General features: G+C 34.1%; 8 protein-coding genes and 1 long non-coding RNA gene across 14 annotated transcripts in view; 3 read left to right on the forward strand and 6 right to left on the reverse strand.

The window, feature by feature from the left end:
* LOC145628026 (uncharacterized) overlaps positions 1–1,841 on the reverse strand; it is a 2,442-nt gene extending 601 nt beyond the window's left edge. The window contains exons 1-5 of the mRNA XM_081680356.1: positions 1,419–1,841; positions 1,022–1,230; positions 516–931; positions 238–261; positions 1–132 (exon numbers count right to left, since the gene is read on the reverse strand). The exon at positions 1–132 is cut by the window's left edge and continues 186 nt beyond it. Coding sequence (XP_081536482.1) covers positions 1–132; positions 238–261; positions 516–931; positions 1,022–1,230; positions 1,419–1,841 — 1,204 coding nt within the window. The remainder of the gene's footprint in view (positions 133–237; positions 262–515; positions 932–1,021; positions 1,231–1,418) is intronic.
* A 26,322-nt stretch (positions 1,842–28,163) lies between these two features.
* On the forward strand, positions 28,164–39,606 carry LOC145629205 (gamma-glutamyl hydrolase 2-like). Of its 3 annotated transcripts, XM_081681749.1 has the most exons (10): positions 28,165–28,616; positions 29,086–29,172; positions 31,264–31,353; positions 32,128–32,222; positions 32,929–32,989; positions 34,904–34,993; positions 35,088–35,150; positions 36,717–36,805; positions 39,066–39,158; positions 39,235–39,606. In XM_081681749.1, the coding sequence occupies exons 1-10, from the start codon at positions 28,224–28,226 to the stop codon at positions 39,266–39,268; spliced, it is 1,095 nt and encodes a 364-aa protein (XP_081537875.1). In that variant the 5' UTR covers positions 28,165–28,223; the 3' UTR covers positions 39,269–39,606. The 3 variants fall into 3 exon arrangements, with proteins under 3 accessions (XP_081537876.1, XP_081537877.1, XP_081537875.1); XM_081681750.1 differs by lacking the exons at positions 36,717–36,805; positions 39,066–39,158; positions 39,235–39,606 and adding an exon at positions 36,575–36,628 and having other exon boundaries at positions 28,164–28,616; XM_081681751.1 differs by lacking the exons at positions 36,717–36,805; positions 39,066–39,158; positions 39,235–39,606 and adding an exon at positions 36,580–36,628 and having other exon boundaries at positions 28,164–28,616.
* A 343-nt stretch (positions 39,607–39,949) lies between these two features.
* LOC145627093 (putative glutathione S-transferase parC) lies at positions 39,950–42,153 on the reverse strand. Its single transcript, XM_081679491.1, has 2 exons — positions 41,763–42,153; positions 39,950–40,439 (listed from the first exon to the last, which is right to left on the reverse strand). The coding sequence occupies exons 1-2, from the start codon at positions 42,087–42,089 to the stop codon at positions 40,089–40,091; spliced, it is 678 nt and encodes a 225-aa protein (XP_081535617.1). The 5' UTR covers positions 42,090–42,153; the 3' UTR covers positions 39,950–40,088.
* A 1,798-nt stretch (positions 42,154–43,951) lies between these two features.
* On the forward strand, positions 43,952–55,182 carry LOC145629206 (putative glutathione S-transferase). 3 transcript variants are annotated; one of them, XR_014111600.1, is made up of 4 exons: positions 43,952–44,371; positions 45,227–45,353; positions 54,121–54,181; positions 55,026–55,182. XR_014111600.1 is itself a non-coding variant. In XM_081681752.1 (2 exons), the coding sequence occupies exons 1-2, from the start codon at positions 44,045–44,047 to the stop codon at positions 55,065–55,067; spliced, it is 369 nt and encodes a 122-aa protein (XP_081537878.1). In that variant the 5' UTR covers positions 43,957–44,044; the 3' UTR covers positions 55,068–55,182. The 3 variants fall into 3 exon arrangements, 1 of the variants encoding a protein (XP_081537878.1); XR_014111601.1 differs by having other exon boundaries at positions 43,953–44,371; positions 45,227–45,309; positions 54,118–54,181; XM_081681752.1 differs by lacking the exons at positions 45,227–45,353; positions 54,121–54,181 and having other exon boundaries at positions 43,957–44,371.
* Positions 55,183–64,979: 9,797 nt separating this feature from the next.
* Positions 64,980–73,098, forward strand: LOC145627095 (uncharacterized). 2 transcript variants are annotated; one of them, XM_081679493.1, is made up of 8 exons: positions 64,980–65,256; positions 68,729–68,784; positions 68,865–68,989; positions 69,515–69,674; positions 70,346–70,770; positions 71,491–71,994; positions 72,281–72,419; positions 72,507–73,098. In XM_081679493.1, the coding sequence occupies exons 1-8, from the start codon at positions 65,188–65,190 to the stop codon at positions 72,643–72,645; spliced, it is 1,617 nt and encodes a 538-aa protein (XP_081535619.1). In that variant the 5' UTR covers positions 64,980–65,187; the 3' UTR covers positions 72,646–73,098. The 2 variants fall into 2 exon arrangements, with proteins under 2 accessions (XP_081535619.1, XP_081535618.1); XM_081679492.1 differs by having other exon boundaries at positions 71,482–71,994; positions 72,507–73,095.
* Positions 73,099–75,637: 2,539 nt separating this feature from the next.
* LOC145627096 (uncharacterized) lies at positions 75,638–81,637 on the reverse strand. Its single transcript, XM_081679494.1, has 3 exons — positions 81,286–81,637; positions 80,351–80,701; positions 75,638–76,507 (listed from the first exon to the last, which is right to left on the reverse strand). The coding sequence occupies exons 1-3, from the start codon at positions 81,481–81,483 to the stop codon at positions 75,974–75,976; spliced, it is 1,083 nt and encodes a 360-aa protein (XP_081535620.1). The 5' UTR covers positions 81,484–81,637; the 3' UTR covers positions 75,638–75,973.
* Positions 81,638–87,775: 6,138 nt separating this feature from the next.
* On the reverse strand, positions 87,776–91,745 carry LOC145627097 (organic cation/carnitine transporter 7-like). The gene is made up of 5 exons (XM_081679495.1): positions 91,343–91,745; positions 89,836–90,073; positions 88,969–89,485; positions 88,661–88,863; positions 87,776–88,568 (listed from the first exon to the last, which is right to left on the reverse strand). The coding sequence occupies exons 1-5, from the start codon at positions 91,627–91,629 to the stop codon at positions 88,263–88,265; spliced, it is 1,551 nt and encodes a 516-aa protein (XP_081535621.1). The 5' UTR covers positions 91,630–91,745; the 3' UTR covers positions 87,776–88,262.
* A 6,779-nt stretch (positions 91,746–98,524) lies between these two features.
* LOC145628027 (uncharacterized) lies at positions 98,525–107,643 on the reverse strand. The gene is made up of 5 exons (XM_081680357.1): positions 107,498–107,643; positions 107,150–107,456; positions 105,840–107,037; positions 105,457–105,721; positions 98,525–98,585 (listed from the first exon to the last, which is right to left on the reverse strand). Exons 1-5 carry the CDS (start codon positions 107,641–107,643, stop codon positions 98,525–98,527), a joined length of 1,977 nt encoding a protein of 658 aa, XP_081536483.1.
* Positions 107,644–137,885: 30,242 nt separating this feature from the next.
* On the reverse strand, positions 137,886–138,385 carry LOC145627099 (uncharacterized). The gene is made up of 3 exons (XR_014111313.1): positions 138,321–138,385; positions 138,040–138,222; positions 137,886–137,947 (listed from the first exon to the last, which is right to left on the reverse strand). It is a non-coding gene; the product is annotated as an uncharacterized LOC145627099 (long non-coding RNA).
* Positions 138,386–144,179: the final 5,794 nt, after the last annotated feature.

The following is a 144,179-nucleotide window of genomic DNA, read 5'->3' on the forward strand; positions in this document are numbered from 1 at the left end:
GCAAGGCCTTATTCAACTCCTTTGTAATCGCAAATATATCAACCATCAAGTGTGCCACAAACACAAAATTAAATGACATCAACAAGTGTGCAATAGCTTGTGCTTTATTTGAATCAAGTGTATCAGACACTTCTGCAATAGAATCAAGGGAAAGAAGGATGGAAGAATATAAATCAAGCACATTTAAGATCGACTTGAAGTGAGATCCCTAACGAGTGTCACAAGGTCTACCCAAACCTTGTTCTTGATTTAATCCTGTTCCTGTTTCAAGTTCACCCAAAGACAATGCTTCTACAACATGTTGACGTTGTTTTCTCTAAGAAATTCTTTCCTCTTCGGTGAACCTCCAACAAAATTCAAAAGAGGTGCAAGTACATTAACAAAAAGTCACCCACAATCCGAATTCTTTACAGTAAGTGCAACTTGTGTCAATTGAAGTTGATGTGCAAAACAATGCACAAAGTAAGCTTATTTGCATTCATTCAATATCAAAGTTTTGATGCCATTAATTGAACCTTGCATATTACTAGCACCATCATAACCTTGACCTTGTACTCGAGAAAAAGTTAAAGAGTGCTCCATAAGTATAGACTCAATAGCATTTTTTAAGGTCAAAGAAGTGGTGTTAGGAACATGCACAACACAAAGAAATCGTTCACATACCTCTCCCATTTTGTTAACATATCTCAAACAAACAGCCGTTTGTTCTTTTTCGGTAACATCTGCTGACTCATCGACAAGGATGGCAAAAAATCCATCACCAAGCTCTTCAAGAATTGTCTTAGTTGTTTCTTTTGCACAAGCATTGATGATATCTTTTTGGATTGGAGGAGAAGTCAGTTGACAATTGCCTGGAGCATTTTTTAAAACAACTTTCGAGTACTCAGGATCATGCTTTGAAAGAAGTGGCAATAGAGAAATGAAGTTACCTCTATTCAATGAAGTTTCTTCTTCATCATGGCCACGAAAAGGCAACCCTTGAAGTAGGAGCCATTAAGTAGTTTCAATTGAAGCTTCTAACCGCTTTCGATATGCACTCATTGCTTCTTGTGATTGTTTGGAAAATACGGTTGTAATAGAAGCCTTTTGATTGACAAATGAATTGATATCAACAACCGCAATGTTGTGAGCACTCATGTGTCCACCAACATGTTTTGCAAATGCTTCCGTTCTATTCCAAGCCTTGAATCCCTCATTAACAAAAGCATCGCCTCCAGATGCATTGTCTTTCTTGAATAAGTAACAAATAAAACAAAAATCCGCATCCTTCTCAACACTATACTCAAGCCATATCCGATTCTCCGCCAAGTATCAAACCATTTTTTGTTGAAGCGACACAATTTTGGCCCAAAAGGTGTTTGAGGAAATACAAAATCTTTGGGTTGACAAGGTTTTCGTTGAATGTATGTTCTTCTAACCAAATCCCTATCATCTGGATGAATATCACTTATCTTTCTCCTTTTTCCGGGATCTTGTGGAAGATTAACAATATCAGAAGTACTTAATCTTCCTTCATGAATTGGAGCTTCAGTTCTAGGATTTGAACTAGCTCCATGACAAGTTCCCTCATCTTGATTTTCAGGAAAGTTGTGTGATGGAGAAGAATTTTGTTCACTTGCTTGATGTGGAAGAGGAATTTGTTGATTTTCTTGAGATGGTGGAGGATTTTGTAGAGATTCTTGTGGTGGAGGGAGATTTTGATTACTTTCTTGTGGTGGAGGGAGATTTTGATTACTTTCTAGTGATGGAGAGGGATTTTGTTCTTGAGAAAGAGAAGGATTTGAAGTAGAAGATCTTTTGGTAAAGAAACTTGAAATATCCCTTGTATTTTTTCTCTTCATTCTGAAATTTATATTATATGTCTAATTAGATAATTTTAAACCAAAATTTTCATATAAACCAACAACATACTTATAAAATTTAAACATAAATACTAAACTTAAAATTAATCAACTCAAGATATAATTCATAGCCTATTACCCTTAATTTTAGGCAACAAATAAGTAAATAACATAAGAACTCAAGAAGAACAACAAACAACAAAATCATAATTCACACAAATTGACACATTCACACTTAGTGGACTTACAATTTACACAATTAACATTCTTAATAGCCCTTAATATATTCAAATTATGCAATTAATTGAAAATTAACACCCATGATTCAAAGAAATGATTTAATTAGAGACAAATTTGTATAACATTAAACCCTAAATCATAGAATGAAATTGAAAAATTAAAACCCAATAAATTTTAATACCTCGTGATGCGGTTCCAAGGCATCAATATTGTTATTATAATTATTTTTATTGTTATTTTTAGTTTATTATTTGATATGAATTTTGATGGATATAACCTTCAATCGCAGTTGAAAGGTTTGGAATCTTGAGTCTCGGTCAAGAAACGCTAAGCAACACGAGCTTAAAACCTAAACTAGGCCAAGAATACACAAGCACAAGCTTACGTAAAACTTTATAAATTTCAAATCAATCAATCATACTTTTCGTTAAACACCATCACGTATTTATAAGCTAAATAATTAGCCTAAAAATCGGTAAAACAAATTCTAATCTAACTAGGAAACTAACTCTAACTTGTAAAGATAATATTTTGCAAATATGATCTTTAAAGTTAAGCTTATCTTATACTAACCGAATTAAACTAACAAAAATATCCTAATAAATTCGGTCATCTAATAATAAACTAAAAATAACAATAAAAATAATTATAATAACAATATTGATGCCTTGGAACCGCATCACCTCGAATAACAATGGTAGAGATGAGTATAAGCAAGAACTTGATGGAATGGTGGGAGGTGGGCCGCTGGAATTCGGCGCCGGCACCGGCAAGCAGAGCCGCAGCGAGGAATCAAGGAGAGGGTCGAGTTACTGTTCACACTTTTGATATTTTGAGGAGAGAGAAAAAATTTGGGGAAAATTCTTTTTTTTTTTTTAACTTTTTTAACTTTTAATGTTTTTTAGTGACTTTACTGACTTAGTGACTTATTGTCACGTGAAAATGTGATTGGAATTGTTTTTTAATTAGTCATTGGAAATTGGGGGAAGTGGGGGACAATACACTGACAATAGCAGGGCATTAATGTAGCAAGACTAGCAACGGTAATATGGACTTAAAATATAAGGGTTTTGTTTTTTATTTTTTTTATTAACGTAAATTTTTTTTTATAAAAAACCTGCGTGCCCCAACAGGACATGAACTACCTCCGCCACTGACTACGAGTCTCGAGAGTGCACACCATTTGGGTATTCAAATTGGAGCACAATTCGAAGATTGAAGATGTGGGATTTCGTAATTGGTGGTGAATTGATGATTGTTGATGGCGAATTGGTTGTGAATTGGTGGCTGAAGCGAGGGTTGCGGTTGGTGGTGTTTGGGTTGCCGTTGCGTGGGAAAGGCGAGGGAGCTGTGTGGTGTTTGTTATTGCGGGGCTGCATACAAAGTGGTTTTGTGGTGGTTGTGGCTGATAGGATGTTGCCGGTCAAGGCAAAGCTAGACGTGTACAATAGTGATTGAATTGTGGTGTAGTGCGACTCGGTGGTGTAGACACCAAATTTTGATCCTACATTTGTAATTACTATTATTATTATCTTTATTGTTTTTGTAAATAATTATTATCATTTTGCTAAATATTTTTATACACTTAATGATTTTTTTTTTATTATTTAAACGACTATTTCACCAAATGCCACTAAGTACTTACAAAATTCACCAAATGCCATCAAAGTTTTTAAAATTCACCAAATGCCACTGACAAACAATATAATGACACCTTGTGCCACTAATAGCATATGGACGTTACTTTTTCGTTAATGCAATTTTTATTTCACCAAATGTCATTACTTTGGTATATTATTTCACCAAATGCCATTACTTTTTAAAATTAATACACAATAATTATTTATGTTAATGAATAAAAATAATACTTTTTTGGATTTTGGGACGAATATTGTTCGGGTAAGGTTTTAAGGGTCCTTTTGACCCTTTATGGATACAAATTAAACTCGAAACTGGCAAAAAAAAAAAACCCCCCGTTTCGCATTTTTTCGGAAAAAAAAATTACAATATCGACATACAAAACGGGGCATATATGTTTTTTTTACTCAAATCTGAGCTTAATTTGTTTCCATAAAGGATCAAAATGACCGCCAAAACTTTACCCGATCAATTTTGATGGTTAAAAATAACGACACGCTAATCAAATATTTTTTAACACACAAAACGGAGCATTTACGTTATTTTTTTTGTCAATTTTGAGCTTAATTTATTCCTTCAAATGATCAAAATGACCCCCCAATACCTTACCTGATCAATTTTAATGGTTAAAAAATAACAACACGCTAATCGAAATATTTTTCAACACACAAAACGGATCATTTACTTAGTTTTTGTCAATTCCGAGCTTAATTTGTACCCATAAAGAGTCAAAATGACCCCCAAAACTATACCCTTGCAATTTTTGCCACGAAGATGAAGAAAAAAAATATTATTTTATTTTTATTAATTAAAATAAATAATTAAAATGAACCAATCATATAATGACACATGTCAAAATTTAATCTTAATGACTAACGGAGTTAACGACCGTTAGTCATTAATGACATTTGGTGAATTTTTTAAGTACTCAGTGGCATTTGGTGAAATAGTCGTTATTTAAAACAAAGAAAACGAGTAATAATAATGATTTTATTCATAATTTCCAAAATACATGTTACAATTTGTACTTCTAAACTACTAAATTACAAAATATTGAAGTTCAGCTAACACTACATGCATTTTTACCCTGTTCCACCGAAGTAATTTTCAGGCTTTACTTGTGGATTAACAAGTAAACTAATACAGCCATTAGGAGGACCACTAGCCCCACAATGTACATAAAGTACTTCCATATCATCCTCAAGTCTTCCTCAAAGGTAAAGACAGACTGATCTTCTTGATTTTCTTGAAACATGGTGGCCGAGTTTAATGGTGGTTTTTGTTTGGTTTTCGGGTCAGGAGGGAGATGGAAGAAGATAAAGATACAGGGGATTACAAGCCTTCATTTGTTCAAAAATGCTTAAAACTGCACTCTCAGAAGCCACTGTTTTTCCCCTACTCTTAGCCTTTGTTTTTTTTTTTCCTTTTTTTTTTTTTACTTTTTTTTACATCGTCGGGTCGTGGTAGATCTCCTTAAAAAAATCCATCAGTGGGGACTTCACCCCCAACTTCACTTCAGCCCTAGACCTCTTTCCACTTCCACTACTATCTTCCTCATCATCAGCATGCACCACAAGCTTTTCTTTCATCATTTGACAAAACCCATCATAGTTTTGTCCTTCAATTTAGATCTCGCTTAACCATTTCATCTCCACGAGGAAAAGTAAAATCATGACTTGTAGAGATATGAAACAACTTGGTTGCATTTTTAATTCGGCCAGCTTTGTTGTAACCACTTTCACTTTCTGGAATTTTACCCGCTTCCTCATAGCAAGATATTCACTGTAGTATATCTGCTACCATTCTTCTCTAATGTGACTCCAAACTCTTCAAATCTCTAGGCAAGAGTATATGCGGCTTCTCTGCTTGAGTTACATTATATGCCATGTACTTTTTGCCAAAGCTTGGATGCTTTTTGCTTGTACCAACAATTGCATTTTCACTTATTTCTAAATACAACCCAATTAGAGCTTCATCTGCTACAGCTAAACATGGGCACGGGTCGTGCCGGCACGCGGGCGGCACGGGCCCGACATGGCACGGTCGCCGGCACGGCACGACACGGCGGCCCACCCGTGGGCCGTGAACAATTTTCTGGAATTAGGCACGGGCACGGCACGTGGCACGGCGGGCGGCACGGTGGCCGGCACGTGGGAACGGCCGGGCACGGCACGGCATGACCCGTGCCAAATGACCGTTGGAAACTAGCCGTTTTTGGCCGTTTTCCAACATCTATAAATGGCTAGTTTCCCACCCCATTTCCCACCCAAATTCCCTATAAATACCTCATATTTTCCTCCAAAATTTTCACAATTCATCAAATCATCTCTTCTCTCTTATTCTCTAATTTTCTTACTCTCAAATTCTCAATTCTCAAATTCCTACAAATCCTACAATCTAGCTCTCTTTTGTGAAAAGAAAAAAAAATTCCTACTCTCTTATAAATTTTACATTTTTACTATTATTACTTTTATTAGTCTACTACCAAAAAAAAATATATTGTTATATTTATTATTATTATTGTTGTTATTATTGTTATTATTATTATTATTATTATTATTATTATTATTATTATTATTATTATTATTATTATTATTATTATTATTATTATTATTATTATTATTATTATTATTATTATTATTATTATTATTATTGTATTCTTGGAACTACTTAATTATATAAAAACTACTTTTTATTTTAATTGTGGGTTATTTGGATTGTTGAAATCTGTTTAAGGCGGGACCTGGGCTCTGGATAACGTCGCTCCTAACCTCTCCTACCTGGGATCTCATTGATCCAAGTAATCTACTATTATTATAATTATTTTTAAAAATTTAATTTATATAAAAACTACTTACTAATTCTTATTGTTATTGTTATTATTATTGTTGTTAATTGTTATTATTATTGTTATTGTTACTTTGTTATTGTTATTTGTATTATTATTATTATTGTTATTGTTACTTTTATTGTTATTATTATTAATATTAATCATGGCATCAAACCCGAATGCTTCCTCCTCCTCTAGAAAAGGCAAGTCAAAACGTAGGGAATCACCAAACCCAAACACTTCAATGCCTATGCCCCCCCTAACATGCCCTTTCCCTCCCCTAACATGCCCTTTCAAAATACTTCCACCCCTTTCTTTCATCCCCAAAACACGGGAGGGCAAGAACAAATGGATGATATGGCTTCTTGGACCCAATTTCAACAAACCCAATTTCAACAACATGAATTTCCTTTTCCTCCTCCTTCCCAAGGTAGCCAAACACAAACCTCCGGGTCGAGTGAACCATCCACCCAAATTCCCAACACCCAAAATTCTAACATATTAGAGTGGTGTACCGAAGAGGGTTTTTCTCAAACCAAAATAAAGAGTGAAGTTTGGTCACATTACCAATTAAGTAAAAATGGACAAAAAGCCAAGTGTCAGACTTGTGGTAAAATTTTCTCGGCCGATACCAAGGGAGGGACGGGAAACCTTAGTAGACATTCAAAAAAATGTGGTGGACCATCTAGTGATCCAACCCAACCCAAAATTTCTCAATTCCATCCACAAGACTTCATTTACAATTACGAGAGAGATAGGGATGAACTTGGGAGAATGATTGTACATGCCGAACAACCTTTTCTTTTCGCCGAAAATGATGCCTTCAACAACTATATTAACCGAGCACTACAACCAAAACACAAAAAAATCTCCCGAAAAACCGTTCGATCTGCTGCCATGAAGACTTATCTAGAATACAAATTGAAATTAGTAAATGAATTAGCTAATCTTCCTAGTAGAGTTTCTTTAACCGCCGATGCATGGGATGGTGGATACGGACTTCACTATTTATTTGTTACTTGTCATTGGTTAGATAATGAGTGGTTGTTACAAAAATGCATCATTCATTTCAAAATGCTTGAATACCCTCATACCGGTCTTAACATTTCACATCATTTAATGGAAGTCATTGATGCATATAGTCTTAGGGATAAAATCATGTCTATGACTTTCGATAACGCAACTTCTATGACATATTGTGCGAATTTGGTCAAATCCCAATTGACCAATGTTATATTAGATGGAGATGCACTTCATGTTCGATGCATTTGTCATGTTCTTAACTTGTGTGTGAAGGATGGAACACAAGCAATTGGTCCATTTTATCACAAAATAAGGAATGCTATTATGTCTATTAATAGCTCTAACATGAGATATCAAGAATGGAAAGGTTTTTGCAGGCAACAACGGATAAAAACCATAAAAACAGCACCAGATTGTCCAACTAGGTGGAACTCTACCTATGAAATGTTGAGTCGGGCAATCGAGTACAAGGTTCATTTAACACTTTTTTATAATATGAAATTTCCACAATGTGCTTTACTAGAAGATGATTGGGTTAATTGTGAAAAATATATGCAGTTTTTACAATTACTATATAGTATGACACATTGTTTTTCTTCTGTATATAATCCTTGTTCTCATTCTTTTCTTAGCAATGCATGTTTACTTGCACAACTTTTTGCGGAACACCGATCACAACATGTTTATCGTGGATATCTTCCATCCATGGAGGAAAAATGGCGTAAATATTACACCAATATTCCTATGATTTATATTTTTGCTTCTATTTTAGATCCTAGGCAAAAATATGATGGCACCTTTTTATTAATTGATATTTATTATAGTAACATGAATTATGAAGATGATGTTGAAACTTGTAAAAATAAGGTGACTAATGAGTATTTTTTCTTTATACAGAGTTTATGAAAGTAAATATGGAACCGTGTCACGATTTGCCCCTTCTCAAACATCCAAAAATGTAAGTAAACGGGCCAAAGGTTTATTTGCACAAGCTGCTAACATGATGTCCAAGTTTTCAGGTACGGAATCATCATCAAGTAAGAGAACACAAAGCGATGTTTCGGAGTTGCAAATGTACTTAAGTTACGACTTCATGAAAGGCATGGACGATGAAGAGAAGTTTGGCCTCGACATCCTCGATTGGTGGAAATCACAAACCGTGAAACATCCAATTTTGTCGGCAATGGCTCGTGATATTTTTGTTATCCAAGTCTCCTCCGTTGCCTCCGAAAGAGCTTTTAGTGCGTCGGGACGAGTTTTAGACGATAGAAGAACAAGACTAAAACCCGAAACACTTGAAATGTGTGTTTGCTTCAAGGATTGGTTGGATGCCGAAACTCGTTCTCAAGATCGTACTTATGCACAAAACGACGACGACGATGAAGGAACGTCGACTTCTTTTAGTTCTCATACTTCTCAATCAACTCAATTGGCGGATGAACTTGAACCTCTAGGAGACGGAGACGAAGACGAAGACGAAGACGAAGATGAAGATGAAGACGAAGGCGAAGACGAAAACGGCTAATAATAATTACATGATTACATATTTACATTATACACTATTGTATACCTTTTGTATTATCGAACTTCGTATTCCGTATAATAAATGAAGTTATTCAATATTCATACACTATTGTACGATTTTTAATTATCATTACTTATTTTGTATTATTGAATTATCGTACATTCGTAACGGCTACCGTCATATAATAAAATAAGTTATTCTTCAATTTTTTCTGTTTTCGGATTATCGCACTCGTATTTTTTTTTTATTATATGCATTGTTGTTTTTTTCTAAATTAATAAAATTGTTTTTATTTGTTTATATAAACTTAAACATAATTATTCATTAGATAAATAATTTATATAACCTAAATTAAAATAAAGTTGTTTAAAAAATGAAAACAAAATATATTAACATTAACATAAACATAAATTAATCACATATATTAAGTTGTACTAAAAAAATCTATATCGTTTAATTCGTTTTTTTTTCTTTTATTAAAAAAAATAAAAAAAAAGGTGGCACGGTTTGGCCCGCGGCCCGGCACGACACGGCCCGCAAGGCACGTGGGTCGTGCCGTGCCGTGGGCTGGGGTGTGCCAATTTCAGGCACGGCATGGCACGACCCGCCGCGGATCCGGCACGGCCCCCACCGCGGCACGGCACGACACGTTGCCCATGTTTAGCTACAGCTGACCAAATGCAACTTGCTTTAGCGAGTGGTAGGTTGGTCTTCAAGATGTCAATGGGGCGGGGCAGGGCGGATGTTGACCTTCCCATCCCCATCCCCACCTAAAATTTTCATCCCCGTAGCGGGTTCAGAATTCATCCCCATCCCCAGCCCATCAGGTACAACTCCAAAATCATCCCCGCCCCGCCCCCCACTTGGATATCCACCCCCCCCCACCAAAAACCTGCCTAATCCCCATGGGCGGACCCATGAAGGAACAAGGGGGGACCATTGTCCCCCCACTTTCAGAAAAAAAAAACAGAGGAAAAAAATTTTTTAGGAAAAAAAAAAAACTGGGAAAATAGTTATAGAAAATTGAGTGTAAAAACAAACAAGAAGTTTGCCTTAGCTAAGTTGTTAGTGGGCTAGAAAATATGTCAAGGGGCCTAATTTCAGGTTTACCTAGATCAGGGTTCGAATCCCCTTTGTAACATCATTCCTTTTTTTTTTTTGGTGTTTTATTTTAGGTAATTTTGACTTTTACCACTCGCAAAAAAACGAAAAATTTGGTAATACCACCTCCATAAAAAAAAGTTTTATTTTACGACCACATAAAAAAAAAAATTGGCTTTTACCACCAATAACCTCCAACTAACGGATTTCGTCCATAAATCCGTTAGGGGCGTACCATGTCCACGTGCCACCATATTATTGGATTTTTTTATTTGTTAATTTATTTATTTTTTACCCAATAATATGGTGACACGTGGACATGATAGGCCCCACTAACGAATTTATGGACGGAATCCGTTAGTAGGCGGTGATTGGTAGTAAAAGTCAATTTTCATTTTTTTTATGTGGTGATAAAATAAAACTTATTTGTTGGAGGTGGTAAAAATAAAAAAATTCCTTTATTTTAACCAAACCACTCGACTACTCCCTTATTCCTATTTCCCAACCACGAGGCACGAACCACCACCCACGCGGCCATGAGTCACGGACTGCAGCGAGCATCTTCGGCAAATGTTTGCTAAGAAATTAACATCACAAGATAACATGGCATTCGAATCCCCCTTGTAACATCATTCCTTTTTTTTTTTGGTGTTTTATTTCAACCATACCACTCGACTACTCCCTTATTCCTATTTCCCAACAAAACCCAAATTACTTGTATTGTGTACCCGTTTTTTTAAATAGGTTGATGTTAGTTGAATTATCGAAATTGTCCCCCCATTGTCAAATTTCTAGGTCCGCCACTGCTAATCCCCACCCAAGTCCCGCATTTCAAATACACAATCTAACATAATTAACACGGGTTACAATAAAAAAAATAAAAAGTTTGATCGAAATATTACACACGTTTTTGTTTACAATATAAGTGTAGTACCGAGATAAAGAGAAAAAAGACTTTTAGCTCCCTACTTTGAGGAAAAGAACGCGTGCTCCTTCGCAAAGTAGCCTATAATGGCTATTTCTGAATTTCCTCACGCAACCATAGCCTTCTTCCTCCACGTACATGCATGATCCAGTCGAACTGACGAAACCGTAAAGTTCCGCCACTATTTTACTAGAGGCCCTGGCGATTCCACAGCCTAGCCTGTCCTCCACCAACCCGAGGCACCGTTTTTTAGGCGGCTTACATTTTTCCTGCTACTACTAAGCTTCCTCTTTAAGGGACTAAGCTGGGAGTTCGTTCTGTCTTAATAAGTCGAGGAAGGATTATGAGCTTTTGTTTTTTTATTGGATTGTACGAGACTTTGCTTGTTTCTGCCCCCGCTTCTTTCCCGGACTCCAAAAAAGGTAGGACCAACTCTTCTATACTAATCTTGTTCATATAAAAAAATTCCATTTTGGAGAGCTCCTTCGGCTCGGCTCCCTTTTTTCTATGGTATGGACTGCATTTTTTCTTCTAGCCCAAAGGAGGATAATCCCTTTTGACAGCTCAATCTTCACGGTAATAATTATGCCAATTCTGTCTAAAAATCGCGAATTCGGTTTTCTCAGTTGCCTTGTCGCGTGAGAAACTTGTTTCGAACTGTCCCTTTTTTCCAGTTTTTTAAGGAAAATAAGGGACTGGCAGCTGCTATATTTGGTTACCCCTGTCGCGTCGTTCTCTTTCATGCGTGTGAAAGTAAGGTCTCCCCTTCTTCATCCGTAGTATCTCCCCGGTTTCTTTAAATTCCTTGAATTTATAGCTTCAAAAACTTTGAATGTACGTGCGTACTTTTCTTTATCTTGACCGCAGCCTCCCGGGCGAGGGCATTTCTGCTTCACTCTGCTCTAAGGGTATAGCAGCCGTCGTTCGAAACAAGTTTCTCACTCACAAGTCGTAGCTTCGCTCCTCCGCTGTGTCTGTGCTCCCCCCGTGGGTTGGGGTGTAATATTTCGATCAAAAGTATTATAATTAATATTTTATTTCACATAATTATTTGATAAAGTAGTATAAAAGTATATAATTTTGTTTTAAATATATATAAATGTGGGTATTAGGTGGGGATGGGCGCGCGTACGAAATGGGGCGGTTGGGGTGGGGCGGGGATGGGGCGGGTACAACTTAAAATCCACCCCGCCCCATCACCCATGGCGGCAAGGGCGAAGGGAAGGGGGGGTTGGTGGAGGCTCGGCCTCCCCGGCCCAGATTTGCTACCCATATATTATAGTTTATGCTCCCCCTGAAAATTAGTATATATAATATTCAAGACACAATTATAACAATAAATATACCTTGTCATGTTGGTTAGGTAATGTTTTATTTTTCCAAGTAGGCTGGGTTCGAATCCCATCTCCTACGTATTTTTTTAATTAAACCTTCTTATTCAACGTGGGTTTCTAGCAAACCAAATCAGTTTACATTTTTTGAAGGGGGTGTGTAATACCCCGTATTTTTATACGTATTTTATTTAAAATATGTATTCTGTAAAGGTATTTAAATAATTTTAATATTTTAATTATGATATTTTAATTATTTATTCTATTAAGTTTGGAAATATTTTATAAAAGGAAAGTTTATTTTATTAAAGTATTTTATAAAAGTTAGGGTTTATTTTAGGAAAGTATGATTTTAGAAATTTTATTAGGGAAGAGATTAGGAAAAGTTAAAAGAGGAAAGTTTGGGAAAAAGGGTTTGTAGAGAAGGGGTATAAATATCCCTCTTATGAGGCAAATCAACTTTGCCCATAGTGGAGAAAATGCAAGGTAAACTTCTCTCCCTTTTCTCCTTATTTTTCTTCTTTTTTTTTCCTTTCTTCTTCCCCTTCCCCTTTTATTTTCGGACCACCACCACCAGTCGGCAACCACTACCAACCGGTGGGCCGCCGACCACTAGCCACCCAACCGGCAGCAGCGGCGACCACCAGCGCTGGCAGCAGCCGGCAGTGGCGCCCCTTGCTGTCGGCAGCCCCTTGTTTCGAAAAAAAAAAAAAAAAACCTTTATTGCTCTAATTCAATCTATGTTTAAATCTAATTGTAAATTATGAGTTTTGAGACTTGATTTTGATGTTTGGGTATAAGTAATATGTTAATTAATTTTTAGATTATGTTTTAATTAAAAAGCCCCAATTTTTGAAACCCTAGGTTCTTCATTTATGAATAATTGAAGGATTATGATGTATTATGGTTTAGATATTTGATTAAAGTGTTTTAAGGCTTATTACAACAAGTTTTAATTAAAATAAAGTGCTGGAATTTTTAGTAGAGTATTTAAAACTAAGTTTCTTTAAGAAATTTCAATTACCCATTAATTGGGACTTAAGTATGATGTTTTAAACATAATTTCAGCTTTTAATTCAGTTATGAGGGATTTTATAATAGTATATATTGTTGGAAATTTGTTTAGAATGGATTTTACTACTCTACTACGATTTTAATGTGTTGGAGACTTTGAAGTAAGCGATTTTTATTAGTCGTGGTGATTTTAAGATTGTATTCAAGGTACGCTCGCGTACTTAGCATATTTTGGTGTTGTAGTATCATGTTAGGTTTGATTCAAATCAATTACAAGTAGTATCATGCTAAGGTTTATGTTTGGAATTGTGAATTATTGGTGTTGGTGATTGAATTGTGAAGCATGATTTATTTGTGTTGGTTTATGAATTGGAAAATTATATTTTGGCATGATTATATGGACTACACTTTTATTTATGGCATGTTAGAATGCATGTTTAATTAAACTACATGTTTAATTTGGCTTGGAATATTGAAAAGAAATTTTATTATGGTTCATATAATTTTTATTGATGCTTTAAGCATGGGAAAAGAGCTATATAAGTGTCTATGTACACGAGGAATAAATTGTATGTTGGTGCCTTAGTGCACTTAAGTGTCTATGTACACGAGGAATAAATTGTATGTTGGTGCCTTAGTGCACTTAAGGTGTTTTTAACACCGAGGGATAGGATTTTTCGCGCTTTATGCGCTTAAGGTGTCTTTGACACTGAGGTAGAATTAAAAAGGGTTCAACATTAAATATTATGTGGTCACTAGTTATTCAAGAATTAAATTGGTATGTTTGTTTGATTGAATAATTATTGTTGATTGAATTATTATGATTTGAGAGTCATCACCAAGTCTAATAATATGTAAATAACGTAAAGTGAAAGAGATTACGCACCAAAACTCTTGGAACGTATATACCTTGAGTATGAACATATGGGGGGAGTTATGGGGTTTTATATTTAACCATAACTTCTAATGGAGTACAGGACGTTGTTCATTCCTTTTTATTTATTATTATGCGCTGGAATTCCGCCACCTATGTGTGGTTTTGTGCTGGCACAGTTAGCTCCCGTGTCAGTTAACCTCAATTTATTTGGGGGAGGTAGAGTTGGAAACCCGTTCGATGTGTGATCAACGCTAAATAAATTATTTAGTGGTCTAGTTAAAAAGTCTTGTGGAATGTTGTGTGTGCTTGTAAATAGGTGCATTGCGGTAAGTGTGTGGTGATAGGTGAAAGCATGTTAGTGTGTTTATTTACGCTAATGTACTTAGCTTTGCTGATTGTGTGTGTTTGTGTGTTTTGGCCATGTCTTTATCTTGGCCCTATGATGACCCATTTTCAATGGAGAGTAGTAGAGAAAAGCTTTTCAGGTATTGAAGCATATTCATGACGGGGCATGAGTGAAGAGCGAATCATGCTAGTTTCTATTAGTTTACAATGTGTTTCTGCTTTAATTATTTATGCTATTACTTATATGTGGAGCTAACATCAAGTTTTGGATTTGGTTTGGTTTTTAATAAGGGCCTTTAATGGTTCCAAGTTGTAGGTTAATTTTCATTTTACTTCGTTTATTTTGGTTTTAACTTTACCTTCGTTTGATTAACTTTTCAAGTTGGTTTGTTTTGGAAAGGTTTTAAAAAATTAGTTTTCCGCTGTGTATCTTTGATGTTTGCCTTAACCGTTTCCACGGTGGCGGTAATGTCTTAGATATTCCTATTTAAAGTTTTATACAGGGCAAAACAGGTATTTTAAAATAAAGGAATTTCTAGGGTGTTACAGGGTGATTAATTGTTTACTTGCTTAATATGTTTATTTACTTAATAATTTTGGGTAATTTTTAATTTATTGAATGGACATTTAAAACCATATTTTAGGGTTATATTCTACTTAATTTGAGAATTGTAGTTTTTGTATAGATTTAGATTAAATCATGAAATAAAAAATACTAGGTTTTTTTTTTTTTTTTTCAAAAAAGTTAATAATCAACAAGAGGAGGGTTCCACTTTAAAGACATTTTTTTTTTTTACAAAAAGTTAATATTCAACAAGAAGAGGGTCTTTTCTGCAATGAATATCGTCAAAATTCAACTAAGGAGTAAAAAGGAAGATGATTTTCTTAGAGATATTTTGGTTGTATACATAGAAAAAGAGATTGTCGTAGATTTTAGTGTTTAATCTTTTATTGATGATTTTGCTATCATGAAAAATCATCGAGTACGATTTAACTAATGTTTTTTTTGGTGACAATAAAATATTAGTACACTTTAATTTTTTCCATCAATCTTTTGTCTAATAAGTCCGGCCCCCGGGACTTGAAAATCCTGGCTTTGCCCATGGCGGGTATGGTTTTTATCCCCATCCCCGCCTCACCACTTGCCAAATCGAGACCCATCCCCCACTGACATCCCTAGCTGGTCTGCATTCTTGGAGCTGGTGGAGCGGTATAATTTTTTCTTGGCTATTATCATATTGAGAGTTGTTTCCTTGATAAAGAGGAGGTATTTGTTGTTCATAGATGGTATTTTCAAAGTTGAATTTCTACTGGTGTTTGTTGTTGTGAAAGATTTTGTAAAGATGTGTTTCCTAATCTTTCTAAAAAAAGTTGAAATTGGGGATTGTGAGAAACTTGTCACCTAAGTTAGAAAAGTATTGAGAAATTTGAGTGTAATTAGGGTTGTTGGAATTCATTAGATTGTACTATTAAATAACAATAATATTTACTTAAAATCTATAAATATTACTAAAGGAATGACCACTGACATCATCATTTTTTTCAAATTGTACACGTGTCAGCTTCTTCTTTTTTCACGCCTGAACTTTTTTTTTAAAAAAAAAAAATCTATCGATTGCAAAGTATTTTAATGCAATACAATAAACTTTTTAGTTTTCAATTTTCCATTACTTTTTCTTTGAAGAATCTTTCAATTTTTCATTACTTTTTCTTTGAAGAATCTTCCAAATTTTCATTACTTTTTCTTTTAAGAATCTTTTAAGGAAAACAAATATCAACCTTTTAAATATGTGATTATTCTATCTAATTACAAAGTTGGCTAATTTTTATTGTAGACGTGAATTTTCTATTGTTTAAAGTATTTTAATAATACCGTATGTAATACAAAGATTTTACATATTTTAACTGATATGTGTTTGAAATTTACACAATTATAAATTCTTTTATTATATCCGTGTATTGCACGGGAATTAATCTAGTAATTAAAACGTAACAACAACCAAATTTATAAAAATTAAATAGTAAAAGAGCAATAAAAAAATAATAACTTTAATATAAAATAGATATAAATAGCTTTAATAATAATGTAGATGATACAAGAAAATTATCTTACAGTAGAATTGGGAGATAATTAAATACAGACGAATTTTATGATTTTGAAGGTATACTAAAGTATATCAAAATGGATGTCAACTTATAAAGAATTTTTTTTTATGATTGTTGGTGTTTTTTTTATTTAAAAATTTAAAATACGAAAATCGGGTTTAAAACACTTAGCTGTTGCAAAAAGAGTTTTATTATTTTCTTATTGGCCCTCATCGCTGACAGAGACTCGTGTCAGTGCCTGGTTAGGCTTGCTGACTTGCCCCTGTCAGCACCCATGTAAAGTTTTTTCTCAGCGCACCTCTAAAACGACAAGTTTTGAGGTGCGGGGAAAGAATATAGCCCCTTAAAACTCATTGTTTAGAGGTGCATTAGGAAAAAAAAAACAATGTAGCAAGTGATGGTGAGGCCCACTTGCTACTATTCCTTTACAAATTTCCTCATGGGATGAGGAACTCAATTTTACTCAGGAGGAAAAACAATTATGCTCACACCTATTTTGAACAAATTTCCTCATAATATTCCTCAAGAGTAAAACTATAATCATCGTCGTTCGTGCTCTTAGAGCACTCTCACTCATGGGCATTTTTTTGCCCATGAGGAGAATTTAATGAAAAAAAATGAAATTTTAGCTTCCTACTCATGGGCATTTTTACTCATGAGCATTAGAAAAAATGCCCATGAGGAAATCCTCAAATGCCCATAGCAATGGCAAAAATTCATTACTACAGTAGTGTGGGGCATGGTACCAAATCAGCAAAAAAAAAAAAAAAAAAAAAAAAAAAGAAAAAAAAAAGCTACACATATAAAAAATAATGTAATGATAGTAATATTTTAGGAGAGAAAAAATAGGAGAGAGAGTGGTGTGGGTTTTTTTTCTTAGCCCATTAATGTGTGAGAAGTTTTAGAAAAAAAATGCCCATGAGAAAAAGTGGAAAAGAGGAGTGAGAAAGTGGGTAGAGAGATAATGCCATTTTTTTTTTATTTGTCCATGAATTAGAGTGGTCTTAGACAATTATGGTATGGATATGATTTCAAGTCTACCATATACTTCGTATCCACTATCCATAATGAATATAACTTATGATACTCTTACCAACTAAACATCCATTAAAACAAATACAATGCAGAATCTACAAAATTATACCCACCTTCCATCCTTAAAACACAAATAATTGACTAAATCCATCAACGGTGGTAAATTTGGTAACTTAAAAACAACGGTTTTTTCACCAAATGCCCTTGACCTTTCGAAAAATTCACCAAATACCCTCAAGTTTTTCAAAATTCACCAAATATCACTAACGTTTGTTGTTACGGCTATTTCACTAAATGCCACTGAGTAATTTAAAAATTCACCAAATGCCATCGGACTTTTCAGAATTCACCAAATGCCACCCAGTTTTTAAAAAATCCACCGAGTGCCATTAATGACCAACGGCCGTTACTCCGTTAGTCATTAGGGCTTAATCATGACACATGTCATGATATGATTGGTCTATTTATCTTAATACACAAAAATTAAAAGAAAAAAAAATTTCCATCCAACTTCCCACCACCGCCAAACCCTAGCCCCTCCCCTTATCTAGCCAACAAACAGTCGGCCACCTCTTTAACCACCAAAAAATGGTCGGCCGACCTTTTAATACCCCACTTGACCCACCATCGACCCCCATAGCCACCCACACAACCTCCCCCGACCCCAAAAACGACCAACATGAGCGAGCTTTGATAAAAACACCTAGCGTTTTCTGACCATCGCGCAAAACCACTCCTCCTATCCTCCACCCTTGAAACTACGAAATCGGCCACAAATTTCGACCCAATCGGCCGTTTGAGGGTGAAGGGTTTCTAGAATAAGATTCTATTCTAGGTTGCCATGGTCGGTTTCAACGGCTATGGTGATACGTCGTGTTGGTGCATGAGGTGCTTGCGGGGGCTGGGGAGGGGATTAGGGCAGAGGTCATCGAGTAGGCACAGTTTTGTGGGTCATTGTCTGGGTGTTGGAGTAGGGCACTCGGGCAGGCAGAAATCTGCGCATTGTGTGAGACGAATGCGGTGGCTGGGGAGGTTTTTTTGGGAGGAGGAAAGGGAGATTAAGTGGAGTCGACGGTTTTTGAGGTGTCAAGGGGTTCCAACGATAGATCTGGGGGTTATGGCGGGTTCCGACGGGAGGTCTTGGGGTTCTGGAAGGAGGTCACCGAGTTCCGGCGGTTGGCTCCGGCTGTCGGTTTGCTTTGGCGGGTGGTTACAATGGTGGGGCTGGGTTGGGTTAGGATTTAGAGTTTTTTTTTTAATTTATATTTTTTAAACCAATAGCTAACTGACATGTGTCCACATGTGTCATGATTAAGCCCTAATGACTAATGGAGTTAACGGCCATTGGTCATTAATGACACTCGCTGAATTTTTAAAAAAACTGGGTGGCATTTGGTAAATTCTGAAAAGTCCGATGGCATTTGGTGAATTTTTAAATTACTCAGTGGCATTTGGTGAAATAGCCGTTATTATTCACACCGAGACCTCAAAATGCCCTTGACGTTAAAGGTCCGTTAGCAATAAAATTTAATTCACCAATTACCCTAACTTTGTTAAATAATTCACCAAATGCCCTAACTTTGTTAAATAATTCACCAAATTCCCTAACTTTGTTAAATAAAATTTAATTCACCAAATAATGAATGACTAGTTTGAAATTTAGAAAACTAATCGTTAGTTTTGGTTTTCACTCTTTTTTACATAAATACTGAACACATAGCAACCCTCTTATTTGCTTAACCACAAATTTTAACACCATGAGTTATATTTCTAAATCCTCTTCCTCAATGTATGAGTGCGTTAGAGTTGCAAACAACTTCTATTCATAAAAAGAAGTGTTGGAGACCATGCAAACAGAGATAAAAAGGGGTTAAATGAAGTAGAGATGATAATTTTACAGGCTTGGGCGAGAAACGGACGGGGCTTATAGTTCATATATTTTCCAACGGGCTTAATATAGCAAACTCAAGCCCTTTTTATGCGCGCTTGCCAATTTGTTCATACCCGCCCTAGTAAACGGTGTAGGCTTGTCCGCAAGCTAACGCACTTAGAGCTTCTAAGAGTACTCATGCATTGAGGAAGATGATTTGGACATATAACTCAAGATGTTAAAATCGTGGTTAAGCAAATAAGAGGATTGCTATGTGTTGAATATTCATGCAAAAAAAGGGTGAGAATCAAAATTAACAGCTAGTTTCCTAAATTTCAAACTAGTTGTTGTACCTCAAAAAATAGAGGTATTTTGTGTAATTATTTAACAAATTTAAGGCATTTGGTGAATTAAATTTTATTGCTAGCAGACCTTTAACGTCAAGGCTATTTTGAGGTCACGGTGTGAATAATAATAAACGTTGGTGATATTTGGTGAATTTTGAAAAACTTGAGGGATTTGGTAAATTTTTCAAAAGGTCAAGGTTATTATTTGGTGAAAAAACCGTAAAAACAAAGAAATTTTTGAAAATAACACCACCTTTTTTGAAAAAAATGGACTATATGTAGACACCCATTTGTGTCTCCCCAAAACCAAACCCGGTGATGAGTGCCTTTCACGTTGAATCATAATCGAATGAAACGAAGTGTGGAAAGGTCTAGTGTTGCGGAAAGTTTTATTTCTTTTCTCTTCTCCCTGATTTTGAAAACTTTATTTTAAGAAAACAGTCAATCCAGTTTGGTTGGTCCATGATATGGGTCCAATAATGGTGTAGTTGGATGGGGCTTGCAAAGACCTTTCCAACGATATATTATAAGCCCAATTCCGATGAATATTGAGGAAGTTATGGTCAACTTACTAAACTGGACCCGGTTTGAGCTTTATGTACGGCCCAATGATCTAGGGGAGGGCCTAATATGATTTATCATTCCTAATGCAATTAGGAATGGTTTTAGTCTTCTAGAACATTCTAGAAGGTTCTTTTCATTCCTAATTCAATTAGGACTTTTCCGAGTTTTAATCAAGATCAAATAGCATTTTCGAAGAAATTATATTATTTTATCTTCCAGTACGGGAAATTTATCAGATTTTCGAAAACGCGTTGAAATCCAGTTTGGCGTCCAACCCCAGGCCTTGGCGCCTGGAACCAGGCTTGGCGCCAGGCGCTAGCCATTGGCGCCTGGCGCTAGCCACTGGTGCTGGCGCCAGCTAGCCAGGGTTGGCGCCAATGCTATTTTGCGATCGTCAGACTCTGTTTTGTTAAATTATCTTTTTTGGCTGATTTTCTTTATAAATATCGTATCAAAAACTCCGTTTTGATTCATCAACTCTCTTCATTCACAAGTTTTCATTCACCAATTCTCATCAAGATTTTCTTGATTATTCTCTCTCTCTCTCTTTTTCTAAACTAGCCTTTTCTCAAATACAAAATTCCGCATTCACAAGATCTAGAAACACTTAGCCATATTCGAAGTTGCCTTCGCCCTAGACGTGAAAGGTTTTAATTTCTGAGGGTTTGGTCCCAAATCTCTCTTTCAATTATTTTATTTAATTGCTTTGTTTATTATTTTCCTTGAAGTTACTAACGCGTGTATTTTGTTATTAGAAAGAAGTACGAGGCATCAAAGTAAGTACTTTAATGGTTTAATTGATATTATGATGTAGAAATCATGCTTAGATTGTTATTTTGATTCCTAGTATCATGTCTAGGGTAACTTTAATATCAAGTATGATTAAAAGTACGATGCTTCCTATTTTCTTTCTAATATTTATGATTGTTAGTATCATGTTAGGGCTAAAGATTTGATTTTTATTGCTTAGTGACATGCTAGGGTTTGTTATTAATCTTGTTAGTATCATGCCTAGGATCTTGCTATGCTTCAACATGATTATTATTAATTATGATTAATATTATTATTATTAATGATGTTGATTATTTATTTATGTTGCTTGATATGTATTATATTTTACATTTGTTATTGCTTGATCACCTTTATTGCATGTTTAAAGGGAATTTGGTACTTGTAACCACGCTTAATAAGATAATTAATAATCTTGTTAGGGTTAATATGATTATAATTCAAGTGATCGCCAATAATAGATTTATTTGTGCATTAAATTCAACCAACATAGATCAAACAGGTTTAGGGTTAATCCTATTGATTGCATGTTAATCAGAAAGCGCACATGAATACGATCAGAATAAAGTAGAGGCCTATTATTAGGGCAGGTTCAATCTCTTTTAGGTTGGATTTGTACCATCATCCCCGAACCCTTATTTGGTTCATGACCTTATGGAGTTGACGATCTCTTGGATCGTTAAGGGGTGTAACCTTCACCTCGTGAACGGTTTACAAGTTCCTTAAAAACTTGTTGGCGACTCTTTTGCTCTATCTTCTTCCCTTTTGGACGCCACCGTACTTTAGTGTATGATCACAATGGGGTTCAAGCTAGTGGGATTTTAAAGGCTTGAAACTATTCCCTACACTATAACACCTCCTTTTTTCGATTTTTTATTATAACACCATCTAATAAAATTAAATTATGAAATCACCACCAGAAACAGTACTCCGTTATTGAAACTGTTAATGGGGCCCACTATAACGGATACTTTTTGGAAACCTTTATACATATCTTCGATTATCTTCATTAACGTTCATATTTTTCAATTGGGAAAAAAATTAAACCCTTGAATCTTTTGAATTGCAGAAATTAATTAACCAAAACTGATCTTAGCACTACGAATTAACATTCCTTGAAGGTATCTTTGCTGGGAGTGCTGAAATAAGGTATGTACACCGATTTTGAATAAGAGTAGAACTTTGATTTTGATTAATGGAAATCTGAAATGCTATTTGCAATTTAATCGTTGATATATTCGATTGAGCATGCAATGGATGTATAATTGGAGTTAAACTTGTTTGAATTGCACCCATATCAGCCCAATTTTAAAGTTAGGGTTCGTCCTATATCTGAATTGGGTTTTTTTTTTTTTTTTTTTTTTTTTTTTTTTTTTTTTTTTAATTTCGGGGACTGTATGAGGCTGAGTCCTATTCCATATTTTGTTCAGATCAATTGGATTATAATGGAAGGTAATTTGTTGCAGGTGATGTTTTTCATGAGCTCATCTCATTTGAAAGAGAAGAAGTGTCAATGTGGTGTTCCCTTATTAAAGCTGACAAGCTGTACAAGGGAGAATCCTGGGAGAAAATTCAGAACTTACAATTTTTATGATCCAATGACTGAGAGCAGGGGGTGTAAAACCTTTGAATGGGCTGATCAACCTGATGGGACAACATGGCAAACAGAGGTTATCAACAATTTGTTGCTTGATAAGAAGCTGTTAAAGGGTGAAGTTAGTGACTACAAAAGGGAAGTGGAAGATCTAAGTGGCTAAATGAGGTGCTTACTCAATGAGGTTGACAATTTGAAGCTAAAATGTAAGGCCCTCAACTCTGTCAGAAAGAGAATGAGCAAAGATGGTGAAGGCAGGGGATGCATGGATCAACAGTTTAAACTGTAGCTTGTTGTTATTATTTGTATTGTTGTTGCAGCTGTAGTGTCTTTTATGTTTAAGTAGGTGTAGTATGAGTAGGTTACTAATGTATTCAGTAATATGCAATGGACATGGGAGCACTGTTTGTTATGTATTGTAAATGAAGTGGGTTGAATAATCCACATTTGCTTTTAATGAATGGTGAAGTGTTTGCAATGTATGTTTGGAATCAATGAGCAATGTTTCAAATAACATCAACAACTTCAATAAATCAGCCAAAACAACAATTTGCACAAAAGTAGTTATATTGACCATCAAACCAGAATTTGCACAAAGTTTGGCAACAAAAGAGGCATACAAAAGACTTAAATCAAGTTATTTGTTCAAAACTAACACCACAACCTACTGACTTAAACAAACTAACAATAAAGCACCTAAATTTGTCTGTAGTCAAACAAAATGAAGTTGATTACATATTAATCACTAAGTAAGATTAAGCTTGTTAGCATTTTGAAGCTTTCCTCTCCTGGTTTGTACTCCAACTTGGCTGGTGGTAGCTTTTTTTGCTTGCAGTTAGCTGACTAGAAGAAGGCCTTGTTTGGGCTGCATCCTGGGATTGTTGTTGTGATACTGGAGCCTTCCTTTTGCTCCAAGGTTCCCATCCAGGCCTCTCTTGTGGAAATGTCCTGTTTCCAATGCTGTTTGGCCCAGCTCCAATGGCATTCTGTCATAGGTTTTTTTTTTTTAAAAAAAAGAGGTCATAACTAGCCTGCAGACATGTGCACATAAACATAAATCAGACAACATGTGCTAGCTAAAATGTATTACCTTCCTTGCAGCTCTTTCCTCCTTCTTCTTCCTTTGATCCACTACCCAAGGTGAGTTTAAGGGAGGCTTTCCTGCTGCTTTTTGTTCAGATGGCTCAGGAACAGCTTTAGCTTTGCAAGTCTTTGCATAATGCCCAAACCCACCACATTTTCTGCATTGGTTCTTCCTATGCTTGGGCTTCTGTTGCTGAGCCCCTTTTGATGATCCTTCATCCTGCTCCAACTTCCTTTTTTTTCAGTTTAGGTCTTCCTGGTTGTATCTTAACAACTGGTGGAAGTGGTTCTCTGACATTCATCCTGTCCCAATGCTTAGGACCTAGCATTGGCTGAATAGGGGGTTCATAAGCCTTCCTGTAGGTGTTCATTCTGTAGTATGGGTGCACAAACTGCTCAATATCAGATCTCTGGTCCATTACACATGCATAAGCATGAGCACAAGGATAACCAGTAAGATGCCAGTGGTAACAAGTGCAAGTTCCCTCACCTAAATCCACCACAACTTGGTCATCATTCAGCTTCACTTCATAAGTGTCACCCCTGGATGCTTGAACAATACAGTTCCTAGAAACAAACTCCATTCTTTGAAATATTTTCCTCACATATGGGGTCAAGTTGCTAGTAATGATCTTAGCATCTTCCCATTTCTCATTATTCATATTCATCATGTACCTCCTCATCCATTTCATTTGGGTGAGGATTGGTTTGTCTCTAGCATCTTTAATGACTGCATTAAAGGTCTCACACATGTTGTTAAGCAACATGTTTAACCTGCAGAGGGGTGTGAAGCCATGCCTACACCAATGATGTGTGGGAATACTGTCCAAGTATTCATAGGCTTCTTCATTCAGTGCCTTTATGGACTCCATAGCAACCTCATATCCAAACTAATCACAACACAAAACTATACTAATTACCATACAATAATACAAAACCAAATAAGTTCAAAAATATTCACAAGGACAGGGCAGAGTTACTTACATGGGTGGTTGATCTAGCAGCACTCCAGAATAAGTCTTTGTATACAGAACCAGTGAATCTAAGCTTGAAATTAGCCCAGATGTGTATGACATAGAATCTTGTCTCAGCTGCAGGGACAACTGCATTCAAAGCTTCAACCAATCCCTATTAAAGGAACAAATGAAAAAAAAAAAAAAAAAAGTTATCAACTCCAACTTAAATCTGACATGTAAATGTAATACATAAACATTCAACCAAGGACACACATACCTTCTGTCTATCTGACATGAAGGTTAATCCAACTCCATCACTACTTCCTAGTAGCTCAATCAATGACTCTAAGAACCATTTCCATGTTTCTCTGTTCTCTATTTCCACAGTAGCCCAAGCTAAAGGATAAATGACATTGTTCCCATCCTTAGAAACAGCCACCAGAATTTGCCCTGGGTATGCACCCTTGAGGTGGCACCCATCCACCCCAATTATAGGACTACAGCCTCTTAAAAATCCATCCTTTAATGGCCTAAGGAAAACAAACATCCTCATAAACAAAAGGGGCTGTGGATTACCAAGAGAATCAACCACCACATTACAACCTGACCCAGGATTATGCTTTATCACAGCCCTAGCATAATCCCAGACCCTAGCATATTGTTCACTTGCTGAACCATATATTATGAGCTTAGATCTACACCTTTCCATCCAAGCTCTATAATAACTGACCTGAATTCCAAAATCATTGAGAACCCTGTCCCTTATCTGCTTAACCTTCCATCTAGGATTACTCCTAAAGTCCTCAAGATACCTGTCTGCAATCCACTCTGAAGTCACCTTACAGTTGTCCTTTCTCCTCATACAGTTATGCTCTAATCTCAGACTTCTGATTTGCCAAGTTTCTTGCCTAAGCATTTTCCTAGCATACACCTTGAAATTGCACCTAACTCCACCTACACATGTACAAAGGGGCATCCTACTTGTCTTTGCACTAAACTGATAGCCACATCTATTCCTACATTGAATAGTGATCCTAGTGCTGCCATTATGTAAGAAGTAGAATTCATACCTGTTTTCAATGGCATGCAATCTTAAAGCTTTCCTCAACACAGTAGCATCCTTGAACTTCAACTTTGGAACCAGTTTTACAGCTTTGGTGAAGTCAACCTTATCATTAAATACAGGACTGTGGTCCTCTTCATCAGATGAACCACCTAAACTTCTTAACTCACCAGAATCTCCTTCATCTTCTACTTCAATCTGAACCTCAACAACATCCAAGTTCTCACTAAGGCCCCCACCTTCTTTCTGTAAACCCTTTGTTAGTTTCTTGTCAACCTCCTCAAGAATCACCCCTGCATCTTGTATAAACCACTGCTCATCACCATCATCATACTCCTCTTCAGTTGGTTCCCAATTTATGTCAACATCACTACAATCATGACTTGAAAACTCCTCACTCCCAGATCTGTCATCATCACTATCACTCTCAAACAACAATTCTTTCCCAACTAGCTTCCCTTTCCCCTTATCCTTATCCTTCCCACTACCAGAAGCTCCAGACAACTCTTTGCAAGTATCTACTTTCCCTTTTCCCTTGTTCTTTGTGGGAGGCAATGTAGATCTAGGTTTGGGTGAGCTCTGTTCCCTTTGACTTTCCTGTACATCAGTCTTATGTACTCTAGGGCTTCTCCTAAGCTGCAAACTCTTACATGCACTCTTCCTCTTTACCTTCTTTGGAGTGTGTTGGCCCTCAACAATATTGGGCCTCACTGATTCATCTAAAGACACAAACACTTCAACATACCCTTGCCCATTAACTGTTTGTAAAAGTCCCCTAATTTCATCTTCATTAACTATTTCCCTTTTCCCAGTATTGAAGGTTTTTCCTTTTTCCCTATACCAACAGCTGTAAAGAGTAGGCACATTGACACTAAAGTTGACAAAACCATCAATTGCAGCTTCCCTAATGTAAGGCACATCAAGCTTATTAACTTTCACACCCCTCCTCCAATAACACAACCCACCTCAGTAGACAATTAAACTCTTTTTTTTGTGCACTCTCTTGGGAACAAAAGCACCCCCCACTGTAAAAACAATATCAACCACACCATATGTTGTGGCCATTATCTAGACAATAAAGAAATGCAAAAACAGTCAACACAACTACCAAAAGGGAACATAAGTTAACATATTATATCCCAGTTGCACAACCACAAAGCAAGCACTAATTCCAACATAATTAACAATTCAGATTTACATCAATTTTCAATTAAAGTAAAGTACAGATAACTATGCAACAAACTAATGATTTCAATTATGCAACAAACTAATGATTTCAATTACACAAAGATCACACAATTAAGTTCAATGAAGCACTACATAAACAAAATTACCCAATTAAACCCTAATTACCCATAATTCACAATAATTCAAACAAAAGTTTGACTATTTTATAGTCAGCGACATTTTTCCCCAAATTAGCCCTAATCCGAACATCAATATTGCAAAATTGACACCAAAAGTAAATTCAAAGTAAAATACAAGTTTCATGTGGTACCTCTTTTAGATTCTTCTTCCTGTCGCTGTAAGAAACCCAAAAAAGTACAAGCTTTAGGTAGGTCGAAAATGGCTGACGAATATGGCTGAGTTGTTTCGCTCAAACACTGACACCTCTCCTTGCAATTCACTCTCCCTACTACACAAATTATCCTAGGGTTTGATTCTGATTCGCAGTTTTGGTGGTTGAATCTTTATCACTGAGAAATTGATGAGGGAGTAGTTGAGTAATGAATGAGGGAGAGGGAGTAATGAAACAGGGAGAGAGAAAATCGAATTCAAGAACTCAAAAATTTGGAGGGTAAGCTAACCTGTGGGACCCACACACAATTTCCGTCACAGAATCCGTTTTCTGGTGGTGATTTCATAATTTAATTTTATTAGATGGTGTTATAATAAAAAAAATCGAAAAAAAGAGGTGTTATAGTCCATTTTTTTCAAAAAAGGTGGTGTTATTTTCAAAAATTTCATAAAAACAAATACCTAGTAAAATAATTAATTAAATAATTACTCAAACCATGGCCTCCCTCCCACGCGTTTCACAAGTCCTTTAAAAATCTGAATTAATTAACACAAGTACCTTGTTATCTCATCTCCAATAATTTAATCTCCAATCAATCCACTCAATCATGCTACTATCATCATCATCTTCTTCTTCCTCCCCTCTTCGTTCATTCCTCTGGTTGTATCTATGGATTCCATTACTATCTTCCTCACTCTTCATCCCCTTTACTTCTGCAGAACCTCACAACAACATCATGCTTTCAACTGACCCAGATTTCTCTTCCCCTTCAAAATCATCTCACCCCCACCATTTTCATTCTTCTGATAGTTGCTCTGCTCCTGATCTTCACCGCCCTGTTATTGGGATTGTTTCCCACCCCGGCGATGGCGCCTCGGGTCGGCTTATGAATGGTACCAATGTGTCTTACATTGCTGCTTCTTATGTCAAGTTTGTTGAATCAGCTGGTGCTAGAGTTATTCCTCTTGTTTATACTGACCCCCTTGATGTTATCATGAATGTAAGTGGAATGAGTTTGATCATTTGTTTGGATAAATAACTAATGTTTTCCGTCTCTAAAAGTTCTTGCTTAATTTCTTTTGTCGCCCCGTCCAAACAGGAAGAACTTTTAGGGATGAAGGGGATAATTGGGGTGAATATGATGGAATGACTATGAGATAAGAGTTTCATTTATTTTTAATTTTTAATTTCTGTATTTTATTTGATGATTGTGGAGTTAGATGATTATTATTACTGGATGTTTTGACTTTTTTTTAGATATTGTGATTTAATTTGATGTTAATTTTGCTATCTATGTGTATATTGATCCTTATCCAGTTGTCTAAAATTATTGGGAAAAGAGGAGTGTTTTGTGCCATTTAATGATTTTGGAATTTAAGTTTGTTAGGAAATTTGTTGGGTATTTTGTGATTATTTATTTTATAATTTCTTTTTAGGTTAATGTATGTTGTCTATTTGCGTTTCTGCAGAAACTGGAGTTAGTGAATGGGGTGCTTTTTACTGGTGGATGGGCCAAGAAAGGTTTGTACTTTGATGTTGTGCAGGCGATATTTAAGGTATGAAATCTGAATTGATCACTTAATTGTTTTTTGGGGCGTTTTATGTCTTCTACTTAAGAATATATGTCCGTGCGCGCGTACACACTCTTGTTGTTTGGTGATGTAGCTGAAGTTAGTTTGTTGTCTTCTCTTGTTGTTTGGTGATGTAGCTGAAGTTAGTTTGCTGTCTTCTCTTCATCAGTCCATTGGTTTCGTATTTGTTTCTATGGGAAAATAAGTTCTGGATGTTTGTTACACGATAAACTGGTAAAGTATGTTATACTAGACATTATAACGATTTGTTCCATTCGCCTAAAAAAAAGAGTTTCAGGAAGCTTAAGTTTAGGAAAGCTTTAATTTAATTTAATTTTCGCCAAAAAAAAAAAATAATAAAATAAAATAAAATAAAGGTAAGGTTTAATTAGTTTGAATAATGGATAAAGGATCAGTTGAAAAGATTGATCCATTAATGTAGGAAGATTTCTGACCACAATTCTTCGAGCTGAAACTTGAGATAAGATTCAAACCAGTATCTTGAATTCTCGTGCCTCAATGCATTGTCAAGTTATTCATGGTGATGATGGTATCATTTTAATGTTCTTTGTCATATGGGAAGGTTGCTCCTTGTGCAAGTAATGTTGCAGATAGTTAGCAACTTGTTTTTACTTGGTGTATGACTGTTTCAATTTGCTCACTTTCCTACTTTTGTTTTGTAAAATACTCAATTTTTGGGGTTCAAAAGAAAATAGCAGCACACACTGCCTGATAAAGGATTGAAGAATGGGTACTTTTAAATGCCTCATCAGTTTTTGGAGTATAACTGCTTTTGATGTTGTTAGGGGCAGATGGGATTAAAATACATGGTTGGTCAAAGAGAGTGTCTAAATCAACTTCAATTTTATATTTACACAAGTCCATAACAACATACCTTCTATTCCTTTGATATCTAGTAAAAAAAAAAAAACTCATTTTATTAATACTTCAGTATCCTAGCCAAGGACCAGATCTGACATTTTAAAAGCATTACTGTTTGGTTTGGAAGCCAACATCTAATTTGAGAGACTTTTCTTAGTTTGTGTATTATGTTGTCCTTGAATGTCTTCCCAGTGTTACCTAATACTCCGGTTACTGCCAGCGACTTGCGTTTTGGGAACACATGTATTAGAACACACATTCTGGTAAAGTGGAACATTACTGGACTAATGTAACATAATTAGGGGGAAAATGCGTTCTGTGTATTTAAACGCACTGCAGATTATTGTTATGAGTTATTTAGGTAAATATTTTTCCTCTATGCATATGTCAATCAATCAATCAAAGCCTTAATCCCAAAAGTGGGGTCGGCTAACATGAACCAAATTTGATTATTCCGTGTAGTCATCAACATAAATCTTTCTCCTCCATCCCTTACGATCCAAAACTTCATCCTCACGTAAATCCATGCACTTCATATCCTTCCTCACTCCTTCCAACCAAGTCATCTTTGGTCTCCCTCTTCCTCGTTTAATCCCTCCATGGTCCCACTCTTCCACTCTTCGCACCGGTGCACCCTCGGGTCTCCGTCTTACATGTCCAAACCAACGCAGACGATTTTCCCTTAATTTATCTACAATGCCCGCCACACCTACTTTCTTGCGAATAACCTCATTTCTGATTCTATCTCTTAAAGTGTTTCCACACATCCACCTTAACATGCGCATTTCCGTAACCTCCATCTTTTTAATATGCTCTTTCTTAGAAGCCCAACATTCTGTACCATAGAGCAACACTGGTCTTATGGCAGTCCTGTAGAATTTTCCCTTCAACTTTAAGGGAATGCTGCGGTCGCATAGCACTCCCGTGGCCGCTCTCCATTTAAGCCACCCTGACTTAATCCTGTGGGTCACGTCATATGTGAAAGAGTGAAAATATCAACTAGATTGAGTGTCCTAATAATATTGACTATCAAGCATTAGTAAAATTCAGAAAACAGCGATACAAATATTGGCTGCTCCAAGGGACTTAGGATAAGTCGAATTACTTTCATTTCACTATCCATTCTAAATTGATTATTTCTATGTAAGCTGCATTTTGGTTTGTTCAGTAGGTTCTGTTATCTGGATTCTGCAGAAAGTGCTGGAGAAGAATGATGCAGGGCAGTATTTTCCTTGTTATGCAATCTGCCTGGGTTTTGAGCTTCTTACAATGATCGTCAGTAAGGTGATTCAGCTGCAAATTACCAGCACTCTTTTTAATATTTTTTCTTGCGAGCTATATTTCATTCTCCTAGAACATCCGCCTTAGTAACCATTACATTATGTTATCTCATATTAATAATTTTAAAGCTTGGAAGAAAATGCATATCCTCCTTATATTATGTGACTCAGACTTTTCATTTTACCTCAAGTACCCATGTTAGATACTCAACATGTCATCGTGGGTAAGGACACTTGACACTTCATTATGTACAAAATCAAGGAAACTTTTTTGTAAAAAAAGGGAAAAGAAAAGCTGAGTCTAACACTTGGAAATGTAACTATGGCTGACTATGTACCTTAGTCAGAATATAACTTTTTGTTCACCTTCAAAACTTTCAGACAACAAGATGAATTATAATTATTAACTATGAATCAATTTGTTGGTCCTATTGTTTCCATAATAGCATGGTTTTAATTATGGGATGTAATCCCTTTACTGACAATGGTCATGGAATCAACTTTTAGGGAAATACGGGTGGTAAGTGGGTGTTGTGGCCTAATAATTCGGTCGGAGTCGGCTTAATATTCTGTCCAATGCTGTTGCGATGCAACCGATATATATATATCTATGTGCAAGAATGGTTTCTATAGGTCATTCATACAACCACTAGTATGTACTATGAAGTATTACTTTGATTCAGTCCTAAATCAAACATTCGCTAGTATATATTAACTGAAGCATGTTGAAAATTTTTTGGTCAAATATCCTCCTTATTTTTCGATATTTATACTATAGGACAACAATATCCTTGAACATTACGGTGCAAGTTTGCAGCCTTCTACTCTTCAGTTTGTCAACAATATTGGCGTAAAAGGAACTGTTTTCCAGAGGTATACTCAATATACATGTTACACCACCCTTTTTTCTGTAATGTGGAAATTCTCAACACTAACATGACGCAATTTTTGTATTTGGCCGTGTATAAGAATTCTATTTCTGATTTTTTAAGGTGAAATTTGACTGCTTAATCTTTTTTTTGCCTTTTAATTTTTCAAGGTTTAACATTATGAATGATAATGGAATCATGACTTCTTTATGATAGTCATTATATACTTCGGGTGTAGAAAACAAAAGGAGACATCATTAATCGTGTTGTTTTTTCTTTCATTTTCTCTTATGTATTAGCATTTATCATGTTAATGTAAATTTGAAGTACATATTAAGTCATTAAAATAAATTTGATGTGACAAAGACTTATATTATTAACTTGGAGACTTTTACCTCTAAATTCTAGCTCATTTCCTGCACCGTCTTACATTTGGGAGTAGAGGATCCCCCAAGCCTTTTGGCGAAGCCAAGTCAATTTCAGGTTAACCACCCTGACTTGACAAGATTCGAACCTCAAACCTCTAGGATCTGTGGTAAGAAGGTCAGAACCTTACCAAGTGACCGTTACCTTGCTTGGTCATCAATTGCATCTAGTGGTTGGGTATTTAAAGAGCTTAGTTGAGATGGGGGCATAGACTAAAAGTTCCTATCTGAATTGCGTTAAATTATTGGAGTACCAACCCTGTTTAATCTCTTTTGTTGTTGCAGTTTTCCTCCTGAATTGCTGAGGAAGTTAAGCACAGATTGCCTTGTAATGCAAAACCATAAAGTAAGTATTGCCATCGCTATTAATAATATGATACTTATTGATGCTGAAGCTCCATTTCAGCTTTTATGTTTACTTTACGTGGCTTTGCTATTTGAAAATTGAACTAGGATTTTGCCCCATGTGATGTAAAAGCTGTTAATATATTATTAAAACTGGAAAAATATGTGTTTTTTTTTTTTTTTAATAAATATAATGCTTTTCTCTTGCGAAAATTGAAGAGCTTAAATGAAAGAGGAAGGAGGAAGGAAGAGAGACACATGTTGCTTGTGGTTTGTGTTCTTATAAATTATAATCTGATTACCTGAGTACTCAGTCGCTATGCAAACCTAACAAAAGTGGAAATGAGTACAATTCATGTGGGCGAGATACAGAATTAAAGGATTTATTAGATACGTTCGGGCCTCACAAGGTGGGTAAAAACTGGGTATATGATATACTACCTCCGTTTCATGTTTTTTGCAACTTTGGAATATTTTATATCTCACAAATAATGGCCAAAGTTGCAAAAAAAATGAAACGGAGGTAGTATAACAATAAAAGGCCGTCATAGAAGGAATAAGGTAAAAGTAACTAGAACTTAAAAAAACAAATGAAAATGGAAAGTAGTAGAACTCAAAACAGTGGAAGTACTATGTTTAGATGTCTATTTGGAAATTATGCATCTTCAATTGCTATTGATTGCTAGGCACTGTATCTTCTCTGTATAATTTGGACAACTGGGAAGTTACAACGTCGTATTATATGTCTACTGGAGACCAGATCTTTGAGTGACATGGGTAGTATATATTTGGCTTCATTCCCTTTTTTTTTAGTATCGTCTCTCTGAATTCCAAGTGTTTTGACTTCTGTGCTTAGTTCATTTAATGTATAGAAAAATGTGTTGTAAATGCTACTGCAAATGACTTCTTTGTTCTATGGTAATATGAAGTGTACTTTCAAAGTTATTAGCTTTTCCATTCAATTTCTTCTGATAAATTCTAGGTGTTTAGCTTGGCACCTATAATGTTAGATAAGCTCACAATTTTATTTGTTTGACTCTTCATCTGACATTAAGTACCCATATCAGATCTTTGATATACCGATAGGTGTATAGACACTTGGACACTTCATTCTGGTATAAATATTTGTTAATATCCCAAAATAGCCATGCCAGAGCTATTGAACATTTGGGGACATATTCGTGTCCCACACAAGTACTTGAGTGTGTGTAACATTGCTCACAATAAGCAATGACAAATTGAATCTATCATAAATAAAGCAGAATTTGCTATGTGGCAAACTGGCAACTGCTGTTTCATCTTTATTTGACAACAAAACCTCTTTTTTAATGTTAGTTTGATTGAATTTTGATCTAAGATATGAAATTAGATAATAATGAGAACTAGTAAAAAAAGAATAATGATTAATGAGATCATACAAGTTCTATATTTTAATAAATAAATAAATAAAATAAAAAATATGGCACATTGGTAGCTTGGCAGCAAAGTTAATTTTCAAGTTGTTTTTTTTTTTTTTTTTTTTCTTTTTTTTTTGGTGTGAGTTGAATCACCTTAGGAGAGATAATAACACAACTCATCGGCTCATCCCATGGCTTGAATTCATAATGAGTTTACGAATGTATTAGGATTTGGTTAAGAAGAGGTCTCATGCAAGTATACCCCCTCACAATTTTGAACTTATTTTGATGGTTTCCTATGACGATTCATGGTAGCCGACCCCAAATTATTTTCGGACTAAGGTTTTGTTGTTGTATATGGATGTTTCAAAATAACTTCACACTTCCTTTTCTATTAAACCAACATCAATCATAGTCTTTCGTTGCACCTTTATTTCCTTTTCACCTTTTGATCCTAGTAATGCCCATGCAGTTCTTTTGAATATCTTTTCCATTGATTTGCTTCTGCAATGCAACAGTTTGGTATATCACCTGAAACACTTCAAGAGAATCAACTCTTATCAAATTTTTTTGATATTATAACAACTAGCACTGACAGAGATGATAAGGTGCGACTTTCTAGCATTGATTCAGTGATGATTAACTACACTTTCTTTTTGAGTTTTTTGTGTTTAGAGGCCTCATAGCTTCTTTACAATTCAGGTATATGTCTCAACCGCAAAAGCACAGCACTACCCTATCACTGGTTTCCAGTGGCATCCGGAGGTAAATCTTTTATTAACTGTCTCTCTGGCTCTACGTGCATTAATGAACAGTTTCTGTCATTTTGTCCCCCCTACCCCTAATCCTTTTAAATTTAAACCCATGAATATACATATCTATAGAGATCATAGCAACAGTACAACTTATAAGATGATCAGCAAACTTGAAAGAGCTAAGTCACCAAACAATGCTTACACGGTCAGAAAAAAATTTATAGTATACTTGAGGACTGAAGAGAGCTGCTGTTTGTATCCGATATGAATTATTAGAAAACCACCTGATCCCATATGCGATTTAAAATCTACATTAGTTGGAGTTATGGCCCCACTTTTTTAGACTTTTCACTTCCTCTAGTACTCAAGTTGATCCTCGACACTCTAACATGTGTGGACTCAATACACTTCATTTTGGACCAACATTATGGTGGACACATGTCTACATCTAACGAGACTGCCCATGTCCAAAAAAACCTGGGGAATGTTTGTGTAGAATTTTACCTACTATGCCCTTGCTAGAATGGTGTGAACTTTTGTGACTAGCTTTATTGGTTAGTGCTAGAATAGTGTTATGCAAAATAATTTTTGTATATTCGGCAGCCTCTCTAATGGCATATTCAAATATGAAATTGTGCAGAATATTCAAAAGTCTTTGGGGTATCATCTTATTACTATAGATTAATTTGACATATCAGCAAACAGATAAGTAAAAGATAATTTAGAATAATAGATAAACAAATTAATCCATAATCACATTACAATTTAAAGTCTCATAAAATTAAGTGCACGACTACAAAGTTAATAGACTTCTATTTTGTAGTCATTTTTTGTATCATACTCGATTTCATCATCAACATCCTACAAAATCAAGACCCTTAAGTATTTTTTTATATATATATTTTGAATCTCGTTCTAAGTTAATATATTGTGTGGGTCTATGTACGAGTCTGGGTAGGTTATGGGTTTTAAAGTTTCGTAGGTAGGGTCTAGGTATGATTTGGGTCTAAAAACAATATACCCAGACGGCCGGACCCTTACCCTACCCTATGCCACCTAGACCCATACCCTACCTGTACCCATAGGGTTTAAACAAATAAGACCCATACTCGTATTTTAGGGTAGGGTCCGCACTGCCATCCCTATGCACGGGTTATAATTCTGTTATTGTAGTTCTTCTTTTCAAACTCGTTGATTGTGGAACTCGTTGCTTGTGGAATTTATTGTGTTGTTTTTGAAAGGATATGATAATTGATCTATAAAATTTATTAGCAAATGTATGGGGTTTGGTAGCTTGTATTAGGTAATAGAATTAAGATAAGAGAAGATGAATGGATTCAAGTGAAGAGAAACTACCCAAATATATGTTGAATGATAGGGTAAGATTGTTTAAATTTACTTCTTGTCTAACCCTGCTTTGGATTTTCCTAAAAGTTCAGAATTAAAGAATGAAAAAGAAAATTGCTGATGCATCTTAAATAGAATAGTGTAAGTAATAAGGTATCGGCTTATTTGTTATTGTTAATGAATATTTCTCTTATTTGCCAATCATTTATTATAATACTATTGATTGCAGAAAAATGCATTTGAATGGGGCTATGCAATGATTCCCCATTCAGAAGATGCGGTTCAAGTTACTCAGAATGTTGCTAATTTTTTTATCAGGTAATTGCTGAAACATCATAACCATCTTAATTGGGCAGCATTTGAGCAATATATATCTCCTTGACAAGGAACATGCTAATTTTGATCGTTTCTCTTATTGTTGTTGAATCAATTATCTTGATTTTCAGAGGTATGCATCTTTAATGTTAGTTTGTCTTTTGATTGTTGGGTGGGAAGCATCATATAACTAACATATAAAGCTAAACTTTTAGCCAAGTAACGAGGCAGTGACACTTGGCGTTACAACTTTTCGCCAAGTGTCGCACCACGTTGGATAGATTTAAATAGACTTTATAAGATATTAAAAAAAAAAAAAAAGTTAGTTTAGAATTCTATTTAAATATAATTTTAGGATAAAATTGTTAGTTTAGAGTATTATTTTTGATAAACTGTCAATATTTCAAATGAATTATAATTTTATTCAAAAAATTATTAAATTATAATTATAAAAAGGAAAAATTTTAAATTACCACCCAAAAATGTAACCATTTTCGAACTAACCACCCGTTTAATTTTTTATTTTAAATTATCACCCTTTAAATTAAATAAATACTCAGATTACCACCCATTTTAAAAATCCGGTGGATTTTCTGTCCGTGGACCCCACCTAACGCTTATTTTGACCCTCTTGACTGATTTTTTATCTCAATTTTTCTCTTTAAAAACGCTCTCCTAACTTCAATTCACATTTTTCTCTTTGAAATTTGGTAGAATTTGGTGAAGTAAATGTGAATTAAAGTTTAGAAAGTGTTTTTAAAGAGAAAAATCATGGAAAAAAATCAGTCAAAAAGGTCAAAGTGTTAGGTAGGGCCTACAGACGGAAAATCAACCATTTTTGAAATGGGTGGTAATCTGAGCATTTATTTAATTTAAGGGGTGGTAATTTAAAATAAAAAATTAAACGGATGGTTAGTTTGAAAATGGTTACATTTTGGGTGGTAATTTAAAAATTAACCTTATAAAAAATTATCATAAAAATTTATTTTTTATATCATAATATTTTTTGAGTGAACGAAGTAGTTTAAAGCGTAAAACATCCATTTATTATATATACTAATCGGTTAAAATAATTTACTTCACAATCCAATAGAGCTTTATTACTTTGTAGACCTGTCAATTAGGGTCGGGTTATGAGTCATCTCGGATTGGGTCACTTTTGGTTATGAGTCAAGAAATGTTCAACCTTTGCCTTAAGTTTAGGGTTCGGGTCAACCCAACGGACTTTGAATATTTAGTTTATTTAATTTATTTTTGCTGATTTTTTTTTAATGTATTAAATTAAATCGAACATTTCCACCAATATTATTATTAGTCATTACATGCCTACTAGATAGCAAATCGTCACAAAAACACATCAATTCCTAACTAAGTTTGTATTTATGATATATTTTAAAATTTGACATATAGATTAATAATTTATCTTAAAATTCAATAAACAACCCGGGTATCGCACGGGCACAAAACTAGTTTCATTATCAAGTTGAAAGGGGGTGAAATGTAGAAAAAGAAGGGTTACTAAATGAAAGGGAGGTTTTTTTTTTTTTTTTTTTTTTTTCTGGTATGAATACGTGCTTCAGCCACTTACACAGGTTGGTTTCCGATTGGCCAATTGGATTATCCTAGAGGAGATATAGTTCAAATGAGATTCCCAGACTTGTACATAGTATTTAAATTGCATGTTAGTCCATCTTGATCTCAGCCTAGTGTGGATTTCTTCGTCTTTGAAGGAGAGTCGACCTTTTTAAGGTCCAATTAGGAAGAATCCAGGAGACTCCACGATAACAGAAGGGAAAAGTATGCTCCCATGCTTCCCTTCATATAATTGATCAACTGAAGATCTCTGATGAGATGGATATAATGAGATGGGAGTCCTCTGGAATGTGGCTTGCAAAGAGAGCAGATAATCTCTCATTAAATTCTGTATTATGGATTGTTTGCCTAAATCCATGCATTAGTTAATCTGCACTAGATCTAAGCCATCTAACTGCATATGCATTCTGATACCTGACAATTTCGACGCCTAACATGCTATTCACATAAAATGTTGAATTAAAAATTGTCTTTTTTTTTTTTTTTGTTCTTACATCATCCATATGACTGCACTCTTGGTGAATTAGTCCCAACAGTAATCTCCATTACCTGTTGTTACGGATACCATGCTATAATTTCAGTTATCCTTCTCCATCAATAGAAATTATCTAGTGATGCCTTGTGTCGCCAAATGGCTCCACCATCATGCTTCGCCTAATTCTTTTTGCAGTGAGGCAAGGAAATCTCCTAACAGGCCACCTGCGCAGGATGTGCTCAACAATCTCATATACAATTTCACTCCTACATACTGTGGCAAGCAAGGGTAAGCTCCTGTTGTATATTACACTTTTGTTTCCAGTTAGCAAAAAGCTTTTACTAATTCTTTTGTTTTGTAACAGGAAAGGATATGATGAGGTCTATATCTTTACATAACGAACTGCATCCGTAATGGAAGTGTAGCAGTTTCTGTTGTACATTATCAATACAGGTGTTCCAAATGTAATTTGGAATTTTTATTCTATTAGTCCAAATCCCAATTGATATTTGCTTTCACTCTCTATTTTCTTTCACAAGTGAAAATACAGATTATTGTTGGTGCAAATGCCCTCTTCCTTTACTAGTTGGGGCAAAATGCACTGGACTAGCTATCCTTGCTACGATTCATTACAATGTTTATCCACAATTTCTTTCAAGTTTTATCTTGTAACATATTCTTATACCACGAGGCTTCGGCTGGTTCAAGTATATCTTAGATATTGATTTAAAATGCATTCATAAGGGACTTGAGTTGGTTGAGAGACAACCAAGGGTCGCTAGAGTCTTTTGTTTTATTTTGTTTGTTTTTTTTTCTCTTCTAATGTTTTTGTTAATGTTTACAGTTTACCAATTATCATCTAAACTTTCTAGGTTTGAAAATTATGATATTCTACCAATGTTTATGTAGACACCTAAATCGCGAAACATGTACCTCTTATTAAGAGTAATGAGTATGCAAGCCTTGTAAATGTGTTTCTTCAATATTAGTATAGTTTACCTTGTTTTATTCAATAATTTTACTCTTCTATGTTTACTCATAATTGGCTCGAATACTCTATTATAGACAAGCAAAAAGCTAAAAACAAAAGATGTTTATTCATACTATTGTAATACATGGTCTTGTTGATTACTACATTCATTATTTTGTTGGTACATTAATCAAAGCTGCGCCTCATAAGTAAGAATGTAAAATTCTTACAACTTTCAGCACTTTCAGTTATTCAATTCCCAAATATTGTTTCCTTGCCCCCAAAATCATTTCAGAAACTTTGTGCATTTCAGGAAGAGAGTTCTTCACAGCATCTCTTTGTTCACAACGTTTCGCCCACGCAATAATCTTAGGACACTCTGCTTCAATACTAAAATTACCACAACTTTCATATGTATGAAACCAAGAGTAAAATGGAATGAGAGCGATGTCCACGAACCCAAAGTGATCACCTCCGAAGTAGCATTTATCTCCGAGTTCTTCCTCTAACAACTTCAGACTTTCAATGAACTCTGATTTAGCTGCCTCTCTTTCAGCGCTTTCCTTTGTTCTCCACAATGTTCTACTTGCTGGATAAAACTGCGTAAAAAAGCAAACGTGGTGAATTAATCACAGGTTTGTTATTCGAGGGACAACCAGGCAATAAGTCTACCCCCAATTTATAAGATGCAATGATTATAATTATGTTACTTGGACTCTTCATTTTACCTCAAAAACCTGTGTTGGACTCTCGACGCTCGGACATAGGTATGGTACTTAAACACTTCATTTTAGTTCAAAATTATAGAATTTTTTCACAAATAGCCGAGTCGGACACTTGAACACATACCCGTGTCGGACATGGGTACCTGAGTCCAAGTAACATAGGACTACACTATTCCTTCATTTACAAATTTATATCAATCAAACTTATTAAATTAATTCATAAATAGCCGAGTCGGACACTTGGACACATACCCGTGTCGGACATGGGTACCTGAGTCCAAGTAACATAGGACTACACTATTCCTTCATTTACAAATTTATATCAATCAAACTAATTAAATTAATTTTATTTTTCTCGGTTATTCACTTAAATTAAACAATGGATGGAGTATCTAATCAAAAAACCCAATTAGAAATATCCATTTCAAAGTATAACCACTAATTGATCTGAATTAGCAAACTATCTCATTATCACTGTTTTTTGGGGCTAACAGAGGTTCTAGAATTAGTATTGAAACAATAAGGCATCTCATTAGTAGCAAAATAATTTTTTGTACCCTAATTCAATTATTGCACCATTTTGAATTTCATGTTTGTCCATGCATAATTTTACATATTTGATATTTGTTTTCTACTGTTCCTTAATATTGAGATAGTATTGTTCACTCACTCTCTTTTAACCAATACATCTATACAAATCTAACAACATCATACAATCAAAACTTAGGGTATGTTCTCGTTGACTGAACTGAACTTATTAGACTTCAATTAAACTGAACTAAAATGAATATTTTATAAGAGAAGAAAATTAGAGGAAAAGAATCGTATGAGAACATACCCTTAGTAAGATGATTTAGAAATAGAGGGAATGATCAACAATTTAATATTACAAATTATTATTATAAATACTCCATAATTATCTTATTTTAAAAATAAACATGTATTATTTCATAGAGCTCAATTTCTGAAGATCTACATCAGCATCTTTCAAAACTTATTAGTAGCAAACATAGGTCAAATTGTATATATAATGATTAATTTTTTTTTATTTATTTTGAAGACTCAAACATTATCATTAAGCTAAAACAACACAAACTAATTAAAAAAGAAAAAACATAATTATATAAACTTCAGAAAATCAAACCACAGTTAATACTGAAAAAAGACTAAAATTAACATAATTGATAAGAGATATACCTTTTTGTCAACAAAGTCAGCCCAAAATTTAGACTGAGATTTCTGGTAAGGATCAGAGGGCAATAAAGGAATTTCACCTTTCCAAACTTCATCAATGTACTCAACAATTATCAATGACTCACAAATGGGTTTTCCATGGTGGATTAGAACAGGGATTAATTTGTGAACAGGGTTCATTTCTAGCAACAATGAGCTTTTTTTGTCACCCATAAGATCTTCCACTCTGCAATCATAATCAGTGATGTTTTTCTCAGCTAATGCTATTTTGGGTCTCATACTAAACATGCTTGCCCAGAAATCAATTAATATTAGCTGCTCATTTGCCATGGTTGAAGTTTTTTGAGTGTGTTTGTGAGAAAAGTATGACTTACTGATATGTGGGTTACATACATATATATATATATACAAATACTAGTATACAATATACATATATGTCGCACAATTAATTTTTCTACAAGTAAGTACGAAGTACTCCCTCCGTCCCTAAATTACATTCCTCTTTCTAGCATTTATTCCTCACATAATAGAGAGAAAGAGGAATTTAATTTAGGGACGGAGGGTGTACTAAATACGGGAATTTAAATTTTATCATCATGACGAGAAAAAAAAAAAAAAAAAAAAAAACACTACTTAAATGTGGGCTTCAAAACTGTTGATTTATTTACGAAAATGTCATACTAACTAAACATTTTTATTGATTTGGTTACAAAAATCTCATTAGATATTGTTTCAAAAAAAAAAAAAAAAAAAAAAGAAATCTCATTAGATAAACCCTTTTTATTTTATCTTAATAATAAACTAGAGCTTTTCATTAATTTTTTTTCCTTTGAAAAGGTAAGATAAATAAACATTAAACATTAGGAATCCTTCTAACTAAAGAAATTCGTAATGTATCAAAAAGAAAATGCAGTGTGGTTCAAGATATTTTCGATTGGGTTTAAATCAGCTTGGGTCACTTCGGATTGGGTAAATTCGAATCGAGTCATCACTTCGGGTATCTATCGGGTCAAAAGTCCGATTTTGATTAGTGTTTGTGTTGTTGTTTAAGGTCCATATCAGGTCTCTATTTTACCAGATCCAAAGTGGAGTTGACTTGCTTTTGACCCAATACTCAAAGCGACTCTACCTATTGTACCCGGCCCGAAATTACCTGATACCAAAAGTCGTCCACCCGATTTACATTCGAATTAGACTCGAATAGAAAATAGCCTTAACCAAACTGACCTGATTATTTTCATATATTTTTTTAAAAAATTTTGTAAAGTGCAATGAATCGGATCCAAGCTTGACCTATAGTCTCGATCCAGTTTTGAACTTGCCTAAAAATTTTAAGATGCACCATGGTGCACCTAGAAATAAGTGCACCACGCCTATACTTTTGAACATTTAGTAAAAAATCTGAACAATTGCAAATTTTGAACATGCAGTAAAACCATCTGAACGTCACAAATTTTGAACATTTTGTTAAAAAATCTAAACAATCGCAATGCATTACGCCTATACTTTTGAACATTTAGTAAAACAATCTGAACAATCGCAAATTTTGAACATTTAGTAAATAATTATGAACATCGCAAATTTTAAACATTTAGTAAAAAGATCTAAACAATCGCAATGCACCACGCCTATAGCCCTATACTTTTGAACATATAGTAAAAATAATATGAACAATAATAAATTTTGAGCAATAATAAATCTTAACAATCTCAAATTTTATATTATTACATGTCACACAAATTTTTGAAAGAATTTTGTCTGACTCGTAATAATTCAATAGGTTTGTAATATAAACTGAACATTTATTGTATACAAAATGAACATTTATTTATAAAATATGAACATAAAAATTGCATGTCTATGTTTAGTTTTGTGACGTGTTCATATTTTTGTTACTAAATGTTCATTTCATTGTAAATGTTCAATTTTATGTGCACCACGGTGCACATAATACTAATTGCCAATACACCTAAAACCCGAAATGACCCGATCCAAATAATTTGAGTTCTTGATGTAGTTACTCGTACCTACCAAAAATAAAAATATTATTATATTCCCACCGTTTTAGACTACTCACCGTTTTAGACTACTGAGTATAAATTTTTGTCCATACATTACATGCCTAAATGTTACGAAAGCGATGGCATCACGGATCAATAACTTGACCCCTATCAGTCTATCACCCTAAATCCCATCTTTTCACCTATATAAAATAAACTAACTAAACCAAGTTCAATAACATGAATCACTCCAAAATAGACCCCACTAAATAAAATCCATAAACAATGTCAAACAATAATCTGTTGTTACTAGAATTCTGGTCTAGCCCTTATTCTGCAAGAGTCAAGATTACGCTACAAGAAAAGGGTGTTGTAGACTATGAATGTCAACATGAAGATTTATTCAATGCTAAAAGCTCACTTCTTTTGGAGATGAACCCGGTTCACAAGAAAATCTCGGTTTTAATTCATAATGGAAAACCGGTTTGCGAGTCACTTGTAATTTTGGAGTACATTGATGAAGTTTGGAATGACAAGTCTCATAATTTATTGCCTGTTGATCCTTATGAGAGGGCTCGATCTCGATTTTGGGCTGATTATAATGACAAGATGGTATGTGTTTTTCCCCACAATCTAACCCAACCCGTCCGAAAGTAATCCGATTTAGATTTTAACATGTATGAGTGCAATGATTTACCATAACTTAAATTTGAAATAAGCCGAATCCGACTTAGTTGAACCTAATCTAGTTACCCGAATTGACACTTATAATTTAAGGTGCAGTGGTAAATTATTGTTTGATTATCAATTGTTAGCTTATTGATAGACTGGATTTGCTTTAACCCAATGTTGTTTAATTTAAAGGAATTAAAATGAGGTAAAAGGATGGAAATTTGTCGGTAGGCACCACTGAAGATATTTGGTGTTAAAGATTAAAATGATTAAAGTAAAGGTATCAAAAGTGTGTGTTTAAACTTTAAATTTTACTCCTTTTTATTTAGAAAGTCATAAGGGTAAATGATATAGACGGGATTCACTCTCGAGCTTTGAGGGTTTTGAGTAGCACTCCTTAAGACTTTAACAAACAACAAATTAAGCTTGTTGATCATCGAAATTTTAAAGTTTATTAAGCCTTTTTTTTTCACGATAAAGATAGGGGGTGCCCCTCCTATTCATGAGGGGTAGGGTGAGGATCAAACCCAGATCACTCATGGGGGAGATGGAGGGATTAACCGTCCTCTGCCCCTTGAATCCTTAATCCTCTTTAGAGTTTATTTAACTACAAATAATTTGGACTCTTTTTATTCAAATCATCAAGAATCATGGCCATTTTATTTTTCATCTTTTGACTAGACGTGCATTAGTGCTTATATATACATTTATATATGATACATTATTTTTCATCTTTCATGTTATTCCTTTTGTTATATATGATGATAATCTCTCTTAAAATCTATCATGGATCAGTTCTTCAATTTTCTCCGCAAGATATGGAGACAAAAAGACGAAATTCAGCAAGATGAAAAGAAGGATGTCAAGAATGTGAATCCTTGGTTTGTATTTCAGTATAACCACGGTATTTATACAACCTAAAGTAAGGGCTTAACATAGCCCGTTAACAACTAAATACAATATATACGGGCATGGCTTAACACCCCCCCCCCCCTCAAGTTGGAGCATGCAAATCACAAATGCCCAACTTGCCAAGTAAATACAAAAATTGTTGCTTGCTTAATGCCTTAGTAAAGATATCCACTAACTGATCCGTGGTCTTCACATAAGCTGGTCTAATAATCCCTTCCTGAATAGCATCCCAAACATAATGACAGTCAACCTCAATATGCTTCGTACGTTCATGAAAGACCGGATTCTGCGCAATATACAACGCCGACTGACTATCACAAAATAAACTCATCGCTTGCGGATGCGAAACTCCTAAACTGTCAAGAAGACCCTTCAACCATTTCAACTCATCAGTGGCCTTAGACATCGTACGATACTCAGATTCTGCAGAAGATTTAGCGACGGTATTCTGCTTCTTAGTCTTCCAAGAAATAGGAGAATGTCCAAGAAACACCAAATAACCTGTAATCGATTGTCTCGTAAGAGGACAACTAGCCCAATTCGCGTCACACCATCCTGTCAAATGTAAGTCACAATCTGATCGCAAAAGAATACCTTGACCCGGACAACCCTTCAAGTAGCGCACCGTACGGAGAGCTGCCTCCCAATGATCTTGACGAGGTTGATGCATAAATTGGGACAAAATATGAACGACGTATGCCAAATCTGGTCTAGTGAAAGACAAATAGATCAAACGACCCACAAGACGCCGATACATTTCGGGGTCTGCAATAGGAGGTGCCTCTGACTTTGCCAGAGTGTGGTTTTGCTCAATTGGAGTACCTGTCGGGCGTGCCCCTAATAAACCAGACTCTGCAATGATATCAAGAGTATATTTCCGTTGGCACAAAAATATGCCTTCCGGACTACGAGCAACCTCAATACCAAGAAAGTATTTCAACACACCCAAATCTTTCATATGAAAACAATCTCTCAAATACGCCTTGAAATCAGAAATCACAGATGCAGAGTTGCCAGAAATCAATAAATCATCAACATACACCAGAACACTAAGATGGACATTCCCTTGATTCAGAGTAAACAGAGAATAATCGGAATATGGCTGTTTAAAGCCATACCTTTTGAGTGATCCTGCTAGTTTGGCAAACCAACAGCAGGGTGCCTGACGTAGACCATAAAGTGATTTCTGAAGACGAAAAACGATTCCTGGTTTGCTACCATGAAACCCAGGAGGTGGCTTCATATATACCTCCTCATCAAGATCACCATGACGAAAGGCGTTATGAACATCCATTTATGCAATTCCCAATTTTTCGCAGCTGCAACCGCTAAGAAAGTCCGAACTGTGACCATTTTAGCCAGAGGAGCGAACGTCTCATTATAATCAATGCCCTCAACCTAATGATTGCCAAAGATGACCAGACGAGCCTTTAACCGTTCAACTGTACCATCAGAATTGTACTTGATTTTATAGACCCATCTGCATCCGAGAGCCTTCTTCCCCTGAGGTAATTCTGCCATCACCCAAGTCTGATTGTCTTCTAATGCTGCAATTTCTTTCTGCATTGCTTCTCTCCACCCAGCATCTTTCATAGCCTCTTTGAAATTACGGGGCTCAGTGCCTACAATTACAACTACAAGAAATATACGGTGTCTAACAGAAAATTTATCGGTGTTCACAAAGTGTGCTATAAGATAGGGAGTACCTGAGGAGCATGGAGTAGGTGAACCAGAAGGACTCGGTGCTTGTACAGTATGTGCGACATAATCCTTATGCCAACCCGGAGCTCGTCGTTCACGGTGTCCACGCTAAAGATCAAGGGAAGTAGTAGCACCAACGCTGCTAACAGCCTCAAGACCACGCTCAAGTGAGCTGCCAGCAGCCCCATCATTGCCCATAAACGAGCTGCCAGCCACAGGAACATCACGGGCAGCAGCAGCAGAATCTGCAGTGGCTGGAGCAGGCTGCCCGTGGCCACTGCCATCAGCCACAGGAGGGTTGCGGAGCTCACTTCCAGCACCTGTCCCATGCGTATCCAACGCATTTTCTGTAGTTTCGGGGTCTGGAACACGAGCACTCTCACTAATTTCCAAAACAGCCTCCAAGTCATCAATAAAATCATGATCAATGCCCACATTATCCTCATTTGATTCAGTCATTGCAATGTTATTTCCGGAATCCTTCACACTAGCAAAAGGGAATTCGTTCTCAAAAAACTTCACATCACGAGACACAAAGATATCACCCGTCTCAAGGTCATACAATTTCCAACCCTTCTTACCATGTGGATAGCCTAAGAAAACACATCTCCGACTCCTAGGTGCAAATTTATCTCCCTTGGCCTTTTGATTGTGTGCAAAGCAAAGACAACCAAAAACACGTAACTCATCAAAACTAGGTTCTTTACCAAATAAAATCTCAAATCCTTCTACACACGTTAATTGGGAAGGGACCCTATGCTCAACTTACAAAGAAGTATGTTGACTTATACATTAATGGTAAACCGAATGATAAGTATTATTATGATGAACAATGGATCCCTACTGTGGACTACCTTGAGAAGGCAATGATGGAAGCCAAGCGAGACTTTGACTATAACCTGGATGATGAGGAGGAGGATGAGCCCCAGGAAAGTGAAGCTCGTGAGAGTCAAGGGGAAAATAGTAATTGAATTATCCATTTATTTTTTAAAAGCTACGTTTAGTTTATTTTGTTAAAATTTTTATATATTAGTTTTACAAATAAAAGCTAGTTTCTTATGACTAGGAACTATAATTTTGGTTTATTTGTAACTAGTAGTTTATTGAGCTATTTAGTACTAGTATTTCAAAGACAATTTTCATTCTCTTCTGGTTTTGCACTAAAATAATTTTGATTAATATATTTATACCTTGCTATTTTATGATTATTAATAAAAAAATCAATTCATTTTTTTTTTCGGTCTATTGTATTTATATAGGACAAAGCTCTTATTTTCTTATGCTTACTTTAGTCAAGCCTAGTAATGACTTGGTCGGGTGATAGTGAAATCACAAAGCAATGCGCGAATTTATAGTCTAATGCTAAGTTGATGCATTATTTGGTTTGGAATTTGGCCGACTCTTTGAATGTTATTGAGATTTAATAAATCGCTTAATTCTTGTCTCTATATGTGCTGCTGTGTTACATGAAAGCATGTCGCGGTTGATGATTTAATTGCAATTCACACGATCTAAATAAGTCGTGTTAAAATGTGTATGGTGGTAACACCAGTGTTGAATTTGTGCAGACTGTGTATGCAAAATTACCACGTTTACACCAGGTCTCGTTGGAGAAGAATTGCACAAATGGCTGAGACTCCTGAACAACTTGCTGCTAGGTTAAGAGCTCTTGAGCAAATGAACCAGAACCTTGGAATGTTGTTACAAAACCAGCTGAATAACAACAACAACCACAACAATAATGACAACGACCCTCAAGCTGCTATGGCTAAGAAACTTGCTGCATTGAAACCTCCGCTATTTATGGGGAAGGAAGATCCCATGTTGGTTGAGAACTGGGTACGTGACTTTGACAAGATTTTCACTGCTGCTGGTACCCCTGATGCTCAGAAGGTGGATCAAGCCACATTCTATTTACGTGAGGCTGCTGATATTTGGTGGGAAAATGAAGGAGCCACCATAAGAGCTCAACAGAATTTTAACTGGGATGCTTTTAAGACAGCAATTAGGGACCGTTTCTTTCCTGAGCATATCAAGAGGCAGAAATACAGTGAGTTTAGTAGGTTTAACCAAACAGCTGGTATGAGTGTGCAGGAGTATGCTGAGAAATTTAATGAGTACGCAAGGTTTTGTCCTAATGTAGTGCCTGATGAGAGATCCAAGGCTTAGAAGTTTGAAGATGGACTGACTTTTAGGATCCAAAAGAAGGTGATTGGGGCTGGTACTGTTGCTACTTATAAGGAGGCCTATGATAGAGCTTGTAATATTGAAAGGATTTTGAAACGTGAACAGGAGGTCAAGGATAGGCATAAGAGGAAAGGAAATGGGGAGAGTTCATCGAACCCTCAAGGTTATGACAAGAGACCACGCCTAGGGGGTAATAGCAATGGGAATGGTGGAAATGGTCAGCAGGGAGGTCGTAACAACAACAATCAAAGCAATAATCATCGAGGCCAGGGACAACAGAATCAGCAAGGATCTCGCAATCGACCATGCCGTAAATGTGACAAGAGTCATCCAGGACGTAACTGCAATGGAGATTTGCTTACTTGCTTTGAATGTGGGGAGGTTAATCACAAGAAATTTGAGTGCCCAAAGAAGCAGAATGGCAATAATCAAGCTCAGAATGGGCAAGGTAACAACAATGGCAATAAGGGAGGTGGTTATGGGAGGAACTCAAACTACAACAACCGCTTCAACAACAACAATTCTCAGGGCCAAAATGGCAATGCTCAATGAGGGAATGGCCAAAGCAACAACAATGGCGGAGGAAACAACCACAATGGCAATGGTAGGACCAGTAATGGAAGAATCTATGTCATGAACCAGAGCGAGATTGACTCTAATGCCGACGTTGTGACGGGTACTTTTCTCATGAACTCAAAACCTGCTTATTTACTTTTTGATTCTGGGGCATCTCATTCTTTTGTAGCCACTTCTTTCGTGAATAAACATGCTTTAAAACCTTCATCTTTGTGTCAAACCAACATAACAATTCCTTCAGGGAGGTAGTTCCTTGTAGATCCCTATACCAAGACATTCCAGTTAACATTGCTGGAACTGAGTTGCTTGCAAACCTTATTTAGTTTGACTTAACTGACTTTGATGTGATATTGGGGATGGATTGGCTTAGTAAATATAAGGCTAGAATTGAGTGTCATACCCAAAAGGTGTCTCTTAGGGGGCCAAGAGGGAATAGAATCTCTTACCAGGGGGTTGTGTCAAAACCAGGGATCAGTATTGTGTCAGCCATGACTTTTCATTCTTATATCCGAAAGGGATACCCTATTTATTTATGCCATGTGCAAGATGTGAGTGTAGAAGAGAAATCCATAGAAAACATTCCAGTGGTGAGAGAATTCCAAGATGTGTTTCCAGATGAAATTTCAGGGATGCCGCCGGTTAGGGAGATGGATTTCAAAATAGACTTAGTGTCTGGGACTGGAGCTATTTCTAAAGCACCATATAGAATGGCACCAGCAGAGATGAAAGAGTTGAAGGTACAGTTGGAGGAGTTGCTGGAGAAGGGTTATATAAGGCCAAGTGTGTCACCTTGGGGAGCACCGGTTTTGTTTGTGAGAAAGAAGGACGGATCCTTAAGGTTGTGTATTGACTACCGAGAGTTGAATAATGTCACTATAAAGAACAAATATCCATTGCCTAGGATCGAGGACTTGTTTGATCAGCTTAAAGGTGCTGGGATATTCTCACAAATTGACTTGAGGACAGGATACCACCAGTTGAGGATAGCTGAGGAAGATATACCAAAGACAGCATTTCGCACAAGATACGGACATTATGAGTTCACTGTTATGCCTTTTGGACTCACTAATGCGCCGGCAGCTTTTATGGATCTCATGAATAGAACTTTTCAGCTATATTTGGATAAATTTGTGGTGGTGTTCATAGTTGATATTTTGGTGTACTCGAGGGATAGAGAAGAGCACGAAGAACATCTAAGAAAAGTATTGGAGATTCTTAGAGAGAAGAAGTTATATGCCAAATTTTCAAAATGTGAATTTTGGCTAGAGAAGGTAGCATTTCTAGGCCATGTGATCTCAAAGGAAGGAGTTGCGGTGGACCCATCTAAGATTCGAGCAGTTTCTGATTGGCCAAGACCCAAAAGTGTGACCGAAGTGAGAAGTTTCTTAGGGCTTGCTGGATACTATAGGAGATTTGTACAAGACTTTTCGAGGATAGCTCAACCATTAACAAATTTGATGAAGAAAACTACTAAGTTTCAGTGGGATGAGAGGTGTGAGCAATCTTTTCAAGAATTGAAGCGAAGACTCACCTCAGCACCAGTCTTAACCTTACCATCAAGGACCGAGGGGTTTGAAATCTATAGTGACGCATCTAAGAATGGCTTTGGGTGTGTACTTATGCAACATGGGAAGGTTGTAGCTTATGCATCAAGGCAGCTCAAACAACATGAACAGAATTACCCTACTCATGATTTGGAGCTAGGAGCGGTAGTGTTTTCTCTCAAGATCTAGATACACTACTTGTATGGTGTGAGATGTAAGGTGTATACGGACCATAAGAGTCTTAAATACATATTCACACAGACTCATTTGAACATGAGGCAAAGGAGATGGCTTGAGGTGCTAACCGATTACAACCCAGACATTCTGTATCACGAAGGAAAGGCGAACAAGGTAGCTGATGCTTTGAGTAGGAAGACAAGTCATACAGTGAACTTGATGATTTTAGCCAAGGAACTTTGTGAAGAATTTAGGAAGTTGAACTTGGAGGTTATAGAGTATGACCAAGTGAACGCTCAGTTGAATGCAATGTCAGTCAAACCTACCATATATGATGAGATTCGTGAGAAGCAAATGTTAGATGAGTGGTTGACCAAGGTGAGGAAGATGAAAGAAGAAGGAGCGACAACTGAGTTTGATGTTGATGATAGTGGAACAGTGAAATACAAAGGGAGATGGTGTATTCCTAAAAATGAAGATCTCAAAAGGAAGATTTTAGAAGAATCTCACAACACCCCGTACTCTGTACACCCAGGATGAGATAAGCTCTATAAGGATCTTAAGAAACATTTTTGGTGGCCAAACATGAAGCGTGAAGTAGCCGAGTTTGTGGCAAGGTGCCTTACATGTCAGAAAGTGAAGATACAACATATGAGACCTTGAGGGAAGCTGCAATCGTTAGATGTGCCAGGATGGAAGTGGGAGTCTATCTCTATGGATTTTGTGATGGGATTACCACTTACAAGGGCATCAAAGAATGCTATTTGGTTCATAGTTGATCGTTTAACGAAAACAGCAAGATTCATAGCAATAAAGGATACTTGGAATGTGAATCAGTTGGCAGCTGCCTATGTGAAAGAAATTGTGAGACTACATGGAGTTTCTAAAGATATTATTTCAGACAGAGATCCAAGATTTTTATCAAAGTTCTAGGAAATGTTTCAGCAAGCACTATCCTGAAGTTTAGCACAGCATTTCACCCTGCTACAGATAGACAGACAGAGAGAACAATTCAGACCTTGGAGGACATGTTGAGAGCTTGTGTGATGGACTTTGGCGGAGCATGGGACGAAAGATTACCTATGATCGAATTTTCATACAATAATAGCCATCATGCGAGTATAGGAATGGCACCTTATGAAGCGTTGTATGGGAGAAAATGTAGGAGTCCCTTGTGTTGGAGCGATATCAGTGAGTCTTTGACTTTGGGGCCAGAAATGATTGAAGAAACAACGAAGCAAGTTAGGCTTATCCAGGCAAACATGAAGGCAGCTCAGGATCGACAAAAGTCATATGCAGACCAGAATAGGAGAATAGTGGAATTTGAAGTTGGGGAAAAGGCTTTACTTAAGGTTTCACCTACCAAGGGAGTCATGCGGTTTGGTAGAAAAGGGAAGTTGAGTCCTAGATACATTGGCCCGTATGAAGTATTGAAGAGAGTTGGAGAGGTAGCATATCAACTAGCCTTACCCATGGAGTTAGCCAATGTTCACAATGTTTTTCATGTTTCCCAACTCCGAAAGTATGTTCATGACCCTACCCATGTTATCCAACCCGAGACTATTGAGATAGATGAGACCTTAACTTTCGAAGAACGCCCTGTGAAAATTCTCGACACCAAAACGAGAAGTACCCGAAATAAGGCGGTAAAGTTAGTTAAAGTCCTATGGTCTAATCAGAATTCTGAAGAAGCAACTTGGGAAGCTGAGCATGATATGAAAAAACGTTACCCGAAACTTTTCGACCAGGTATGCCAAGTTTCGAGGTCAAAACTTTTAAAGGGGGGTAGAATGTAGTACTAACTTATCTTTTATCTTCATGTGAGACTTTTTGAGAGCTAATTTTAAAGTTAGAGGACGAACTTTCGTTTTAAGGGGGAGTAGATGTAATACCCCAAATTTTGGAGTATTAATTTTGGAGTATTTTTTTTAGTCAACGATTTCTTTTCAAAAATAAATAAACTTTAAAACTAATTATTATTATTATTATTTTCGGATTTGATAAAAAAAAAAAAAAAAAAAAAAAAAAAAAAAATTGACTTTGGATAATTTACAAAAACTGATTTTGCATACTGGAAAAAAAAAAATTGGCAAAGGTGGATAAAGGCTGATAACAAAATCAGTTAAAATTTTGATCCTATCCCATGAACTTTCTAGACTCTCAAGATTGATTTATAAATATATGTTTCATCTTTCTAATACTATCATTACGATTTCAAAAAAAAAAAAAAAAAAAAAAAAATTTCGAAGCCGAAATACCGACTTTGGAAAGCAACTCGTCACTTTCCTCATTGTTGGGTTTGATAATTGATCATTACTATCTACTTTATTTAATTACTTACTGATCTTCTCCTTGGTCCACTTAATTAGACTTTGTGGTGGATGTTCTGGCTCTTGGGTTCGAAAGTTTGGTAGGTGATTATGATGATGATGATATAATATCTCACGTTTGACTCATCAATTAGTTCATCTAGTTGTCTATTTTTGGGGTGATTAGACTATGGGTGGTGACAAATCAATTTTACGCTCAATTCTTTTTTTTCCGTTAGTCGTACAATTATCTAATTTAGGCTATTTATTTGTCTATTTGTTGACGGAGGCTACTAGGTGATCATTCCGGAGTTAATTACCTTGAATTTTTACGCACAATCAAGGTAATTTTCAATGTCCATCATCTTTAGAATCCCGTTAGGAAATTATTTTGAAATATTATTTGTCAAATACGTGCTTATGTAATTATATGTGATGAGTGTGTTATCGTATGTTATTATGGAATCATATATTATATATGAGTTTTCTATTTTGTGTACTAGTATATGTAATTTCGAAAAAAAAAATATGATTATTTGTTATCGTATGAGTTTTTTTTTTAAATATAATCTTGGGTATTGGATGATTGATTATACGTGATTGATGGTTTATATGTCATGTAGGATGACTATGGTCTAATAATACTGAAATTGAAGTGTTGTTACTTGAAATTAAATTGATTTGTGCAATACTTGTGTACAGTGTAATTGGATGATATAATCTAATAAAATGTACAGTGAATTTTAATTTAAGAAGGGAAATGAAACCCGAAAGGGTGAAAAACAGGTTGCCCACTAGTAGTGATGGTTGCTACTAGTTGGTTTAATTTATTGTATATTGCTGTTAGTCTTCCTCCTAATCACTGGGTATTAGTGAGGGGTGTGCACACTAGGGACATTCTGTTTTATTTTATGGCCAATTGGGGTGACGCGCGACCCTCTGTAAAGTAGGTGGTGACAGGGACTAGTCCCGGCTTACTGGCGTTCTCTTTCCCTTTCTTAAATAAAGTAATAATATGTTATGTGACTATTTGAACTTGGTTGAGTATTAAAATATTTATGAGACTATATTATGTATAAACTGTTTTAAACTAAAATTTATTTATTTTACAGGATGGAGTTGGAATTACTCAGTTTATCTGATTTTTGGGAGTCTTCTCTCTTTTCTTGTTTCTGATTTATTTTGCAGGTTGGTAGAAAGGGTACTCGGTTACGTGTGAGGAGACGTTAGAATAATCACGTAGCTAAGACAATTTAGTTTATCCCCGAATTTAATTATTTCCTCTCAGTTATTGGTTTCAAATAATTGCAGTTTTTGATGTAATGACTATTTTATTTTGCCACAACTTAGACCACTTAGGCCCCGTTCTTTAGAGCTGCTTTGCTCTGCTCTGCTCTGCTGAAATCTGCTTTGCTCTGCTTCAATCTGCTCTGCTTTGCTCTGCCCTGCTCTGCTCTACTTAAAATTAATACCTAATATTAAATTATTATAATAATAATTAATATTTAATAATAATAAATAATTAATATTTAATATTTAATAATAATAATAATAATAATTAATATTTTATAATAATAATAATAAATAAATAATACTTAATAATAATAAATAATTAATATTTAATTATAATAATAATTAATACTTAATAATAATAATAATAACAATAATTAATTATTGATATTTAATAAAAAAAATAAAAAAAATAATAAATAATTATTAATATTTAATAATAATAATAATAAATTATTAATAATTAATAATAATAATAATAATAATAAGAATAATAATTAATATTTAATAATAATAATAATAATAATAATAATAATAATAATAATAGTAATTATACTAACATTAATAATAATATTTGTAACTAATAATATTAATTATAATAACAATAATTGATTTTTATAATAGCAATTAATATTAAGATAATGACTAATATTTAAAGATAATACTAATTATTAATTTTTAATAATAATAATTAAATAATATTTAATAATAATTATAATTAATATAATAATAATTAATATTTAACTTTAAAAATTTAATGATTATAATAATAATGCGATAATATTAGTAGTAGTAGTAGTAATAATAATAATAATAATAATAATAATAATAATAATAATAATAATAATAATAATAATAATAATAATAATGATGATGATAATAATAATAATAATAATAAAATAATAATAATAATAATAATAATAATAATAATAATAATAATAATAATAATAATAATAATAATAATAATATATGCTCTGCTCTGCTCGGCTCGGCTGAAATCTGCTCTGCTCTGCTGAAATCTGCTCTGCTCTGCTTTGCTTTGCTCTGCTGAAATCTGCTCTGCTCTGCCCAGAAGCTCAAAAGAACAGGGCCTTAGTTATTTTAAATATTATGTTATTTTTGCTTTGCATTTATTTTCTACGGAAAATAAGTGTAGCAGTAACACTTCCAGAGTTCGATGGTTGGGTTTTTGAAAGTTAAAGGTTACACTTATTGTTTTTAAAGACTCGAATTTTGGGGGTGTTACAGGCAATATGAAAAAACAAAAAAAGAGTTTACCTTTTCTTCAGGTCACCGGTAATTTGGACCTAATAAAAGAAAACACCCCCTAAAGTTAGGATTATTTAGGAATAATCGATAGTTGGGATTAATGAAAGTAAATGGCTCAAAGTTAGGATTAATAATTACAAATTTTCCAAAAAATAATTGTTTAAGTGTAATGAACGTGATCAAAGAACATAAGAGATGTACATAAAAAGAACATAGAGAGTGAGGTATAGCTCAAGTGGTTAGAGCTTCCCTCCCGATTCCAGGAGATCCTGGGATCGATTCTCACCCTCGCCCTTTGTGGCTCTCTAAACACAAAAAAAAAACATAAAAAGAACATAGAGCTCTTAATAGCAATTAACATAACACTATATTTTTATAAAGAACGTACTGTTAAATAATGTTTTTTATCTTCATGTTCTTTTATTGTCAATATAATGTACTTTTAATTGTGACATAATGTTAATTGTTTAAATAATATTATCTTGTTCTTTATTAATATTCTTTATTTTTTTTTTTGGCGAATGAAATATTCTTTATAAAACATCTATATATTCTTTACAAAACAACTATATGTTTTTCATATATACAAAAACAACATAAAGATGAATGTTCTATATAAAACAACTATATATTCTTTACAAAACAAGTATATGTTCATTCCGCTTTTTTTTTTTTTTTAAATGATTAAATATCCAAATGTACCACACAAAGAAAATCTAACATATAATTTAAGAGTCATTTCGATGAGGTTGCAACAAATCCCCAATCCAGCTTTCTTATTCATTCCCGCCTAAATCTAAATCCCTCCAACAAAAAAACTAATTTAAATTTTTAAAAATTAAAAAAAAAATGTACACCTAAAAATCTAAAATCCCTCCAACAGTTATCAGATTTTAATTTCGAGAGAGAGAGAGAGAAAAAAAAACAAAAAAAACCTAATAGATAAAAAAAAAAACAAAATCTGACAGATTAGTTTTACAAATTTGATAACTGCACACCTCCACTCTTCATCTTCCCACTTATCTTGCCTAACCTCCCCTAAATTCAACAATCACAATTTACAATCCCCTCATTAATCACAACGCCTCTTTCTATATAGTGAATTAGTATGAACCGTCAAGTTGCTGAAATTTAATATTTTATTAGGTTAGGCCTTCTCACTTTGCAAAGTATAATCCTCGGTACACTCTGCAAACTATTATAATCCATAGATTTTATTATAATTCAGAATATATCTTTTTATAATGTTATATTATTATTATATATAAAATTTAGGAAATTTTGAGTTTTACCACCAAAAAATTTCAACAAATTGTTTTTTACCACCTACTATTTTCAAACTTTTATTTTACCACCAAATAAAAAAATTAAAGTTGTTTTTTACCGCCTTTACCCAATTCCGGTGACTGAAAAGTGTTGTGGGGCCCACCCTTTTTAATTTCCCTCCAATTTTATTTACACCCACCCCGATTTATTTCTTCTGTTGATTAACCCCAACCAACTTCATTTAATTCCTCTAACTTTCTCACCTTCCTCTCATTTAGTACTCTGAATTTCACTCCTCTTCTCACTCTTCTGACCCTAAATTTTTTTTCCCATTTGAATTTTGCTGTTGATGTTGGAGTAACGAAGAGGTGGCATCACATAAACCCTACAACTCAGCTTCAATTCGTCACTTTCAACAAGGGGGGACCTAAAGTGTTGGACTTTACTGACATAGATTCGAGATTCTGACAAAGCAAGGTACTTTTAGCATCTTTTAGCATCTTTACTGTAGTTAGTGTGTGTGATTGTGGTGTAATTGTTGATTTTATATGCTAAATATGGGGTGTTGTGGACTTTGTGTTGATTAACCCTAAAATTCGAATCTTAGACATGTGTGGATGCATTATGCTGTGATTACTGTATAATAAAAATTAGGGTTATATATTGTTGGTATGTGGATTTACCATTGAGTCTGTGGTCAAGCTTTGACCTGATTGATAAATTAAGTGTTTAAAGACTTGTTTGCATTGAACACTGTGTAAAGTATCAGTTACATTAATTAATGAATTATTTGGGACTAAATTGAGTTATGTTATGTTTATGTGTTGTGTGTGTAGCAGAATGAACAAAGTCCAACTTAAACTGACATTGGGTGGTACTTTTATACCTTCTTTAATTGGGAAAAAAAAGAAAAAGAGGCTATTAAGCTGGGATGGGGGATGGGTATACTGGAAGAAAAATGTGAATCCCTCCCAGATTGATGTGCATTTTATAAGAGAAGTTGCTGTCCAGTTTAGTTGCTGGTATAGACAAAAGGGGAGGACATTTACAACTGGTAAAAGGGAGTTGGTGAACAGTGAAGAGATAAAAGGATTGTTAGATACAGTGAACAGGGAGGGAGTTATTGAGGTGTTTGTCACAAGTGGGGAACCAATCCAGGCCACTCCCATTACACTTTTTCATATTTATGATGGGAATTCTTTGAGTGCAAAAGAAAGAAATAAGTTGAGTAAAGATCCATTTGTGCCCAAATTAAAGCCCAACCCAGTTACTTCCAGCCCAACAATAAAGGCCCTTACTGAAGAACCACTTAGGAGAAGCCCTAGATTATCTGTTAAAGGTAGGGATAAGGTTGATGTTGATGATGCAGCAGCTAAGAGGTTTAGTGCTACAGATAAGGGGAAGGGAAAACTAGTTGAAGAGGAGGTGGAAGGTAGTGAGAGGAATACAGTAAGTAGGGAGTTGTTTAAGGATGGTGAAGGGGACTATAATCTTTCAGATTTGTCTGATAGTGAGCTTAGTGACCCTGATGTAGATTGGAGTGAAGGAGAAGAAGAGTTTTATGATGCTGTTGATGATGATGAGTGGGTGAGACAGAATACAAAGTTGGTGAACAGGGAAGTGATTAGGTGTTTCAGTGAAGAGAAACAAGATTTGCAACAAAAACAAGCTGGTGCAGGAACTGAGATTGAAAGGAATTTGAGGGAGATTGATATCAGTTTCCAGCAGGAGCAGGAAGAGGATTCTGATGAACTTAGGAGTGTTCATAGTGATTCTGATGTTGAGGAGTGCACAAGCCCATGGTTTAATGGGGAGACTGATTTTGGCAAGCCTATTCAGCTTGTGCAAGGGCTGAGGTTCAGCAATGTGTATGTACTCAAGAAAGCTTTGAGAGTTCATGCTATAGAAAATAGGTATGAGTACTATTTTCTTCATAATGACACCAAGAGGCTGACTATACATTGCAAGAGGAGGTGCAACTGTGTGTATAACAAGAAAACTTGTAGGCTGCCTAAGTGTGTGTGTAGGAAGAGTGTTAAATGTCCATTTAAGGTGTATGCTGCAAGATTGGTGAAGCCAGAAACTTGGCAAATCAAGTCACTGAGATTGAAGCATCTTTGTATGAGAACAAAGATGAATAAGAAAGTTACAGCTGAGTTCTTAGCTGATAGATACTTGGAGGAGTTTAGAAGCAATCCAACTTGGAAGATTAGACAAATACAGGAGAGAGCTTTGACTGATTTGGGAATTAAAGTGAGCTACTTTAAAGCTTGGTTGGCTAGGTGTAGGGCAAAGCTAATTATTTTTGGCTCTTCAGCTGAGCAGTATGCAAAGGTATGGGACTATGCTAAGGCATTAGTGGTGCACAACCCTGGGACTGGTTGTGTGGTTGTTGTAGATGGGATAGAGCAGCCCGAACCCCCTCTTTTTTTGAGAATGTTTGTGTGTCTTGCACCATTAAGGGATGGTTTTGTTAGTGGATGCAGACCAATTATTGGAGTAGATGGCTACCATCTTAAGGGTGCTTACCCTGGCCAAATTTTAGTTGCTGTAGCTAAGGATGGTAATAACCACATATTTCCACTAGCATGGGCAACTGTGGAAATTGAGAACAAGGACACATGGTCATGGTTCCTTGAGGCATTGGTAGACAGCATTGGAGGTCAAGATGAAGGTGAAGGGTTGACTTTTATGTCTGACAGGCAGAAAGTAAGTTGATAAATTTCCAGTTTGTAATCTCCATTATGTTTTTTTAGTTTGAGATAGGTGTAGCATACTAATTATTGTGTAACTTTTTTTGTGTAAATGCAGGGCCTGCTAGAAGCATTTGAGAATGTTGTACCTAAGGCTGAGACTAGGTACTGTGTTAGACACATCTGGTCTAACTTCAAACAACAATTCCAAGGATCTCTATTCAAAGAGCTATTTTGGAATGTAGCTAGGGCTTACACTCAGGTATAATAGTTAAATCCTCCTAGTTTTGTTGATTGTGAGTTTCTGGTTTTGGTTAGTTCCATTTGATTTTTACTGTGTGTGTCTTAATTTAGTATTATAATGCATATGGTCAGACTGATTTTGAAGTGGCTATGGAGTCTATAAACTTTTTATCTGGAGAAGCCTATGATTACCTAGCAAATATCCCCCCCCAACATTGGTCCAGACATGCATTCTCCCCAACATGTAAGTCAAACATGTTGTTAAACAATTTGTGTGAGACTTTTAACGCTGTTATAAGGGATGCTAGGGATAAGCCAATCTTAACATAAATGGAATGGCTTAGAAGATACATGATGAAGAGGACCAATGATAAATGGATGGCAGCCTCTGAATGGGAAGGGTTGTGTGTTCCTTATGTGAAAAAGGTGTTTGATGGGTTGGAAAAGTATGCAAGGACATGCACTGTCCAGTCAGGTAGGGGTGAGCTTTATGAAGTGGAGTATAAGGATGATACATGTGTTGTTAACGTTGAAGCAAGGACATGTACTTGTTACAGATGGGATTTGACAGGATTGCCCTGTGTCCATGCTTTTGCTGCTTTGCTGGACAAAAGGGTTGATCCAGAGCTTTATGTCCACCCATACTACCACATAGAGACTTACCTGGCTGCCTATGAGACTCCCATTCAGCCCATGCCTGGAGCCAAGCATTGGGATAAGGTGCATATGATAGAGCCTATGCCTCCAGCTTTTAAGGTCCAACCTGGGAGACCAAAAGCTAAAAAGAGGAAGCTTGAACAAGGGGAGGGGAGTTCTGCACCTAATTCAGATAACAAGAAAGTGAAGAGAAGGAATCAATGCAAGAATTGTGGGGGTTTTGGCCATTATGCCAAAACTTGTTCTCTAGATCCTGCCCCTACACCAGTTCAAGTTCAGAACACAGCACCATCAGGAGGTAGGCCAGCATTGGACAACCCTTGGATGAAGGAACAGAGGAGGAAGAGTGAATTGAGAGCTATGAAAAAGGTAAATTCACTTACACTATTTTTGATACTTAGATTGTCATGTGTACTGTACCTATTTACTGATTATGAATGTATGTATACAGAGTGCAGCATTAGGAGCTACTGCAGGACCCAATAGCATTGGAAACAAGAAGTTTCCTCAAGAATTGGCAAAAGAAAAAGCAGCTGAGGCATCTTCTGCTTGTAATGCATCTCAGCCAACTGAGCAAGTGCAGCCTTCTGCAATGGAAGCATCAGCAAGCCAGCCCATGACTAGGAGCAGAACAAAGCTTACTGAAGCTTCCCACACCTCAGCCTCTCAGCCTCTTCCCAGACAGCAGAATACCAGGCACAAGTTACCAGTATCAAAGGGTTTACATCAGCAACAGTTCATGCACAAGGATGATATGTGGGAACTTGGCCATGGTATGTAATTTACTGCCTTAAATTTGGTTTACTGTAGACAGACAAGTTTTTTTTTTTTTTTTTAATCAGTTTGCTTAAGTATTTGAACAACTAAGTGTGGCAAGTCCATCATTTTGTGCACTTAACTATTTGGAATGAACAATATTAACTAGGGCAAGAACCCTGATTTTTGTAGTATGTTGAACCACTTCTAAAATATAATCTGATCAGCACCTGTTTATAACATTTGCATATGTAATTGGATTCAATTATTTTCATTTCAGTGCATAACCAAATTTTCATTTCATTTCATAACCAATACAACAATAACACAACATCCTTATAACAATTTCACAATCAATTGTTCCATTCCTTACTTCCTAATAAGCATACCTAAAACTAAACCAATACAACAAATAACAACAAACACAACAAACAGATTCATAGATGATGTCTTCCTGCCTTCAACCTAGCTCCTGTGTCATCTTTTTCCTATCAGAGCTAAGGGCCTTGCATTTCAATTTCAAGCTATCGATCTCATTCAGCAAGCATCTTCTTTGTCCACAAAAATCATCAACTTCTCTCTTTAAGTCAGCAAGCTCACCCTTCATCAACTTCTTATCCAATAGCAAGTTGTTAATTACTTCAGTTTGCCAACTTGTGCCATTTGGTTGATCAATCCACTCAAATGATTTACAGCCCCTTGATTCAGTCACTGGATCATAGAATTTGCAAGATCTAAACTTCCTCCCAGGATTTTCCCTAGTCCAAGAAGTTAACCTTGCAAAGGGTACTCCACATTGGCATTTCCTCTCTTTTGAAGGAGAAAAACTTAAGGAAGACATTCCTTCTGCAAAATGACACTTAGCAACTTCAATAGTAGTACATAATCACCTTAATTAGCTTTCCATACACCTAATTTCTATTAACAATCAGTAACTCATAAAACCCCCAATTTCAAATTTAATATGAACCCTAATTTAATAAAAACTGAATGTGGGTTTCAATTGCTAACTTGTTTTAACCAAATTCTGGATTAATAACCTCTACATGAACGAATGAACAAATTAATTGAATCAATCCTTTTATTTAATCAGCTAATTAAACTTGTGCATGACATACCTTAACTGCTTCAATTCCCACTGCTAAAGCAAATTCGTTTTCAAATCTTTAGATAACTGATGATTTATGGCTGATTGCTTGATGTTATTGCAGTACATTGAGAGAATTGGTATAAATCGAATTTTTGGAACAACAAATGATGAACTAGGGGTTTTATAGGATAGAAGATCGTGATTGAAAAGGGTAAAAATAAAAAAGTATCCGTTATAGTGGGCCCCACAGCACTTTTCAGTCACCGGAATTGGGTAAAGGTGGTAAAAAACAACTTTAATTTTTTTATTTGGTGGTAAAATAAAAGTTTGAAAATAGTAGGTGGTAAAAAACAATTTGTTGAAATTTTTTGGTGGTAAAACTCAAAATTTCCTAAAATTTAAATTTTTGGATTTTCTTTTAATTTCTTTCGTTTCTGCTTAAAGGCTGATGTTGTTTCCTGTTGGTGTGAGATAACATATGATCGTTCTGTTCCTACATTATATTCATGAATCAATTTTGTGTAATTTTATGGTGTTTTATTCTAATTTTTTTTTTTTTTTTTTTTTTTTTTTTATCTTATGATATACTTTTGATATATGTTGTAGTGTATGTGTGTTGATCCAGTATTTGTCTGAAAATGACCTCATGAAATTGAAATTCTATTTTGTGAGTAGTTTCACTTTTTTTTTTTTCTCTTTAACGGCCAATAATAATAGTTTTTGTTTGCTTTGTTGAATTGATGCTTATTATCTTTGAAATTAACAATATTACTTACTGATGTTTATTTGGGTTTCAAGTTTTAACAACTATATTATGTTGTTTCTTTCACAAGATTTATGTTTGTGGATGATGCATATGCTTCATTGAACACCTAATTTGAGTGACAACTATTTTGCATTTATGTCTTATACCATGTAATGTTTCGATTTTCCCATGTATCCTTTTTACTATTTTGCATTTAAGTTTTGAGAGTATGGAATCAAGGATAATGATGATAGATATACAATTTTTTGATTTTATACCGTACTTATATTAATTGTGTGATCTTTTTATTTATTTGGTAAATATTTATCATTTTACAGTACAATACAATTTAATTTTTATAACAGTATAAAGACCTTTTGTATTTAAACTTTAGCTTTTCATCTATTCTATATATTTAAGTCTAAGTCTATTATTAATTATCTAAAAGTAAATATATCAATGACTTAATACTTTATATCTAAAAAATTGTCTCAAATCCAATTAATGGTTGTATACATATTTAATTATCTATAGCTTCATGATCAAACACAATACCGCATCTCACACCCTCAGTATATCAATTCAATTGTTGCACATGATTTTTTACCGATAAAAATAAATAAATAAATTGAAAAAAATGTAACTTTAAAGTATTCGCTTCAATTCACCCTGTCAAAAAAAAAAGATAAACCTTATTTCTTCAAGTATGTGTACATTTTTTTTTCTTAACTTATAAAGAACTTACTTCCACCTCTAACAATTTAACACAAAAGAAAGCTTTTTAGAACTTTAACTTCTAAGTATTTTTTTTCTTTTATTTTTACATTTTTATATTTATTTATTTATTATTATTTTTTTGTGTTAAACTACATACTACATATATCCCGTGCATGAGCATGGGTACACTCTAGTTTTAGTAAAAGAGAGAGAAGATGGGAAAGGATATATGTATTCTTATGAGAATTGATGCTCTAAGAAAGAGAAAAAAAAAAAAAATAAAAAATAAAAAATTCATTTTTAAGTACTATATATTCGTATATATGGCTTGACTATACAAGTTTGTAGCTAAGAATTTACGAACCCCGTCCGAGTGTCCGACCCGATTTTAATCCGTTGTCATTCCGAATCATCGACTCCATCCAAATTCCAAATTCCAAATTCGTCCCCTTGGAAAGAATAGCTCCCCAATTAAGATAATGGCGGGAAAATTACTTTGCCCTACGCAATATCACTTGTCCTCTCCCAGTTTTCCCTCCCTCTAAAATTCTCTCACTTCCTCTTCTTCGTTTTTCTTCTCTCTCTCTATCTCTTTCTCTCTCTTCTTCGTCTTCAGATTAAAAGATGTCGGAAATCCAAACCCTAGACATCATCGAAGAATTATCATCCCTTGTTTCTGATCGTCTTCAAGTGGTAATTTGTCTTTCTATTTGCATTTATTGCCTTTAATTTTACCAATTTTTTGAGGAATTATATATGATAAGTTTTTATTTGTTTCTGTCCTTTAAATTGATGACTTTTTTTCAATTTATGTCGGACTAATTTGTTCAAGTCTTGTTGAATGTCATGATTTTTTAAGGGTTGTTAATTTTCTTGTTTTTGGTATTGATTTGGTGTTTTGTTGAATCAGATTTGAGATTTTCTTAATAAGGAATTGGTAGCAGTTAAGATGAGTTGGTTTTTGAGATTGTCGAAAGCCGAAAGATGAAGGTTCTTAGTTTTTTCTTCAGTGCTAGACTGCTAGTGAAAGTTGAATTGTGATTATAAAGTTAAACTTTAATTCGATTCGATTCAGTGGGTTTGCTTTTGCCAATCAGTCTAACTGGGACTGTCATCTAATTGCTAATTTCTATCAGGAGAATGTCAGGTTTGATAACCATTCCCCAAAGGCAGGGGAAGAGTGGTGTATTGGTTTGGTGTTTTTGATGCATTAGATTTGAGATTTTTTTCATAAGGAATTGGTAGTAATTATGATGAATTACCGTTTGGGTTTTAAAATGTTGGAAGTCGAAAGATTAAGTTGATTTGTGATTATAAGGTTAAACTCTAATTCAGTTCGATTTAGTGGGTTCTGCTTTTGCTAATCAGTCAAACTGTGACTGTCATCTTACTCATCTAATTGTTAGTTACCATTTGGAGAATGTCAGGTTTGATAACCATTCCCCAAAGGAAGGGAAAGAGTGGTGTAAGTTAGGAAAGAGGGTGTCGTAAATTTCTTTTCGGTTTTATGCATTTGAATCTTTTCTTGGGATTTTATTTGGAATAAGAAATGAAGAATGAATCTAGTATAATCTAGTCTCCTAACTAAGATTTAAGCCTACAAGGGCTACTAGTACAACCATTCAATTAACAGTAGTGTGCCTTGTAACATTTAGCTACTGAGGAATACTAAGTGACTCGAATATTTGATCTCACACCGCTCACTTATTATTATAATTTTAACTAGAGCAACATGAAGCTGCACTATGATTTATAAATATGACAAAAATGAGTTTTCCTTTTTGTGAAGAGAAGATCTAGAAATACCGCCAAATACGTAATGACCCTGTTGTCTTGTTTGGTAGCTGGTACTAATATGGTAATGGGATATAATTTGGGAATGAAAGTAACATCATAATATCCATGGTAATGCCATCTTATCCCCAAACATGTCTTTCTTCCCTAAATTTTTATTCCCACCCAATACCATTACCCTAATGTGGATGCTAATAAAGATTCATGAAGAAATTGAGTTATTTGATGCATTACTATGTGCTTTGTCGTATGCATTTATTACTGTTAAACAAGTAGTATGTGCATTTGATAAGTTATTCTATGTGTAAACCATTAAACCCTGGACGCTTATTCTTCTTAAGGATCTGAACCCTTGGAAGTTGGCAGCTAAAAGTTTAAAATTTATGTTGAGACATTGATTACATACACTGTTTTTTAGTCTAGGTTTTCTGTAGCATTTCTTGTACTTATTATAAAAAAACAAATAATCTCCTATATTAAAATATGCTGCAGCATTTGGATTGAGTTTTGTCAGTACTTGTGGTCATTGTGGACTTATGTTTTATATTTTGCATTAGCATTATGTTTGAGAGAATTTGGCTAATGTATCGTACCACCTCTTGCACTGGTTGATGAAACATAGCGTTATTGAACTTGTATTACATGGATACTTTCACCTTTAGCTTGGAACTGTTTAAAATGTTCCATGATGGGTTAGGATTATGAAGGAAAGTAAGGTTAAATGTTTTAAAGCTTCAAAATGTGAATAGGAAATATATTAATTGATAACTACAATTATGAATACACAAAGGTTTGAATGTGTTTCAAATAACATGCAAAAGAAAAGTTAGGGATAGAGGATGTAGTGTCTTAATATTCTGAGATAATTTTGGTTATGGGAAAACATAATTAATAATTAAGTTACAAGATTATACTCGTCACATAATATTTGATGTTTTAAACTCTTTACTATATTATGTATTTGTTAATTTAAAAACAAGAAATTAGTAGAAAAGAGAATTATTGCTGTCACTCTCTTACTTGAATAACATGGCATCTATATTTGGTATGTCCAGTGATAAAATTACTACTCTGTAGTCTATACATGTGCTTTTACTGTCCCTAGAAAACTTGTTGTGGCACTGAAGTAATATTGGAATATTAAGACAATATGTATGAAGTAATATTGGGATGAGCAAGCTTGCCAATCATCTTAGAAGGAGAGAGTGGAAATTATTCAGTACCTGAAGTGAACATGACAGTACAAATGCCATTAGCTTAAAACAAGCTATTAACCGACAAAAGACACAAAGGAGTGAGGACACAAAAGCCTTATCTAAAGAGATCAATTTCTTTGCTCCCCACCTTCTAGGAAGGGTTGAGAATATAGGCTCTTCATGTGTTATGGCTACATAGCCAGCATATCTATTGTAACAGCTTTACACCTACTAACTACATGAAAAATAATCTTTCTGTAAACAATAGTATTTGGTATACGGCCCTCACCAAAAATGCTAGCATTTTTGTTAAGCTGAATACGGCACACCGTTACAAAATAGTATGAAGCTTGCTTCTGTTCTCAGATTTTCTGCATAACTTGATGGTAAAGCTCTTCTTAGCATCAGAACTAACCACCGACCTCCCAATATTAAGCAAATTTAGTATCTGTTGCCATAAAAATCTGGAATAAGTGCAAGCAAAGAGCAAGTGGGCTGTCTATTCTATTGACTGCTAATGAGGAAATGGTGAGAGGGTGCATAGTAGAAATCAGGAGACAATTGGAGTAGGCAGTAGACCTTTAAAGAATTACATGAAGCTTGGGTGTCCGGTCAAGCGAAGAAATATGCTAGTATATGTCCATTACTCCATTATGTCTTTTTTGTATCTTACTAACATTACTCATTGAATTCTTCAAAATGCTGTAACAACTCTGCAGCTTTCAAAGCTGCTATCGTGCTAAGGAAAAAATTAATATTTAGAAACTAAGAGCTTGTGAGAATTTTTATTCCCTGTTGAGGGGAACTGGATTGGCATGATCAGTCTTGTAGAAAAGCTGATAGTGATGAGTAGTCGTCTTAATAGGCGCATCAATATCAGCGTCATCAATGCTTAATGCCTTTAAAGTAGTTTATTCTAATAGGCATATCAATATCAGCATCATCAATGCTTAATGCCTTTAAGTGTTTTATTCTTATATCGACTATAGCTATTAGTGTTCCTTGTTCTGATGTCATTGAGGTAGCTGTTCATTGTGGATTTCTTGTGTTTGACTAGATTAAGAATAAAATTATTAATGTAGTATCATGTCGCTGATGGTAGCATACATAATTATTCTTTGTAAAACGTTGTGAGTTAAAAATTTTGTGTGACTGACCATTGTTTCTTATTTCAGGTTTCTTATAAGTGGCTTAGCCGTAACTTTTTGGTGTCATCAAATGTTGCGAAAAAGTAAGTCTTCCTCATTGAAGAAATTGGGTTTGCATTCCTTTCTACTGCCATGCTGATGTTTACACTCTGAGTTTGTCTAGGTTGCTTCAGGAATTTGTGGAGAAAACCAAAGATGATTTAGAAGTCGTGTACACTGTAGCAGGATGGTTGAAGAAAGCTCCACCAACTTACCACATAAGACTTGTTCCACAGCCAAAACTTGAAGGTTGAAGCTTACAAATTAGATGTTTATAGCCATTTCAGCATTTATGTATCCATCTATTTATTTATTTATGTTTAATAAATTAAAAAATTAATTAATTTCTAATTCTGGATAATTGGAGTGAAAAGCCACCAAGATTTTAGCTGTAGTCTGTCTGAAATGATCCTGATAGTGATGGTAGTCTTGATTTCTACATAGCTTTAATTAATTTGTTTTAAGAGACATGTGGTATTTGATCTAAATGGTCAACAATGTCGTCTTACTAGTTGTAAACTGAACAGAAATCACCCGACAGTCCTGGATAATTGGAATATGTCTGATGATCTTGATAGTGATGAGTAGTCGTCTTTAGTCTCTTTATGATCGCTTTTTTTTAACTAGTCATCTTTAGTGAGGTGTTATCCTTAAGAACTGTAATTAAAGAGCTATATATTGATTTACAATTAAAAATTAGCTGGCAGTTCAATAACAGTTGTCTATGTCAACAGAATGATTAAACTATTCAAGAATCTTAAATGAATTGTGCAGAAGCTAAGCATGATTTTGATGGTAATTGCTCCGTCCAAGTCTATAGTGTACAATCTTGTATCCCAAAAGATCCAGCTGCTATTTGGAATGCTGAGTATATTCAAGCTGAAGAGCTTTTCAAGCAACCTGTCACAATAAATAATTGTCTCAGAGATAATAGGTCATTTTCTTACCTAGCTATTTCCAACTTTATTTAACAGATATTTTTGTATTTGTTGATGGATGTGCTAATTCTTTGTTCCTTTCAATCTATATTGAAATGTGGTATCTTTTGGGTGACTGCCTAGACATGCATAGTCATGAGCTAATTGTTTAGAATATATTGTGATGGGAAGGTTGCTTTATTCACCCTCTGTATACTTATGGATCTCAGTAGTGGCTGGATAACTTTGCTTTTTGGAAGGACAACTGAGCCTGTTGCTATTTTTATGTTTCAAGATTCTGTTAATAGTTTTAAAGTTTAACCAAAACAAATATTACTCCCTCCCATGTGTCCAGGACTCCAGGCGAAACTTAAAGAAAGCAGAAAAGCCACTGCTTTGATGAGCTTGAATTTTGTAAATAACTTCCTGTGAATGCTCTGCTTGTAAATATATCCTTTTACTAAGGAAGCTTTATATAAAGAGAACAATGAACTGAAAAACCTAATTACAGCTGGCCAACTTCTGTAGTTCTGTAGCTTGTCAAAGGGCACACCGATCTTACAAACATTTTCTAGTTGTATGTTTTTTTTTTTTTTTTTTCAAGTAGTAGTCTTTGGGATTAGTCCTCAGGGAGAATTTTTTTTGGCAACTTCTGGATAGCTGAAATTCTTAATTATGTGTGATTCAGGTTCTGTGGGGTCTCAAATTCCTTGGTTAAGCGTGATGCTGAGGGAGCACCTGCAGCAATAACAGTGCCCCAAACTAAAGGTGTAGGGATTCCTGGCCAGGTTGTTGGCAGTTCTGTTAATAAAATTGGTTCTTCTTTGCAACCTCAGCCAAAAAAATTGGAGCAAGCTAGCCCAAAAATAGCTCTACAGGCTTCCAACGTGACTACTCCCAAAATAGAATCCGATAGATCTGGTACTTGTGATATCCAAACCAAGGAGTCAGATAAGGATAAAACCTCTCTTCCAGTCAAGAAGAAAGGTCAGACTGACAAGAGTTCAGCAGGAACTAAAAGCTCTTTAGCAAACTTATGGGGTCGTGCGTCATCAAAATCCAAATCCACTAACTCTTCCGTAGAAGAAAAATGTCATGCTTCCAAGGCAAATGGTGAGTGTCAAAATCTATTTATATGGAGTATTTCTTTGCTCTTATTTATATGTCTTATTGTCTTTTGCTTATTAAAGCTGGTGCTACTGTGCTAGTCATACGTAAACTTTTTGAGAACTTGTTAATTTAGACTTGTATCTAAGTTGCTCTTTCACTCTTTCTCTTTCAGAATCATGTGGTCCATGTTTAATATTCAGAGATGCCTACTATAAGAAGTTAAGATTTCAAATAATCATATTTGATGTTTAATCTCATTCCTCATATGGCTCTGTTTTGGAACTCTTCTAACCCTGAAGTTAGTGAACTTTTGACATTGAGATATGATAGAATTTACCGTAGGTCTGGAGTCCTAGTTCTGAAATACATATGATAAGGATTCATAATGAACTTCACAGGAAAATTGGAACCTTAAGTTGTCATGTCTACTGTTTTATTATGTATGGAGTATGTTTATTTTGGTTAAAGCCGACAATTATGGAACCCTACCACCAAAATGTACCATCTGGCAATAAGCAAACCATCGTCAGTCTATGAAGCTTACCAGATTGGTGTTTAGGACTTTTGGTCCTATTTCATTTCATTTGAAATATCAAATACATCTGCATGGTTGGGCACATGTATAACTAGATAGATGGATAGATAAACAGACGTGCAGTTATGCATGTGTATTGATGTTAGTGCTATAACTTTTTGACTATCGTACTTGGGCAGGTGTTTTAGATAGTGCAGATGCTCAAATTAGTGTTCTTGAAAATTTAGAGGCTGCAAGTAGTGATGATGAATCAAATGTCAATTTCAAGAGAGCTTCCAATGACGGTGGCAAGAAGAGAAGGGTAGTACTTGATGATTCAGATGAAGAGGATTTTGAAACTGCTGTTAATCTGGGGTCGCCTGATGTTCAAAGTACAAAATCATCTCAAGACTCGAAGCAAAAGAGTAGAACATCAGACAAAGAGAAAAGCGTATTGAATTTTGACAAGCAGGATGAATGCAAACCAGTAGTTAAGGAAGAGAAAGAAGTAGATGATGCTGGCCATTATGCTAAAGAAGAATTTTCAGCTCTTTACATGGGCAAGAATGTAAGGAATGCCAATTCTGAAAAAGTCCATGGTAAGACCCCTGACATTGATATGAGTAGTAAGAATAAAGCACCAGAGGCTGCTTCATCCTCGCCTAAAAGAAGAAAAGTATTGAAGACACACATCGATGAACGTGGGAGAGAAGGTACTGCGTTTATACTGTATTATTGTGTCTTGTTAATGGTTTCTTGGCATTTTACTTTATGGATTTCCCTTTTTCTAGTTTACTGTGTTGTTTGCTGTGGACTTTGTTTGCTTGTATTGGTTTAGATTTGATGGGTATTTCTCATTGCTTTAATGTTTTGATTTTACTTACGGAGCAAATCCAGGATTTATATGTGAGAAATAGGGTTCGTGTGGTTCTAACTTTCAAATTTTGTCCATCATTCTCTCTGGCTGTGGAATTGATTATTTGGTCTTGGTTTTGTTAGTCACTGAGGTGGTATGGGAAGGTGAAGAGGTAGGCACGAAAGAGACAACTGCAAGTAAGAATAACACTGACAGTGTGAAAAATTCTAATGGTCACAATGGGAAGGCTGAAGAGAACGGTTCTGCTAACCCTGTGAACAGGTTATTAACATATTTACAATTTACGACATTAGAATCATTGCCTTGTTACTAGCTCGCTTCATTAACATTTATATTGTTTTGGTTTAGGGCTAATACTACAAAGAAGTCTCCAGCGGTTGGAAGCACAGCGCCTTCCCATACAATGGGAAAAGCTGGCGGTAAGAAAGGAGCAAATGCAAAGGATCCAAAGCAAGGCAATATATTATCATTCTTCAAGAGAAAATGACTTGTTGTGTAAAATGATATTGATGTTTGCCATTAGATTTAGTAATGTAATTATATTTTGCTGTAATTTTAAGAGTCGAGAGCATTGATCACCTAATCCATTTTAGTTTATCCTGCCATTTTATGGTCATGCCTCTGTTATTTTCTTATTAAAGGGTTGCCTACTTGCCTTCATTTGATCTTTCAAAGTCATGTCATGTTGTGAAAGCTCTGTAATACTATAACAAAGGTCCAAATGTACTTGTTACTTGTTTTTTATTTTTTATTTTTTATTTTTTATAAGCAACACTTTCATATATGATCAATACCCCAAATTCCATTTGTTTGCTTAAGAATTTTGTAAATTTAAAAATTCAAATTTTAAACTCTTGGGGTTTAGAAATTCAAGGGGAGGTAGGATACTCTTATGCCAGTCCGTTTTAGGTATCAAAATAAAAGAACACTCCATACATAAGGTATTAAGTATAAGGTCCAAATTGATATTGCCATAATTTTATTCTTAATTTCTACCTCATATCTTTTATTAAATCTGTCCTCATTAACTAGGTGTTAGCAATCGAGTTATAATTTTCTAATATCAATAACTATCTACATGAGATTCTTTGCTTTCTAAAATGTGCCCTAGAAAAATCCAAGATTGTTTTTGAACCTGTATCGCAATTTTAGGGTCACACTCTACCTTTCATTAACCAATACAATCACTAAAATAGTTAAATACAAAGTACTCCCTCTGTTTTTCTTTAATGACTTCCTTTTACAGTTGTTTATATTAAGTGTGTCATTTTGTTTTATGACATCTCAACGTATCTTTCTTTTTTTTTAAATTATATTTTTCATCTTATGGTCTTCACACCCACTTTTTTTTATTATTATTATTATTATTTCCCTCGTCCTAAAAAAAATAATAATACCCCACTATCCCTATTTCAATAATTTTTTAATTTCCCACCAATTTCACTTACACAATATTTTATTCAGTAACTTTCTCCATAGAATTATGTGTCAGTTTAATCGCTTGATTTTAGAAAAAAAAACGGAGTGATTATAAGAAATATTATGAGTAATGTTCAATGGTGAGTGGGAAAAATTCTCCTAGAAAGAAAATGATGGCTTGGAGCCTTCAGCCTCGGATGTGTTTATTAACTTGTGTGTGCTACATGTGATTGAAATGTTTGGGCCTATAGTATTGGGCTTGATCATGGCTATGCTAGTTGGTTTGGTTAGTAGTATACTTCCTCAGTTTACATTTTTTTTTAGGAAAAATTGAGTTTATAAATCCCAACTTTGGGCGGTTTACTATGAAAAATCTCAACTATGCATTATCCCTCAACAATCCCAACTTTGATACCCATCTTCTTTTAAAGATCCCAGATGACCGGTTACTTGAAGAGAAGGTTAACTCATTTTTTCTAAAAAAAAAAAAATTGCCCCTTGTCAGAATTTTAGTGGTCCAAAAAATTAAATTAAATGTTTTTTTTTTTAAATCTGATTTATTCAAAATAAAAAAAAAATTAAAATAAACAACCCAGCCCCCACCCCCATCCCGGAAAGCACCTCACCCCCACCCCACCCCGCCGAAAATCGCTCCCCATCCCCGAAAACCCCTCCCCCGCCGCCGGAAAACGGCGCCCACCCTTCCTCCACCCACCATAATCCCTCCTTGTCGCTAGAATCCGGCGAAAAACCCTCCCCCCACCCTCGCGAAACCCTCCCACCCTAAACCGTAAAACCCCCTCCCAAAACCCCCACCCTCGAAATCGCCCCCCTCCCTTCCCCCACTCATAAAATCGACCCACGGTTGGGGAAGGGGATGGGGAAGGGGGCGTTTTCGATGATGGGGGTTAGGGGAAGGGTGTTTTCCGGGTTAGGGGGGTTAGTGGGTGGGTTTCACGAGGGTGGGAGGAGGGAAAGGGGTGGGAGAGGGTTGGTCGTCGGATACCGGCGACGGGGAGGGGGTTATCGGGGGTGGGGGGGGCGATAATTTGGCGGGTGGGGTGCGGGTAGGGTGTTTTCCTGGATGTGGTGGGGGCTGTTGTTTTAATTTTTTTTGGTTTTTCTAGTTTTTTTTAATTATTTTTTTACCAATCCCGTGTTGACACGTGGATTGTAACCTAAAATAATAGGTTTGGTGACCTGTTGGGATCTTTAAAAGCAAATGGGTATCAAAGTTAGGATTTTTGAGAGATAATGCATAGTTGGGATTTTTCATAGTAAATCGCCCAAAGTTGGGATTTATAAACTCAATTTTTCCTTTTTTTTTATCACGCTTATCAACGCATTGTTTTTAACGATAAATATCTCTAATTATCAACATTATAAAATTATAAAAAGTGGATATTAATAAAATATACAATGAAACGATTCAAACAAAATTCCACATGAATATGTTTTATCGTATCTATAAACCACAAAAGCGAGTCAAAGCGTGTTATGTGAATAGTGTAAAAGTCAAACGGTGTCAACTAAAAAAACGGAGGAAGTATATCTACTAATCAAATACTTAGCACTTAGGCAGGCGCATGGTTAATTATTGAATATCATTTTTAAATTTTACTCAAATCCTATTGAATGTATGCAGATTAAAGATGAGCATTGGAGACCATGAAATTCAAAGCATAAAAAATACTAATTTAACCACTTAATACAACTCGTATTAAAGTAAGCATTGCCCGGGATTGCTACCTTTTATTAGTAATGCAACTACTAATTTTGTGAGAGACATTTAATAGTTTGAAGTGTTTTCAATACTTTTGTGGTATAACATAAATTTGTGTGCAAGTTTATAACATAAGTGACAATTGGTTAGACGGTTAATCAATGACTTTTCTTCTTAGAGTTTGAGTGTTCAAACCTCTTCAACCACATATGATCAAACAGACTTTGTGAAAAAAATAAATCTATCTATCCACTCAATAAAGGTAACAAAGCGATTACTCATTATACAATTACTTTGTATGTTTGTAGGGACATGTTCAAGAGGAAGAAACGTGGGATGATACAAGTAGATAAAATGCATTTCCAAATTTCATAAAACGAGTAGACAAGGAAGCAACTATTATATGCTTCTCAAGTTCTTACAAAAGTGAATGGCTAATATGGGTCACCATTACCCATATACTCAATTCTTGTTACATAAGTAGTTTATTTACTGGTGATTCATATATAGGCAATTATATACAAAATCCCCCCAAAAAAACAAAGGCGAAAATTTCATATGCTAAAACATTTTTTTAAAAAATATCAGTAATCAATCCTATTCCAAGCATTGTTATGATGTAAATCTTCGTTGATGAAGTTTGTTAGTGCGGCCGAACTGAAATAATCGACGATCATCGATCAAGTGGGAAAAAAGGACCTTGTTTGAGCTTCTCTTCGAGACAGCTGCTCTTCACTTCTTGTGGGAGGATAAAGCAGTCCATAGATAGTCCTTGCACATTAAAAGCAAAGTCATCGATCATCCAAGCCTCTTCCATTCGTAGTATAGTAGGTCCTGACTTGAGATTATCCCCGAACCTAGTGATGATTGCATGAGTTTGACCGGAGTGTGCGATCATCACACCTTCCACTGTCCGATAGTCCTCAATCTTTGAACCCATTGTAGTCTCCCAATAGCGAGGACATGCACCTGGGGACTGTATTCTTGTTAAGTAGGAGTCTTCTAAGTACACTAGCAATCCACTCTTTTGGCTAAAGTAGCCAAATGTTACATGCTTGATGGTCTCGGCTGTGTTGTCACTCCGATCAGCAAGATCATTTTGCTCAGCAGACAATTTCAGGACAAAACAATCAACGCCCATAATCTCCTTCTCTCCCATGTACTGAGCCACAGAAAATGCTTCAGATATTGCCATTGGATCTAAACCCTGTAATGAACGGACACTACATTAAAATACATCACATTAAGTGGCATCGAAGAAATTGATTGAACTTATTATATGAATTGTGTTTTGAGTCTTTATAATTAACTAATTTACCCATATTCAGCATATTACCTCCAGCACTATAGTCAAATTATCGATTCTCTAACATGTACGGAAACTACAGACACTAGACACATACCACACCAGCATATAATACCAACTGTCCAACACCCAAGTTCGAGTAACATTAGAATACACAAATTCAAAGCATATTTTCCTAAGATAAAGTTTTTCAGAATCCTTAGAAATAATTGAATCTGGATCTCGATGCATATTAGTAAGAGTCCAACTACAGTTCTTCCCAGGCAAGATCCAAGTTCCATCAAAGAAAATCAAGAACAAGAATTCCAATAACTAACTCTATATGCTTATGTGTGGGGACCATAGCTAATCACCCTTTTAAACTCTCAAGAGGTTCCCCAAAAACAGTCAAGCATTAAGAGATCAAAAATGTCAAACAAGAGTACAAATTGTAATTTTTTAACGATTAGTATCGAAAGCAACGACTTAAAAGACTGTACTAGGATAAAATAACACGATCACAAAGATACTCAAAGACAAATCATACTACTCTTTAATCCCATGTTACAACTTGATTTCTGACATCAATTTCTGTAATGGGGATGTTTTGGTGATGAGAAACAGCTAAGATCTTGGATAAAAATTGAGAAGAGTTTTCGATTTAGATTCGAACACTAGTGAAACTGACATATATCTTCTGTAAGATACCATCACTCACTAAATAATTAATTAAAAAAATGTGTAATTTTCTCAAATTACAACCAATTAAGAGGCCTGAAAAAAGATACCTTTGCAAAAAGAAATGTCTAGCTTTTTTAGACTTAGGCCCATCATGATGCCTTGTGTGTTTTGTCCTTGGGGTACTTGATGGGACCCACTAGAATGAGTGCTTTTTTTAATTTTTCATATTAATTTTTTTTTTTTCTCATTTTATATAATAATTGGGGTGAGCTCAAACAAGTTGAGAAAAAACATGTTATCAGAAAAATCTCACATACAACTAAGCATGAAAAAGAAAGCATATACCACTTCCTTAATAATTCTGAAGTCATCTAGCTAAAATTCAAAATAAGAGAGAATTAATGACAAGGAAATGTGAAATCTTGGTACCATGTTTGACATTTATTATATGACTCCTTTTCTAATTAATAATTCATTTGAGTATAAAAGATTTCTAGAACGAAGTTTTTCAGAATTGCCCTCGGTCCCAAAATAAGCTTCACACTTTGAAACGACAATTAGGCAAAATTAATAATGAACAGAAAAAAATTGAGGGAAACATGGACACTATTAGAGAAACCCCAAAATAATGCCGAGATTTATTTTGGGACGTAGGGTGTACTATTTTTCCTATAAAACTTACAAAAAATTAGTTACATATTCATGATGGTAGACAAAAAAAAAAAAAAAAAAAAAAAAAAAAAAAAAAAAAAAGAATGTAACTATGGTAGTTGAAATAATAAAAAGGATGGCAAAATAGGGGGGAATCTATTGGGTGTTAAAAATGCCCATCAAGGTCTGTTTCTAGTTTGGTACCTAATGTTTGAAGGACCAGGTAATATAGAAAGCATTAACACCAATTAAAAAAGATTGAACTACCAACATTGACTTTCCCATCACTGGCTTTTCAAATGTTGTTTCATCAATCAAAGGGATTTATTGAACTACAGTGCATTGCCTACTTGGTCACAATTAATAGTGTGAATGAGAGGAAAATTAAAAGAGTAGACTTATATCAATGACCAAAAATAGTGTGGTAGCTACTGCTTAACAAGATCAATTTAGCTAGCATGTAATATAGTTTGTTAGGTAGGGAAGATATGTTACGAAAAAGGAATTAATAATTAGGCAAACATAATAACGTCTAAGTAAGGCCGGATCTACTAATTGGTACTCCTATTGCATTAAGATTGCCCGATATTATAAAAATGGATGTTCCAATAATCCAATGAGTTAACTTCATTCGTAAAGTGGAATATATTCTCCCTTTACAACTTATATGCAACCATAAAGAAACAATAAATCCAACATGATTTCAAATGAACCAACTTAAGATGAACTAAATTCTATAGGGCAATCTCAAAAGGATGGATTGAGTACATACAAACGCTTTATGCGCGTATGGCTCCACTTAACTGATACTAGTTGTATTTTAAGGACAATTCTGTTAATAGATGTGTAAGTATTAGCAACATTCAAATATTCTTGATCACTACATTTACTTAATTTCAGGAGGTCCTTTTCTTGGTCATTATTTAATCAACAAGAAGCACTAAAAAACACTCATTTTCAGTATTTGGAAGTACAACATTTCTTCTTCTACAACTATCACAAAGAATACCATCAAAGATTAGGAATTAGGTAATTTTAGCTTGTTATAACAGCAATTTCTAAGAAACTCTTCAAATTTGGATTGATACCATCTTTTGACATATGACTCTAGTGGGACCCTTTTTGGAGTATAAGCAATGCAGAAGTGCAGTTTGGTAACAGAATTGGTGTAATGTTCAAATCCTTTGTAGATTCCTCCTTACCAATCAATCAATCAATCAATCAAAGCCTTAATCCCAAAAGTGGGGTCGGCTAACATGAACCAAATTTGATTATTCCGTGTAGATTCCTCCTTACCCCTCACCAAAAAACATAAAAATAATTAAATAGAAAAAAAAAAAAGAAAAATTAATATAAATTGATTTTAATTCCAAAAGGCAAAAAACCTAAAGTGTCAAGCACATGCCATTACTACCTAGGCGTGACAAAATGATATTGAGAACCCATATGGTGAAAGTGTGTTACCCCATGATAAAGGCCACACCCTAGTTTCCTTAATGCAATCATATGCATAAACATCTATTGGATCTAATTACTTTGCCAATCCATATTAGCAAAGATTACAACTCATAATGATTCGTTAACAAAATGCTGAATTCTTAATCTAGTACAACCTTTTACCTAAGGGGATGATGGCCACATGTGAATTCACGACGTCATGATAATCTAAAACGAGTATCGTATTACGAAAATCCTCCTTCCCAAAGAAAGTAGTCACATGAAATATTTTGTATATTAAAATAAATGAAGAAAGAATGCCATTCTAATGTAGAGCTAATATGAAAATAAATTGATCAATATAATATTCCTCCCAATCCAAAAATAATTTGTAATTGAATTTTGGTTATAGAAAATGCCACAAAGTCAACAAGTAATACAAATAGTATTTCCTTGGAAACATGGAAAACTCTCATTAACTACAGGATAAATTGATATGACCAATACTTTCTTGGAAAAGAAGATCTTTTTAATAAACATAGACCGCATAGACCATAGTAATATAATAAAAAATTATAAACATTGAAATTCACCATAAGCATAACAATTATGAGTAAAATTGAAAGTCATAGATGACAAAGGTGAGATCTATTTGACATAGGGATGTGCATTTTGTTCACATTACAAAAATATGAAGATAAATTTGTGTACAATTTTATTGACAACCGGGTGTACTATAAGGAAGGTCTGCCTTTGGGAGCCCAACAGCGTCTAGTGACAAGTATATGACATGACTCCGAACATCCCAAACTAGTATATTGAGAGTGTGAAACATATAATCAGGAGTTTTAGGACTTTAGTGTATGACTAGTCAAACATCATTATGGATAAAATTAGATGCAACATGCAAGTATGAAGTATGCAACATTAAAATGTACAAGGAGGCACTATAATTGAACTAAGAACATAGCAATGAAGATTGAAGAGGATTTAAACCTGAAGGGCCCGGCGGAGGGGCCGGACCCCGCCTTTAGCCGGGTGAGAGCCGAGCCAGGGGGTGTAACGCCAAGCCACATTGCCATCACTACCAGCGAGCACTTTATGAGCACCAACCACAAGCTCAATTGACCACTTGTTAGGCAACATCTCCCACATCACAAAGCAGCCTTTGTGAGTGGCTCCAGCCGCCACCACCACCGCCGATGAGCCGCTTAAGCTCGGCTCTTCTAGCATTGTCATGCTCACTTTCCCTGTTGCAAATATATTTTTCACCACCATTTTTTCCAGCTTTTTACAACCTGTTGCTGCTTTAAAGTGCTCTATTATGTACTGGGATGATGATGATACCTGCCATTCAAATATCAAATTTATTCAAACCCCATTTTAATAATCATCTAAATTTTACAATTCTACTAAAAAACTGCTCTGAAATTGTCTCAAATGTATCCCAAAAAATGTCCTTAAAGTCATTAAAGTAAAATTATGCAAAACCCATTTCTATATTTATCAGATTTTCCAAATTTAACTCAAATTACTCTGTTATCTATAGATAAACCCATATTATACTTGCCATTTCATAATATCCAAACCCCATTTCTAAAACTATCATAAAAATGCAATTAAAATGTTATAATAAGCAAAATCTTGAAATGAGGAAAGTGTAGTTATTTAAAAATAAGTTTTAAAGAATAGAATTTATGAAATTCATTAAAGTATCAACAAAAAATGGACCCAGCAGAAATGACATAATCATAGAATAAAAAAACCACATTGCCAAGACAATTTGATCAAATTATGTCATAAAACAAAAATACATGTTCTCAACTTCTCAATTAACAAACCCCACAAAAATTAATGCTTTAAAAAAACAAATCAAAATAATATAAACACGTGATTAGTAAAAACCGAAAAATTCCAAAAAATAGAAATACCTGAAGAATGGATTGATTTGGTTGAAGAGAAACAGGAAAAAGAGGGCAAGCAAGAACACTAAGAAGAATTTTAAGATCAGATTTTTTGTTGAAAAAAAGGTTTTTAACCCAATTTTTCCATGCATGGGTTTTTTTGGAGGGTTTTTTGGTATCTTCTTCATTGAATGGTTCTTCAGATAATGGGGCCAGACGATTCATTTTCTAAATTGATTAATTTTGCTACTATATGATAAAAATAGTATATACTACTACTATATGGTAGTGTTGGTTATATAACTCTTGATTGTATATAGTGTTTGTGTTGGTGCTAAAGGAGAGAAGGACAGTACAATTAGAGGAAGAATGGGAGAGGTCAGAGGAAAAGAAGGTGTGATTAAAGCATAAATTCTTGTGTCTTTTGCCTTGTTATTTCTCACCCTCGCTGTCTTTCCACGCGTGTGCTTTGCTTCTGAGTTTTCATTTATGGTTTTTTTTTTTTTTTTTTTACTCCCTTTGGATTTTTTAATAAAATAAAATTGACTTTAGTAACACGGAATTTTAATAAAATGCACGTAGCAACATGAACTTTGATGAATAGCTATAATAGCATCGATTTGTGTGTTATAAAATGTGTCAATTAAGGTCTTGGGTCAATTTGGAGCTTAAGGACTAAACATAATATCATAATTTGCAAAAAGTTTATGGGAAATGATTTTGGCACACCCCTATGTGAGAGCACAGTTTTCTATGCTCTTCTCGCATAGGGGTGTGCCAAAATCAATTTCCAAAGTTTATAAACTGATAAAGATTATGCGTCTTCGACATAATCTCTCGTGCTAAGTTTTATTTATGATATTTTGCGCACCTGATGAAGAAGTTGGTGATGTTATCGCTACTAATCAACGTTCACGATGCTACTAATCAAAGATCACGATGCTACATGCACCTTGTTAAAAGTTCGTGTTGAAATCGATTTTGCCTTTGTTTTCATTGATGTTTTTTTACTCCCTTCGCATTTTTTAATAAAATAAAATTGACTTTAGTAACACAAACTTATTTTACGGAGTAACAAGATGCACATAGAAGCATGAACTTTAATGAGTAGTTATAACAACATTGATTTGTGTGTTATAAAATGTCGCAGTTAAGGTCTTGGGTCAATTTGAACCTTAGGGACTAAACATGATGTCATAATTTGCAAAAAGGTAATAAACTATTAAAGATTATGTGCCTTCGACATAATTTCTGGTGTTAGGTTTTATTAATGTTATTTTGTGCACCTGATGAATAAGTTGGTGATGTGATGTTACCACCACTAGTCAAAGTTCACGATGCTACTTGCATCTTGTTAAAAGTTCTTGTTGTTGAAACCAATCTTGCCTTTTCATAATGCATAAATTGTGGAGAGTCGGTCTGATTACATATCCGTATTGTATGAGAATCATATGTTTTGTATACCATTAGAAATATATATAGTACCGTTGAAGTCTTAATGGTACTATCGAACACCACATTAGTATTATTGAAATTTGAAATATATTTCCTATCTACATATAACTCTATTGGTACTATTAGAAAAAAATATCATGACATACTTATACCACCAAAAAGTAATATACCATCAATTATCTTAGTACACTATTTATTCACTTAATGTTATCTTGACTATCTCATAACAAAATTGTCATGGTATGTATTGATTCATACTTTACGTGTATGTGTCCAAGCAGTTTTAGGAGCTAGGGTTTATTTGCTTGGGGGGATTCTGGGGTATTATACCCGTGAGCATCATACAACACAAGGTATTTGGTCATTTTCTGTGAAATTTTAAATTTTAAGAGTATATTTTGTGTACCATTGAAAACATGTATAGTACCACTGGAGTCTTAATGATACTATCAAATATCACATTAGTATCAATGAACGAAAATTACAATGCTCATAAAACTCTATTTATACTATTAAATAAGGGAAATTCTCAATGGTGACCCTCAAGTGGAAATGGTGGTCAAGGTTGAGTTCGGCGGTCTAGAGGTGGTCGGGTAGTTGGGGTTGCCAACAATGAAAGAGGAGGGGGATAGGATGGCTAGATGGTGGAGATGGTGGTGTGGGTGTAAGGTTGGTGGCTAACTATAATGAATTAAAATTAAGTATTTAATGAAATAAGGTTATTAGTGAGATAAATTTCTTAATTAGGATAATAACTACTTCCGTGTAACAAAACCTAGGAGTCACTATTGAGAATTTATGTTTTTTAAAAATGAAAATTTCAATAGTATAGTACTAATATGATCTGATATTGGATACTCCGTAGTATCATTAAGACTTCAATTGGTACCGCTAGCTAGTATGTATGTTTCTAAAAGTAGACAAACTTACCGGCAATTCAGCAAAACTAGTGATGAACACAACTCTAAAATCAGTATCAGGGTAATGAAAATGGAGTGGAATGGTAACAAATAAGGGGTAACCATTACCCTTAGGTAATGGTAATTGTTACCATATCTTCAAACCAAACACACGATAAGTCGATAATTGTATCGATTTAACTAAATCCGTTCCAATCTAAAAAAAATACACTAATCAAACGCCCCCTTGGTGTTTTCTTTTTGGATAATTTGCGAGGAAGGTCCTTATGAGGTCGACTTTGTGTGGAAGGTCCTTTTATGAAAAAGGTGGCACGAAAGGTCCTTATATGAACATTGGGTTGCAAGTAGGGTCCTTTGACCGAATTCCGACGTTGACCAATTTTTTCCGGCCATTTAAAATCATGTGCAAATCACGTGACCCCTTAAGTTACCCCTTTTTTTTCCCTTTCCCATCTTTTTCTCACGATTTTCCCTCTTTCCCCATTTCTCCCTTATGAAACCCTAATTTCAGAACAAAATTAATCCCAAATCTTCAATTCTTATCCCTAAAATTACAATTGAAGGCCAATCAAAGCCATTCAACCATAGCCGGTGCTATGTGCTCTTCTTTCCTCCTCACCTTAGTGATGTTAGTTGCTTGAACTTTTCCCCATCATCTTCTTCGTTCTTTAAATTTCCTCGGTTATTGGTGGGTGGATGTTCGTGGGGGTCGTGGGGTTGGGTTCTAGTGGGGTGGATGTTCGAGGTGTGGGTTTTAATGGGTGGTTTTCGTAGGTGGCTGGTTCTGGTTCTAGTCAAATCAAACACCATAACAATTAACAACCATAATTCTAATTCTAATTGTTGTTTCCAAGCTTAATTTAAAGGGGAAAAAGGGAAATCAAGGGAAAAAGGAAAAAAAAAAAAACCTCATTTAAGTGGTCACGTGCACATCATGTGATTATTTTTGGCCGGAAAAAAATTGGTCAACGCCGGAATTTGGTCAAAGGATCCCCCTCGCAACCCAATGTTCATATAAGGACCTTTCGTGTCACCTTATTCATAAAAGGACCTTCCACACAAGGTCGACCTCATAAAAGGACCTTCCTCGTAAATTTTCCTTTCTTTTTTTATGAACAACATGAGAATCACATGTATTAATTGTCCTTAGTGTTCAACTGAGTTGTGATCAACACGATGCCATAGTACACGAATGCATAACCAAAGAAAACTACCCACAGGAGCAAAGTTGTGGGAGCTAGTTTCTGTGAAAGCAACACTTTGAAAGATTGGAAGATGGACATATATGCATGAAATCATGAATGCATCCTCATACTTAGTAACCTCTATTTTTCTATGTGAATTGCTAAACCACATCCGGTATTTACCAGGCAAGGCTCGTATTTTTACATGACTTTACAAACATGCCCCCATATAAAATGTACCCTATTTCAATTTCACTTTCTTTAACCACTATCTAACTTGTTAACTTGTTACCCCACCAACCACAAAACAACCATCACCTACCAACAATCACCACATCATATATATATATATATATATATATATATATATATATATATATATATATATATATATATATATATATATATATATATAAACTCTTCACCAGTTAGCGCAAACAGTGAATGGACGAGTTTAAGGAAGCAACGACGCCACTGGAAAGGTCGTCAAAGCATACAGAGCCGGTGAATGCTTTGAATTTTTGTCGATTTTTTTTAAAAAAATTTATTTCGTAATCATAGAAGGAACGCCTTAAATTTTAGAATCACCCTTGGAACGTTCTAAAATACATTCTAAAATTTCAGGATTCAAGGGGGAAAACGCCTGAAATTTTAGAATGTTATGGGGGGAAATGCCTGAAATTTTAGAATGTTCTGGGAGAGATTCTAAAATATCATGTGTTCCTTCCATGGAACATTCTAAAATTTCAGGCGTTCATCTGTAAACAACAAGTACCTGATCGCCAACTCCCTTACCTTTTCGATTTCTTGACATCGTCCCTTGTAGCCGGTCACAACCCTTGGTGGCAACGGAATTGTGGTGGCTTTGCTTGGTGGTGACGGAATTGTAGTGGTTTGCTTGGTGGTGGTTGTGGATGAAATTCTTAAGGTGAAGAGAGAGAAAAGTAAAAGTGAAAGTACGAGAGAGAAGATTGAAGAGTTATTTAAGAATGGGTTACTTAAGGGAGTTCATATAAAAATACGGGCGTTACCCGGTAAATACCGAATGTGGTTTAGTACCCCCCTTCTCTATTTGTTCCATATATTTATTATTGAGAATGTAAGCAAATAAAGATGGCAAGACATGTATGAGCATCAAAGTTTTTAAAGTTTGATCATGAAAAAGTCAAAATGAGAACAATATTTTGAGACAAAAAGAGTAATAAATAACGACGTATGATGAATTGATAAGTGACATGTCAGTAGTAATGTAGTACTCCTTCCGTTCCTGAATATTTGACTCAATTTACATTTTCATAGTCTCTAATGTGTATCTTTGACCATGAAAATCTTCGAACATATACTTCGTATGTAAATACAAATTATAAAAAGAGTTAATATTTGAAGAATATACATTAAGGAGAATCCTATAAAATCTCATTTGCTAATTTATATCTACTAGATGAAGCCCGTGCGATGCACGGTTTGTTTGATTTTTTTTAAATAATGTTTTTTTTTATTATTTTATTTTATTTTATTTATGAGCCTAAAATTTGTTATATATTTATATAAAATTCCTAATATTAAAAGATAATATATAATATTTAATTAATTTAAACTTAAAAATCTCATTCGCCAATTTTGCTTACATGGCATTTAAATTATTTAATTCTAAAAGAAATTAATAATCTCTTATTTAATTGGCTACTACTAAGATTTATAATCCTACATGGCGCGCTGAGAAAATTAGATCCTACGTGGCTCTCTAAAAACTCGGGAAAAAACTCCCCTATATATATATATATATTAAAATTTGTTATATATTTATATAAAATTCCTAATATTAAAAGATAATATATAATATTTAATTAATTTAAACTTAAAAATCTCATTCGCCAATTTTGCTTACATGATATGGCATTTAAATTATTTAATTCTAAAAGAAATTAATAATCTCTTATTTAATTGGCTACTACTAAGATTTATAATCCTACATGGCGCGCTGAGAAAATCAGATCCTACGTGGCTCTCTAAAAACTCGGGAAAAAACTCCCCTTTATATATATTTAGATCCTACGTAGCTCTAACTCGGGAAAAAACTCCCCTTTATATTTATATATATTAGATTATATAAATGAAAAAAAAGGTAGGCATAATTATTTATATTTAGCGGTCTCATGAGAACAAAGAACAAAAAAAAAAAAAAAAAAAAAAAAAAAAAAAAAAAAAAAAAAAAAAAAGAGAGGTAGGTTCAAGGTTCAAAACACACTCAGTCAAAAAAAAAATTCAAAACATAGGGCGCGGGTTATTAGGTTACAGGTCCAACAAAGGTTCTAGCAAAAGCCCATTTTCTTCCCTTACAAACTAAAGCCCACAAATGAGCTTTAGGAGGATTGACATAAAAAGTGAGCGCATATGTATCCTAGACTAGATGACTTGTATCCTAGCCAAACTATTTTGTGTGTGTTTAGTTTGATGTAGTTAAAGTGTTATAATGGAAAATGGTTTCAGTTTTCTTCATTTTCCTTTATTTGGCTTATGAAAGGGCAGGAAATAATTTCCCATTGGTGAAAAATTACACTTTTTAAGATTAAAAACTTTATATTTTTCCTTTAAAAAAGAAGAGAAGTTACGTTTTCCTCCGTCTTTACATCTATACCTCCCTAACATGAAAATGGAAAATTTATCGTAGTCGATTGAAATATGACTACTATAATGTTTTAATGATTATGCAGTTTATGATTGATTTATTTTTTTTCAAGTTATAATCCTTGTCATATGCGGAAGACCAAGAAGACAAATGAAGCCCCCCAAACTCATTTGGTCCCCTCATTAATCTTTTCATTATATCCCCCCTTTAGTCTAGTATTGAGTCAAATTTCAATTGGATAAAAGTAAAGAAAAAAAAAACCTCAGATGATTTGATTAAGAATATAATTTGAGGGATCTTGTTAGCTTTATATTTCAAAGTCTTATAGCTGTTATTTTAATTTAATAAATTAGTTGTTAAAATTTTACATTGACAAGTGTGAATAAAATGCGTAGTAAGTTAAAAAGTTGGGAAAAAAGAGAAAATAACTACAATATGGAGTATCTCTTAAATAAAAAATATTTATGATAAATATCATTTGTATCCGAATTTGACATTGACTTTGAAAATACTTACACATACAAACACCCAAGCTCATGTATGAAGAGAAATCCTACCACACCAGAAACATTACACAACTTTCTATATGGGTTTTGGTCTTAATTATGAGCTACTCTAATTTGCTCATTACCAATTGACACTAATTATTCCTCTGTTCAAAAAGGCCTAAACACAATAGTTAATAACACATACAAAGTCTATCTTTTACTATCATACACATATATATATAAACAACGAAGTAAGATATTCTTAAAATTGTTCATGTTGGCAATTCGTATTCTTCGTAGGATCTCAATGATCAATGTTAGAAGACGCTTATACATTAACAGAACTACTTGGTGGTTTTTGTTGAGCTCCCTCTTGTGTAAGTGCTACGGCCTTGGGTATGTCATTCTTATTACTGTCAATGCTATCAGTTAACTCGCGCCCTTTTGTTTCATATGGAATTAGCGCGACAGATACTGCAGCAGCTATTATTACTCCTGCGAAAAACAAGATTGATGCCATTCTATGACATCCTTGTATCAAAGCTACAGCCACATAAGGGCTCACCATTGCACCTACTCTTGCCATAGAACTCGCCATTCCAAAACCCGTATTCCTCACTGATGTTGGATATATCTGTATCATACAGGAAAAAAAAACGTTATTACCATGAAAAAATGATAATGCAGCAACAAAATCAAACTCAAACAAAAGCAAAATTAATTTACCTCTGGAGCAAAAATAAAGGCAATGGTGAAACTCCCCATTATAGAGGCTCGAGCCCCAAACATCAGAACTGTTGTGATAGCGTTTGATCGATGGTCTACCAGAGGAAACAGGAATATTGCACCAGCAACAAACATGATTGCCATAGAATACTTACGGCCAATTCGATCAATTAGGATGCCAGCAATAATAAGTCCAGGGAGTTCTACAAAGAGTTAAAGATAAAAATGTTAGTACCAAAAAAAATGTACAAGTACATGTTAATTAGTCAATAAAACTGTCAGTATCAACCAAAAGTAGACAAACTTACCAGCAAAACTAGTGATGAACACAGCTCTATAATCAATATCAGGCTTAGTGTTTTCTTTTATATGAACAGCATGAGAATCACATGTATTGTCCTTAGTGTTCAACTCAGTTGTTAGCAACACGATCCCATAGTACGCGAATGCATTACCAAAGAAAACTATCCACAGGAGCAGAGTTGTGGGAGCTAGTTTCTTTGACAGAAGTACTTTAAATGATCGAACGACAGACATATCGGAATCCTCATATTTAGCAGGTGCTGCGCCTTCTTCCCCTGAAACAACTTTAGTAGGACAGTTTATTTCTTCTTGCTCCATATCAGTAACAAGTACACCAGGAGGCAATTCTTTGCCATTTATTCTCGCTATTTTCTCCAACACTTGGGTAGCCTCTTTCTTTCGGCCTTTCAAACACAAGTACCTCGGAGACTCAGGGGTAATGAAATAGAATACCAGCAGGATGAATGAAGGCAGAACAGATAGACCCAACAGCCATCTCCATCCCAATTTCGGCATTATAACCTGTTAAAAATTAGCACCATGTTAGAATCTACAAGTAATTAATATTTGTACTACTTACTAGCATGTTATATTTGATTAAAATTTTGATCTTGACATAACTGTTGATTGTATAAACTTTAGATTAATTTGAGATATAAAAGTTTGTTGAGTATAAATGTTATTATGTTATAAATGATATAACTTGTGATTGTAATGTAAAATAATTAATAGTTATGTACATTTCCCATTATTTATCTTTATTTAGATGCTTTTAAGAATGTGATTGTCTCATTTTCATACTATAATTCATAAAGTCAAATGTGATCTATTATCTGAACCCGAAAACTGATCATAGAGGGCAACTAACATACCCATGCCAAGGCAGCCTCGGTGATGGAACCGACTGTCCAAAAGGCTTGGAAAAGGACCATCCAAGTACCCCTGCTAGGTGCAGGTACAAACTCTAGAAACCAAGTCAGTAAAACAGGACTAGCTCCTAATCCGACGCCTACCAAACAACGAGCAACGAGCAACACCACGAAGTTCGGTGATGCTGCACTCAGTAGACCAGCTGCACATGTTACTATTGCCGAAAACACAAAACCTTTCCTGAAATATAAAGAGTTGCAAATAATTGAGTAACATATTATTGTGTAATCATGTAGCAGAAATAGTTAATTATGTCCAAAACGTAACATAAACTGATAAACACACCTGAAATGATCCAAAAATTATGCCGTATGCTATGTTAGTATTATTCAATCAGAGTATGAAAAAGAATCTTATGAAATCTGAGTTACAGATTATGAATATCAGGGGTATCTTAACGTTTTAGGTATTTGATGTATACATGTTACGATCCATATGACAATGTCTCATCGATTGAAATTCTATTAGATTAGTTCGTTATTGTCTTGGAGTGATTTTCAGACATAAGATCGAATTCTTTTTACATCATTACCTATCATGTAACTATTTCTACACATAAAATAACAAATTTAAAGTTGGAGTAACTCGCTTACAAAATAAGTTACTTATGTATATGTCAAAGGCTAAATGTAAAATTATTAGTGCAGTTGATACACATGATACAGCACATACAAGTTAATTAAAACAGCAGAGACAGAAGAAATTCAAAAACAAACAGCAAGTTGTTAGACTTAATTGGCCTGGTAAACAGTACAATAGAAATTCATAAAATGGTCAACTTATCCACCCAATTAAACTGGACTTCTTAAAAATAATAATAATTTATGTAGTTTTTTTTGTCGTATTTGAAATTATAACTTGATAAGCCATTATTTTAATAATAATTATTTTGTTAATTATAATTATAAAATAAATATCATACATGGCCTTAAAGGCTATATATAAGGAGCTAAAATAGAAAAATTAAATGTAAATATAACATAATTACACTTATTTGCACGTGATTTTCACATGCATTTCTAAATTAATACCAGATTAAGAAATAAATTAAATATTTCTTTTAACCCTAAAGGCTGCATAAAAATTAAAATATACACCAGAAACCTATTATTGTTCAAAAATATGCATTAAAATATGAGTATATGACAATGAAGACAAAGGGGATGCCCCAATTTCTCATAGTGACATGGAATTTTCGTAAATAAATCAACAACTTTATTTAATTGTAGAGCCCACAATAATAAAAAAAAAAAATTGTTGATTTATTTACGAAAATACCCCCATAAAAAACAAATTTCGTTTCTCAATATGAAAAACATGGAATTTCCCGAAGACAAACCGAAAAAAGTATTTGTATCCTCTCCCACAATAATATAACACCAAATAAACGAGAACAGAGTATTTTTACAAAAAAGAGATAATTTGTCTGAAATTCTGAATGATATTTACCTTCTTCCATATTTATCGGAAATAAGACCAAAAGAGTAAGCACCAACGAACATGCCTGCAAAAACTATGGTTGTTATAAGACTTTCTTGAGCCGCGCTAAGCTCCCATTCGTATTTAACGGCCGGTCCGACGAACGATAGGATCATCATCTCCATAGCTTCCGAAACCCACGCCATTCCGGCGTAGGCTAACACCAAAAACTGCAACTTTCCGAACCCCATCGTAACAAGTGCTTCATCGACTGTGTACGTTACACTTACTTTACCCGCCATTTTTTCTGAATTCATCAATAAAATGTTAATAATAATAATAATATATCTTTGATACACTATTTTTTTTTCATGATAATTTTCAAACTTTGTTAGATGTTTTTATAAATATTAGATTTCTAATGAAATTTTCAAGAAACTTTGCTTGATCAAGTCTAATTATGCAAGATGCAACTATACGAAATTTATAATAAGATTCTTGCACGGTAAAGTGTTCGTTACGTTGAGTCAACGAAGTCTAGTGATGAATAATGTTGATTGGAATTTTGCAGCAATAATTTCCAGCCTTTTTTTGACTAATTGTTGATCTAAACAATACAACTTGACTTTACAATTAGGACCAAATGTGTAGATGAAATTTGAAGACGTACGAAATTAATTAATGATGTCGAAATAAAAGAAATAAGACTACTTACCAATAATGTTGAATTGTTGATCCCACGAGTGTCAATGAGTGACAAGGCCGTACGATGAAGGCGTTGAAATATGTAAATAGGATGTCAAAAATATAATGTAATGATTTTAGATTATCAAAGATCTATTTTATGACAACATTACTTGGAGGAAAGAAAAAGAGATATAACAAGTACGCGATTTCTAAATTTGTTTGAATATGAATGTTGATAGTATGTATGGATATTGTATATATATATATATAGCCAAAATAGACAATTTATATCATAAAATAAAATAAAATAATAAACTGATTAACTAACTCATAATTTTATTAAATAAAGGAAATTTTGAATATAGAACTATAGAAGAGATGAATTAAATTGGCCGGTTTGTTCCTCCCAAGGAAATTATAAAAACAAATAAACCAATCTCAAGTAGGTTTAGTTGCCGTGTGTATTATTTAATAAAGGAAATAATGTTTAGATAATTAAGTAAATTACTTGCATGATGCAATCCTGGGGAGATGTGTAAACCATGCTGTCCATGCACATTATTTTTCTTCTCCCCAAAATACCCTCATATATATTTCAGTCATATTTGCCATCAAACTAAAGTTGTACGTGAATTCCTTTCAAGTTGTCCCAATGGTGTATAATGTATTATTTTTACATTTAAAAAAAAAACCTAGTTAATACATTATTTTTATTTTATTTTTTCGTTCAAAAAAAAATGTATTAACTAGTTTTTAACCCGAGCAATGCCCCGGATTTTTATATGTATATTGAGACTAAATTTTAATATGATAAATTTACGTGAAATATAATTATAGATTAGTTAATATTTTTAAGTAATATATATATATATATATATATATATATATATATATATATATATATATATATATATATATATATATATATATATATATATATATATATATATATATATATATATAGGCTCTCGTGAGAATTTTTTTTATGTGAGAACACTCTTTATGTTCTAAATTTTAAATTTGATGTTCTAAACTTTTCCTTAGGTGTTCTAAATTAAATCAAATGTTCTAATTTAGTACTCACATGTTCTAAACCATAAATTAGTTAAGTTTAATATTATAAATTTTAAATAACTTGTTCCAAAATTTTAACTTAGGGTCTGTTCACATTTACTTAATTTCAGTTCAGTTCAGCTCTAATCAGTTCAGTTCAGTTCAGTTCAGCTCCAATCAGTTCATCAGTTCAACTCTTAATTTCCATCTCTCATAAAATATTCATTTAAGCTTAGTTCAGTTCAGTTCAGTTCAGCTCCAATCAGTTCAGTTCAGTTCGTTCAGTTCAGTTCAGTTCAGCTCCAATCAGTTCAGTAAATGTGAACAGGCCCTTATATGTTATAAATTTTAAAATGTGTATTCTAAGATTTTTAATTATATGTTCCAGATTTTAAAGCATATGTTCTATTTTTTTACTCGTATGTTCTAAATTTTTTACTCACACTTTCTATATTCTATATCAGTTTGTTCTAAATTTTTATTCACATGTTCATAATCTTAAATCAAATTTTCTAAATTTTACTCATATGTTTAAAATTTCATAAAGCAGATTTTATAAATTTTTAATCATTTGTTCTAATTCTTAAATCAAATGTTCTAAACATATTACTCACATAGATGTTTTAAATTATTACTCAAATGTTCTAAATTTTAATTTCAGACACATGTTCTAAATTTTTACTCACATGTTCTAAATTTAAAATCAGTTCTCGTATAAGTATGAATTCTCACATATGAACCTATTCTCACCGGATCCCTCCCATATATATGGGAGGGATCCGGTGAGAATAGGTTCATATGTGAGAATTCATACTTATACGAGAACTGATTTTAAATTTAGAACATGTGAGTAAAAATTTAGAACATGTGAATAAAAATTTAGAAGATGCGAGTTAAAATTTAGAACATGTGACTCAAACTAAAATTCTGAACATATGAGTAATAATTTAGAACATTTGTGTGAGTAATATGTTTAGAACATCTGATTTAAGAATTAGAACAAGTGAATAAAAATTTATAAAATTTGCTTTATGAAATTTTTAACATATGAGTAAATTTAGAACATCTGATTTAAGATTATGAACATGTGAATAAAAATTTAGAACAAACTGATATAGAATATAGAAAGTGTGAGTAAAGAATTTAGAACATACGTGTAAAAAAAATAGAACATACGCTTTAAAATCTGAAACATATAATTAAAAATCTTAGAACACGCGTTTTAAAATTTAGAACATATAAATTAAAATTTTGGAACAAGTTATTTAAAATTTATGACATCAAACTTAACTAATTTATGGTTTAGAACATGTGAATACTAAATTAGAACATTTGATTTAATTTAGAACACCTAAGGAAAAGTTTAGAACATCATATTTAAAATTTAGAACATACGAGTAAAAATTTAGAACATAAAGAGTATTCTCACATAAGAAAAATTCTCATATAAGAAAAATTCTCACGAGGGGAGGGATCCGGTGAGAATAGGTCCATATGTGAGAATTCATACTTAAATGAGAACTGATTTAAAATTTAGAACATGCGAGTAAAAATTTAGAACATGTGAATTAAAATTTAGAACATGCGAGTTAAAATTTAGAACATGTGACTCAAATTAAAATTTTGAACGTATGAGTAATAATTTAGAACATTTGTGTGAGTAATATGTTTAGAACATCTGATTTAAGAATTAGAACAAGTGATTAAAAATTTATAAAATTTGCTTTATGAAATTTTAAACATATGAGTAAAATTTAGACATATGATTTAAGATTATGAACATGTGAATAAAAATTTAGAACAAACTGACATAGATTATAGAAAGTGTGAGTAAATAATTTAGAACATACGAGTAAAAAAATAGAACATACAATTTAAAATCTGGAACATATAATTAAAAATCTTAAAACACACGTTTTAAAATTTAGAACATACAAGTTAAAATTTTGGAACAAGTTATTTAAAATTTATGACATCGAACTTAACTAATTTATGGTTTAGAACATGTGAGTACTAAATTAGAACATTTGATTTAATTTAGAATACCTAAGGAAAAGTTTAGAACATCAGATTTAAAATTTAGAACATACGAGTAAAAATTTAGAACATAAAGAGTGTTCTCACATAAGAAAAATTCTCACATAAGAAAATTTCTCACGAGAGCCTTCCCGTGTATTTAAAGATGGGATAAGGGTGTGCTTTATTCACAATTAACCTGATTTTCAGAACTTATTTGAATTTATTAAATTTTATTGAAATTTATTTTAGTTGTAATTTGTACTGGTAACTCTTATCATAACTTATTAAGGGTCTGTTCTCATACGTTGAAATTCAATTCAGCTCAGCTCAGCTCAGTTCAGTTCAGTTCAGTTCAATTCAGCTCCTAATTTCCTTCTCTTATAAAATATTCAGTTCAGTTCAGTTCAGTTCAGTTCAGTTCAACTGAGTTCAGTCAATGAGAACAAGCCCTAAACCTGAATTGAAATTATTTGAACTTATTGCAACTTAAATAAATACATATAAGGTGAACAGAATAAACCTAAGCCATCAAGTTTAAATTACATCATATTTTCTTTACCTAATTTTTTCTATATTGATATTATTTTTACTAAACCAAAATTATTTTTTTCACTATTTTTCTATTATATTTATTATTTAGAGTTAAAATAAAAAGGGTAATGCTAAGGGTGTGTTCTATTCACCTTTTTTTTCTTTATCTGATCTTATTTTTCATGAATAGTGTTTGTTCTATTCACCTTATTTCTACTTATTTCAGGGTTAATAAGTTCAGATAAGATAAGTTCAGGAAAAATAAGTTCAGATAAGTTGTGATAAGGGTTAATCAGGGCTACCTAAGTTTAATTTATAACTAAAATAAGTTCTAATAAGGATTAATATATAAGTTCAGATAAGTTTAGATAAGTTAAGATAAGTTATAATAAGATCAGATAAGTAAAAATCAGGTGAATAGAACACACCCCAGCCCTAAGGGATGCATATAATAAACATTTAATATACTTCCTTTTTTCGGTATTATTTTAGAAATTTATCGACAATTCACAAGTAAATCGGTGTAATAAATGTGTAGTTATTGCTAATTCTTTTCATTTTTAGCTTCTTATATGCAGCCCTAAGGGCATCATATATCTTTTTCCAAATAAAAATTATTTTAATAATTTTCCTTTACTATATAATATTTGAATAAGTGAAGAGAACAACAAGACCTTAATTGACTTTAATTTCACTTATTTCATGAACAAATATATTTATATAACAGATAATAATTTTTGATAAGTTATTATAATAATTAATAAGGAATATGCAAAAAAGAAATTGGGGCAAAACTAAAAATGGTCGGGGATCTGAACTTTCTCTTACCATACGCCATGAGTATTTGTTCTCATTCTGATGATTGATTTTCATTTTATCATCAAATGACAAATAAAAATTAATCTTGGGTTAGTTGGGTGTAAGGTACACCTGGGTGTATATAATAAATTCTATCCTAATGGGGTGTCAATTTATGGTGGTATTTTAGAATAATTTAATTGTTTTTTTTTTTTTTTTGGTGCACTAGAATAATTTAATTAAATGCATAGTAGTTGTAATTTAAATCGTAGGGAGTACCTAGTTAGAAATTTTTTTTTTATTTTTTTTTATTTTATTTATTTATTTTTTTTTCTGGGCTATTGATCTGATCTTGTTTCATGTAAGGATACATATTCATTTCTACTAAACTCTAATATGATGTCTTATATTGATATTTTCGTAGTTTGTGTTGGAAGTTCTTGATATAAAATAAGAGAGTTGGGGATAAACAAGAGAGAGAGAAAAACAAATGAAAGGGGAAAATTCCACATTGGTTGGGGGGGAAAGGTTTTTTCCTTGTTTTTATATTGTAGTGTCCTAACACTACTTAGTTGAGTGAGTGGGAGTTAAGTGTTACTCCACACACACACGCGCGCCGAGCCGGGTCGGGTCGGGTCTTGGGGAATGCGCGGGCGTGGGTCCTTGTTATCTTTTTGGAGAAATTTTATTTCCTTTCCTTTGTTAAATAGAATATTCTTTTTTTTGTCTGTTGGGAATATTCTTTTCTGGCTGTTGGGATTAAGGAATTAAGTCAGTCATTAATCCCTTGATTATAGCTGACTGATTAATTCCTTGTCTCTTGCTTCCGTTGTTGACTGGTTGAATGAATCTGATCGTTTTCTTAGCTAGATTCGTCCCTCGTTTTACGTTTCATGTCTCCCTTCTACTGCCTATATATACTCGTTGCTTCACACAATACAACCAGTTATCTCTCTTCTCTCAAATTATCTAAACACGAGTTTCTTCTGTTCTGTTTTCTGGGCAAGTATTTTGAGTTCCAGTCGGGTTTGTGAGTGCACATAAACTCCGGCGGCGTGCTTATCTTGGAGGGCGACCGCTTCTAGTCTACTGCACCGGGAGGTAGCGCAGAATCGTCTTTTAGGTCAGTGGTTCTTCACGACGCGGCTATTGTCACTTTGGTTCACGCATCAAGAGATAAGTAATTTATGTTTTATTGCTTAGTAGTTTAACAGTTTGAACACTTTCAATAATACAACGACATGCATCAATCTCTATAGAACTATTCGTAAACCATATATTCCCTAATTGTAATTTTTAGGAGAACATAATATCACACATAGATGGTGATGCAGATTGAGTATCAAAAAATTTCAGAGTCTAGATTAATATGTCTGTTCTATTCACCTTAAAAAAAATAATATTAAGTAAAAATAATATTAAGTAAAAATAATTTCAGTTCAGTAAAAATAATTTCAGTTCAGTAAAATTCAGATTTCTCAAAGAAGAATTATAATAGAAAATCAGTAAAAATAATTTCAGTTCAGTAAAAATAATTTCAGTTTAGTAAAAATAATTTCAGCTTAGTAAAAATAATTTCAGTTCAGCAAAAATTAAGGTAAAGAGAACGGGGCCTTAGTTCGAGTGAATCGAATTGGTTTAAAAGATAAAAATTTATTGAATTAGGTTTAACGTAATTGAGAAGAACATAATATCACAAATAACAATTAACAAATACATACTTCTTATATTCTCTAATCTCTATTACTAATCTCTATAATACGTTGTAGATACAAAAAAAAAAAAAAAAAAAAAAAAAAAAAAAAAATAATAATAATAATAATAATAAGACTCCGATAAATATTAGGTAAAATGATTATGATTAACCCTTAAGGAGTCTGATAATTGGAGTGTATTATTGTTAGACGAAATCGATTATTGCCTCAATTAATAGAAGTCCTAGTTGGTTGAACTTAGGCGTAACGATAATGTATTTTTATGGGTTAGATATTTTAGTTTTTATTAATTTTCTCAGTAAAAACAAAATATCATACTGTTTAAAACTCATTATAAAAATGAAATCATACAGTATTTCGTATAAAAATAATTGTTGAATCTCGTGAACACCGTAGTTGACTTGTCTTCTTAAATTTTGTCTCCTCCCAAGTTTGCAGTCTCCATCCTTCCCGCCATTAACACTTTGCCACTATGATGAATTCATACAATTACAGAGTTAAGTTTTATTTTTTAATCAGATCAAATTATTTTAATTTTCTAAGATTGAATTTTTATAGGTTTAATAATCTAACAAAAAAAACAAGGTGTTGACTAATTTCATGTGGTAAAAATAATATCTCTAAGTAATATAAAAATATTATATTTGAAAAATATAAATCAAGACAAACTTAGTAGAATTAAACATGACTATGACATGTTTTTTTCAGATTATTTTCAGTTCAGTTTAGCTCCAATGAGTTCAATTCAGTTCAGTTCACTTCAGTCAATCAGAACAGACCTTATGTCTTCCATTACAAAACATTTATAGGTAGTAAAGATTATATCATGCGTGAATGGTATATATATATATAAGATGATGGCTAAGATAAGATAATATAAGATGATGGCTAATTTAATAGCTCAAATAAGATAAAAAAAAAAAAAAAAAGAACTACTAAAAGTCAATTATTGGCAACTTCTCAATACAATGCAAATATTAAACACTCCTAAATTAATGACATCGCTTTTGAATTGTTCTCGAATAATTTTAGATGTCTTTAGATCGTTCTTGATAGAGTTCTGTTGATATATGGTAGTGAAATAAAGTGATATAATGGTAACATGTAGGCAATTCTATATCTTGGATTATAGGTTTTATTACTACATATTAACCTTCAATTACAATTTAAAGCTTCTTTTTGTCCCTTACTATAAAGGTTACGGAAAAAAATATTAGAAAATTAAACCTTATTAAAGTAAATTTTGTAATAATAGCTCTTATATACTTTGGAAGTATAATGTTTGCATTGTATGTAATAAATAATATACTCATCACCCATGGCAAATCAAATACGGAGTAACATTTTCCTTGTAGTGAGGTTGACTTTATGTGAGTTTGCAGCACTAACTCTTTTGTAAGTTTGTAACTTATATACGTAGTATTTCCAATTTGTTATTTTAGGATGTTTAGTTTTTTAACTCTTTATTTAGATATACTTTGAATAGTATCCGGCCTTATGGAATAAAATATGTGCACCCAATAAAGAGCATCAAATTTGTTTTATCATTTCAATTAAGTCTTGTTAGGAATTGACAATTTTAATTTCATTTACCTATTTTTAATCTTTAATAATATTCTTTTCGTTCTTATTAGTATCTCTTTTATAAAAGTTACTACATACGAGTATTAGAGTTACAAAATTTACATGATATATATTGGCAGTTGTACTATGAACATTCTTTTTAAAACATGCTAAATAATTATAATCATAATTGGCATAGTTCAGTAAGTCTTAATTCTTTTGGATGAGCATATAAAACTCAATTCTTAGATTATTTTCTCTAATCAATATTTATATGGTTACGATAAGAATCATATCATGTTGACAAAATCAATAAATCAATAAGTAAGATATGTATTCATATTTTTCTTCATAAAATATATATTTTGGTGCTTATATGCCATATGGTATTGAACTTAGTTAATTATGTTTGTATGTCAGCATATAACTCTTAAAGTACATTGGATGACAATTTGTTGGTAGAAATTAGAGTATTTTGATTTGTGGAATCAGAAAAATTATGCCAATGTTTGGGATATGATTGACCTCTATTACTGTTCCACTTTAAATGTTTGTGATCATTATAGTATATTATATTCTTAATTTCTTACTACAACAATACTTTATGACTAAATAAACTTTTAAAATGTATTATTAGTACATTGTTGGAACCACCGTACCCTAACCTATTACACAAACTTTTAGAAAATATTATTAGTACATACATTGCTCCAATCGATCAATGACTATGATCCCAAGCAAAAACAATTTTCAATTGTCAATAAAATGATTCTAAAAACAAGTACGTTCTCATCGTATAATATATTGTTAAGTCATGTGAACAACAACATAGTTGACTTGTACCTCCTTAATTATAATCTTCCTGTTGTCCTAACTAACCATATTATGATAAAAACGAGCTAATATCCGTTTATTCTTGGACAATCTGAAAAATCTATTACATAAATTCGACTCAATTAGATTTAAATTTTCAGAAGGAAATTAAATATGGTTTTAGATTAGATCAAGGAAATTTAGTTGCAGATTATCTGGTTTTAATAGGACATTAGACAAATTTGTAAATTTGTAAGTTTTCTTCAATTCTGTTTAATAAGTTAGATTTTGATTTTGAGACAAGACGAATAAAACCTTTTCAACCTTAATATTTTGTGTCCAATTTTGTCCATTAGTATTTTTTTTCAGGTAATAAAACCAAAACATCACAACTATTATAGGCCACCCAATATAATAGGAGTACTATATAGTATATATCCTTTCAAAAGACATTTCAGATCAACTGTACTAATTTACTAATTAAGCATGTTACAATATGTCCACGTGGAAAATTTTACTTGCATGATTGCATCCTACATTTCTTTATTTTAAAATCTATTCCTCTTGACCCTAATAACACCTGTAACCCTAATTATAGTCAAAGCTTAATATCATTATGAAACATAAAATTCAATTACTACCTTTGTCAATTATTATGTGCAAGGTGCAACAAAGGGGTATTATTTGTGAGACCTAAAATATTCTTTTGTTATACATAATAACTAGCCTTTTGGCCCGTTCGATGCACGGGTTCTTATCTAGGTTATTTCATATGTAGGTATGTTTTTCAATAGTTGAAATTTTTGATATGAAATACGAAGTAATTGTTTCATTGCTAAAACTTAAAAGGAAAAAAAGAATGAGGATAGAACTGTGGAAAAAGATAAAGGAATTTAGATACGTATATATACATGAAGATTGTAGGATATGAAATGACATATTGGTTTAAGTTATATTTTAAGTTTATTAGTTGAAAAGACAATTTTTATATAATTCAATTCATATGTTTATGTGATGTATATTAATTGGTTCAACTTTATTTTATTATGATGGAAATGAAACACTTCATTTTCTTAATTGAATTTGCAAGTTATAGAATGTATAAAGACTTAAACAAAAAAATCAAAAGGGGTGACATGTGTCATATGTGGTAGTGAGTGACTTGTAATGACATGTGTCATATGAAAAATTATGGTTTGTGTTTTTAAATACTAATAAAGTATAGAAGTATAGATTAGCGGAGGTAGCATATAAAGTGAAATATAATTTAACAATCTTTTACATGATTATACTCGTATTTGTTTTTCTATATATTAATAAATATATTTTTAAATTCATCAATAATTTAATAGTTAAAACATTACATTTAAGGTGAAAGCTACTGAATAAATCCCTCGTGAACATGGGCATTATTTATTAAACTAGTTAAAAAATAAAGTATTAACACATTTTCATATTTTTATTAGTATTAGTTTTAAATTGCTGAAAGTGCATAATTTGGTTTTTTTTAATAATAATAATTTTATGTAATGATGACTAGGTGTATTGTTTTGATTAATTAATCGTTGAAGAGGCTTTTCATCAAATTGGATACTCATAAAACGAGCTAGGATGTGTCTGTTCACATTTACTGAACTGAACTGAACTGATTGGAGCTGAACTAACTGAACTGAGCTGAGTTGAAATGAATATTTTATGAGAGAGGGAAATTAGGAGCTGAACTGAACTGAACTGGTTGGAGCTAAGCTGAACTGATTAGAGCTGAACTGAACTGAAATTAAGTAAATGTGAACAAACCCGTAAGCATAAATTAGAGACCATCTAAAAGAGAGTACTCCGTAATTAATTTTAGGCCAAACTTGTTATTTTAATTTTTAATTTTTTATATCGTTTTAGGTCAATTACCCTTAACAAAAGTAGTCTTTATATACAAATCGTGTAGTTAAATGATAGGTGAGATTGATTTCCTTTTTTTTTTTTTTTTTTTTGGGGGGGGGGGGGGAGAGGGAATTGGTAGATGATGCAAATAGTTAATTTCAAATGAAAATATTACAAAAAGGAGTCTAAGGAATCTGTTACAAAAGAGATCGATATAGACCACCGACCAATTGCATGAACAAATGGACAACCAGTCTAATAAAAGAAATTTGTTACAAATGTTAAATTTTCAGTTCTTATCACTTTTGTGAAACAACATATACAAATAATACAATAGAAGTAATAGAACAATAGTCAACAGTTCTTATCTATATACTTCGTATTGTGTAAGGCGGTTCGAGTTATAATTTTTTTTTTTTTTTACTAATCTTAGGATTATATTAGTCAGTCTGTTTTCTTAAGGATTACACTTATTTCAATTCATCATTATTTGTAATATTAAACTTTTATTTTCGACGAAATATTAGAGTACACTTTAATATCGTATCTCCCTTTGTGATTTTTTTTAAACATGTCTCTCTTTATCGTTATTACTATTTTCATCTAACTTTTTTTAATAGTATGTTAACTTCATTACCTTTTCTTACAATTATAATTTTTAATACCTCAACTATACCATTTAGATTTTAATATAATAATGTCAATTCAATAATATCTTAAATCTACGTGACAGGTTAAAAAGTTGAGATAACATAATGAGGATTTGCAAAGCCAAGTAAAGAAATTGGTGTGTCATGACATCAATTTGAAAGCACTAACTTAAACAATAATTCGGCAAACAAGAGTATTTATTGTATTTATAGAATCATTTTCAAATATTGATACATCACTATAAATACAATTAAGAATTTGGAAGTCGATGAAAGAGTTAAGGAATTAAGAAAAATATATATACTATTTATTCAAGAATATATATTTATCTATTTATACTATATATTAAAAGCGTTTTAAAAAGACTTGTGTATGTGCCAAATTATATGAATGATTATAATCTAAATTATGAGGTTCAAATTTTGGACTATAAATAAAACTTTTACTCCATATGTATTTATAAAATACAATACACTACAAGAAAATTGGCTTTTCATAGCGATTATATTGTAGCGATTGTACATTCGCTACAATATGCTACAATATGCAAGTATGTTTGTGAAATAATTAAGGAAATCGTATCATTTTACAATCGCCATGGTTTTCCCATATAAAATCGATACGGAAAACATAATAATACATATCCGCACTAATTTTGCACATTTATAAAATTATGAGAAATCGTATCATTTATAATCGCCACTAAATCCTAAAAATCGATACAAAAAGCATTTTCTACACTAGATATATAAATATTGTTTGACAAAGAATACATAAATTTGTCATAGTTTATTGGTGAAACATTTAATATAAGAGTTTGAGGTTGCATGTTCGAATCTTGTAAAGATCATATGTATGATTTTTTTTTTTTGGAAGAAAATGAGTTCAACATTTATAGCGATTATAATTGCTACTATAATCACCACGATTGGATGTAGTTTTTCGTATCGATTATTGAGGCCAACCCCAGCGATATGGAAAACCACTACTAAAGGCTAAGGCAACGGGGGATATTGTATCCAATGACCATTCGTTGGGAAAACTTTTTGTTGCAATTACAATCGATACTAAAGGTTAAAATAATCGCTACAAAAAGGTTATTTTCTTGTAGTGATAAACTTTAAGTATTTATACAAGATTTTCTTGGACTACCCACATGATTTAATTATATGTTTGAAATAACATATAACATATATGTTGTTTCATTATATACGAAGTATATTATTCATACCATTTTTAAGTTTTGACAACGTTTTCTTATGTATATCAAGTTATTTCAATCTTTGCATCTAAGATTACCCTTGAGCTCTGACACATGCCCTTTCTTTTTTAGTATATATAGCAATAAAGTTTGGACCCTTGGGATCTAGCATAGTAAATCTTTTGGTCTCAAATCATCAATCATTTGGTTGGAGGTGCTTTGGAATTGTTAGGGTTATGATTTTAATCAGCTTTAAATTAATTATATTTTTTCCTCACCAAAAGTGCAATTTATGTGGAGAAAAATAGAAAAGATGAAGCTAGAAGGATTCTCCAGCAAGTGAGTGAAAAGGATAATATAGAACAAACCATGGTCATTGAAGGATTTGGTATACATGGGTAGATAGGAGCAAGTTGAGCTCTCCAATAACAACATTTGTAAATATAAGTCGTGTGCCATTCAATAATATCGCCCTATTTGTAGCCACCTTAGTACCTTACCCATCTTTGTTGCTCTTGACACATAACAATTTTATGGTAATGTATTATTCCAATCAGCCAACAGCTCACAATAAGCTCCATAACTCACAACAACTCACTATATGAATATTGTCTCCAATATTCATAGTAGCAATACAAATATTCATTAATTAATATCTTAAGTCTTGTTATATTTGGTAAAAAAAAATACTATTGCTGATCGCCATCTTATTAAGAATGATTTTAGAGGTAATTAATAATAATAATAATAATAATAATAATAATAATAATAATAATAATAATAATAATAATACGGTACACAAACTTATATGGGTTAATAAATGTATACATATAACATTACAAGCAATACATGTACAATATTTCTGCAATATATATACAAAAATAGTAGCAATACAAATATTCATTAATTAATATCTTAAGTCTTGTTATATTTAGTAAAAAAATACTATTGTTGATCGCCATCTTGTTAAGAATGATTTTAGAGGTAATTAATAATAATAATAATAATGATAATAATAATAATAATAATAATAATAATAATAATAATATGTTACACAAATTTATATGGGTTAATAAATGTATACATGTAATATTACGAGCAATACATGTACAATATTTATGCAACATATATACATACATACACACACACACACACACACACACATACATACATACATACATATATGGTGGGAGCTATCATCTGCAAAGAACAAATGAGATATGGTAGGAGCTAACGGAGCCACTCGAATGCCATGAAGATGTCCTAACTCAACTGCCCTCGAAAGGAGGCCTGACAACGCTTCCGCACATAAAATAAACAAGTATGGGGATAGAGGATCACCTTGCCATAAACCCCTAAATGGAGTAAACTCCCCCGAAGGTGCCCCATTTATAAGAACCGAGAACGAGACCGTCGAGACACAATGCATCACTCTATCGATCCAACTCTCAGCAAACCCCATTTTCTCCATTACAGCTTTAACAAAAACCCCATTCCACCCTATCATACGCCTTTTCCATATCAAGCTTAAGAGCCAACAAACCACTTTCACTCTCTCAATTTTTCATATAATGGAATAGCTCAAAAGCAACCAGAATGTTATCCGTAATCAACCTACCTGGGATAAACGCACTCTGATTAATGGAATTAATCTCAGAGAGGAAAGTTTTTAGACGATTTGCTAAAACCGTAGTAATTAATTTATACACCACATTGCAAAGGCTTATGGGTCTATACTCAGTCATTTTATCCGGTTCCTTCTTTTTCGGGATAAGCACAATAAAGGTCTTATCAATCGTATCCGGCATCATATCACCATTAAGGACACTAATAACCAAAGAAGTATCAACAGGACCAACTATATGCCAATAAGTCTGAAAAAATAAAGGGCACATACCATCCGGACCCGGCGCCTTCAACGGGTGCATTTTCTTAAGAGCTTGAAGAACCTCTTCAGCCGAATAGGGAGCCGTTAGTCTTGCATTCATGTTCGCTGTAACTCTTTTATAAATTCCCACTAAAGCCGCAGCAAAATCAATCGGTTGTGAGGAAGTGAATAAGGTTCGAAAATAATCCTTTGCCACTGATTTTATATCCTCCTCCTCCACGTGCTTGACTCCGTCCTCAGTTAACAAAGAAGTGATGTGATTTTTACACCGACGCTGGGAGGCTTTACAGGGAAAAAAACTGGAATTGCGATCCCCATCCTTGAGCCAAAGAGCTCTCGATCTTTGTCTCCAATAAATCTCTTCTTGATGAAGCAACTTGCTAATATCCCTCACAACCTTCCTTCTCTCATTCACTTGGGCCTCCGACCTTCCCCCTCGATTCAAAACTCCCAGTCTTTTTCTTTTTCTCCTAATCTCCTTGAAAATTTTCCCGAACTCCTTATCACTCCAAAACCGCAACTCCTCCGCACAAGCAGCAATTTTATGATCAACAGACGCACCACCAAGTTGCCAAGCACTTTCAATAACCTCCTCGCAACCCTCATGCTCTATCCAAAGCTGCTCGAACCTAAAAATTCTCTCCCCCGATTTAGTAGTAACCTCATTCCCCTCATCCAACACTGGATTAATAGGAGAATGGTCGGACCATTCTCTTTCCAAGTGCAGTAATTTCACATATGGGAAGCAGCTCACCCACCTTTCACACGCCAAAGCCCTATCAAGACGGCAGTGCACATTGTCCTCCCTGCTTTGGCCATTGTCGTAAGTAAACTCATAGCTAGGAAAAGGAACATTAATGAGCTGACAAGCATCAATCACATCTCTGAAATTTCCTATTTGCCAAAGAGCTCTGTCTCGGCCCCCCTTCTTCTCAGATTCGGAGAGTATTTCATTAAAATCACCCAAGAAAACCCATGGAAAATCATTCCCCCCCAGCCAACTCAGTCAACAATCTTCACAAAAGATAGCGATTGGCAACCTCAGGCCACCCATAAAACCCCGTACATCTCCATTCCGAGGACCCCAAACCCTTCAGGACAGTAACATCAATATGATGTAAGGACATTGAGCGCAACTTGACATCAACCCCTTTCGCCCAAAGTAAAGCTACACCCTCCGATCTACCACAACTATCCACCGCAAGACCCTCATACCCTACTAGTTTACCCTTAATTTTAACAATCTCACCACTACTCAACTTCGTCTCCATTAAGAAAATAAGAGACAGGGCTTCTCTCCGTACTAAGTTTCGGAGATTATTAACTGCATCGGAGTTGCCCAAGCCCCTGCAGTTAATACTTAAAATACTCATTGAGCTTGGTAGGACTGCTCATCGACAGTCTCCGCCATTTGCCATCCATCAGTCGAGTTATTGTCATAAACAAAGTTTTTATTCACATTTTCCACTTCACCAATACTGTCATCACCCTCCCTGCCCCTCTTACCCAATAATTTGTCCTTATCAATCTCCATCCTCTTACTGCCACTTCAACCTTTTTCTTTCGCTAACTTTCTCCCTGCCTTTCCACCTCCCTTTTCCTTGGAAAGACTCCCACCTACTCCAATAAAAAAAGTAGGCTGCTCCCTTCCCACATCCCCCAACAACGCACCCTCCCCTTCTTCATTAACACAACCCCCCATCTTCCTCTCTCCCTCCCCCAAAATAAAATTGCAGCCCCTCGAACTCAATTGAGTCCCCCCCTAGTCGCCACATTCACAGCATCCAGCTCATAATTCACCTCCTCCCTAGGCACCTCCTTATTCCCTCCCCCATTTACCATCAAAACATCACTACTACTCCCCACCTTCTTTATAGCATCAGGTTCAATAATCCCTGGTTTCTGAGTGAAAACTAAGGATTTCTTTTTTGACAATATCTTCCCCATCTCCTCCACCAATTTAGCTCTACCTTTTCTTGGAGAAGCACGCAACCACAAACCCCATTGCTTCTCTTTCGGCTCCTCGTCTTCAGCAATATTAGGACAATCTTTCTTTGTGTGACCCAATATACCACACAAAAAACATAACGAGGACAAACGCTCATACTTGAACTAAATTGTAGACACATCACCCCTCTTATTTCTGATTTTTTGGACTCTGCGCAGAGGTTTAGAAGTATCTACCATGACACAAACCCTTCGAGATTTATCCCACCCCAAGGCGTCATCCTCAACCTCCATAACAACACCAACCTTATTTGCAATAACTCTGACATCGTTATTGGTCCTATTGTCCATGGGAAGATTGTAAATTCGAATCCAAAATGGGCAAAATTTTAGTTCAATTGATTCGGGCTGTTCCCCAGTATTAATGTCTTTTAAGAGCAATAATTGATTATCAAAGTTCCAAGGAGCACCATCCAATACTTTCTCTTTGTCACGCCAATGAAAGAATTGGATTATAAACAGATTGTTCTCAATTTTTCGAAACATTACCTCACGTCTCAACGCCCAAACTTGTTTAAGCGTCCTTTGCATAGCCTCAAAATTGTATGATCGCATAGTCAGAATTTTTCCAACCACAGACAGTGCTAATTTGCTTTCTTGGTTCGTATCAGAATTTTCTCCCAAGTCCGCTATTTCTTCTTCCTCCTCTGTAATGTTTAATTTCGAGCACTTTTTAATGATATCATTTGCCATAGCTATTGAAATTACCCCGCCGAAAAGGGAGCACCACTTGAACGTGCAAGAGAAAATTACTCAGACCCCCGACAAAAGGAAACCCTAACCCTAGAGCGAGACTCTACTTTATTGCAAAGTTTTTTGTTGTGAAGAGAACAAATCTTAATTTATATTTAATATGTTAATTTATTTTTAATTTATGAAAAAAAAAGTAAAAAGTCAAAGTACAAAGGATTGCTTTTATACATATAACTAGTTTATCAGCCTGGACGATGCCCCGAGTTACTGCATTAATTTCATGATTGAAATTCTTACTTATACTTAATTTTAATTAATTGATATGTAATATGATAATAGCTTAGTGGCTAACACTATGATTTTGAAACCTAAGGTCGTGGGTTCAAATCTTGTACAATCCATATTTTTAAGCACGTGAATGATCTGAAGACTCAATTGATTGAGGAAGATGTCATGTGACACCTAAACTTCTTTAATAACGCCTTTTACTATATACTATAGTATATATATGATTTTGTCTCTAATAAGATAATACTTTTTTCCCAATAAAATTGATGTGTTATTAATTCTCTATTGCAAAAGTAGTGTATGTCATGATTGGCAAGGCGAAGGAAAATTTCAAATGTATTTATCATATTCTATCCTAAAAAATTATTGAGACGAAGATAGTAAATACGTACGAATGGTCGTACCATTTATTAGTACATACAAATATTAGTGACTAAATAATGTTGACATAGATCAATGCATGGAAGTTAAATTTTCAACTCATGTTTCTTTTTTGATAGGTAAAGAACTAGAATTGTTAAAATTTTCATAATTAGCTAGCTTCAAAGGACGATATTTGTACTTCATTTTTGTTACGCTAAGTCGCTAACCAAAATACGTAGACTACTAGTATTAAAGAAAGTGTAAACAAAAATTGAAAGGTGAATTGACTTTTTTTTTTTTAATTATTATTACTAGACTACTAGTATAATTATTTCTTGGTTGCAATTTAATTACGTGTAGATAGCACTGTCAAAAGGGTTTGACAGTTCGGGTTCGGTTCAGTTTGAAATCGGTACGGTATTAAATCGGGTCGGTTTGAAATCGGTTTAAGTGTCTCGCGGGTCGGTTTCAGTTCGGTTTGAATAGTTATCGGTTCGATTCGGTTTTGTTTTATTCTTGAGCGGTTTTAATTCGGTTCGGGAAGTAAACGGTTCGGTGCAGCCGGGTTGCAGTTTGTTAACGGTTCGGTGTAAACGGTTTTTATACCGGTTCAAACAGTTTCGGGTTGGAAATAGTTTTGAGTTAGAAACGGTTCGGTTCTTTTTCGGTTCAGTTTTATTTTGGTTCGTTTTGTTAACGGGTTTGCCTTTTATACGGTTTAACGTTATTCGGATCAGTTCCATTTCACGTTTATTAAATTATGGTTCGAAATGGTTAATTATTTCAAAAAGTCGGTTTTTAATCGGGTCGTTTGGATTCGGACAGTTAAACGATTTTGGTTTGAAATTTCATAGTACTTGCTAACCTTTTGCTGGTTAACAAGTTTTAGGAAAAGTATTGTGTAGAACGGACTCACATGAGTCCGGTCAATTATCAGAGTAGAGATATTATAGTCAAGAATTGATATATTAAAGTTGGGAATAGAGTATTTTTATCAGGAATAGAGTACTTTTCATCAGGAATATAACACTTTTCATCAGGAATAGAGTACTTTTCATCAGGAATAGAACACTTTTCATCAGGAATAGAGTACTTTTCATCAGGAATAGAATAATTAATTATCAAATTTATCGGGAATAGAGTACTTTTCATCAGGAATAGAACACTTTTCATCAGGAATAGAGTACTTTTCATCAGGAATAGAATAATTAATTATCAAATTTATCAGGAATTATTAAATTATAGTCATGAATAGAGTACGTTTCACCAGGAATTGAGTAGTTTTCATCAAGAATAGAGTATTTTTCATCAGGAATATACTAATTTTTATCAGGTCAAAAACATAAAAATATTATAGTTAGGAATTAGTATATTATAGTCAGGAATTGGACTATTTTTATCAGGAATAAGACTATTTTTATCAGGAATAGACAAATTTTTATCCTGACTAAAATTTTGTAATTCCTGACAAAAAATCTCTAATACCTGACTAAAATATTCTTATACCTGATATAAAAAATACAATTCCTAAACATTACCTGACTGGTAAAAATATTGTTCTGCTTCACATTTTATCCAAACACATCGATCATCATCACCATCGTCCATGGTGAAAATCAAATCGAACGGCAATCACAACTCCTCAATTCCTATCTCAAATAATCAATGACAGTAGCAACCCTAGTTTGTTGCAGCATCACTTCCGAAACCCCCCATATGCCTTTCTCTCTCCTCCATCATCATCATCTTTCAAATTGATTTGCGGGCTTGCCGTGGTTAGTTTTGGCTGTCGGCGGTAGATTTGGAAGGTTTTCATTGATTTTGGTGGTGGTGGGACGGCGACGATGCGTCGGAGGCATGGAAGCGAGAGAGGAGGAATCGTGCAGTGGCTCTGTGGCTAGGTTTGCTGTGCTGGCTATGTTTGGTTGTCGTTTGTGACGGTGGTGGGTGATAACAACAAGCCAACAATGGTGGTGCAGCCGTGCAGGTTGTTGCGTTGTGTTGTTATTGTTGTTGTATATTTGTTGCCGTGTAGACTGGACTCACGTGAGACCGGTCTCACGCAAAACCTTCTCCAAGTTTTATATCAAACCGAGACTTCATCACTTCATATTTAGGCATTAGGCATTATATTATACACAAATTCTCATCGATTTCAAAAATACATACCATGTTATTTCAAGTTTAGTCATACTGATCTTACTAGTTTATTACGAAGTAACGTAGATTATAAAAGTTTAGTGTATTAATGAATTATTATTGTTTTACTATCACATTATTATTTGCTTCTTATTCAATCATCTAATTGATGTGTCATAATCATGATTTGATGAGTTATTGTGACATCAAAATTACAGTTTGATTCATAGACGGTTCGGTTTGTAAGTGGTTCAGTTTATAAACGGTTCGGTGCAAACGGTTTGCAGTTTGTTAACGGTTCGGTGTAAACGGTTTTTACCTCGGTTCAAACGGTTTCGGGTTGGAAACGTTTTCGGGTTAGAAACGGTTCGGTTCTTTTTCGGTTCGGTTTGATATCAGTTCGGTTTAGAGCTAGTTCGGTTTGTTAACGAGTTCGGTTTTTATACGGTTTGACATTATTCGGATCGGTTCGGTTTCGGGTTTACTTAAATACGGTTCGGGTCGGTTTTCGGTTTTACAAAATTGGTTTTTAATCGGTTCGATTCTCATTTGGGTCGGTCGATTTCGGACAAGTAAACAGTTTCGGTTTGAAATTTGACAACACTACGTGACGATGATCTTGTGACGTATGAGAATGCTATCTTTCGTATTTGTTTATGCATTGCCATTATTCTCATTACTTGTGATTTTCAACTATTTCTAAACGATAGAGGACGTTTTCCATATGTTTTTTATAGATGGCTTGCTTTTTTTTTTTTTAATAATATTTTTTTATTATATTTATTTATATATATGTTAATTGTTTTTCTTACAAGCATGGCTTCCTTGGTGTAGATATATATATATATATATATATATATATATATATATATATATATATATATATATATATATATATTGGATAAATCAAAATCTAAATAAAAGTAAAGGCTTTAGTATAGTACGAAGTATATATATTACCTTTGATCTTTCTATATACAATTATGCTACTTTTTATTCAAATGATTAGGATATCATTTACTTTAAATAATTGATTAAAATATTAAATTCAAATTGACTATATCCTACTTCTGCTTCATTTTTTACAAAAAGGTTTATTTATTAATTAAATGATAATATCATAACGCGTAAAATGATGATTATGATATTTTGAGAAGATGACAACTTTTTATTTTTAGTCGACTCCTACTTTGTTTCTTATTTTATTGATTTACATACAAGGTTTTAAGTAACGTATGCTGACACAAACGAAATAATGTACCATGAACGGCTAGCTCTATACATTCAATTAATTTTGATTTTATAATAGGGAAAAAAGGATTATTGGTCAATTAAGTAAGAAAGTTAGACTTTTCAATATGTTTCTTTAATTATATAAGCATAGTGCCATATTTTCTCACGAGAAAAGTCATTAGCACTTTTTTTTAAGTATTGTAGTGAATAGTTTTGTTTTTTCCTATTTGTTGAATATGATTGAAGAATAACTAATAGAAAAAAGGTTAGATGATGACTAAGAATCAAAGCTCATAATTATATTAAGGCATTAAGCAACGACCCAATGAGTGACTGGTACAACTCGTACAAGAATATGCAAGCTGCAAGCGGCATTGTTGTTCACATTATCAAATTTATACGGTTAAGAGTTGACTACATGTACGAACTCTATTTTTTTTTTTTTTTAATACCTGGTTTATTTATTATTTATTTTTTTCTATAAGTAATATATAAAGTGAAAGGGAATTTTGGGTGATAATTTTACTTTTTCAAAATACCCTCTTATATTTAAAAAAAAAACTACCATCCTTTTTTAAAAAAATATATAACTACCATCTTTAAAAAAAAAAAAAAAAAAAAAAAACTACCATCTTTTTTATTTATTTTTATAGAGAAGTCATATTCACTTCAACAATTTTTAAACCCTCAATATTTTTTTTCAGAATAAGGTAGATAATATTTTGGTGTAAAAAAAAAAAAAAAAAAAAAAAAAGGAATTGAGCCATATTACTAGATTTCTTATAGGAAAAATTATGAAATACCACCTTTTATAACACCTTTTTTTGTATAAAAAAAAAAAAAAAAAAAAAAAAACCTTATAAAAATTTTCTTATGAAAGCACACCTTAAACCAGTTTAGTTTTTATTTTTTATTTTTTATTTTTTTTTTGCGAAATAACACCTTAATCCGGTTCAGAATTTTTGACCTTGTTTTCCAGTTGACGCTCACGTGAGGGTCACATGCTCATCCCTTCCCTCCTCAAAACCATCAAAACCATAGCCAAGCCAACCCCCAACTGCCGACACCACTAACTTACCCGCCTAGAACCACCTCTCAGCCGTTGACGCTGACACCACCACCCATCAACCTAGCCTCTATCACTACCCGCCCAAATCACTATAAATCCACCGTACCCCAAAATCCATTCTTTCTAATTTATCACTTTCCCCTCCAATTAGACTCTCTTACTTCTCTATTCTTCCTAGCAACCCTCAATTTTTGTCAATTGAAGGAGAAAACTCCATTATTTTACTCAAATTGCTACAAAGAACAACCTTAATTAATCTAAATTTGATGTACGTAAGTTATTAAAGTTAATAAAATTGATTCGTTGTTGTTAATTTTGTTAGATTTTTTATTTACCTTAAATATAAGATTTCTAATTGGGGAAAAACTGTTACCTATCCTCTATCTCTCTTCTCTCTATTGGTTTTTGGGGGCAAGAACGGTGTGTTTTTTCAGGTGGATTTGTGTGGGACGTGGGTGATTTATTAGGAGGTGGGTGAGGATTTTAGCGAACGGGTTTAAATTGATTTCGATGGGTGATTATGACGGCTAGGTTGATGGGTGGTGGTGTTGGCGGTTGAGAGGTGGTTTTAATGGCGGCTAGGTGGTGGAGTTGACAGCTAGGGTTGGCTAGGCTGTGATTTTGGTGGTTTGGTGGAGGGAGTGGTTGAGCACGTGACTCTTACGTGAGGGTCAACGCCGGAAAACAGGGTCAATGACATGAAACCGGCCTAAGGTGTTTTACCTTGCAAAAAAAAATCTGGTTTTAGGTGTGCTTTCACAAGAAAATTTTTATAAGGTGTTCAATTTTTTTCACAAAAAAGGTGTTATAAAAGGTAGAATCTTGTAATTTTTCCTTTCTTATATTGCACACATAATATGTGTTTCTCCTAACTTGTTAGGATAATGCTATATACAACCCTAATATAAGTATTAAAATACAAATTTTAAAATTGTGCAAGAAATTTAGAACAAAAACAAGTTTAAATCAATGTATAATGCTAATAAAGTAAAGATGGTATAAACATTAATTAAAGTACATAGCCATTAATTGAAAAAAAAAAACAAGTAATTACCAAACTTGACCTCAGTTTAATCAAAATGTGTTGCAACTTGCAAGTATTAACCTGTGATTTTTAAACAACAAAAGTTGGCTCAAATGGTAAGTAACCTGATGTCGCTTAAGGGAGGTTTCAGATTCAAGCTTCACCGTATGCAAAAACTCTTGTTAGGAGACTCACCCATCATAAGTCAGGTGTGCAACCCGGTCGAATCCGAATATAGTTAGAGCTAAGAGCAAGTTTAGTCCCAAGTCTTAAGACTTGGGGTGTCACATCCAAGCCTTAAGACTTGGGGCTAAGACTCAACTTGAGACTTGCTTGAAATTTTTGAAGAAAAACGGAAAAAGTTTTAAATATAAATCTTAATATTCAAAATGACGATGTTACCCTGATTTAGGGCTAAACTTAAACTCGCTGAATGAATTGGGTGGGCCAAAAGAAAAAACGTCATACAATAATACAAGTATCAGTTGCTTTATTGACCATATGTCCATATCTAATCTCTCAACAAACTTGAATGTAGAATCACGCATACGTATGATGTATAGTAACTATTTGGATCATGTACTTCTATCAATCTAAAATAGCCTTTTGGCAATAATTTGCTAAAATTATCATCTGAAAATTGTATATTATTTATTTATGAGAAAACTGCAGACCTTTGTTTTTTATGTATTATCTCTGTTAATGTTATGTGCAACTCTGGAACATTTTATATCTCACAAACAATACCCCAAAGTTGTACATAACATTTATACTAGAGCTCTGTAATTTTTTTTCCTCTTGTTTGATTGACTTTTACCTCTTTTTTAGATAAAGGATTGGGGAAAGGAAGGAGAAGGAGAGGGAGGGATCCATTTTTCATCTCTATTTAATAAATATAATCCCTCAAGATTTGGAGGGAAAATGAAGCTTACCTCCCTTTCCTTTCTCTTCCCTTCCTCCTTTTTTCCTCCCCTTCCTTTCATTTCTTCTTTGCTATCCAAACAAAGCGTAAGTCATGTTAAAGAAAAACTAGTAGAAGCTATTTAGCTATGAGTTAACTTTGATGCATTGCAAAGTCATTAACATTAATACTCTCGCCCCAGTGTCCAATGTCTGGCTCGTTTGGACAATGTTGGAGTTATTTCATAAATTGTAAGTGAAGTTATGCTATATGGCCAAGAGGACTTTTTAGTGGAGCAATCTTTTGGGAACAAAAGGAGTAAACAACAAGAAGGCCAGCCCCTTTTAGAAAAATTGTTTAACAAGACAATGATGTAATTAAAAGAGTGCATGAAAAAGTTTCTACTACTTCATTTTCAACAGTCAACAGTCAACAGTCAACATTCTAACAACTTTCATGAAGAAGTGTTTATATCTTTATCTATCTAATAACTCTACTGATACAATGTCAAATAAAAAAATAAAAAAATAAAATAAATTAATAACTCTAATGTAAAGATAATATACATTATGTTGATATTATGAATATATATATATTTCCGTCAAAAAAAAAAAATGAAAATATATATTGAAATGAAACTAACAAATACTTTTTTTTTTCAAAAGAGTTATGAAATAAAAGGAAATAACAACAAAAAACAACTGTCAACAAAGAACTAAAACAGAAAGTACAATAATTGACGACGCCGGGCACAACCAGCCAACAAGTGAGCTAGAATAACGCGTAACAAATGCTTGTTTTATTTCTTATGCATATTTAATTAAAGAAGTCAAAGTGGATACGCATTATTATGATTATTCAACATTGAGTTATATATATATATATATATATATATATATATATATATATATATATATATATATATATATTTTGAAAAATTCGATAGTCAAATTTTTATATGTGGCTGACCACACCGTGTGTCAGGGCTTACTTGAGTTACTTTGTTCACAGTTACTCAACTTACTCAATTAGGGATTACTTGGTCAGGGGTTACTTGAGGTACTCGGTCAGGGGTTACGACTTGAGTTACTCAGTCAAACTTTACTTGAGGGACCGAGTAACTCGAGTACCCCCTGTCATATGGCGTGGCTAACCATACAGAAAAACCCACCAATTCTATATGATACAAAAAAAAAAAAAAAAAAAAAAAAAAATCACGCACAAAAGGTTATCTAATTTTGTTTAATTTTCTCTCTGTATCTTAAAAGTCCAAAGTAGTCGCCTTTTTATTTCTTACATTTATCGAGAACAAGTTTAGAAGCGCACGCAATGCGTGCACAACTATCCCCTCCTAAATTACTTACACAATTTTTATATTTCGTTCATAAAGTTAATTTATATAATTTACTTATTTGCAGAAATGACATAATCTATTACTTTGTATTATTTTAATTAATTGATGCAAAGTTACAAACACCAACTTTTTTTTAACACCAAAGTTTCAAATTTATACTCCGTATCATCAAATAAAAATTCTCAAATTAAACTACTTGTAGATACTTCGTATAGTCTAACATAACTGTAGTTGAAGGAGTTATTAGAAATTAAAATAACTATCATGAGAGGAGTTATCTTTTTAAATTTATGGAAAAGTTAAAAATGGAAGTTATTTTTTAAAGTAAGATTTTAATTTTTTATTAGTTAAAATAAAAAAGAGTAAAATGGTCCATTCAAATATTCCCAACCAAAAACACGATTAGATATTTTCCCTCTCTACTTTATGTCAAATCGTTGCACATAGCCTGTAACGGAGGTAGTATTACATAGATATCTAATTTCTTCCTATGCAAAATAAGTACTCCCTCCGTCCCTAAATTGCATTTCTCCTTTCTTATTTGGGTATTCCAAAATTACATTTCTCCTTTCTATTTTTAGTAAAATTTTTTTTTTTCTAAATATCCCAAATACACTCTCTTTTTCAGTTGTACTTTTAATGCATAATTAATGTATTTACATTCCACTTTTAATGTTTGGTTGACTAATGTACTTTTTCAGCCTTTAATTTTTCAGAATCCTTGTGCCAAATTACAATGAATATGATTGGTTAAAAATTTTCAATTAGGAGCATGTGATTGGTCCTTTTTTTTTTTTTTGCAAAGGATTGATGACATGTCATGAGTAATCACTAATCTATCTTTGTTTTATTCAAAAACATTATTTAATGTTTTGTATTTCCCATTGCATTATCTAATTATTGTTATTTGTCTTATTCTTTCCTCCTTAATTCCCGTGTAAATTTCCAAACATGAATGTAATTTAGGGACGGAGAGAGTAGTACTTTACTCTGTATAAGATACTATCTAATTTGTACAAGTGCTATTTTTTGTATTTATTTTATTTGAAAAAATTAATTGAGGAATGCCTTTAATCTACTAAAGTTTAATTAAGCTAAATTTATTAACAGATGATTATTCATTTTATAATAGACGATATTTAATCATCAACAAGGTTGTAACTACGAAATAACCAAAGCTATTTGTTAGTCATATACTTGTCCTTCATTCATCATATACTTGTCCTTCATTCATATTTTATTATTTGCTTCACTTTTCTTTTAGACTATATTTTATTAGCAGTTTTATTTTTTTTTGGAAATGTTTCATAATATTGTACTAATTTTTTCTCTCCTACTGGACCCTCAACAAGTATACTTTAAAAATTTTAGATTGTCTCTACACCCAACTATCATATTTTATTCTTCCACCAACCCTACTTTCTTCATATTTTATTATTTTCTACTATTTCTCATGAAACACCGCGCATGGCGAAATGAAGCAAGTAATATAATACAAAGAGAGTACCTTATAAATATACGCTAAAAATAATCGGTTTTAATCTTCAACCATAGAGGTGTTTTTTTTTTTTTTTTTTTTTTTTTTTTTTTTTTTTTTTTTTTTTTTGGAATGGAACCATAGAGTTAGGGCCTGTTCCGATTGACTGAACTCAACTGAACTGAACTGAACTTATTAATTAGTGATTTTTAACTACGGATTAGTGATCTTTGATTATTTATTGATTATTTATTACTATACATATGTGTATATACAAATGTACATATTATTATTATTATTAATAATATTATTATTATTATTATTAATATTATTATTATTATTATTATTATTAATTGATGATTATTATTATTATTTATTGATTATTATTATTATTATTATTATTATTATTATTGTTATTATTATTTATTGATTATTATTATTATTTATTACTTATTGATTATTATTATTATTATTATTATTATTATTATTATATTGTTAATATTATTATTATTATTATTATTATTATTGTTGTTGTTGTTGTTGTTGTTGTTGTTGTTGTTGTTGTTGTTGTTGTTGTCGTCGTTGTAATAAGAGCTTAAAAGAATGAAATTTGGCTTTATATCATTAGCAATATCATTAGACGTAAATTAAGAGTTGAACTGAACTGAATTTCAACGGAAGAGTTCAGGCCCTTAGTCTTAGTCCGATAAAATAAATAAATTAAAAAAAAAAAAAAAAAAAACAAATCAAGCCTGACATTTGAAAATTAAAGACGGGAGACATTTAGGTTTAGCCCGATTTTTGGTAACAGTCCAAGTTGGTAGGACTACATACCAATTACCAATACCAATTAGTACCAAGTACACTGACGTTCTTCTTCTTCTTCAAAAAAAAAAAAAAAAAAAAAAAAAAGTACACTGACGTTCAACTTGCATCTCAAATTGTATCAAGTTGTTAATATGGAATATTCAACACTACCGCAAAATATTCAACATTACTAACTACTAAGTACACGGCAAAATTTTAACTTTACCAATCTAACAATAATTTAACATAATTTTAATACATCAAGGATTATAGATTAATAAAATAGATTTGATATACTAATCATGAGATCTTTTTTGTCTCTTCATGCACGTTGTGCTCCCAAATATCACTCTTCTCCATGGTCCAACTTCTTAGGTCAACCTTAGTGCTGTCATTTATTTTGGCATTATCAATTATTAAATTAGTTTGAAATTAGTGAGGTTACTCTTTGAATACAAACTAGATAAACCTCGTGCGATACACGACATAAAAAGTTTATTTAACATATGCCCTCATAAATTATAAAAAACATAATCATTAATTGCAATGCCATTTAGATCTATCTAATTTTGAGGAAGAGTATAAATTTAAGTAAATTATGCAATACGAAATACTCTTTAATCGGGAGTAATTATATTTTGAAGCCAAATTATAACTCATAAATTCATCATACTACCTCCGTTACATATTATTTGCAACGATTAGACATTTTTTCTCTCTACTTTATGTCAAATCGTTGCAAATAATATGTAACGAAAGTAGTAATATAATATATGTAATGTAATATAATATAATAATTGTTTTTTTTTTTAAAAAAAAACTATTGTAATAATTTAAGGTAAAAAATAAAAATAAAAATAAAGATAAAAATAAAAATATGATCAATGTCAACAATTAATTTAGGCGGGAAAAATTTTAACTACAACTTGACATGTATACAATTTTAAAAAGTGATGATGTCAGCGGTTGTTGTTTTAGCTTGTTTACTAGTTCAAAACCTGTGCTATGCACGTTTCTACAATATTATTTTATAATTCGTTTATTAAAAACGGTACAAAATGAAATCATAAGAAGTAAAAAAACCATAAAAAAGTACAATAAACATTATTATGATATACCACACTCCGTAGTATTTAATAATACTCTTTGATAATCCTAAGTAGTATTTTATATTATTACATAATATTTCTTATTCTTTAGCACTATATCTTTGGAATCAATCACTAAATATAAAGCCAAAACTTCTCTCTAACAAACTTCATTCACAAAAAAAAAAAATAAAAAAAAAATAAAAATTGGCGGGAAAATTTTTTATGAGATGATGCCACGTGTACTTTAAGGATTAATCTGGGATTACTTTAGTATATAAAATATAAAATATAGATAGAATGATTAGAATCAACTATGAACTCCCTTATAAGTTGGACTTTTTTGTTATACTATATCCATTTTGTAATACAGTGACTAAAAGACTATTTCATATGCATGCACATTTTAATGTATAAAAAAAGATGGATTAAAATTAAGCGTGTTAATAAGCCGAGCAGAGACCAAGCCTAGGTAGGCTCGGCTCAAGCTCTAAGTTCATCAAATGAGCTCGATTCGATCTTGAAACTTCTAAAGGCGAGCTAGGCTTAACGCGGTACTCAATCGAAGATTAGTTGAGGCTAGGGCTATTAATGGAGCTAGTCGATTGTAAGCTCAAGTATATATGTTCGACTTGACTCCTAAACAACCTGCTTCATTTTCAAACTTCTCAAAGCCCAATTATAAATCAGCAAGCCCAATAGAATTAAAATAAAGCAAATGTTTAATCTGTTATTATCATGCACGGAGTACTATAATTAGTTTTTGTATTGTAAGATAATTATTTTAAAGTACTAGTTAATATCTAAGCTATGCTCCGATTTTTTTTATTTAATAAATGATTGAATTATCTTAATGCATAATATGGAAATTATTTTGTCAGATGATTTATTTTATTTTATTTTAACAAAGTTAAAATTGAATGTAGAATTATGGAGTTAAGAATATGAGAGGGGACTAAACTTTCATGAAATGTAAAAGTAGGGGACTGCAGTTTGGGAATTTCAAAGCAGGGGACTATGCCTATAACTTCGGCCAAGGTGACCTCCCACCACCGGTTACCATATATGCAAACTACAAGGGTGCCAAGAGGAATTTGTGATAAAATTGATAGTAAGACCCGAGGTTTATTGTGGGGTAGTACTGATGAAAAAAGGCGCATTCATTTGGTTAATTGGAATACTGTGACTGATCCAAAGGTGAGTGGTGGCCTCGGTTTGAAATCAATGAGACAAGTTAACTCAGCCTTTCTGTGTAAACTAGGATGGCGAGTGATCACTGAACCTAATGCTCTCTGGTCGCGGGCTCTTAGAAGCAAGTATTGTCGAGGAAGATGTGATGTGGAAATGTTTGTTCACAAAGCGGATGCTTCAAATGCTTGGCGTGGAATTGTAGAGAATGTGGATATTTTTAAGCAAGGGATTGGCTCTGCTGTTGGTAATGGGAAGGACACTGGGTTTTGGCTGCAACGGTGGGCACGCAACAGATAAACCTCTTATTGAGCTTACTACTGCTAGGCCCCCAGACTTCTTGCTTGATGCGAAGGTAAAAGACTTTTGGGATGAGAACCAAGGATGGTTGTTCGAACAATTTGCGGACTTTCTCCCTAGTGAGGTGCTACAAATCATACAATCCCATGAATTGATTGAGAATGATGATGCAATTGATAGTGTGTACTGGGAAGGTTCGCCTCATGGGGGTTTTGCCATCAAGTCAGCATTGCAGATTATTCGAAACTCGAATAATGAAGAGCAGCCCCAGAATCTTAACTGGAGCTATATATGGAAATTGCAAGTTCCCCAAAGAATTCGCTTTTTCTTGTGGCTAGCGCAGCATGACAAACTGATGACTAATGCCACCCGTTTCTTGAGAAGCTTGACTGGAGACCCAAGGTGCTTTATGTGTGGGTTTGTAGAAGAGAATATTAGCCATATTCTGTGAGGTTGTCCAGCAGCAAGGGTAGTGTGGAACAAACTTGGTGTGAAGTTCGATTTACAGTGGCAAGGGAGCTCTTTTGCTCAGTGGCTAGAGGATAACTTGAAAGGGAACAAGGCTGGTAGCCTGGAAGAATGGCCTCGAATTTTTGCTATCACTTGTTGGTGGTTGTGGAGATGGCGTAACGAACACACATTCTCTAGAGAGGTGGATATTCCATTGGACCAAAGTGCTTTCATAATGACGAGAGTAGGTGACATATGCAGAGCCTTTGATAACAATGTTATGAGCAGAATTCAGGGCAAGAGAAAGTATAAGGAAGCTTTGGTTAGATGGGAATTCCCAAGAGAAGGTTGGGTACGTTTGAATACGGATGGAGCCTCGAAAGGTAACCCGGGGCAAGCTGGAGCAGGGGGTGTGATTAGAGGACATAGAGCGAATTATATGAAAAGTTTGCAATTAATTGCGGCATCTGCTCGAGTACGAAAGCTGAACTCCTTGGGGTTATGCGTGGATTGGCTATAGCTTGGAATGGTGGTCATCGTTGGGTACAAGTAACTGTTGATTATGAGACTATTGTTCGAATGTTGGTGGATCCTACTCCTCCAACCTCTCCCTTTATTCATTTGATACAAAAGTGTAAGGCCCTTATCATGAGAAGTGCTTGGGAAATCACAATTGGACATTCCTACCGAGAGGCTAATCAAGTGGCAGATAGATTGGCTAATTTTGGTGTAACGTCTACTCAGAAGCTTGTTCTCTTTAAGGCGGTCCCGAAGGACCTTCGTGCCATTTTATTGGAGGATTTGGGGGGAGTCATGAGGCCAAGGATGGTGCCAGATGATGGAGCCTAGCCCTTAGCTTCGAAGTCCAGTAGCTGTAGCTTTTAGTTTTTGTTGGCTTTTGTTTCTTTATTTTCTGTTGTTTTTCTTTTCTAGTCTTCTTTAGTTTTGTTCTCCTTTTGGGGCTTGCCCCTCGTTTGCACAAAAAAAAAAAAAGATAATTATTTTAAAGTACTAGTTAATATCTGAGCTATGCTTCGATTTTTTTATTTAATAAATGATTGAATTATCTAAATGCATAATATGGAAATTATTTTTTCAGATGATTTATTTTATTTTAATTTAACAAAGTTAAAATTGAATGTAGAATTATGAAGTTAAGAATATGAGAGGGGACTAAACTTTCATGAAATGTAAAAGTAGGGGACTGCAGTTTGGGAAGTTCAAAGCAGGGGACTATGCCTATAACTTCGGCTAAGGTGACCTCCCACCACCGGTTACCATATATTAATTAAAAAAAACAAATTGTCACTGACAATCTTGAAATTGGGAAACAGAAAAAGTGCTGTAAGCAAATATAGCTGTAGACACCCAAAAGTGTCTCCCCAGAACCAAACCCAGTGATGAATACCTTTCATGTCATTTGATTATCGAACGAGATGAAAGCGTGAAAAGTCTAGTGATGAGGATGTTTTTATTAAAATATCTATTCTTTCTGTTTTTGAAAATATTTCTTTTCTTACCCTATTTATGAAAAACGTGCATTCCAATTTAGTTTGGTCCATGATATGATCCAATAATAGTGTAGTTGGATAGGGTTGAAAAGACCTTTCCAACGATATATTATAAGCCCAATTCCGATGAATAATGAGGAAGTTATGGCCAAAATACTAATCTGGCCCGGTTTGGTTCTTACATACGGCCCAATGATCTAGAGGAGGACCTATTATTAATTATCATTCTCAAAGCTATTAGGATTGATTATAATCTTCTAGAATATTCTAGAAAGTTCTCTTAAATCCTAATGGAGTTAGGATTAATAATTATGTTTCAAAGAGTTTGAAATTGAATAAAAGAGTCGCCAACAAGTTTTAAGGAACTTGTAAACCGTTCACGAGGTGAAGGTTACACCCCTTAACGATCCAAGAGATCGTCAACTCCATAAGGTCATGAACCAAATAAGGGTTCGGGGATGAAGGTACAAATCCAACCTAAAAGAGATTGAACCTGCCCTAATAATAGGCCTCTACTTTATTCTGCTCGTATTCATGTGCGCTTTCTGATTAACATACAATCAATAGGATTAACCCTAAACCTGTTTAATCTATGTTGGTTGAATATTAATGCACAAATAAACTATTATTGGCGATCACATGAATTATAATCAAATTAACCCTAAACAAGATTATTAATTATCTTATTAAGCGTGGTTACAAGTACCAATTCCCTTTAATGCATCAAAGGTGTGATCAAGCAATAATAAATATCAAGAAACATAATAATCATAATAATAATAATCATAAATTATAATAATCATCATCAAAATAATAATAATAATAATAATAATAATAATAATAATAATAATAATAATAATAATAATAATGATATTAATAATCATCATAAATTATAAAAATTATAATCATAATCATGTTCATGTTAAAATTAAAGCATAATAAAAATAGCAAGATCCTAGGCATGATACTAACAAGATTAATAACAAACCCTAGCATGTCACTAAGCGATAAAAATCATATCTTTAGCCCTAACATGAATAAATATTAGGAAGAAAATAGGAAGCATCGTACTTTTAATCATACTTAATATTAAAATTACCCTAGACATGATACTAGGAATCAAAATAACAATCTAATAAGCATCATAACATCAATAAATCAATTAAAGTACTTACTTTGATGCCTCGTACCTCTTTCTAATAACAAAATACACACGTTAGTAACTTCAAGGAAAATAATCAACAAACAATTAAATTAAATAATTGAAAGAGAGATTTGGGACCAAACCCTCAGAAATTAAACCTTTCACGCCTAGGGCGAAAGCAACTTCGAATATGGCTAGGTGTATCTAGATCTTGTGAATGCGGAATTTTGTATGAAAAAGCAAGAAAGAAAGAATGCTAAAGAATTAATGTTATTGAAAATTGATGAATGAGAGATGATGATGATGAATGAATTGCGAATGAAGACTTGCGAATGAAGAGAATTGGTGAATGAAAACTTGTGAATGAAGAGAATTGATGAATCTTGGTGATAATTGGTGAATGAAGAGAGTTGATGAATGAAAACGGAGTTTTTGATACGATATTTATAGAAAAAATCATCCAAAAAAGATAATTTAACAAAACAGAGTCTGACGATCGCAAAACAGCATTGGCGCCAGCCCTGGCTAGTTGGCGCCAGCACCAGTAGCTAGCGCCAGGCGCCAATGGCTAGCGCCTGGCGCCAAGCCTGGTTCCAGGCGCCAAGGCCTGGGGTTGGACGCCAAACTGGTTTTCAACGCGTTTTCGAAAATCTGATAAATTTCCCGTACTGGAAGATAAAATAATATAATTCCATCGAAAATGCTATTTGATCTTGATTAAAACTCTGAAAAGTCAACAAAGTCAACTTATCAATGCTAATTGAATTAGGAATGAAAAGAACCTTCTAGAATATTCTAGAAGACTAAAACCATTCCTAATTGCATTAGGAATGATAAATCATATTAGGCCCTCCCCTAGATCATTGGGCCGTACATAAAGCTCAAACCAGGCCCAGTTTAGTAAATTGGCCATAACTTCCTCAATATTCATCGGAATTGGGCTTATAATATATCGTTGGAAAGGTCTTTGCAAGCCCCATCCAACTACACCACTATTGGACCCATATCATGGACCAACCAAACTGGATTGACTGTTTTCTTAAAATAAAGTTTTCAAAATAAGGGAGAGGAGAAAAGAAATAAAACTTTCCGCAACACTAGACCTTTCCACACTTTCATTTCATTCGATTATGATTCGACGTGAAAGGCACTCATCACCGGGTTTGGTTTTGGGGAGACACAAATGGGTGTCTACAGAAGCCCCCACTTTGACTGAGTTTGGAGAAACGCAAGTTTCGAAAACGAAAGTCAAAGTAACGATAGGGACGGAGAATGATTCAGAACGTTCTGCGATCCTAAATCACTCTTGTAACGCCGATACCTGCAAACTAGCGTTAGTTAAACAAATAAAAGAGTTAAGAAACGCGTATCTTGCACCGTCGAGCACACGTCTCTGAAAGTAACCGATTTGCTGCCGCTTTACTGTTGTTTTGATGACCTTCTACAAGCTAGAGAATGCCATCCCGCTTGAAAACCGCTACACCCGTAACTGCTTCCAATTTGGAAAATTGCTTCGCCTGAAACGATCCTCCTCCACTTTGATAATATTCCATGTCCAAGGGAATACTATCGAAGATTGCTTCTCTTGAAACAATCCTCAGTTGTTTGTGACAACTCTCCATAATCTAGGGAACGCCACCTTGCTGTTTCGATGTTCACTCGTCTCTGAACAAAGAGCTTCTTTTTGATATGTTCACGCGTCTCTGAACAAAGAGCTTCTTTTTGATATGTTCACGCGTCTCTGAACAAAGAGCTTGATAATAGGATGCCCACGCGTCTCTGAGCAAAAGAGCTTGTAGGAAATGTCCATGCGTCTCTGGAGCAAAAGAGCTTTTGAATGATATGCCCACGCGTCTCTGGAGCAAAAGAGCTTGATGGAAATGTTCACGCGTCTCTGAACAATAGAGCTTCAGTACTTGAACGTTTGTTGCGATAATTTCTTGAAGAAAAAAAAAAATTCCGAAGACCAACGTTTGTCGATCTCTAAAGCTCGCCTGAACTTTATTCCGCTAAAACCAGTATGTCGGTGTCTCCGTGATTAGGCGCTTTAAGCTAAGTGAGACGATCTTTCATCAGGTCGATCACTTATTGCAATTGTAATCAAACTGACTACTTAATCATGTCAAATTGCTTATAGGGGCTAACTGGCGTACCAAGGAACCCGAAATTGCTGTACGAGGTCGAAATCACCTTTTTGAGAGGCTTCGAGCTCTGTCGTTGCTGAGATATTTCTGGCGCCAAGAATTGACTCTGTCGCCGAACGCTGTGATAGGGTGTTCCCTATTCTGCTGCACCTGTATTTAATTTTGACTATAGAACTTTGGCAATCTCTTTAATTATCTTAGGGTTGACCTAAGGTTTAGCATTGCTTGACTCATTGACTTAACACGACTCAAGGCATAAACTTGACTCGATATGTTTGACTGACTCGAGGTTGACTTGACTCAAAGTGAAATGACACATGTGTTAGACTCAAATCAAAGTGATATGACACGACATGACTCACTGTGTACATGACTCGTGTGTGCATTGTAATGTGATCGTGCGACTCGAAAAATGCAAAAAACAAAAATTTTCCGTCAATTTTGTGGAGGGTACCGACTTTCTCCCAAAAAAGAAAGACGTGAAAAAGAAAATCAAAAGTTTGAAGATGCATGTTGAATGAGCTTAGTCAAATGTCATTTGATTCCGTCTCTCAAGGTGCAAGGATTAATCTATCCTAGGCTATCTCAATGGTTGACTCCATGATGAAAGTATTTGGGTATCTTAGGCACGGAGGCTAAGCACTTCATACTTCTATGTAATGACAATTATGAGTGATTTGATATGATAAGGTATGCTTCATCGTTATGTTAAGATTTCATGACAAAGGGTTCCTAAGGGAAATATATTTGGTCATGTATCTGTGCAGTGTGTGATAGTGACACTAAAGCTAAGCCGCAAGAGCTAAGTGTGTGGAAAAATATATTATTGAAAAGAGTCAAATGGTGGTGACTCTTAGGCTAGGCAAGCTAATGATATAAGGATCAAGCCCCCAAGTCTAGCTCTAAGTAAATAGGGATGAGCATTGGAGATCCCTTGATATGATCATGGTGCAAGTGTGTGAATGTGAATATGAATGCATGTTTATTACGGCCGCACCTCGATGTGAGGTTGCCTACGTATCCGTTAGGAATCAGGCCGAACGTAGCTCTAGCCGAACCTCGCACATGTGTGTATACCTCAAAAAAGGTCTTTTTAAGGGTTGTAACGTGGTTAGGCTAAAGGTTATAGAAAAAAGGGATAAAGGCTCAAGACCCTAGATAAACCCCCAAGGTGTGCAACCTTGCTTTTGAATATTTGTATTTTTATGCTTGAGGTTTTCTACTCTTTTTTTTTAGCTCTTTTTGCTTTAGCATTTATTTTATTTTCATAAGTGTGGGTAATCCCGATCATGCGGTCTATCACTCACTTGGTATTCATGTTTCTCAGGCACGGTACCGAGCACTCGATAAGAGACGCAATTTGAGACATGTTCTTATCGAAGATACTTTCATATCAAAGACATTGGAACACTTACCCTTTTGTACACTTGTTTTCGTTTTTTTTATTATTGCTTATTTTTTGCTATTGCTTTCTTTTGAATTTGCTCAAGCTTTCTTTAGAATTGCATAAGTTGCACGCCATCCCATCCCAAGGTTAGGTAGATGTAGGTTGAAAAAAGAAGAGTCTATCGTTAGACGAGGCTCAAAGTGGTTTATGAAGAAAGGATTGTATAATTAAAGGGCGAAAGGAGATATGATGTGGCTACAAGGGGTGCCTCAAATCATTGGTATACCTTGTGCTTAATTCGACATGGATTTTTTTTTTTTTTGAATGCAATGTAATGAAATGAAATGATCATATATAAGGAAATAAATGCTCATTTTATTAAAGAAAAAGAAAGAATCTACAAAATTAATCTAAGGGAAAAGAAAAGGAAAACTACAAAAATGATCTAAAGGAAAAGAAAAGGTGCCTATGCTAGACTTATTGGGGAAAGGAAAAAATGAAAAAGAAACAGAAAAAGAGGTCATGAAATCTTGTCATTGAAGCTTGCCTCTTGTCTTGTGTTGTTTCATCATTACCCTCATTTTTTGTTTGTCAATCATATGACTCAAACTCGATTCAACACACATGGATGGAAGAAGTGAAGAAAAATTGGAATAGAATGTGAAGAAAAGTGATGGAGGGATATGAAGGATTAGGAGTAGAATGTACCCCAACTCAAATGACGGAAAAAGACCGACTCATGCATGAACCTAAGATATGGTCATGGTGATGCATACTCGAAGTGTGTGCTAAGACTAGTGAGTGTAGGTGACATGTTAAGACTCGTGTCATGACCATGTGGCTCTCTTTTCTCTCTAAGCTAAAGCTTTTTTTTTCTCTCTCGCTTTTATTCTAAACCAACTTTTTACAAACAAAATTCCGCATGCATTAGATCTAGACACACCTAGCCAAATTCGAAGTTGTCTTCGCCCTAGACGTGAAAGGTTTGATATATCTGAGGGTTTGGTCCTAAATCTCTATTTCAATTATTTAATTTAATTCCTTATTTGATTTTATATTTTCCTTGAAGTTAATAACGTGTGTATTTTGTTATTAGAAAGAGGTACGAGGCATCCTAGTAAGTGTTTTAATTGCTTTATTGATATTATAATATAGAAATCATGTTTAGGCTGTTATTTTGATTCCTAGTATAATGTTAGGATGCTTTTCTTAGTATGATGTTTAGGGTGATAACAATAAGTTCCTAGTATCATGTTTAAGGTAAAGAATATAATGTCGATTATGATTTACATGATACCTTTTATTTTCTTTCATAATAGCATGTTAGTATCATGTTAAGGTTAGATATTTGATATTTGATGTTTAGTGACATGCTAGGGTTTGTTATTAATCTTGTTAGTATCATGCCTAGGATTTTGCTATTAATATTATGCTTTAACATGATTATGATAATTATGATTATGATTATGATTATGATTATGATTATTGTTGTGTCGAATTATATTATTTCACGTAATTTGTTAATTAGCGGATTGTTTTACGTAATTTGTTAATTTATGAATTGTTATGTAATTTGTTAATTTGCTAATTATTTCATATTATTTGTTAATTGACGGATAACTTATATATAATTTGTTAACATTATGTTGTTTGATATATATTTATTGTTATTGCTTGATCACGCTTTTATGCATGTTTAACGGGAATTTGTACTTGTAATCACGCTTAATAAGATAATTAATACGAATTTTTCACCATATGTCCTTAAGTTTTTTGTTTATTCACCATATACCCCTGAACTTTTTTAAATTCATCATTATATACTTCTGAGTTTTCACAAAAATATACCAAATACCCTTGATGACTAATGATTGTTAATTTTGTCAATCATTAGAGTTAATTATGAACCGAAACCGCTCTAAATACATTCCCCAATCCCCGAAACCACCTACATTTCTTTTACCACCCCTAAAATCACCTTAAATTTCCTTTTTTCATCCTCAAAATCAATCATATGAATATAGATTTGGAGATTTAGAGTGGTTTCGAGGGCTGGAAAAAGGATATGAGTGGTTTTGTGATAAAAGAGAGAGATCTAAGGTGGTTTCGATGTACAATTAATCAAATTCCACTCACTAATTCTTATTATGGGTATGTAGTGAATTTCTTTAACAACTTAGGGGTATATGGTGAATTTGAAAATTTTCATGGGTACATGGTGAATAAACAAAAAACTCAGGGGTATGTGGTGAAAAAACCGTAATTAATAATCTTGTTTAGGGTTAATATGATTATAATTCAAGTGATCGCCAATAATAGTTTTATTTGTGCATTAATATTCAACCAACATAGATAAACACGTTTGGGGTAAACCTATTGATTGCATGTTAGTCAGAAAGCGCACATAAATACGAGAAGAATAAAGTAGAGGCCTATTATTAGGCCAGGTTCAATCTCTTTTAGGTTGGATTTATACCTTCATCCCCGAACTTCCAGTTTTGGTTCCATACCTATTAGAGTTAACGATCTTCTAGATCGTTAAGGGGTGTAACCTTCACCCTGTGAACGGTTTACAAGTGCCTAAAGCTTGCTGGTGACTTTTTTGTTCTATCTTCCTTCCCTTTGGACGCCACCATGCTTAAGTGTATGATCACAGTGGGGTTCAAGTTTGGGGTAATGCTTGAAATATTCCCTACAGTTTTGGCGATTCCACTGGGGAGGAACTCTATTTCAATTCCTAAAATTTATTTTGGCAATTATTTGGAATGAGTGGATGAGATACGAAAAGTTCTAAGTATTTCATGTGCGTAATTTTGATTAACATTATTGTCATATGCATAAAAAAAAAGGTTCTCATTGGAAAGACCATCCGTAATGAGTAAAAACATAGGATTTTTACAAGTAGGAAATTTGAGAAATATCTTTCACAATTAGAATCGAAATAATGCTGCGAAAAACTGGAAAATTTAAGAATACAGAAACCTACTGAGGCATGTAGGAACTGGCGTCTAGAAAACAGAGCCTGTCACCGAAGATATGGCTCTGTCGCCGAGCGACAATTTTATCGCCAGGCGACAGGGCTATATCGCGGCGACAGTCCCTGTTGGCTGGCGCTGCGTTCTTCCAATACCGAGCCAGAAATATGAGTTCTTATTTCGACCAGTTCTAGAACTGTTGGCTCGATTCTACTTCCTGATTGAGTTTTTCTCACTTTTCTGAAACCCATATGTGTTCTACATACGGACATAACCCTCTGGGAATTCATGCTCCATCTACCTAATTGAACGCTCTGAGCAACAAAGGGTACATCCGAGAATGTTGAATTCACCAAACCATGGAAGCGAGTTTAACTCGCGGGGTCCTATCCACTCGCGCCAACCCTTCCCAAGGTAAGGCTTCAGCGCGGGCATCCGGACTCATAACCATGGACCCTCTTTGACTAACCCATATCCTGAACTTTAGAGAACTAGAGCCATGGTTAGGTTGCAAACTCATTGCATCATGTTGTGACTACTTGTGCATCTCTTACCTGTGCATACTTATTATGTGACTAAACTAACCGTTTGGTTTGACTTGTGTTTGTAAATAAGTCTTAATAAACCAACCAAAGACTAAAAGACTTTGCTTAATTAATTGATTAATTAATTTGAGCTAATAAATATGTCTAAAATCGAGTCATAGTTCCTTTGAGTCAACCCGCACTCTTATTCCCGTATACTGCTCAAACGTCAACTTGTTTTGGTATAGCTGAGTTCTAGAAAGAGTTACGATTCGTACAACCTATGGATCTGTAGCCCCGAGTTTTATCTTTAATTTGGCGTTAATTTCATCCCAATCAGAGTCATAGATTAAAAGTTATGACTAAAATACTATAGCCTGTCCAGTTTAATGCATATACATGAAATCTTAACTTAGTTGCTTGAGTCTAGTCACATAGTCTAGCCAAATGGTCATGCCACGTGTCTTAACATGTCACCTACACTCACTAGTTTAGCACACACTTTGTATATGTCACCATGACCATGTCTTAGGTTCATACATGAGTCGGTTTTTTCCGTCATTTGAGTTGGGGGTACATTCTATTCCTAATTTTTTCATATCTCTCCATCTACATCATATTTCCATTCTCTACATGCTTTCCTCGTATCACAATATTCATTCTCCCAACCTCATTCCATCTATTGCATGTTGAATAGAGTTTGAGTTAAATAATGAATATCCCTAATTTCCCTTTCCACAATACTTGGTCAAGGAGAGAACGACGATTATTCAAGGACAACACCGTTATTCAAGTTCAACTTTTTGATAAACCAGTTGGTCAAAAAAGAAAAGCTAAGAAGATAATGACAAGTCAAAAAATAAAAGCTAAGAAGGTGTTGAAGGCTTTAACCCTTCAAATCAATGACCCTGTGAATCAACAACAAATGGAGCTCATGCAAGAAAGCTTGAGCAAAATATCCATTGAGCTCACAAGGGGTCTCAGTGGACAAGGAGCTTCTTCCGCAGAAATTCAATGCCACTGACATCCTTAAGTTTAAGTCAACTGACAATTCTTACTTTCATTTAAGGTCCTTTGAAACGGTAATGAACATTAAAGGGATTGATAAGAATATTTTTCACTCTTTATTCTCGCTATCTCTTGAAACCATTTGTCAACATTGGTTCTTCTCCCTTGATAAAGAGAAGACTTCTACCTGGAATGGAATAAAAAATGCTTTCATTGATAGATATAAGTGTAATATTCAAATTGAAACCAACCATTGACAACTTGAGATGCTAAAACAAAAAGAAAATGAAGGGTTCACCTCCTTCTTCAACAAGTGGAGGGAAACTTCCGCTAACATGATCGAAGTCCCTACTGAAAAAGAATCCATGAGGAAGTTCATAAAAAATTTACAAGAAAAGTATTCAAAGCACTTAAAATATCAACACAACTTGAATACTTTCAAGGCCGTCTATGACATAGGCATCGAGATCGAAGATGACCTCGCAAAGCAAAAAGATACTAACAATAGTAACCACAGTGGCTGGAAAGGAAAGAAGAACGACAATCCTTCTTCTTCCGAAAACGCCCACTCTAGTAACAATGTTAGTATTTTTGATCTCTGTGAAGTTTTAGCCATGGATGACCAAGGATCTAAGAAGCAACTAAGGAAATACTTCACCCCCATTGGGATGAGCTACGATGTTACCTTCGACCGACTCCATACTAAGGGACTCATTACTCCCATTGGACCTATTCAAGATCCCGCACCTGAAAAGAGATTGCCTAGTTGGAATCCAGATGCACATTGCAAGTACCATCAAGGTAGAGGTCATACTACTGAGAGCTGTTGGAAGCTAAAAGAGGCTTTCCAACATTTCATCGATAATAACAAGCTTCTCATACCTCCAGCTAGCAAGAAGAGCGAGTGATGATAAAGCTAACAACACAAGGCGAGCTTCAACGACAAGATTTCATGACTTCTTTTTTTCTATTTCTTTTATTTATCCCTTCCCCAATAAGTCTAGCATAGGAACCTTTTTATTCCCCTTAGATTTATTTTGTAGGATCATTCTTTCTTTTCCTTTAATAAAAATGAGCATTTATTTTCTTGCATATGATCATTTCATTACGTCGCATAAAAAAAAAACAATCCATGCCGAACTAAGTGCAAGGTATACCAATGATTTGAGGCACCCCTTGTAGCCACATCATATCATCTTTTACCCTTCAAATATGCAATCCTTTTTTGATAAACCACTTTGAGCCTCATTTAATGATTGACTTTTCTTTCTTCAACCCATATCTACCTAAGCTTGGGATGGGATGGTGTGTAACTTATGCAATTTCAAAAGCTTGATGATTTAAAAAAAAAAAATTAAAATAGAAAAATATAATAAAAGGGCAAGTGTTCCAATGTCTTTGATATGAAAATATCTTTGATATGAACACGTCTCAGATTGCGTTTCTTATCGAGTGCTCGGTACCATGCCTGATAAACATGAATGCTAAGTGAGTGATAGATCGCATGATCGAGATTGCCCACACTTAATAAAATAAAATAAATGCAAAAGCAAAAAAGAAAGAGAGCTAAAAAAGAGTTAAAAGCCTCAAGCATGAAAATATAAAGATTCAAAAGCAAGGTTGCACACCTTGGGGGCTTATCTAGGTTTTTGAGCCTTTATCCCCTTCTTTTTCAAACCTTTAGCCTAACCACATTACAACCCATAAAAGACCTCTTTGAGGTATACACACACTTGTGTGAGGTTCGGCTCACTAGTAGAAAAATACAAAAAGGCAACCCCCAAATGGCACCGGTTCAGGCCAAACCGGTGCCAAAAATCGGCCTAAAAATGGGCGGGTTTTTAGACAAAGAAAATGGCACCGGTTCAGATCAAACCGGTGCCAAAAATACAAATGGCACCGGTTTGAAAAACTGGTGCCATAAGATGTAAAAAAAAAACGGTTCAACAAATAATAAACCCTAAATAAAGTTGACTCACTCCGCCTCTTTTTATATCTTTCCCTCTAATCTCCTTCTCTCTCCTCTCTCCCTTCTTCTCCTCTCCCTTCTCTCTCCTCTCATCTCCCTTATTCATCTTGTCGATGTTTAAAGGTTTTGATGATGAGGAACTTAAGTTACAGCAAACTCATCTCATAAAGACTTTTCAAGTGTTTGTGCAGCCTAGGTGAAATTGATCTTGGAGATGGAAGAAGTAACTAAAGCTGAGAAGACTTGAAGGAGTTCTTTATCAAGAAAGTTATTCAATATAAAAGAAGAGTTCCCTAACAGGAACTGAGTTCCCTCACAGGAACGTTCCTTCACAGGAACTTGAAGATTGCTGACTAAGATCTTTGGAGGAACTTAGTAAGCGTGGAGTCCAAGTAAACCTACCAGAACAAGAGTACAACACAGCAATGTTTTAGTTAAGATTTTATATTCTAGATTCATTGTTAAATATGTTAAGTAGGATATGCATGAAACTTATTAGAAGCGTGACAGTTAGCTTGGCAAATAAATTAAAATCGGAAAAGATAAAAGATAGAAATCGGAAAAAGATTTTCTTTAAATATTTCACTAGTAGAAAAAAAGCATTAGGCAGCGGTTCAAACCCGGTCTAAGGCACCGGTTTGAACTGCTGCCTATTTGAGGGGTGCCAAAAACCTGCTATTTGGCACCGGTTCAAAACCGGTGCCATAGGGTTTAATAGGCACCGGTTAACCGGTGCCATAGGGTAGAATAGGCACCGGTTAACCGGTGCCTTATACTGCTCTCCCGCCATTTTTTTTTGGGTGGTGGATAGTTTAGGCACCGGTTCCTGCCTAACCGGTGCCTTTTGTATAATTTTTTTTTTTGTTTTTTTTTTCCATCGTGCAATAATATTTTTTTAAAAAAAACCTGCAATAATAATAACCTGTAATTCCAGCAATTATATTAAATATAATAATTAATAATTTTATTATTATAATAACTAATAATAATATTATCAATTATTATATACAAAAATAATATTAGATACAAGAATTCAATTATATATATATATATATAGATATAAATATTCCCAAACACAATACAAAAAAAAAAAAAAATAATTTGCTTACATATACAAATAATAGTAAGTACACATATATAATGAATAATAAGTTATATATAGTTCAAAAGTTAACATAAATAATTATTTACAATTACAATGCATGCCATTTACATGTTGAAGGTGATGAAAGACGCCAACATGTCACGAACTTCATTAAGCTCCTTGATTGTCAACGGACCATCATTTTGGACCTTGCAAAACTTGAAATACAAAAACATTATTTTAAAAATAATTAATTAGGCAAAAAATATGTATTTTATCAAATATTACCTATACGACTTCTATATAGCCCATTTACTACATTACTTATCAAATGAACTATTTCTTTCTCATAACATGTCAATATTGGATAGTTGTATGTGTGTAAGCCCTAAAATTGTATAGGAGAGCATTTTGTTAAGGTTTATGACGGTTTTTACCCAAAATGGCCCGAATATGGCCTATATGACCTTACTTTGCCCATTTCCTACATTTCTTATTAAATGAACTTTATTTATCTCATAACATGTCAATATTATCTAGTTATAGGTGTATAAGGAAAGAAATCACATCAAAAGAGCATATTAACACAAAATGGCCCTAATATGGCCCATATGACTTCTATTCAGCCCATTTTCTACCTTTCTTGTGAAATAGCCTTTTTGTTTCTCATAACATGTCATTGTTGGATAATATTAGGTGTCTAAGGCTAGAAATCACATCAATATAGCATTTCAAGAAGTTTAACAACGCATTTTACTCAACATGGCCCAAATAGGGCTTACATGACTTCTATGTAGCCCATTTTCTACATTACTTATCAAATGAACTATTTCTTTCTCATAACATGTCAATGTTGGGTAGTTGTATGTGTGTAAGCCCTAAAATTGTATAGGAGAGCATTTTATTAAGGTTTATGATGCTTTTTACTCAAAATGGCCCGAATATGGCCTATATGACCTTACTTTGCCCATTTCCTACATTTCTTATTAAATGAACTTTATTTATCTCATAACATGTCAATATTATCTAGTTATATGTGTATAAGGAAAGAAATCACATCAAAAGAGCATATTAACACAAAATGGCCCTAACATGGCCCATATGACTTCTATTCAGCCCATTTTCTACCTTTCTTGTGAAATAGCTTTTTTATTTCTCATAACATGCCATTGTTGGGTAATATTAAGTTTCTAAGGCGTGAAATCACATCAATATAGCATTTCATGAAGTTTTAGGACTTACCTCATCAAGCTGTTGAGTGTCCGTACAATGAGTCACAATGTCAAGCATGAATCTCATCACATACAAAGCACAATCAAGTCCATTCTCTTGTTGTGCGCACTAGCATATGACAAAAAAATCACATCAGTGAAACATGCAAAGGAAATGAGCAAATATTCACTACCATAGATTTTCAAGATAATCACAATAATATCATGTAAATTACCAACGGTGTCTTCCATGTTGGACCCTTTGGAGCACGACAATGTAGCTTCTTCATAACACTGTAGTATAAAAAAATACAATCAAATTTGATTAGTCGTATGATTACTAAATTAGTTATTATTAGCAATAATCATCACTATAGGTTGCTATATATATTTACTTTTGCAATATAGACTTCACGAGCCACTTCTCCGATGATCGAGCTGAATCAAGGTGATAAATTGTGTTAGTGGAATTACAAATCACCATGAGGCTCCAATGCTCCCTACATAAGTTCACAATAGACAAGGTAATTAATATTTAGGAGTCAACATATAATGAGGCCAAATCAATTGAATTTGACATGGTTAGACTTACTCTCTATAACATGGGGCGAATATGAACTTGTCTCCCGCACGCGTTGATTCCCTTATACTCTGTTCAACATAGTACAACACGTCATGGGGGTTGCCTATGATTTTAGTAGTGGATAACTGCTCGGGGCATAACCACCCAACTTTACAAGGAGAATCAGTGTCAGTTAAGTGCTCCTGTAGTGCTCTGCGTGCATGAACATTGATTAATTTATCAGATGTAGGATAATCACCATCAATTTGAATAACTTGAAAAAAGTATAGATTATGTGGGCATTGAAGTACCTCATGAATGTTTGAATGAGGGAAATGTTAAGCTTTGCACCACGTAGAAATTCCTTCACATCTTCTTTGTTGATCCATGCAATTGCATCCTCATCATAGTGGAACATTGCCTTAGGAAGTGCAACTTCCATGGGATCGACCAAATGACAATCACGCTTGTGAAGAAAGGTCATGTCAGTAGAGAGCGATTGAAGAACAATGTCTTCAACAAGTGGAGTAGGTGGCATGTATGAACCTTTCGAAGAGTGCAACTTCGACGCTTGTTCACTCTTGGACTGTTGTTCACTTAGCTTCTTCTTAGGTTGATCAATTCTTTTAGGCTTCTCCACCCTCTTTCTCTTTGAAGTTTTGCTTCCATTGGAAATCTGAAATAGTTTGAGAAATAATAAGTTTCAACTCACAATCACTTATAATAGCCAAGTGAGTAGCCATTTCGGATCAAAATGGCTTTTTTTTGATGAATTGGACCCAAAAACTTAGAACTTGGCGATTTTTATGTAATTTGAAATGACAAACACTTATAAATATGTGATTATGAGTTTTTTTGAGATTCAAGGAGTTTATAAGTTGAGAAATGAAGAAAATAGCCAAGTGAGTAGCCATTTCGGGTCAAAATGGCTTTTTTTGATGAATTGGACCCAAAAACTTAGAACTTGGCGATTTTTATGTAATTTCAAATGAAAAACACTTATAAATATGTGATTATGAGTTGTTTTGAGATTCAAGGAGTTTATAAGTTGAGAAATGAAGAAAATAGCCAAGTGAGTAGCCATTTCGGGTCAAAATGGCTTTTTTTGATGAATTGGACCCAAAAACTTAGAACTTGGCGATTTTTATGTAATTTCAAATGACAAACACTTATAAATATGTGATTATGAGTTGTTTTGAGATGCAAGGAGTTTATAAGTTGAGAAATGAAGAAAATAGCCAAGTGAGTAGCCATTTCGGGTCAAAATGGCTTTTTTTGATGAATTGGACCCAAAAACTTAGAACTTGGCGATTTTTATGTAATTTCAAATGACAAAAACTTATAAATATGTGATTATGAGTTGTTTTGAGATGCAAGGAGTTTATAAGTTGAGAAATGAAGAAAATAGCCAAGTGAGTAGCCATTTCGGGTCAAAATGGCTTTTTTTGATGAATTGGACCCAAAAACTTAGAACTTGGCGATTTTTATGTAATTTCAAATGACAAAAACTTATAAATATGTGATTATGAGTTGTTTTGAGATGCAAGGAGTTTATAAGTTGAGAAATGGAGAAAATAGCCAAGTGAGTAGCCATTTCGGGTCAAAATGGCTTTTTTTTATGAATTGGACCCAAAAACTTAGAACTTGGCGATTTTTATGTAATTTCAAATGACAAACACTTATAAATATGTGATTATGAGTTGTTTTGAGATTCAAGGAGTTTATAAGTTGAGAAATGAAGAAAATAGCCAAGTGAGTAGCCATTTCGGGTCAAAATGGCTTTTTTTGATGAATTGGACCCAAAAACTTAGAACTTGGCGATTTTTATGTAATTTCAAATGACAAACACTTATAAATATGTGATTATGAGTTTTTTTGAGATGCAAGGAGTTTATAAGTTGAGAAATGAAGAAAATAGCCAAGTGAGTAGCAATTTCGGGTCAAAATGGCTTTTTTTGATGAATTGGACCCAAAAACTTAGAACTTGGCGATTTTTATGTAATTTCAAATGACAAAAACTTATAAATATGTGATTATGAGTTGTTTTGAGATGCAAGGAGTTTATAAGTTGAGAAATGAAGAAAATAGCCAAGTGAGTAGCCATTTCGGGTCAAAATGGCTTTTTTTGATGAATTGGACCCAAAAACTTAGAACTTGGCGATTTTTATGTAATTTCAAATGAAAAACACTTATAAATATGTGATTATGAGTTTTTTTTGAGATGCAAGGAGTTTATAAGTTGAGAAATGAAGAAAATAGCCAAGTGAGTAGCCATTTCGGGTCAAAATGACTTTTTTTGATGAATTGGACCCAAAAACTTAGAACTTGGCGATTTTTATGTAATTTCAAATGACAAACACTTATAAATATGTGATTATGAGTTGTTTTGAGATGCAAGGAGTTTATAAGTTGACAAATGAAGAAAATAGCCAAGTGAGTAGCCATTTCGGGTCAAAATGGCTTTTTTTGATGAATTGGACCCAAAAACTTAGAACTTGGCGATTTTTATGTAATTTCAAATGAGAAACACTTATAAATATGTGATTATGAGTTGTTTTGAGATGCAAGGAGTTTATAAGTTGAGAAATGAAGAAAATAGTCAAGTGAGTAGCCATTTCGGGTCAAAATGGCTTTTTTTGATGAATTGGACCTAAAAACTTAGAACTTGGCAATTTTTATGTAATTTCAAATGACAAACACTTATAAATATGTGATTATGAGTTGTTTTGAGATGCAAAGAGTTTATAAGTTGAGAAATGAAGAAAATAGGCAAGTAAGTAGCCATTTCGGCTCAAAATAGCTACTTTTTGATGAAATGATAAAAAGTGCTTAATTTTTTTTTTTTAAAAAATGCAACGGCAGCCGCACCGGGACACCCGAGGGAGCCGCCCCCGCTGTCGGAACAGCGATGGCAGCCCGTGCCGAGGCCACAGCAGCCCCGACAGGTGGCTGCCAAGGTTGTAGCAGCCACGGCAGGTGGCTGCCAGTCTGCTGCAGCCTTGGCAGCAGCCTGCCTGGGCTGCTGCTGCCTCGACAGGCGGCTGCCATGGCTGCTGCAGCCTCGGCAGGTGCTGCCTGTGCTGCTACAGCCATGGCAGCCGCCTGTCGAGGCTGCAGCAGCCCAGGCAGGCTGCTGCCGAGGCTGCAGCAGTCTGGCAGCCACCTGCCGTGGCTGCTACAGCCTTGGAAGCCACCTGTCGGGGCTGTTGTGGCCTCGGTGGGGCTGCCTTTGCTGTTCCGGCAGCGGGGGCGGCTCCCTCGGGTGTCCCGGTGCGGCGGAAGTTGCTTATTTTTTTTTAAAAAAAAATTTGAACTAGGCGATTTTTATGTAATTTCAAATGACAAACACTTATAAATATGTGATTATGAGTTTTTTTGAGATGCAAGGAGTTTATAAGTTGATAAATGAAGAAAATAGGCAAGTAAGTAGCCATTTCGGCTCGAATTGGGTTTATTTTGATGAAATGCGCCAAAAACATTCGAAGTTTGCTTCTGTAATGCAATTTCATGTCACAATCACTTATACATATGTATTTATGATATGGTTTGAGAATGTATAAGTTTATAAGTTGAGAAATGAAGAAAATAGGCAAGTGAGTAGCCATTTCGGCTCAAAGTGGCTTTAGTTTGATGAATTGGACCCAAAACCTTAGAACTTAGCGATTTTAATGTAATTTCAAATGACAAACACTTATAAATATGTGATTATGAGTTGTTTTGAGATGCAAGGAGTTTATAAGTTGAGAAATGAAGAAAATAGTCAAGTGAGTAGCTAATTTACCTCCTTATTAATCAACTTCACCCATGCACGTGGCCAATCAACGAAGCTACCTACAGCTTGCCAAAGCGCTGTTATCTCAACCTCCTCTATCGGTACGGGTAGTGGGATGTCTTCGAACCCCGCAACCACTGAATCGATCCCAACCGAGTAATGATGTGGCCCCGCCGTAGCACCCGTCGTCGGTTGGGCACTACCATACGCCACCAAACTCAACACGGTACTATTTGCATGCCCCGGGGCTAGAAGTGCACACCGGGTGTCTTCCTACACAAGTATATATATAAAAAGAAGATAGTTAAATAGGACTTTTACAACAGCATAGATATAACAAAATTCATTAAGGTAGAGGGTTACAAATCACCTGTAACTCTGGAAATTCATGCGGTGTTGGATTTTCAAGCTCCCTCGAGTCCGCATGTGTAGGAGTAGGAACCTGCAAAAGTACATCAATCATTGCACCTAAAATCTCAATTAACTCGGTATTTTAAAACTTTTAATAACCCAATTGATTTTACCTGAGGTGGCACATCTTCACCACGTATCTCATCTCCTCCATGTCTATCACCTTCTCCTTGTCCTTTTGGTTCATAACATGAGTCGACCGGGGTATGAGTGAGGAACGACAAAGTCGGTAAGTTCATCAGCTTCGCCCAAGCATTCAATTCACCAACTAACTCGTTGCGTACTTGTTCCTTAATTGATGCCACCTTGGCATCCAACTCCCCCGGTGAGTTAACACTGGCTCGAGATCTACCCGATTTTGTGTATTCGGGACCATCACCTTATTCCATCCAAGCAATGACCCTCCCGAACCTACTACTCGTCCTGGATGGTATGGCCTTCCCAAAGCCATGGTGAAAGGGTCATTCTCCACACTTGGTTCAAATTTGCCCTCCACCATCTCTTGAGTGTGCTCAAGCTATAGCATAAGGAAAAATGAAGTCAGTAAAACAGTTAATGGTTTGTACAGTGATTAGATGCAAAAGTGACTTAATTTCAACAATTCATAGGTAACTTACTAGCTTATCCGCCAGTTTTTTGGCTTCCGGACCCTTGATGAACCATTTTCCGGTTTTCTTATCAAACGAATGGAGAGAACAAAAGAAATCACCGGCACGACTCACCAATGTGGAACTAGAGGGTTCCTTCGATGCCACTAGAAGCGCTTTAGGGTATAAACCCGAAGCGGCCCACTCAGGTCTCTTTTCAGCAAAAGTCTTAGGACCCATACGATGGACGTATTCCTTCTTTTCTGCATTCGCTTGATTTTGCTCTCGAAGTTCCTACAAAACAAAAAATGTTAGTCTCATTAATACAAAAAGTGTCAAGCTATTATTCAATTGACATCAGATTTACACAAACTTACAATGGCTTTCTTTTGACTCTTCATTCTAACGAACTCTTCCCAATCATATTTTGACACGTTCGGCCATATTTGCCACGGGAGACGGTTATCCTCTTTGGCATTCTTCTTCTTTGTTTGCACCTTCTTCTTCTTATGGATCCACCGATTAGTCAACTTGGTCTTAAAGCCTCTGAATCTTTCCCCTAATAAAGAGACAAACACTCTTTTCTTCTCGGGATTATTAGGAATAGAAAACTGCCTCTGCAAGCACAAATTAAAACCGATTATTAGTTTCTATTTAAAAACAATCATAAGGTTAAGGTATCTTAAATTGTCTAAATGTGCCAAAAACACACTTACCCTTGTATCATCCCAAAATGCTTGAATCAAACCCGGAGGTACTTGCCGCATTACAAGTGTAATGGGGATTTTCCGCGAACATAAGCCAACTTGATTAGCATATTGTCGACGCCATTTGGGCCCGGGTTGGCCTTTGTTGTCATACTCCAAGACCATGGGACCGTCCGGTTTCTTAAAGCTTCTCGTCGGACCCCTTGTTTTTCTTTCAGCCGGTGCCTTTTCCCCCCCTCCACCACCTGTGTTGTTTTCATCTTGTCCTTGGCCTTGACTTTCAGGAGTCGGGTTCTCACCAACAATCTCACGTGCTGTATTTACAATGGTCGGTGCACGTTCAGCTGACATTTCAAAATCGTCAAGCCTACGCTCGAACTCATCTTGAGCCTGATCCTCTGGCTCACCCAAGTCATCCTCCTTATTCACATCATAAGGAGCATCACTATCATCGGAGTCGTCATCCTCGTACTCGTCCTCATACTCATCATCGTCAATGTCCTCTACCAAACGAGGATCATGATCGTCCGCCATGAGATATAAGCAACTATCAAAGCAATCATAAAACAATATTAGTGTATAGTAAAGTATATGCATGATAGTTATTATGGTTATGTAGAAGCTATTTTAGCCATTTTCACCTACTTATTATGGTCCTATAATCTTGTATATGCATGATAATGAGTACAAAAT

Source organism: Chenopodium album, chromosome 4, assembly GCF_948465745.1.
Source record: "Chenopodium album chromosome 4, dcCheAlbu1.1, whole genome shotgun sequence".
NCBI lineage: Eukaryota > Viridiplantae > Streptophyta > Magnoliopsida > Caryophyllales > Amaranthaceae > Chenopodium > Chenopodium album.

Excerpts from the sequence above, each read along its gene's own strand:
- LOC145629205 (XM_081681749.1), top strand. The coding sequence starts at position 28,224 with ATGCTACTATCATCATCATCTTCTTCTTCCTCCCCTCTTCGTTCATTC. Across the intron at positions 34,994-35,087 it reads GCACTGACAGAGATGATAAG|GTATATGTCTCAACCGCAAA; the intron begins GTGCGACTTTCT and ends TTTACAATTCAG. Across the intron at positions 35,151-36,716 it reads GTTTCCAGTGGCATCCGGAG|AAAAATGCATTTGAATGGGG; the intron begins GTAAATCTTTTA and ends TATTGATTGCAG.
- LOC145627093 (XM_081679491.1), bottom strand. The coding sequence starts at position 42,089 with ATGGCAAATGAGCAGCTAATATTAATTGATTTCTGGGCAAGCATGTTT. Across the intron at positions 40,440-41,762 it reads CTGACTTTGTTGACAAAAAG|TTTTATCCAGCAAGTAGAAC; the intron begins GTATATCTCTTA and ends TTTTTTACGCAG.
- LOC145629206 (XM_081681752.1), top strand. The coding sequence starts at position 44,045 with ATGTCAAACAATAATCTGTTGTTACTAGAATTCTGGTCTAGCCCTTAT. Across the intron at positions 44,372-55,025 it reads CTGATTATAATGACAAGATG|GTTGGTAGAAAGGGTACTCG; the intron begins GTATGTGTTTTT and ends TTTATTTTGCAG.
- LOC145627095 (XM_081679492.1), top strand. The coding sequence starts at position 65,188 with ATGTCGGAAATCCAAACCCTAGACATCATCGAAGAATTATCATCCCTT. Across the intron at positions 68,785-68,864 it reads TCATCAAATGTTGCGAAAAA|GTTGCTTCAGGAATTTGTGG; the intron begins GTAAGTCTTCCT and ends GAGTTTGTCTAG. Across the intron at positions 71,995-72,280 it reads CGATGAACGTGGGAGAGAAG|TCACTGAGGTGGTATGGGAA; the intron begins GTACTGCGTTTA and ends TGGTTTTGTTAG.
- LOC145627096 (XM_081679494.1), bottom strand. The coding sequence starts at position 81,483 with ATGAATCGTCTGGCCCCATTATCTGAAGAACCATTCAATGAAGAAGAT. Across the intron at positions 80,702-81,285 it reads CAAATCAATCCATTCTTCAG|GTATCATCATCATCCCAGTA; the intron begins GTATTTCTATTT and ends TTTGAATGGCAG. Across the intron at positions 76,508-80,350 it reads CCCTCCGCCGGGCCCTTCAG|GGTTTAGATCCAATGGCAAT; the intron begins GTTTAAATCCTC and ends CGTTCATTACAG.
- LOC145627097 (XM_081679495.1), bottom strand. The coding sequence starts at position 91,629 with ATGAATTCAGAAAAAATGGCGGGTAAAGTAAGTGTAACGTACACAGTC. Across the intron at positions 90,074-91,342 it reads TCCGATAAATATGGAAGAAG|GAAAGGTTTTGTGTTTTCGG; the intron begins GTAAATATCATT and ends TTTATATTTCAG. Across the intron at positions 89,486-89,835 it reads CCGAGGCTGCCTTGGCATGG|GTTATAATGCCGAAATTGGG; the intron begins GTATGTTAGTTG and ends AATTTTTAACAG.
- LOC145628027 (XM_081680357.1), bottom strand. The coding sequence starts at position 107,643 with ATGGAGATTGATAAGGACAAATTATTGGGTAAGAGGGGCAGGGAGGGT. Across the intron at positions 107,457-107,497 it reads GCGGAGACTGTCGATGAGCA|GGGCTTGGGCAACTCCGATG; the intron begins GTCCTACCAAGC and ends TATTAACTGCAG. Across the intron at positions 107,038-107,149 it reads GGTTTTATGGGTGGCCTGAG|AAGGGGGGCCGAGACAGAGC; the intron begins GTTGCCAATCGC and ends GAATCTGAGAAG.